Source organism: Daldinia caldariorum (genome assembly GCF_022478825.1).
Source record: "Daldinia caldariorum strain CBS 122874 unplaced genomic scaffold F4812scaffold_16, whole genome shotgun sequence".
Taxonomy (NCBI): Eukaryota; Fungi; Ascomycota; class Sordariomycetes; order Xylariales; family Hypoxylaceae; genus Daldinia; species Daldinia caldariorum.
In genome coordinates, this window is record NW_025953052.1 from 1 (window position 1) to 119,431 (window position 119,431).

At 48.0% G+C, this 119,431-nt stretch overlaps 35 protein-coding genes and 1 non-coding gene across 36 annotated transcripts in view; 19 read left to right on the plus strand and 17 right to left on the minus strand.

The window, feature by feature from the left end:
• Positions 1 to 1,490: 1,490 nt before the first annotated feature.
• F4812DRAFT_466536 (uncharacterized protein) lies at positions 1,491 to 1,908 on the minus strand. The gene has a single exon (XM_047938554.1). The coding sequence runs from the start codon at positions 1,835 to 1,837 to the stop codon at positions 1,508 to 1,510; it is 330 nt and encodes a 109-aa protein (XP_047787342.1). The 5' UTR covers positions 1,838 to 1,908; the 3' UTR covers positions 1,491 to 1,507.
• Positions 1,909 to 2,817: 909 nt separating this feature from the next.
• On the minus strand, positions 2,818 to 4,758 carry F4812DRAFT_128391 (FAD binding domain-containing protein). Its single transcript, XM_047929520.1, has 3 exons — positions 4,404 to 4,758; positions 3,224 to 4,302; positions 2,818 to 3,160 (listed from the first exon to the last, which is right to left on the minus strand). Exons 1-3 carry the CDS (start codon positions 4,629 to 4,631, stop codon positions 3,031 to 3,033), a joined length of 1,437 nt encoding a protein of 478 aa, XP_047787343.1. The 5' UTR covers positions 4,632 to 4,758; the 3' UTR covers positions 2,818 to 3,030.
• A 3,446-nt stretch (positions 4,759 to 8,204) lies between these two features.
• On the minus strand, positions 8,205 to 9,954 carry F4812DRAFT_439290 (uncharacterized protein). Its single transcript, XM_047935057.1, has 7 exons — positions 9,934 to 9,954; positions 9,687 to 9,878; positions 9,357 to 9,634; positions 9,203 to 9,294; positions 8,749 to 9,125; positions 8,595 to 8,677; positions 8,205 to 8,541 (listed from the first exon to the last, which is right to left on the minus strand). Exons 3-7 carry the CDS (start codon positions 9,535 to 9,537, stop codon positions 8,336 to 8,338), a joined length of 939 nt encoding a protein of 312 aa, XP_047787344.1. The 5' UTR covers positions 9,538 to 9,634; positions 9,687 to 9,878; positions 9,934 to 9,954; the 3' UTR covers positions 8,205 to 8,335.
• Positions 9,955 to 12,224: 2,270 nt separating this feature from the next.
• F4812DRAFT_128443 (uncharacterized protein) lies at positions 12,225 to 13,244 on the plus strand. The gene is made up of 3 exons (XM_047929521.1): positions 12,225 to 12,605; positions 12,655 to 12,833; positions 12,890 to 13,244. The coding sequence occupies exons 1-3, from the start codon at positions 12,392 to 12,394 to the stop codon at positions 13,187 to 13,189; spliced, it is 693 nt and encodes a 230-aa protein (XP_047787345.1). The 5' UTR covers positions 12,225 to 12,391; the 3' UTR covers positions 13,190 to 13,244.
• F4812DRAFT_439306 (uncharacterized protein) lies at positions 13,215 to 14,583 on the minus strand. Its single transcript, XM_047935058.1, has 5 exons — positions 14,087 to 14,583; positions 13,885 to 14,007; positions 13,708 to 13,832; positions 13,548 to 13,632; positions 13,215 to 13,498 (listed from the first exon to the last, which is right to left on the minus strand). Exons 1-5 carry the CDS (start codon positions 14,322 to 14,324, stop codon positions 13,299 to 13,301), a joined length of 771 nt encoding a protein of 256 aa, XP_047787346.1. The 5' UTR covers positions 14,325 to 14,583; the 3' UTR covers positions 13,215 to 13,298.
• Positions 14,584 to 14,729: 146 nt separating this feature from the next.
• Positions 14,730 to 15,890, plus strand: F4812DRAFT_128522 (uncharacterized protein). The gene is made up of 5 exons (XM_047929522.1): positions 14,730 to 14,878; positions 14,961 to 15,278; positions 15,344 to 15,560; positions 15,622 to 15,721; positions 15,780 to 15,890. The coding sequence occupies exons 1-5, from the start codon at positions 14,824 to 14,826 to the stop codon at positions 15,855 to 15,857; spliced, it is 768 nt and encodes a 255-aa protein (XP_047787347.1). The 5' UTR covers positions 14,730 to 14,823; the 3' UTR covers positions 15,858 to 15,890.
• Positions 15,856 to 17,073, minus strand: F4812DRAFT_439310 (S-adenosyl-L-methionine-dependent methyltransferase). The gene has a single exon (XM_047935059.1). It carries the CDS (start codon positions 16,904 to 16,906, stop codon positions 15,923 to 15,925), a length of 984 nt encoding a protein of 327 aa, XP_047787348.1. The 5' UTR covers positions 16,907 to 17,073; the 3' UTR covers positions 15,856 to 15,922.
• A 130-nt stretch (positions 17,074 to 17,203) lies between these two features.
• Positions 17,204 to 19,394, plus strand: F4812DRAFT_128589 (choline dehydrogenase). The gene has a single exon (XM_047929523.1). The coding sequence runs from the start codon at positions 17,476 to 17,478 to the stop codon at positions 19,096 to 19,098; it is 1,623 nt and encodes a 540-aa protein (XP_047787349.1). The 5' UTR covers positions 17,204 to 17,475; the 3' UTR covers positions 19,099 to 19,394.
• Positions 19,395 to 20,124: 730 nt separating this feature from the next.
• F4812DRAFT_128602 (uncharacterized protein) lies at positions 20,125 to 22,315 on the plus strand. The gene has a single exon (XM_047929524.1). The coding sequence runs from the start codon at positions 20,306 to 20,308 to the stop codon at positions 21,623 to 21,625; it is 1,320 nt and encodes a 439-aa protein (XP_047787350.1). The 5' UTR covers positions 20,125 to 20,305; the 3' UTR covers positions 21,626 to 22,315.
• Positions 22,316 to 25,443: 3,128 nt separating this feature from the next.
• Positions 25,444 to 25,538, minus strand: F4812DRAFT_t130. The gene has a single exon. It is a non-coding gene; the product is annotated as a tRNA-Ser (tRNA).
• A 580-nt stretch (positions 25,539 to 26,118) lies between these two features.
• On the minus strand, positions 26,119 to 27,051 carry F4812DRAFT_461880 (uncharacterized protein; the record flags this gene model as incomplete). The annotated part of the gene is made up of 3 exons (XM_047937940.1): positions 26,119 to 26,723; positions 26,787 to 26,816; positions 26,871 to 27,051. The coding sequence occupies 3 exons, from the start codon at positions 27,049 to 27,051 to the stop codon at positions 26,119 to 26,121; spliced, it is 816 nt and encodes a 271-aa protein (XP_047787351.1).
• A 3,441-nt stretch (positions 27,052 to 30,492) lies between these two features.
• On the plus strand, positions 30,493 to 32,080 carry F4812DRAFT_129110 (oxaloacetate Acetylhydrolase). The gene is made up of 4 exons (XM_047929526.1): positions 30,493 to 31,014; positions 31,072 to 31,219; positions 31,274 to 31,347; positions 31,493 to 32,080. Exons 1-4 carry the CDS (start codon positions 30,610 to 30,612, stop codon positions 32,039 to 32,041), a joined length of 1,176 nt encoding a protein of 391 aa, XP_047787352.1. The 5' UTR covers positions 30,493 to 30,609; the 3' UTR covers positions 32,042 to 32,080.
• A 3,477-nt stretch (positions 32,081 to 35,557) lies between these two features.
• F4812DRAFT_461882 (subtilisin-like protein) lies at positions 35,558 to 36,946 on the plus strand (the record flags this gene model as incomplete). The annotated part of the gene is made up of 5 exons (XM_047937941.1): positions 35,558 to 35,833; positions 35,893 to 36,072; positions 36,127 to 36,299; positions 36,367 to 36,706; positions 36,761 to 36,946. 5 exons carry the CDS (start codon positions 35,558 to 35,560, stop codon positions 36,944 to 36,946), a joined length of 1,155 nt encoding a protein of 384 aa, XP_047787353.1.
• A 795-nt stretch (positions 36,947 to 37,741) lies between these two features.
• F4812DRAFT_128709 (glycoside hydrolase family 30 protein) lies at positions 37,742 to 39,689 on the plus strand. Its single transcript, XM_047929525.1, has 4 exons — positions 37,742 to 38,320; positions 38,394 to 38,566; positions 38,623 to 38,741; positions 38,813 to 39,689. The coding sequence occupies exons 1-4, from the start codon at positions 37,898 to 37,900 to the stop codon at positions 39,484 to 39,486; spliced, it is 1,389 nt and encodes a 462-aa protein (XP_047787354.1). The 5' UTR covers positions 37,742 to 37,897; the 3' UTR covers positions 39,487 to 39,689.
• An 854-nt stretch (positions 39,690 to 40,543) lies between these two features.
• F4812DRAFT_461884 (tripeptidyl-peptidase 1 precursor) lies at positions 40,544 to 42,666 on the plus strand (the record flags this gene model as incomplete). The annotated part of the gene is made up of 4 exons (XM_047937942.1): positions 40,544 to 40,763; positions 40,854 to 41,573; positions 41,640 to 41,837; positions 41,903 to 42,666. The coding sequence occupies 4 exons, from the start codon at positions 40,544 to 40,546 to the stop codon at positions 42,664 to 42,666; spliced, it is 1,902 nt and encodes a 633-aa protein (XP_047787355.1).
• A 470-nt stretch (positions 42,667 to 43,136) lies between these two features.
• Positions 43,137 to 43,719, plus strand: F4812DRAFT_461885 (mitosis protein dim1; the record flags this gene model as incomplete). Its single annotated transcript, XM_047937943.1, has 3 exons — positions 43,137 to 43,218; positions 43,304 to 43,444; positions 43,511 to 43,719. The coding sequence occupies 3 exons, from the start codon at positions 43,137 to 43,139 to the stop codon at positions 43,717 to 43,719; spliced, it is 432 nt and encodes a 143-aa protein (XP_047787356.1).
• A 1,298-nt stretch (positions 43,720 to 45,017) lies between these two features.
• Positions 45,018 to 46,719, plus strand: F4812DRAFT_461886 (rhomboid-domain-containing protein; the record flags this gene model as incomplete). Its single annotated transcript, XM_047937944.1, has 2 exons — positions 45,018 to 46,541; positions 46,603 to 46,719. 2 exons carry the CDS (start codon positions 45,018 to 45,020, stop codon positions 46,717 to 46,719), a joined length of 1,641 nt encoding a protein of 546 aa, XP_047787357.1.
• Positions 46,720 to 47,239: 520 nt separating this feature from the next.
• Positions 47,240 to 50,978, minus strand: F4812DRAFT_439342 (ARM repeat-containing protein). Its single transcript, XM_047935060.1, has 2 exons — positions 48,100 to 50,978; positions 47,240 to 48,045 (listed from the first exon to the last, which is right to left on the minus strand). The coding sequence occupies exons 1-2, from the start codon at positions 50,756 to 50,758 to the stop codon at positions 47,627 to 47,629; spliced, it is 3,078 nt and encodes a 1,025-aa protein (XP_047787358.1). The 5' UTR covers positions 50,759 to 50,978; the 3' UTR covers positions 47,240 to 47,626.
• A 345-nt stretch (positions 50,979 to 51,323) lies between these two features.
• On the plus strand, positions 51,324 to 53,552 carry F4812DRAFT_452484 (RNA-binding domain-containing protein; the record flags this gene model as incomplete). Its single annotated transcript, XM_047936353.1, has 1 exon — positions 51,324 to 53,552. One exon carries the CDS (start codon positions 51,324 to 51,326, stop codon positions 53,550 to 53,552), a length of 2,229 nt encoding a protein of 742 aa, XP_047787359.1.
• A 101-nt stretch (positions 53,553 to 53,653) lies between these two features.
• Positions 53,654 to 55,055, minus strand: F4812DRAFT_129285 (uncharacterized protein). The gene has a single exon (XM_047929527.1). It carries the CDS (start codon positions 54,916 to 54,918, stop codon positions 53,755 to 53,757), a length of 1,164 nt encoding a protein of 387 aa, XP_047787360.1. The 5' UTR covers positions 54,919 to 55,055; the 3' UTR covers positions 53,654 to 53,754.
• Positions 55,056 to 55,861: 806 nt separating this feature from the next.
• F4812DRAFT_439347 (alkaline phosphatase-like protein) lies at positions 55,862 to 59,285 on the plus strand. Its single transcript, XM_047935061.1, has 6 exons — positions 55,862 to 56,347; positions 56,410 to 56,454; positions 56,516 to 57,306; positions 57,362 to 57,866; positions 57,939 to 58,399; positions 58,462 to 59,285. The coding sequence occupies exons 1-6, from the start codon at positions 55,887 to 55,889 to the stop codon at positions 59,037 to 59,039; spliced, it is 2,841 nt and encodes a 946-aa protein (XP_047787361.1). The 5' UTR covers positions 55,862 to 55,886; the 3' UTR covers positions 59,040 to 59,285.
• A 241-nt stretch (positions 59,286 to 59,526) lies between these two features.
• F4812DRAFT_439348 (glycosyltransferase family 22 protein) lies at positions 59,527 to 61,904 on the plus strand. The gene is made up of 4 exons (XM_047935062.1): positions 59,527 to 60,158; positions 60,258 to 60,643; positions 60,709 to 60,842; positions 60,920 to 61,904. Exons 1-4 carry the CDS (start codon positions 60,050 to 60,052, stop codon positions 61,860 to 61,862), a joined length of 1,572 nt encoding a protein of 523 aa, XP_047787362.1. The 5' UTR covers positions 59,527 to 60,049; the 3' UTR covers positions 61,863 to 61,904.
• Positions 61,905 to 62,394: 490 nt separating this feature from the next.
• F4812DRAFT_129333 (uncharacterized protein) lies at positions 62,395 to 63,160 on the plus strand. Its single transcript, XM_047929528.1, has 2 exons — positions 62,395 to 62,449; positions 62,538 to 63,160. Exons 1-2 carry the CDS (start codon positions 62,420 to 62,422, stop codon positions 62,778 to 62,780), a joined length of 273 nt encoding a protein of 90 aa, XP_047787363.1. The 5' UTR covers positions 62,395 to 62,419; the 3' UTR covers positions 62,781 to 63,160.
• F4812DRAFT_439354 (YebC-like protein) lies at positions 62,427 to 64,487 on the minus strand. Its single transcript, XM_047935063.1, has 5 exons — positions 64,068 to 64,487; positions 63,913 to 63,975; positions 63,266 to 63,809; positions 62,529 to 63,184; positions 62,427 to 62,449 (listed from the first exon to the last, which is right to left on the minus strand). The coding sequence occupies exons 1-4, from the start codon at positions 64,285 to 64,287 to the stop codon at positions 63,115 to 63,117; spliced, it is 897 nt and encodes a 298-aa protein (XP_047787364.1). The 5' UTR covers positions 64,288 to 64,487; the 3' UTR covers positions 62,427 to 62,449; positions 62,529 to 63,114.
• Positions 64,488 to 64,739: 252 nt separating this feature from the next.
• Positions 64,740 to 71,396, plus strand: F4812DRAFT_129386 (ARM repeat-containing protein). The gene is made up of 2 exons (XM_047929529.1): positions 64,740 to 70,615; positions 70,688 to 71,396. The coding sequence occupies exons 1-2, from the start codon at positions 64,913 to 64,915 to the stop codon at positions 71,159 to 71,161; spliced, it is 6,177 nt and encodes a 2,058-aa protein (XP_047787365.1). The 5' UTR covers positions 64,740 to 64,912; the 3' UTR covers positions 71,162 to 71,396.
• Positions 71,397 to 71,547: 151 nt separating this feature from the next.
• F4812DRAFT_439357 (uncharacterized protein) lies at positions 71,548 to 72,535 on the minus strand. The gene has a single exon (XM_047935064.1). It carries the CDS (start codon positions 72,322 to 72,324, stop codon positions 71,632 to 71,634), a length of 693 nt encoding a protein of 230 aa, XP_047787366.1. The 5' UTR covers positions 72,325 to 72,535; the 3' UTR covers positions 71,548 to 71,631.
• Positions 72,536 to 72,854: 319 nt separating this feature from the next.
• Positions 72,855 to 74,473, minus strand: F4812DRAFT_439359 (uncharacterized protein). Its single transcript, XM_047935065.1, has 3 exons — positions 73,814 to 74,473; positions 73,525 to 73,755; positions 72,855 to 73,443 (listed from the first exon to the last, which is right to left on the minus strand). The coding sequence occupies exons 1-3, from the start codon at positions 74,099 to 74,101 to the stop codon at positions 73,111 to 73,113; spliced, it is 852 nt and encodes a 283-aa protein (XP_047787367.1). The 5' UTR covers positions 74,102 to 74,473; the 3' UTR covers positions 72,855 to 73,110.
• A 910-nt stretch (positions 74,474 to 75,383) lies between these two features.
• On the minus strand, positions 75,384 to 79,954 carry F4812DRAFT_452489 (uncharacterized protein; the record flags this gene model as incomplete). Its single annotated transcript, XM_047936354.1, has 4 exons — positions 75,384 to 76,793; positions 76,848 to 79,556; positions 79,616 to 79,718; positions 79,785 to 79,954. The coding sequence occupies 4 exons, from the start codon at positions 79,952 to 79,954 to the stop codon at positions 75,384 to 75,386; spliced, it is 4,392 nt and encodes a 1,463-aa protein (XP_047787368.1).
• An 8,689-nt stretch (positions 79,955 to 88,643) lies between these two features.
• On the plus strand, positions 88,644 to 90,932 carry F4812DRAFT_129533 (peptidase). The gene is made up of 3 exons (XM_047929530.1): positions 88,644 to 89,163; positions 89,237 to 90,355; positions 90,421 to 90,932. The coding sequence occupies exons 1-3, from the start codon at positions 89,094 to 89,096 to the stop codon at positions 90,738 to 90,740; spliced, it is 1,509 nt and encodes a 502-aa protein (XP_047787369.1). The 5' UTR covers positions 88,644 to 89,093; the 3' UTR covers positions 90,741 to 90,932.
• Positions 90,933 to 90,989: 57 nt separating this feature from the next.
• On the plus strand, positions 90,990 to 92,365 carry F4812DRAFT_129688 (uncharacterized protein). Its single transcript, XM_047929531.1, has 2 exons — positions 90,990 to 90,997; positions 91,311 to 92,365. The coding sequence occupies exon 2, from the start codon at positions 91,479 to 91,481 to the stop codon at positions 92,136 to 92,138; it is 660 nt and encodes a 219-aa protein (XP_047787370.1). The 5' UTR covers positions 90,990 to 90,997; positions 91,311 to 91,478; the 3' UTR covers positions 92,139 to 92,365.
• A 944-nt stretch (positions 92,366 to 93,309) lies between these two features.
• F4812DRAFT_461900 (Xpo1-domain-containing protein) lies at positions 93,310 to 96,543 on the minus strand (the record flags this gene model as incomplete). Its single annotated transcript, XM_047937945.1, has 3 exons — positions 93,310 to 94,835; positions 94,905 to 96,453; positions 96,532 to 96,543. The coding sequence occupies 3 exons, from the start codon at positions 96,541 to 96,543 to the stop codon at positions 93,310 to 93,312; spliced, it is 3,087 nt and encodes a 1,028-aa protein (XP_047787371.1).
• Positions 96,544 to 101,047: 4,504 nt separating this feature from the next.
• F4812DRAFT_129866 (uncharacterized protein) lies at positions 101,048 to 102,187 on the plus strand. The gene is made up of 2 exons (XM_047929533.1): positions 101,048 to 101,938; positions 102,019 to 102,187. Exons 1-2 carry the CDS (start codon positions 101,250 to 101,252, stop codon positions 102,140 to 102,142), a joined length of 813 nt encoding a protein of 270 aa, XP_047787372.1. The 5' UTR covers positions 101,048 to 101,249; the 3' UTR covers positions 102,143 to 102,187.
• A 2,423-nt stretch (positions 102,188 to 104,610) lies between these two features.
• Positions 104,611 to 107,961, minus strand: F4812DRAFT_129876 (MFS general substrate transporter). The gene is made up of 7 exons (XM_047929534.1): positions 106,911 to 107,961; positions 106,765 to 106,825; positions 106,505 to 106,684; positions 106,372 to 106,443; positions 106,038 to 106,303; positions 105,575 to 105,942; positions 104,611 to 105,466 (listed from the first exon to the last, which is right to left on the minus strand). The coding sequence occupies exons 1-7, from the start codon at positions 107,315 to 107,317 to the stop codon at positions 105,108 to 105,110; spliced, it is 1,713 nt and encodes a 570-aa protein (XP_047787373.1). The 5' UTR covers positions 107,318 to 107,961; the 3' UTR covers positions 104,611 to 105,107.
• A 2,231-nt stretch (positions 107,962 to 110,192) lies between these two features.
• Positions 110,193 to 112,490, plus strand: F4812DRAFT_439397 (S-adenosyl-L-methionine-dependent methyltransferase). Its single transcript, XM_047935066.1, has 2 exons — positions 110,193 to 110,624; positions 110,773 to 112,490. The coding sequence occupies exons 1-2, from the start codon at positions 110,400 to 110,402 to the stop codon at positions 112,345 to 112,347; spliced, it is 1,800 nt and encodes a 599-aa protein (XP_047787374.1). The 5' UTR covers positions 110,193 to 110,399; the 3' UTR covers positions 112,348 to 112,490.
• A 312-nt stretch (positions 112,491 to 112,802) lies between these two features.
• F4812DRAFT_130015 (uncharacterized protein) lies at positions 112,803 to 115,184 on the minus strand. Its single transcript, XM_047929535.1, has 3 exons — positions 114,645 to 115,184; positions 113,762 to 114,578; positions 112,803 to 113,616 (listed from the first exon to the last, which is right to left on the minus strand). The coding sequence occupies exons 1-3, from the start codon at positions 114,995 to 114,997 to the stop codon at positions 113,356 to 113,358; spliced, it is 1,431 nt and encodes a 476-aa protein (XP_047787375.1). The 5' UTR covers positions 114,998 to 115,184; the 3' UTR covers positions 112,803 to 113,355.
• Positions 115,185 to 117,984: 2,800 nt separating this feature from the next.
• Positions 117,985 to 119,431, minus strand: part of F4812DRAFT_439402 (uncharacterized protein) — a 2,735-nt gene continuing 1,288 nt past the window's right edge. The window contains exons 2-3 of the mRNA XM_047935067.1: positions 118,116 to 119,286; positions 117,985 to 118,062 (exon numbers count right to left, since the gene is read on the minus strand). Of these exons, the coding sequence (XP_047787376.1) occupies positions 118,583 to 119,286 (704 nt within the window). The 3' untranslated portion in view covers positions 117,985 to 118,062; positions 118,116 to 118,582. The remainder of the gene's footprint in view (positions 118,063 to 118,115; positions 119,287 to 119,431) is intronic.

A 119,431-nucleotide genomic window follows, 5' to 3' on the forward strand; every position in this document is an offset into this window, starting at 1 on the left:
AACCCTAACCCTAACCCTAACCCTAACCCTAACCCTAACCCTAACCCTAACCCTAACCCTAACCCTAACCCTAACCCTAACCCTAACCCTAACCCACGTCGTCAATCGCACGGACATGTGCTTTGTTCGTAGGGTCCAACCACATTCTGTTAGAAAGACACTATCACATGGCGAGTACTAAGATGGAAGAACAACAAGATGAAAATTCAAGCGCAACCTGGATCCTTTGGAGATATCATCACCTTCGTTAAAGGAGCATAAGCAGAGTTTGTAACTACAGTCATTTTTTTCTCATGTGGCTAACCTGAGCATGAAGAACACATCTTTCGAAAACCCCAGCAGCAACCCAAGGCAAAGTAGATCCCAAGCGCTACTCTATTGCATCGGAAGAGGCACGGCGCTCGCTTCGCATTGCAAGCAGAATAGGGGAGGACTATACAACACAAGGTGATCGGGCGTGCCTTATGGCTTTTAATAAGGTCTCCGAACGCCTACCAAGCTTAAGGCTCTTCGCCACGCCTCCAAACGGCTACCGAACAGGGGACAGGCCTACGGCTTCTCGTTACACCTCCGAACAGCTACCGAATGGAGGGCTAGCTTAAAGGTTTTCGCGACGCTTCTTAGCAGGCACGGAACAGGGGGCTAGCTTACAGCTTTTTATAGTGCCTTCTTAACAGTTACTAAATTCTTTGCTACACCTCCGAACGGGGCTGAAGGGGGGCTAGCTTACGGTTTTACGATATGGTACGTATTTTCGAAAAATCTGTAGAAGCGGAGAAAATCTCATAAACCTATAACTCTGAGGATGCATCTAATAAAACATTTCTTCTTAAATAATGTACTTGATAAAAACGCTTAGAACTTTACGCATAACCTAGTTGCCTAATCCGGGTTGCGCTGAGTTGATACAATATCCCGAACAAGTTCGGGCAAAATCCCGTGATATATGTCGCATGTAACGTGAATGCTAAAGATAGCAGCATGTAAAGCTTTATATAATGTAAAGTGGTGATATATTAGCGCTTGCTCCTCGAAGCTCCTTAAGAGCCGCGTGCTCCTTATACTAACACGATCATAATAGCTACCTTCACTTTGAAATCGTAAACAGACATTGTTTATTATGTTGAATTTTCTTTAAATCCCGGGTTATACTATAAACACTATCTCGCCAAATACCAATCCTTCCCGAACACTAATCCCTCTGGATACCAAGGTCTATCTATACAACCAAGGACATATCACGAGATAGGAATGGCCAACCTAATCAACCGGTTTGGTAACCAGAAGAAAGACTACTTAGTTGTTTGCCATAATCTGAAATCTGTGGTCGGTGGACAAATATCTAGTTGACGAGTCGGTTTATTGGGTTGACTTTGTTGATAACACTAACTACATGCAACATTGTTTTCTTAATCCCCCTTCACATAGCCCTTCCTCCTCTTCCCCTCCCTTCCTTCTTGCCGTTTGATTCTGCTAGACTTGTCTACTAGCACGTAGAACGCTGCCATTAGCAGTGGATGGCGCCGAATCTGTTCTTGGTGGCCTCCCACCAGGCCGACTCGACGTGGCCCTTGTTGCAAAAGTCGGTCACGCCGAACCTCCACACCAGTATGCCGTTTTCGTTCTTGCAGGACTGGGTGCCGCCGTAGACCTCGCAGGCGTGCGAGTGGTGGAGGTTGTCCCATAGGCCGCCGCAGATGCCGGGGATGTCGGTCACACCCTCCGCGGCGACGAGGTAAGAGTTACCGCTCGTGGTTTTGGTCTGGGTGCATTTGGTGGCGGCGTGAGCGGCGGAGACGAGGCAGGCCACGAGGCTGAGGGTAGACATGAACTGCATGGTGGGTGGTTGATTTGCGTGTTGTCTTAAAAAGAGTTGAATATTATGGATGGAGTGGGAATGTTGTTAAGTTGTCTCGAAAGAGTTGAGATGATGATTGTGGTGGGAATAGTGCTGTCTTTATAATAGCTGTGGAAGCTGGTATATTGTATAAGACTGTGAGTAAAGGGAACCTGTTGTCTCTGATATTACACTTCCTACGACGTGCCAACACGAGATACTTATACTGCAGCGTACATGGAATCCGTAACGGAGAAATGCGAGGATTCAAATCCTATACTATATTCTAACTAATCATCAGATAGGATTATCGGTAAAACTATACGCATTGTCTTTCGCACCAGACCTTTTCTGTTTCGGGCTTGGGCACACATGTTCATCATGTTCATAAGGCTATCCTGACATAGCAAGTTCTGGTCCAGAATTGAATAGCGGACTACTGTGCCACGAAAATCATAAGAGCCCACACACTACGGATCCGTAGAGATGGGCCAGCTATCTCTCAAAACGTGTTAATCAACACATTAAAACACTATATTATGGACTTTTGCTAAGCGCTAATATAGACTCTCTCTATCCTTCGCATACCCAAGGCCCCTCCGCCAGAACCTTACTTGTCTAGCGTCTCCACCGCCCGTATTCGTTACCCCTATTGTGGAAAAGTACCCCGCCGTGTATGGATGCCGATCCCGAGAAGTACAGTAGAGCGGAGATGTTGCCCGTGCTCATATATCATAATATATTTAGATCAGGCGGGTTCTCTTTAGCGTAGAAAAGTCCCGTTCTACCATTATGAACCGCGGTCTGTATTCGTGGGGTGGATCTTCCGCCAGCGGAGCGGAGTCTATTTAACTTAGGTAAATTAAGCTATTCCGTGCGGCACAGCTTTATATTGACTAAACACTTCCTACTTCTCCCCGTACTATGTAAACTGCGCCGTTCTTCCGCCGCTGGATAATGCCTGCCATCATATTTAGCCTTTATTCGATTTTGCGAGGGTTTTTGAAAACCTGTTTGTCCTGTAGGTTGCCCGCTCGGTCCAGGATCGGGAGAGTGTTGTCTGACACCACTTCGGCTACTACAATATACTGCATACTAGCCCTCTATGACACCCACTCTGTATACGACATCCATCACGGGCACTATCTGACATCCTCCCAGCTCTCGCCGTACGTAGCCGTGCATTATAACTTTCAGTTTATGTTGAACCACTGTCTGAACTGGTCCTTCGGGTCGTAGTGGTGCTTGATAGACTGTAGCTTAGATAGGCTACTTCCATACACAACCTGCAGGTCCTCATCCCCATGAGCAAAATTAATATAACTAAACAATGTTAATGAAATAACAGCAAAAGGGAAACAATGAAAGCTAGTGGAGGGAACATACGTCGAAGTTTGCGCCAAGCCATCTGTGGCTCGCCATAGATCCCGTGCTGCGTTTCCAAATGACTGAGCCTCACTATCTAGTGATGTGTCATTGTACCAAGGTATGGCCACTGCGTTAAAATTCACGTTTCGGTATGGAAAAGAGGCCGAATTAGGATCCACCGACCTGGCCTTGGTGAGGGAGTATGCCTCAAGAAGAACAACGCTGTTTTCGGCAGTAGGCTTCTTTTGAAACTCCACATACTCGTTCCATGTCTCACGCCAAGTTTTGGGGACCATGTTTTGGAACCCTGCGCCGTAGGATGGTTTACGGCCCCCAAAAGAACAGAATGCATCACCTCCGGCGTTCCACTGGTTATATGGTATAACTGCTGTATTGTCTGTTTCCGGACCGATGGCATACAGACTAGCAAATGCGGCGCGTCCTGATGTTACATTACCCTTGTACAAGAATGGCGTGGTAACAATAGCCGGCTCGTTCGCAGGCAGTCCTCCTGAAATGAAGTACATGAAAATGTTCATATCGGATTGGAGTTCTAGGTCTTGGATGGCCTGGACGACCTCTTCTAACTTATCGGGGCTAAATACCAAGGAACCTGTCCATGCCTCCATGTCCTTCTCTGTAGCAGGGTACGACTTTACTACCGCAGACGTTACTATACCGAGATTTGGCCCGGCGCCTCGAAGGCCCCAGAACAGATCCGGATAGGAGGACGCAGTAACATCGCGAAGCTGTCCATCAGCGGTGACGACGCGTAGTGAGAGGATGTTATCAACGCCGAAGCCATACAAACCCATCAAATTACCATACCCACCGCCGAGAATAGCGCCAAGAGTACCCGCGCAGTTGCAATTGCCAGTCTCAATTAGGGCTCCTGCGGCATAGCTGTGGGCGATCGTATTACTTATGTTGGAGCCTCCCCCAATGGTAGCCTGAGTTTTGTCCGCGTTGAAGGTAACCTGGTTCAAACGTGCCAGATTGACTAACACACCATTCGGGCCTAAGTCGAAAGTTGTTGCCCATCCACTGCCCCCGTTTTGAGCCAAGAAAGGGATGTCTTTCGAAGTGCAGTATTTCACCTATTTTTTCGTGCGAGGTTGTAAGCACATGTCATTTTGCTTCATGTGGCACTGCATCTCCACACAAAGTGAGAATAGGTCAAGGAAGAGGGGTTTTGTACCGTGATCGCAACATCCGACTCGGTCTCAACATTAACCACAACAGCGGGATGCGGCGCGTTGAAGGAGCTCCATCGTGGCGGCGCTTCCGTGGATATGAGGTCATGACGCGACAGATGTGGTGCCAATTCAGTGCGTAGTCGCTGTGCAACTGAGCCGGCGTCAACTGCTGCGGCTGACGTTAAGCTCGCCGAAGCGAAGAGCGAGGAGAACAGAATAACGAACATCATTATGCAGAGAGTTGGTAGTATTACAAGAGAATCTTTAAGTTTCCTAGATGTAAAGGCTACGGTCTAAGGTTAGGTATTTATTATCTGCCCTTTGCACCCTATGTGTAAGAGTTTCAGAAACTTATATTCCCATTAGATGGCAGGAATGTTCAAGAGCTTACAAAAAACTAAGAGTCAGGAGATTGCCACCAAAAGCCTCCTCGCTTCTACAAGGTAAGCAGCTGAATCGATTTGTCGGTAGTGCCTAAGCCAGTATGTCCATACATCAAAATATCGCGGTCAAAAGAAGAAAACGATATAGTCACTGTATAATTTACCTAATATATCCAATACAAATATACAATACGCTTGAAATATTGGTTGTTTATATTTCTCGTTCCAACGTCTCCTTTTGGATGCTAAATTGGTGCTAATTGGCACTACGAACCGACAACGCTACAGATGGGAGATGCGTACCTACCTCAGGTACGTACCTAGGTACATACATTAAGCAACCCAAAAGGCTGATTAAGGTAATAAATACCGAAATTGCAACCTCTCGGATGCGATACTTGAAAGTTCCCCTTAATCACATTCCGCCACCACACCACCTACCTAGCTCCCCTATCTGTGAGACATCAAATTACAGCTATTACGATCCCCTTAGTTTGCGTTCTATCGCGGCTGTCCTCCATCTAGCAATAAGCTGTACTACCTAGGATATCCCCGTCATTAATGTCAGTGAGATTCTTCCAGATCTACACCGGACCTGTACAGCGCACTGACATGAGGCTCAACATTGAACACCGTAGTTGTCAGCGGTTATGTCAAATAACGTTTTTTCGAATTAATCGTAAAACACCAATAAAACGCAGTAATAACCTCTATTTGATTGATTGTTATTTAGCAAATAACCCAAATAACCCGCCCGGGAGGTTAATCCGAGAAAACTCGAGGGGTGTTAACGATCTTGACGCTATTCTAAAAGGTGTTGAAAGCCTTAAAGCCACCAATTCTGGCGTTTTCTACTCTCTCATCTACCACAATTCCCTTGTCACACGGTCAGAGTGCTAAGGAAGCGTTGGTGCAATATAATGACCAACAGGACTATTAGGATTACTGAGGATGAGGTTATTGGTATGATGTATTACAAGGACATGCACGTCTCAGGCAGTTGCACCAACATCGGGGATCAACCGGTGATTAGGATATAAGCTCCGTACCTTAGATTATTTACAAATAGTAATATACATCATCCTTATCCTCCTCTAATAAATCAAACCTATCTAGACGTGTACGTCGATCCCGCTCAAGTGAATACAGTGATGATATGACCGAATCGATAGCAACCCTATTTCCTTCATGCCAAGGGTGGATTCCTCAAAAGGCTGTAGCATCTTTTTGAATCCGTCAAGCCAACGTCACTCTTCTGGCAGGATATTGTGCCCTGCAGGAATCCGGGTATCACAGTTACCAAGGCGGCTTCGCGTGTAATAAAATCTGTTAATGGAATCATGGAAGCGCAGGAAACTGCGCACCTCATTTAACACTACATTCCATCTAGCATCGTCATGTATTTTAAGAGGGCATCCCGAATAGGCATCCTTTTCCAGTTCCGCCTCAGAATCGTAAATAGGAGCTCCAAGAATGGAATTTGTAATCCTCCTTGGGTTCTTCGGCATTACCAGGTAGGTAATTATCAAGCTGGCTTGCTGCAATCCGACGATCTCGTTGAGTTTTCAATGACCCTTCGCGGCGAACCTCCCGCGTGAAGGCATCGCGGCGTTGGGCAGTCAGTCCATCGTACGTAATGGTTCATTTTGTGGGCTTTGTGGATGAAAGCTGTCCCGATAACTCTCACTCTATTCTATTCAGTAAGTAGAAAAGAAGTTGCGACGATAGTTAAGATATGGCCCCGGCAGCACAGGCGACGAGAAGCAACCATCTTTTCAACTTATAAGGTTAAGCCATTCTTTATATTTTGTATGGGGAACCTACCGCCAGCGTTATCTGGGGTAAAAATGTCAGGGGTATGAGGCATTAGTGCGGATTGGGCCTTATGACCCACTAGGATAGTGTATATGAGGAGTACGCTGCTCCCTCGCAGGTGCTTCGAAAGGCAAACGTTAATAGATCACTACTACACACTGCATACTTGACATTCTACGTGCTACTGCTTCTAGTATTCACTCTATGTACGACATACATCACGGGATTTTTGACAAAAAAATCCAAGCTTTTCCCGAATGCCGTACTGATCAATAACTTACAGCAGGCGCACCACAAGATTCTCACCAATATGGCTGCCCGCAACCCGCCGTAGGGCGATTAACCTAGTGCGTAACTGCCAGTTTCCACCCACAAAGTGAGCAACAACACCGAGTACACCCGTTTTGCTAGGGGTCTCCCATATATCAAAGGAAAGATGGATTTTCGAAAAGGCGTCATCTCGCAGTTGTCGTATAATGGCTGTTCGGGCAGATTTGAAAATATCCTCGGGCCATCGCACCATTGTGTGAGATGAGATCCGGGCCGGGTCACCGTTCAGGTTTCGGTTGAAAAAACCTAGTAGGTGGTGAGCCTGATTTCTAACACAGGTACGGAAGGGAATATCATCAAGGGTAATATACTCGATTAGCAGCTTTTTATACGCCGAAAGCGCGCTGCGTACGGGATTCTTATTGGAGTGTTCCTACACCTTTTCGAACACTGACGATACTTGGGGTTCAGGGCCTAAAGGGGGACTAGGTAATTACGATGATTTTTAGCCTACTGTTTTTGAATGGGTGCGCTTTAGGTGGTATTTGGCACTCGTGGAGGGACCTTCGAAGGTCTTGGTCCTACCTCCTTAATCACCCAGGTAACAGTAATTGCTAGACCTTGTTGCCCTTCATCTCAACAACACGGCCATCTTCTTCGCGTTTCTCGGTGATAGGTATAACATACTAGCCAAGGGCGAGGATCTCAAAGTCAGCGGCAGAAGATAACCATGCGCTGACGATGTATTCGGTGAATTGGATCTTAACGAGAGGGAGACCTTGCCATGTAGCGCTTAGTGGGATGAAAGTAGCAGCGCAAGCAAATCCTTAACGAAAAGGTATGCGTGTTACAGCAGCCCTTGCGGATAACCTGAAAAGCGGTAAGCATTATGAAAAAGAGCTGTGGCAAAGATATTATAAAAAGGGGTTGTCGAAATAGTAGCTATTCAAAAGTTCAAACACTCCAAGGGGGAACTGAGTTTGATTGGGAAATTATCGCAAAAACAACGCCGTAATTATAGACTAGCAATGACGCCTTATGTACACTACGTGACAGAAATATAGTACATTCAAAACTCTGCTAATAGATAAAATCAATGGGCACACCGAAGCCGTACTCCAAGCCATCTTTTAGGGTTTAAAACGCCATTCAAGGGGTTAAAACACCATGCCGGGGATACTATAATGAATTTAAGGTGGCGCGGATAACCTCAAAGTCGCTACCATTGCAGCTGATAATCTTGACAAATCTCCTACTGAAAAGGGTTGGTAGGTAGGTAATTAGCAGATATTGTTAATCAAAATAAAGGCGTTATTTTAACTAGTCAAATGACGGAAAAGCCTTATTTACAATGGTTACCTCAATTAAATTAACTAATTGAATTAAATATTATTTTAATTGTAGCGATTGCTGGTAGATATAGGCATAAACATCAATATGATTCTGCCATTAATCTGTCCGCCTATCTATATTTGCTCACGATCCGAAAGGGGTATTAAACCACGTGTATACCCATCGGGTTTATACGACCCGAACGTATACGACGACTGGCTTGTGGACTGCGGAGGCGAGTTGAAATGAACCCATATAGGTCGCAACGTGGGAAGACAGGCCGATACCACAGCAATCGCCAATTCTATGTTAGTCCAAAAGAAAACCGGTGACGTGTAGTCTGCAAGTACTCATTAATAGTCAGTTTTCAAAGCGGTATCTGCGCGGACGTACATGTCTCATCATTGTAATGGTAGATAAACTCCGCAGCAATTTGGACTAACGTGGCAAGCCGGGTAATGCTGATTGCGCAGACACTATGAGGACGGGTTAGAAACATACCTACCTAATGCTCACTCGAAAGCCTGATATGGGACGGCGTTCTTACGTTGCACCAAGCAAAAACATTCCGAGCAGCCCTAGCCTGGCTTTCAAGGGCAGCTGAAGCCTCAAAACCATGGGAACCGGCATGAGTAAGATCCCGATATCGACAATCAGATCGGTGGCGACGACAGAAAGCCACATCGGGATGGAGTTGATGCAATTTTTGCCATAGAACGGTTCTATGAGAGGTGTGATGGGATAGCATGTGAATAAATTGGCGAAGAAGTAAGAAATCGTCCATGCTGCGACAATTCCGAGCATTCCGTACACAGCCCAACGGAAAGGGCGAACGGTGTTGAATATGCCCTTGTAGAAGATGAGGATCGACGCTTTCACTAGCCCCAGGCCGATAACGCTCAGGATATTGACGGCGAATTTCGTCTAAATCATAACGTGGTCAGACCCGCAGTTTCTCTTCAAAAATTGTTGACGCAGTCCAGGCCTTCTTTTATACTCGCCTTTTCATAAACAAGGAAACGTGGGTCATCTAGGATAGGCTGGCCATCCGGTCCAACAACTTGATGCTGGCCTAGTTGCCCATTACTAGCAGCTGTTGAAAATAAGTCTTAGCAACCGAGCTCGGGACGGGCCTTGCTGGATTTGAAAACTGACCATATACCTGTAAGGCGGAGCAGACAATACCAAAAGCCAACGCTCCTAAGCATAGATAATCATCCAGCCGTAACGCAGTACATTTAAGCTTTCTTGCCCACATTCTCAGTCCGACGAAAATTGAAGGTACAATGATGAAGGCGATTGCCAGACCCATCAACAGTTCTTTAGTGTAAGCCATCGTGATACTTTCCGACAACGCGTAATTACGGAAGGGCGTGGTATTGGAAAGAAGCGTGAAACCGTGAAAAGATATACATTCCACCTTAAACGTTAAACTATAAGGTCAATCTTCGTCAAAGCCTCGTTTGTCTTTGCTCATAGACTTACTACGGTGCTATACCTTACGTAGTTGAAAGCCTTATCCGGCTATAGGTATACAGGATGGCGTTGCCCATATGTGTGGAACGCTGTTATTTTTGGCCCCTAAGACAGATCCTGCGGGTTTCGCCCGAACTTGTTCGGGATATTATCTTTCGTTCTCTACATTAGAAAGCTCGTTTGCGTAACACTACATCCCCAATGTTATTGGTTTAGCAGAGTTTCCCTATTTTTACAACTTTTCGAAAATACGTACTATGATAAAGCGTATCTCGTTTCCAAATCCATTTCGCATTTCACCATTATAATATCGTGGCTTGAGGAGGAACGCGGGCCAAGTGAAAGTTCGGGCTCTTGTACTACCGGAAAGGTGACCTCACGTTCTTGACATTTACCTGATATAAATGAGGCTTTATATGCATATGGGGGGTAAGAAAGTGATATTAATTCAATAGTTTAAGGGAGGGTATACGAAGTTAAGCCAATCGAACTTATGTGGACCAAAAAGCAAAACGATGTCGACTTAAGGAGTTAACGTTGCTATCTCCACCTATAAGAACTACCTCACAGGCGGAACCGTGATACGACTAGTAAACATGCAAGCCTCTCACATGAATAAAAAGCGTCATGCAGCTTTAATTCCTCAAATACTGCGCCTTCCATGTCTCGGATATGTACTGAAAAGAGCAGAAGCGTCATCTCTTGCCACCAAACTGCTTTTTACTGCATGTGTTCTGCGCCGACCTAGCTATCAAACGCAAAATATCTCCCTTTACGAGAAGCCATATCATATAGTACGCAGATGCCTATATTTGGTTAAGTATTACATATCCTCTCTCTAGCGCTTCTAATTCCGAGCTGTTAATAAGGTGTAGGTGGTTACATAGCATATTATAACCAACTCTTCGGAACACTACCTGTGTATTACAAACACCTTACCCCGGCCAGCTTGGCATTCCTGCCAGGCTTCTTCTCCTCATTTTAGGGTACCCTCACCGAACCCGAGTACGGTTCCGGGTTGATCTACGCCGCTAAACTCATGCATATATCTTTATCCTGATGTTAGATAGGCCTTTACATCGGTGGAACAAAGACGGAGTGGATGGATAGTCTTCGACCGGGCATAAGCAGATGACACCAGACTGTTTATAGTAAGCTGAGGCAGAACATGCTCGAGCTCGATTTGCCGAAGTATACATAGGCCGTGTTGGCTAGACGCACATAAGTCGCACTTTTCATACTATACTTGCATGAGGGCGGTAACAAAAATAGTATTGACTACGCATTTCCAAGACATCCCGGTCTCATCCCACCATCAAAACCTCGGGCTAGCCTGAGTCCGTGCAGACCAACTGTTATGCACGCGGTCATCAGCATCGGCGTCTTCCTCTTAAGGAAGAATTCCAACATTGGATCTCGCCGACCAAGAGTTGTGTACAAGATCATCTGCTTCAGTCCCTGCCTCCCTGGAAGCAATGGCTCTAGCAGACCAGGAGTTCTTGACAAGGTCATCCGCGTCAGTGTCGCGGTTCTTCAGCGCAGGGCTGTCGTTGCCTAGATAGTTCTTATTAGATCCTCTCTCGGTAGTATACAGCTATGGGAGTCATAAACTTGCCTTTGGGCATGGGAACAGCGAGGCCCACGCCGAAAAGGATTGTAAGGAAGATTAAACGCATGTTTCTCAAATAGTGTTGATTTCTTAAAGGTATAATGCAAATCAACTTTGTCACATAATTTCAAAGACCCAAGGTGGGCATCATTTTGCATTTTAATATTTTCCAGTTGAAGGTAGATATGCGTATTTTAACGCCGGGAGCAGCGAAGCTGTCGCCCTCTCATAGGGCATACGTCGTGCATGCACATTAGTGGAGTATTATAATTCATATCCGTCGTCGTTGGATGAGAGGCTCCTATTCTATGAGTGTTACCACACTGGCTAAGTCACTTTATGGATGTGTGTATACCTACCTATTTTGTATATAAGATGCCTAACTCGTTACGTGTTCGTCCGTGTGTAACACTTTACAGTGAACATTTTTATGGGGCGCATCGTTAAGGAAGAAACGTTTCATTGGATACATCCTTAAGATTGGTGGTCTAGTAGATATTCCCTACCTACTTCCACAGCTTTTTCGAAATATGTACTATTTCCAAGGCTGTGTCTGAAAGCCATGATCCATTTCGCATTTCGCCATTGCATATATCCTGGCTTGAAGAGCCATAAAAGAGCCGTAGGTAGGAGAGTCGTATGTAAGAAAGCTGTAAGTAAGAAAGTTGTAACCAGGGCGCGCTAAGTGGAAGTTCGGGCTCTTATGCTACCCGAAGGGTGGCCTCTTGTTAACATGGTATTCGAATAGATCCGATTCCGACTTACTACCTTGGGTACATAAATCACTCGTTCACATCCAATCTTGGGGTTCTTTCCCATTAGCCCATAGGTACGCGGCGTATGCAGTGTAGGGATAAGTAAAGGGATGAAGGTTGTTGGGTTCACCCCTATTCTCCACCCAATGTAATTGGCTTAGGATCTTAGATATGTGTTGACTTCGGAGAGGTATTCGGCACTTGCATGTCCATCTGATCAATTCTGTTTAGTCCATCATTGCTTTGATTTCTTGTTAATGTCTGCTTGGTTCTTGATGATATACTTAAAATAACCGAATTAGTTCCCGTGCTTTCAATTTCAGTTCACATCCGGGAAGCCCTAGCATAATATGGGATCGAGGACCTCCGACGACAATGAGCAAGGCGAGTCTCTGTTACCGCCAAACCAGGAGGGCCACAACTTACTCAGTGGGCCATATCGACTAAGTGCCAGATACCAATGGATCAGCACGGCATGCGCAGTTGTGGTTTCACTTATCGTTGGATACATTCTTGGGCTTAGCCATGTAAAAGAGAGGAGCAGAGCTCAATATGGACTTCCAAGTAAGTCTCTTGAGCTCAACTGGAGAATTAACACTGAATTTTTGATAAGTGCCTCCAGGTTCTATCCACATCACCTGGGAACATAACTTAACTTTCACACAAAAGCCTTCACCGGCATCCGAAGCCGCATGGGCCTCCATCATTCCTGCCGGGCGAGGCTTCGTACATCATCCCCAGTTAGCACCGTTCATTTCCAACATTGCGACTTTCCACCAACTTCATTGTCTAGTAAGCTAAGAGTGTAAACCTTTAATTTGTTTCGTGTTCGATTAATGGTCATTTAGCATGCCATTGTCGTTGCATACTACGAAGCCCTCGAAAGCCCGCCCTTGACAAACCTTAGTAGCATTCCCGAGTTTGAGAATAGTACTTCCACACGCATAGCTCCGTTCCATATACGGCATTGCTTTGACTATATCAGACAGGCGCTCATGTGTGCGGCAGATACGAACCTTGAGGTACTGGACCATGAGACGCACCTCACCAATGGATGGGGCCAGCCTAAGCAATGTCGAGATTATGAACATGTCTTTACTTGGGCAGAGCGGTATGCCAACTCTTCCGATACGGGAATTGTCACATAGTCTTCTTCGATAGTTGCGATAATTGTGTTAGATGTACTTCGTTTAATAACTTCTTGACTGGTATTAATTTCTGTTCGAAGTACAGTGGGGTTAATCCTTATATATCAGCTCAGCCATCCCTTTTAAATTGGGAATAGTCTGTCATATTAACCATCCTTTGCCTCGCCCAATGATCGAGCGCATACCAATCGACGCACTCATTGTCTGTATACACTCTTGAAGTCGGCACTCCATCTCTCCAGAAGAAAGTTCCCAGAGTGGTATCACCTCGACACATGGCAGATTCTCTCCAGTATTCAAGGCAGTGGTCTGTTTGCGGTCAGCAACGTTTATAAGGTTCCTTTAAAAGTCACTATACCGATGTGTGCATCTTCCTTCTGGCGGTCTACTTCCGTCAAGTTTGGGTAGTAAAGATTAAGGTTCAGATGGCGCCTCACGCGTTTCTTAGAAACAGAGTGGTGTTAGCAAAAAGAAGTTTACCTATTGCATAGCAAAGAATGTCTGTGTTCAGGACGTACAATACAATGTAATTCGTGGTATACTGCCATCTCGGCAATGTATCCAGAGCCATCTTTAAACGCGATCGTGCTGTCGCCCTCGCTAAAACGCGCAAGCTCGCTATCGGAAACTTTTATAGTGATGGCTAAGGATAACGCAATAAGTACATATGGCATATCTTTCATGGCTACACCTACGCGCTATGATATCTCGCCATGCTTGGTCGAACTCTGGCCGAGGCTTGCCAGTAAAGGGGTTAGGTCCGTCAATATCTCGCCAAAGGCGCTTCTTCTCGTACCGAATAGCGCTAGTAGCTGGAGCTATCGGGTCACACAAGATGATTAATGCCATAAATCTCAGGAGCTCATGCTAGGGCCGAGCCTGACGGCATGGACTTACAATATGTCAATTGAGGCCGCACACAATCCGACGATTTCAGATGTGCGCGGTGCATCCAGGACGCGAGCCAGAGACCGGCGAAGGTAACATTTGAGACAACGAGAAGTGCAATGATCATAATTTGGACCTTCTGATGGTTCTGGTGGTAGATCGATGGACCACTATTGAGTTCCTCATGCTCCGAGTCATCCTCTTTTCCAGTAGAGTATAGCCGGTGATAGCTCTGTGACGACGCCATATTGAAAGGAGTTGAAAGCAATAAGTGAGTAGAAGAGAAACTGCCAGTTCAGGCAACGCCTTGGGGTCAAATGATTAAGGCACAAAAAAATCAGGAACTTCCCGAAGAGCGGGCAATCGCAAGCTGCACCTGCACCGCCTCAGTGAGTGAAAAGATTGGCAGCAATTGGATGCGAGAGTCATGTCCCCCTGTTCGACGATACATAGGAGCCCTTAGATACTTTACAAATGCATGTCAAGCGTGTAGGATGCGATCAGGCCAACAATGCCGGTGGTGGCCCGCAATATTCGGGCCCGAGGGGTGTTTGTAAGATCGATAAGAACAATCGGGATGCTTTGCCACATGTAACACAACTAGGGTATATAACAAGAGGTTTCAGTACAAAATACTTTCGCCCTTCTTGTATGAGAACAATTATACGTCAACTTATAATATAGACAAGCGCACGTTACATGTTCAAGTAAAGCATACTTCCAGAACTGACCTTAAGACGACCAAGATGGCTGGAGTCCCAAATAGTCCCGCGACCGTCCTAATCACGGGAGCGAACCGAGGTGAGTTGGCTCACGACCAAACTTCGTCCTTTCTCCTCTACTTGATGGTTGTCCTAACTCGGCTATGTGTTTGTCTATCTAGGCCTAGGCAGAGCTTTGCTCACTCGGTTTCTGCTTAAACCCAACACCACTGTTATCGCTACTGTGCGTCGTCCCGAACATCCTACGAGCCAATCCTTGTCTGAACTCCCCCGCGGCGAAGGCAGCAAGCTGATCACTGTCAAAATCGATTCTGTATCGGATACGGATGCGCAGGATGCCGTCAAGCTTATCCAGACGAAACATGGGATCGATAGGTTAGACGTCGTCGTTGCCAATGCAGGCTACGGCACGGTATATGGGGATCTATCGGAGGTCAAGCCACACGAAGTTCGAGATCTTGTCGACATAAACACTATAGGTATAAGAATAAGATTGTTCGTGGCGGAAAATTTCATCGGAAGCAGGCTGACGTGAATTTCTTAGGCCCCTTACGCCTTTTTCAAGCTGTCCGGTCGCTTCTTGAAGCAGGCAACCGGCCTCGGTTTGTGCTGATGGGTACACCGATCGCCAGTATTGCGGCCATGGAGAATTCGCCTTTCGCGATGTTTGCGTATGGCGCGAGCAAAGCTGCCGCACACTACCTCACGAGAAAGATTCATTGCGAAAGCCCAGCTCTAATCTCTTTTGTCGTAGACCCCGGGTAAGAAAGAGTTCGTCCTCCCATACTTGGCATGTCTCATTCACTATAACCCTTTTTGAAGGTTCATGCAAACGGACACGGGGAACACAGGGGCGCGGCATTTCGGATACGAGCAAGCGTTCATGCCACTCGACACGGCTGCCGATTTTGTATTCGACCAGGTCAGTCTTGCATGTCTACTGGGTTGGGTTCTAGTAACGAATTACTGACATTGTGCAGATTGAGAAGGCATCGCGGGAGAAAACCTCAGGCAAGTTCGTCACGATTGACGAGACGCGAGAGTTCAATGAGTGGTAGTTCGTGATAAATTGTGGAATGCTTAGACCATGTGTACGGTTCGCCTTTCGAAACTAGTTCTCTAACTATCCGCTCTTTTCTGCTAGAATCAGCACAGCTGGCCACGAAAGCTTCCTCTGTGCATTGTGTTCGCCCATTGCTCGGGCTAGCTGTTCAAACAGTCCATCCATCGTATTATCCGGTTCAGTTAATTCGTTTGGCTTCGGAAAGCTTGCCCTTACGAACTTTCTCAGCATTTCCACATCCCAACTAACTTCCCAGAAGGCAAGGTCTTGCTCTGTGCTAACTGCTTCCTCCGGTCCAACATTGCAAACTGGTTCCACAGGAAAGTCGCACGCACGACGAGTAAAGAATGAGAGTCTAGCATGCGTGTTCCATTTGTGACGGCGTATATCCGACCATGTATCTGAGGCAAAAGGGATGTAATCCAGCCAGCTGAACTTCCCATCAGCAGCGCGCTTCCAACTCTTCCTCCGAGCCTCCCCGCCACCACTGACTATAGGGCGGAAATTGTGGTCCATGATGGAATCTAGGATTTCTTGACATCTAGGCGCAAATCCTGCCTCGGTGAAGAATGGCGGGCCGTAAAACCAGACTGCGAGGGTGCCACCAGGACGTAGCAGGGTGGAGATGTTGTCTAATGCTGTCTGCGTATCCATCAACGGGAATGTCTCGGCACAAGTGACAAGATCAAAAGAACCAGGCAAGTGGTGCTGTAGAAGGTCCTCTCCCGAAGATAGGGTGTAGGAGAGACGCCCAGAAGGCAAAGTTAAGTATTTCCGTTGTGCGAAAGTCAAGCTAATGGGATCATTGTCGCTAGCGACGACGTGGCCGAATTGTTTGGTCAGAGGCCATATGGCAGAGCCAGAACCCGTACCAATATCTAGTGCAGCTAAACGAGGCTGGGAATGGCTGGCATGATAGTCATATATGCGCTGGAATATCTTCTCATCGTAGACAGGCCGTGTGGCGATATATTCGTCCCAGTAAGTTGGTTCGATGTTGCGCAACGTCCAAAACAGGGGGTTTTCTTTCTCAGTGACCTCCATTGAATCCAGCAGTGTGTGTAACCACAGCAGGTCGATCGTCTAACTTTTGAGGATATACTATGTACAAGTGGATCTTCCAGCAGCTCAGCGAGCTGTTTGTTTGTCTGGTGGTCCATGACTTATATTGTGACGTGACGTTCCTTTTAATTACTCCATTAGGAAGTATCGATTCGGCCTAGATTACCGTGCAGCTGGAACTCTAATGCGGGGGCAGGGGTGATTAGGTAGGGGTGGCTATAAGGGCTTTAAATAAACATTATATTACATATCATAGTACATGTAAGCCACACGAGACGTGTCTCCCTGCCTCTGCATACATGGTAGGGGTACCTTACCTACCTCCTATATGATGTAGGCATGCATGTACATGTACATGTATTAAGTACGGAGGTACCTGTCTTTATATCCAAACCTCTTAATGCCCTTTTTGTTTTTAGTCCTACCGTCTTACCTATCTCTAGGTATATTTTCAGTCCACTTGACCGCCCCTTTGATTCCCCTCGTCCTCCTTCGTATCCCGTCCCTCCTCATATGTTATAACGGTTTCCATCCCATCTCTCTCCCTAACCATGGCCCACTTGGCTGCAGATTACATCGTTGTTGGTGGTGGCCTGACTGGATGCCTTATAGCTTCACGTCTTAGCCAAAGCGACAGGAAGCCCGAGGTTATTCTACTGGAAGCAGGCCCAGATCCATATGGTAATGCTGCCGCCGCCGGCTTTTTGAGCGGCTTGTCGCTCCTTGGCGGCGAGTTGGATTACGCTTATCAAAGTGAACCCGTCGCCAACACAGCCCACCGTATACACAGTCTCAACTCTGGCAAGGCCCTGGGTGGGGGCAGCATTCTCAACTTTGGCGGCTGGTTGCGTGCCGATGCACTGGATTACGACGAATGGGCTGATGTCGTTGGGGACAAACGCTGGAGCTACGAAGGCTTCAAGCCTTGGTTCCGCAAATCGGAGCATTTTTACGACGCCAGCGCGGATGCCGACCAGCATGGTTTCGATGGCCCCATGGACGTCATTTCCGTCTCTGCTTCATTATCCGGAGCACGCAAGTACTTACTTCGCGAGCCTGTAAAGACAGCATGGTCTGAACTTGGAGTATCGCTAAATCTACAAAAGGACAATGGCACAATCACGGGCTTGGCGGAGATGTACGAGAACTCGCGAAATGGCATGCGACAACCATCATATACAGCGTACCCCCTCAACGACGTGAAAGTTTTCACCGAAACTATCGTACACCGAATCACCTTTTCCGGGTCCACAGCTACTGGCGTAGAGCTGGCCGATGGTCGCAAAGCTACGGCGCGGAAAGAGGTCATTATCTGCGCCGGCGCTTACCGTACTCCGCAGATCCTCATGCTTTCAGGAATTGGCCCATCTACTACTCTTAGTGAACAAGGTATCCCCGTAGTATACAACTCCCCTCATGTTGGCCAGAATCTTCACGACCACTTTGCCATATACCTCGCATTCCGTCTGCGTGACCCTTCTGCCGGGTACGCACTGGGAAGCGCTGCCTGGCAGGATCCAGCTCTATTCAAAAGTCTTCCGTGGGATTGGGTTGTCAGCCAACCACTGCCAGCGGAAATCATCACGAAGCATGAATCGAAAGCCGAAAAGCAAAAGCGAAACCTTTACGAAGTGATCACTCTCTACGTGCCACCCGGCATACCGGGAATCCCGATTGATGGCACCCACATCGCTACCTCGACGATGCTGCTTCTTCCCACCTCCCGTGGTACCGTATCGATCCAGTCCAGCGATCCAAAGGATCCCCCACGCATACAACCCAACTATTTCTCTACGCCACTAGACCGAGACGCCCTCATCCATGGAACCCGCCAGACATTGAAGGCCATACTCACAGCCGGTCCCATGAAGTCCATCGTCGAGAGCGAGACTCCACCTTCCGGGGAGGGTCTAGACGGCTTGACACCCCTTACTGCCGATGCTAGTGACGAAGCGATAGAAGACAGAATTCGGCGCACCGGAATGCAGCATCACCACTCCGGGGGAACAGCCGCTATGGGAAAGGTGGTCGATGTGGAGGGCAAGGTGTTCGGTATCAATAGATTACGGGTTGCGGACGCCAGCGTCATTCCGATACCCTTGGGCGGTCACCCACAGGCTACGCTCTACGCTATGGCTGAACAGCTGGTCAGTATGATCATTGATGATGCTTGAGGATGAATTTCGGCTGGTGTTGCAACCTGGAGCTCACTAGTTAGCCTAGGGGCAAGGAGCATAGGAGCATAGTGGCATGCTCGGATTCAGGTATAGAAGCTTGGCCGCCCTACTCCTAGCTGTAGGATAGGTTTACTGCATAACAAGTATCATTAAGCTTTAGGTAGTAACTTACCTCAGACCCTTAGCTTTCGTGGCTCTGCCTTAACCCTTCCGAAGCTGGCCTGGGGCAATGTTTTCTGAGTCCGTCTGCGAGCATGTTTCCCGTAGGCTTGTAATCCACCTTAATCTGTTCTCTTGCCGCGCACTGCCTCAGCCAGTGGTTGTGTATATCGACATGCCGGAGCTTAGTCTGAAGCCCCGCAACATCCGTGTTCACTAGGCGGATGGCCTGCTGGTTTTCGCACCAAACCTGTATATAATCCCCATCCAGTTCCACCTTTAATCGTGATACGAACAACTTTTCCTTTGCAGTCCGAGCAAGAGACAGCAGCTCAGCTTCAGTTCTTGAAGTGGTTACTGTATCTCGCTTAGATGCTCGCCATCCTATAACACCCTCGAATAACTCGAGTTAGGTACCTATATAATCTACATGCCAGGCCACAGGCTACACCGTCACCTCGCCGCCCTCGCTCCTGTGAACCCTACAACGACAGGGACTATTACTTCTACAGCACCTACTGCCGCTAAAATGTGTGTCAGCTCATATAGAGCACAAGATGATGACGACTGCCATTCCATTAGTGAATCGCAGCGTATTTACTAGGCAACTGCTGTAGTATAACAACCTTGAGGGAGGTTGTAACAACTTCCCAGCCCCTAGAGAAAAGCTTTGCATGCCTCATACGTGCGATACATACACGATAAAGGCTAACGATATAGGTACCTAGGTTAGGTATCTTTAAAGGTTTAATAATTTTGTTATTTTATAATTTATTTTAAAATATATTAAATTTAATAACTGCTAATGCGGGGTATATAAGTAAAGATACCTAACCTAATATAGGCCCTACGGTAGATGGCCTTACAACCTTCTCTCACTTAGACTCCAACATCCACCATCACATTTTCCTTGACGACTTTTTGACTCGAAATTGTTCTAATGTGGTAAATTACCGCCATAGACTTATTAGGAATTTCTTTTTTTCTCTCAACTTCCTTTTTACTTAAGCATTCACTGTGTCAAGGTGTGCGTGCGTCCATCATCATGGAACATCTAGTCACAGGTTTCGTGCGTATATGTCGCGGGATTGACAATGCAGAGGATCTATCCAGGCTCATCTCGGAGGTCATTAGGCAGCCACAGCCCAACGATGTTCCAGCACAAGCAAGACTATGCATCCTTGACTTCCCGGACTTGGAAACGCTGGAGGCAAACATCTCCAAGTCTTCATCTCTCTCCCGGGCAGATCTCATCAAGCGGGCCGCAGAAAGTCCCCGACAGCTCTCGGGATCGGAGCTCGACGTTCTGCGCCAGCGCTACTGGCTTGACATCGGCTTCCCTGAGCTGCGAGCCCGCACCACCGCCTCCGAGACTCTGGAGGCCGTGTCCGCAGAGCACTTGCGGCAAGTCACGGAGCAGCTTGAAGCGATCAGAGCGCTGCTTTACGAAGAAGACGAGAAGAAGGCGATCGACAATGCTCTAGAGGAGACGGTCAGACGGTACAACGAGGCACACAGATTGAGAATAGACCAGGAGGAAAACGCCATCTTCAACAGCCCTCACGTCCAACCCTGGGTGAAACGTCTCTTTGCCGAAAACAAGGAGGAGGAGGTGTGGGGCTTTGCCGTATTCGTGGACCCGGAGGCTGGCGGCTCCCAGAAACGCATGGAAGACTACGAGTCTCGGGCAGATGGTGCACTCTATCACGCCCGGTCTGCAGTCGGCATTGGAACTCCAGTAAGAATGGTGTGGCATCTGCAGAGGCTAGATTGGCCGCTGCCTATCGCTGATGTTGGTGAAAGCGCAGGAGGCGACGAGGAGGGAAATGTGGACCGAGAGCCTGATGTCGGGGGGAGCGACACAGCTCAGCGTGACGATCAAGTTCGAGATGCCAAGTTTCAACGACTTCGGCAGCACTTTCTCTCGGTCCGCGATAGACCACCTAAGAGGATGAGAGCCCACGATCACACGAGGGCGCTCGACAGCGGCGGTCTTGGTGCCGGGATATTGCGCAACGCCTTTTTGGTCATTGACCAAGCTGCTGTTAATTCGTTGCTGCACACTGGGCTGGTGGATGAGGCATGGGTTTGGGCTGTGGATCCCGACTATCACGATCTGCATTCTGCCAAAGAAGATGGTACAAAGGTTGAGAAATGCAGGGGTTATTTCAGAGTGCGGCTGCAGCAACTTGTCAATAACTTCTTCGACGCGCGACGCTTTCATGAACACGAATATACCATGGAACAATTAGAGGGCATGGCTCAAAAGAGCAGGAACCAGGCATTTGTCTCACTAAAAGAAGCCGAATATGGCCGCTTTAAAGTGGATAGGTTTATAGGCAGTTGTCTAAGGCTTAATGAATAAGCAAATCCAGGCTACACACTTGCGGCTACACGACTGCAATCGAAACAGCAGATTACTGCACAGATTCTCACCCCTACTCACAATTGTCGCCGGAGGGCGAACGCCCTATTCGAACTCGGTATCTCTATGTTACTGAGGATTAAGGGCTTTACGGAGATTCCCCTATCGGACTAGATCAGTGCTGTCAATCTTTATGCGGAATGCGATGGGCAGCGGTTAGGTTTTAGAGTACCAACGAGGTATCCGGTCAAGGGCTACGACTTGGGGGACTCGACCCTGTGCGCTCGATAGAGCTGGTTGAGGCGTACCTATGGGCTACGATAGGAGTCGGGTCGGGCTGCGTCGATACTGGCGATTCCAGCAAGGGGCATCAGTTAGAGCGGGTGGGTTGTGGTATGGGATTTGGGTGCTTAATTCAGTTTGAGAGGTATCTTTAAACTGATATCTGGACTAAATGAGGTTTCTGAAAAGGGGGTGAACTGTACTGGAGCGGCCCTGGTAGTATCACTGCCGCTTGGGCAATCCAACTCGCAAACGGGATACAAAGTTAACTTTGGTAAAAGAGGTCGAAGTCAGTTAGATGGATATCGGAGGGATTACGCTACGTGGAGGGTGGCCTTGACGTGGATAGCCTAATAAAGCCGATGCGGGCCAGGTATCGTCGATATTCGTGTCGAGGTAGCCGGCTCTGCACGTGATTTATGAGACCATTCCGATTGGAACTTGATTTGAAGCGTATTGGTGCAAATCATTGCGATAACTTACCTCGGAAGTAGTGCTCTACGTACGGAGTCGAATTAATCTAGTTACAGCTTAATAGGGTGGGCATTGGTCCAAATTCGGATGCCTCTAGATTTCATATTTGGGAGGTCGATTCGCCGTCGGCTAGATACCTCGGATTCCGCGCCACTCGCATGCCCCCTACGCAGCGCTGCTTGAGGCAGTTCGAGTAGACCCATCGGGGTCATAGCAGCTCTAATCACAACATCGCAACGCTTGATTCCGGAATCACACCATATGAGCAGGATAGCATCAGTTGGCGATATCGAGTCGTAATCAGAAACAAACGTGCCGCAGGATTACGGCCCGGAAGGGAGGTCGAATGGTGCTATCTTGGGCCGGATATCTTTATTTCCCGTTGAGAAAATCGTTGTTTCTATGTTATATGTCTTGCATTGGATCAAGGGTAAGTTATTTAGGGTCGCCGTAAGATCGGGGGGAGGGGGATGTCGGAGGTGACCCTGAAAAGGACAATTCGACTGACGTAGCGTCAGGAGTGATAGCGTTAATATCCACCGAAAAACTATTGTCTCCAGTTCGCAAGTATAGGGGGAGGGGGACATGAGATATTGCGTCCGGTTGGATAGACTACACGACCTTAATATGTCTGAGAGGAAGCCTTTCTCGATGGCAAGCATCTTGACGCGGTTCCCGGGGTATCCCTTGTCATGAGGAGCGGAATGGACGTCGTTTGACTGCGATTGCTTTAAATGCCGTCCAGAACCGAATCCATGCAGATCGCACATATCAGTCTTAGCTAGACAGCAGTCCCTCCCGTGCATCTATCGGCCTGCCATACCTAGGGCGCAGGACTGTCCGAGGGAGATAATTTAGATAAGCCTCCGCTCCTGTAGCTTTAGATCTGGTCGAGAAATCGAAAAGTGTGCATTCCGTGGGGGGTTAGATTTGGGAAGGCGCAAAAGTCGACAGCGCAAATCTTGATTATTTTGACTTTAAACATACCTTGGAGGTGTCTCTGAAGATAAGAGTTACTTTACTCCCTGTTTCACTGTCCTAGCTCACCATCCCGTCGAAATTCGACATCCTCAGGATTGTAGTTCAGGGGTATTAAGCAATTGGACTCCAGCGTTACATCGCGAATTCGGCAAATCTGAGGTACCCCGGAGGTAGCACGGCGTATCACCGGCCGAATGGTCCTGCTTTCGTCCGGATATTCCTAGCTTTCGCTCAGAAACGGCATTATCTTGATTCCACGTGTGAGAAAATGACTGGTCGATATCTAACGCATGACTGTATTCCGGGGGACGTGGATATATTCACAAGAGAGCCCTTTTCGAGCGGGTTCGAGTGAGCCATATTACGGGCCGGAATTCGCGTTCCTTACCAAACCAAATATTTGAGCATGATCGGCGCGAGATTTACTAAAACCTCATTTTTCACAAAAATATAAGACATGAAGGCTACTCGGAGGTAGCGATAGACAAGACGAGCTGGATGGAGCCAGCTTCAGTCCGTTATCTCTAGTTTCCGTTAAGAAATGGCTCTCTCCGGAATGACCTCGTTATGACGGTATTGGTTTTGAAGCCGGGACGACGTATCGGCAACGCCGAGTCCCCTCAGATATAGCCCGTATCTTGTAGAGTTCAGCGAGTATAGTTGTGGTGTAGTTCCGTCAAGATCTGGTAAATATCACCAATGTCTGGATCGGACACAATGGGGAACCCTTACATAAAGCCGGGTTATACGTTTGAGCCCCATAATGCATGTCGGATGTAGCCCCGTTCGAGGCAAGTTGGTTGAGCCTATCTTTGAATCCGTACTTGTAGAATATATCAAATCCTGGAGACATCTGTATTTCACCTCGGACGAAGATAGCGAGCCATTTTGAAATCTGTGTTGGTGATATCAGACCCAGAGCATGAACTGTGGAGAGCCTATGCCTGGACCATCCTCGCCAGCACATATACAACCCGATTACGCAAAGGTTCAGATTCGTCCATATGACCCGGGTAAGGGATGGTATAAATCCGAATCCCCCTATTCTGCCTTTCCGAGGTAATTCCATAACTCAGAGATACCCCTCGCTCTGGCAAGTTGATTGCGCATAGTTCTTGCAAGGCAGCTGCATGGGAAGTGTCGCATATCACTTTGGGGGTGTTCGTTAACTCTTGTAGGGATGCTAGTGAATACTAAGTTTATTAGAATTCCGACATCATGACCGGATATCCCTTCGAATCCCGGATCCTTCGGTCACATTATAGCCGCCGTAGCCTTGGGAATCATGTCACAATCGCTAATTATGTCACTCAGGTAGCGGCTAATTTTATAAACTCCGGGCTCAGTTTGGGATGTATCCCGGATTTTGAACTCGGCCAATATAGCTGTTGACAAGCCCTATCGAACGCAGTACTGGCGGGTGTTGTATCTTGGATGCCAGAATCAGGTTCCCGAAGTGACATGCGCGGGGATATACTTTTCCGAACGACCCGGGCTTCCAGCAGCGTGAGCCTTGAAATTGCCACTTTCCGCGGCTGTGGCCCCTCTATCGCGATGGCTACCATCGTACAATACCAGCCGTCTGGAACCTCACCATCGGGTCGTATCCGGGTTCCGCTGACGTCGTATTACGCGCCCTACCATCGAGACTCGGTTAAACATGCGTGCGGCTCAACGCTTAGCAACGTCTCAATCAAAATCACAAGGCTGTTGAAGGCATTCGCCAGAAACTACGCAAAAGTATGGGCGGCTTCGACATTAGGACGTCAATTCATTCTAACGGCTTCCTTAAATAGTTTCAATGAGTATAACGCGTCAATAACCGACCAACCAATTCCCCATTCAGCCCACCGAGATCATAGGTTAGGTACTTATCAAAATTTTGTAGACAACCAGCTTGCTCTTATTACTGGGAAGGGAATATGCAAACGAAATTAATGGCGGCATGTAGATCTAAGAAAGAATGGCAGGTTTCGCAAATGCGTCACGGTAAAGCTATCGCATTGCGACCGTGAGGAAGACCAAGAGAAAAAAAAAAAGTGTTATCCAGTAGCTGTGAAAAGCAAAAAAAAAGTCTAAGTCGACACCTGTGTGATTCGAACACACGCCCCCGAAGGGAATGCCTTATCTATTGCGTAATAGCAGGGCATCGCGTTAACCACTCCGCCAAAGTGCCAAGTGATGGGTTATCGATTGTGAAATAGGTCGCTTAACAATACCTATATAGCAATTACCCCGCTTAGCCATACGTCGATTAGATGGAGACCAGTAGCCACCATCCCGATCGCCCACATAACGTCAAGACGACAAACTTATTTGCCTACTTAGCAAATTATATGGATCACGCTAATAAGAATCTATCCCGGCCAAGTAAGTATGCTCTCAAGTCTATCAGATCGACGCCATCGACATCGTTTATAGTTAAGCTTATTGCTGATATCGTGTTTATTATGCGCGGGAGAGCACCGGATCATGGCTGCGATTTCGAAGAGATTGGATTTAGTAATAACCCCCATTCTACAGGATGAATTGTAGTTGCACATTAACCCGCCCGATATTAAGAGCCTCCGACGTTAAGATATCTATCTAGTTACAGGGTATAACAAGGGTCTAGTATACTCTATTCTATTAGTCTAAGGGAGTTCTAAGGGAGTAACCTGTCGCAAAGGCCAAAATGTCAAATCTATATAACAACCAGCGTACGATAATCTTCACCACATCTCCTTCGTTTATTACCGCTGGCTTGTTAGACTCGTTCACTCCTCGGGGTTCCCTCCTAGGAATAACCAGGAGAGGGTAATTGATGCCTTGATGGCGGCGACAAACCAAAGGCTGGGCTGTACCGCACCCGTAGCTTTGGATATCCAACCTCCGCATATAGCACCAAGAAGCGTCAAGATAAAAGCGATAGCTCTCCTGTTGCGCTTCACGTTCTTCCTGAGAGGCTGCAAGATGTTCTCGTCGCTGATTAGATCGCACAGTAGAGTTGTGATGACCACCGTGGGGACTTCGCTTACTCCCAAACCGCGGCTGTTGACGATCTGGCCGGCGGCTTGAAAACTGAGCAACCCGATAGGAGCAAGCTCTCGGAAGTCCACATCCGCCGGGTCTCTTCGCGAGGGATATGTACCGTCGACTATGCCCGTCTGTATAATAGTCGCGGCCACGACGACGATGACTGTTTGCAGCAAGAAGGAGAAGAAGAGAGTCGTTCTACGGCGCCCGCCTCCGATTAGCTTATGAAATCTAGAAAAGGCTAGGCATCCGATAACGAAGCAGCCTATTGAGAAGAGAGAACGAGCCCATCCGAAAGGCTTGTTGTTCTGCCCAGATGTACCGAGCGCGACGAAGACGGTATTTCCTAATGAGCATGTCAGAGCTAAAACATGAACCTACACCTTCGACGAGGACTAAGTGAACATACCAGTTTGCATCGATACGAAAGTGCCGTATGCTAAAATAAACGTTAGCATCTGAAATCTCGACATAGGTATTCTCCGTAACTCACCATTATACAAAGTGCCATCAGTGAGCCCCGTCGCGAAGCAGCATGCTATCAGCGGTATAGACCCTAAATTTACGCTAATCTCCTCGGTGAGCTGCCGCGAGAAAACCTGCAAGAAGTTCCTCTGCTTCTGCGGCTCTGGGCTAAGGTTTGGGGTAGACTCGAATTTCTCCTCATCTAACATGGTGACGTTGGTATGAGAATGTGAGGAGTGGTCATATGGGAGAGCTGCTTGGTGGTTGACGATATAAGGGCGGCAGAGGGATCTAAATGACATGCTAGGCCAAGCTCGCAATAGTCTAGACCGGAAGCCCCCTTCTTTAGTATTTCTTGGCTACCCGCCAATGCAAATGTAGAATAGCCTTTAAGACTCTAAATCCCTCACCCACCCAGCTGCAGTCCTCCGATTAACTTTCCAGCGTCATCTCCGACGCGGAGGAGTCTCTTGGTGAAATAATAATACGACGGTAGACGGGGAAACGGAAAATTCCTGAATTGGTGCTGCTTCAGGTGGGCAAACGAACTTGGCTAGCTGTCTAGAGAGCATCCATGAAGATAAACGCATGCAGGTTTTATTATGATGGTGGTCCGGGGGGCGTCCGGTCTCAGCTAGTCGGAATCCCGCCATCGTTGTATCCCGACGACGCCATCTGACGTGGTGATCTAGGCACGTCGGTGTGGCAATGTAATGTGTCAGACCAGCGCCGAGAACTCCTAGCTTCGCGATCCGACCTGGGGCTCCTCCTCCCGGTGCTTGCTGTGGCCTGTGCTTGGCGGCTATAGCTTGGCAGCGATAGTAACTTGATCCTGCTAAATTCAATTTGATATGACATGTAGCGCTTGTCCAATAGAATCTCTGAAGTCTAGTATAACTCGCCGCTGTCTCACATAAATATAACTCGTCATATACTTGTCTGTATTACCTGTAAGGTAGCTAATTCTTCTACTCTGATTCTATCACTATCTCAAGCGTTTAGAAGTTAAGAAGTTCGATATAGTTAACCCTTTTATCGAAGGTTCACGATCCAAATTCTTTAGCACAGCGCACAACGTACAACGAACCCGTTATAAATGTAATATATCGAGTTTATCAAGGCTTCCTTCGCTCGGACTCCGAACCTAGGAAAGGTCAACTTGGCGCCAAGGTGCTTAATGTCAGGACGGCTTTGGCAACAAAATATCCCATGCCTGCAAGGTAAGCATCGTCAAAATGATCGAGATATGGGATAGTTCCTCACATCTTGATCCCTCACATCTTGATTCCTCGCATCTTGATGAGATTTCAAAAGCATATTCCACCTGCGTGCCAATGCTGCTAATTCTGATCAGGTCATAGTGGCTTGTCGCGGAATCCTTGTATGCAAACACCAAGACCCCTGATCCAGTAGTATACAGAGAACATCCAGCTCGCCAAGGAGGCCAAGTCGGCTGGTAATATTCCTCCAGTCTAAAGGTAGTTAAAACGCAGGCGAGGAGATAACGGCGGCACATAACAAGCTTCCTGTAAAGTATCATGGCAAATTCTATCCCATGCGCCCAGCTATCATCATGACCATGGGGTAGCCACCGTGGCCGCATTGAGGCCCGGTCCAAGAAGTGTAATAAACACTAGGTAAATAAGCCCGAGCTACTTTTCGGATGAATTGTTAGCGTTCTGGGCACTTTCACGAGGTTTCCATCAGGTACGGTTACAGGGAAATAGTCGTAGATACCATCTTTGAGATTCGATGGGGATAATACCAAAGTAGGATGAGGTGAATTTAGAGCCATAGAGGTTGTTCTTACACCTTTCAAAGAAGATACGCGAGAAGTCTTAGTTGATTGCTATTGGTCTGTACCATCCCAAGACACCGTCCGAGTCAACCTTAAATTGATAACGGCTGGAACTTGCTGAAGAATATTTACATTAAAGCTTGGCAAGTCTTGGGTTCCAAGAACTAACCGCGGGGGAATCCAGCGGTAAAATAGTCAACGGACGGCGGAATTGTTGGCATCGGAGTTGACCATGGAGGTTAGGAGATGTATGGGGGGGATATGGGTCACACGCATACAGGATGTGGTTGAGTAAGTTCATATATGGGTTAGCAGTACGACTTGGCGGCTGAGGTTACATTTCTTCCGGCACGGCCCGCTGCGAACCCGTTTCTCACGCGTATTATAAACTCTTAAAACTAGCAAATAAATCCACATTGAAATAACTAAGATAAAAATTTCGACTACTTCTAGACCTAGCTAATGTTGCTTTTTGAAAGGGGTTTCTTTACATAGAAAAAGAAAAAATAAAAAAGGAGAAAAAAAAAGGAAACTAGAGACAATTATCTAAACCGGGAAATTCGTTAAGGGGAACAGCCGCACGGCCTGGGTCATCAAAGTGGCGTGCGTCGTCTTACTGGCCGGCGTTGGCGTGTAGGTCGAGCCACACCTACAAAACTCGCTACTCTTCTAATAATGTAAGAGTAAGATGGCAGCTAGGAGAGATAAATAAGGCCGGTGGCGATATTTTTCAAGCTGCCCTGAGACACCCTCTGGTCTATCTCTAGTTAGCGGTCTTCTAAAGGGGCTGGAAATGCTTTAGTGCGGACTTTCTTCATAGGTATCATATCCTCGATATTAGACAGATATTACCTAGATTGCTTATTACAGTATCTTCAACCCATGAATTTCCAAGAGCTGAATAAAGCCTATTTAGAAAAGAAACGCTTTGCCGTCTAGGTCCAGACGCAACTCTAGATAATCCACTTATCACAAACCACAACTTGATGAGCTGAATAACGGCAGAAAGGGGTTAGCCGTCACTCAGAAAGATATCGCGCCGTGGTATACCTAATACTCTCACGATCCTTTCGCTAGAATAGGAGGCCTCAGGATAATGCTCGAGATTATGCACGGTTACTCTAGAGCAGCCAAAAACCGGTGATGTACCTATTAGGTATCCCAAGACTCTCCGGTGATTATAGGTAACATTCTTGGAAACTAGGGTCACAAAACGATATTCCTGCAGTACTGATTGGCCTATTGACCATTCAGGGGTGGTCTGCCTAGCTTTCTGCATGAAGACTTTGAGAAGGTTATCATTAGGTCGAAATGCGAGGTTGACGTGATCAATACGTTGTTTACCTAGAGATATGGATTATGAATGATGTGTACCTAGGTGCCTTTAATGCTCATATGATGAGCTTCTATCTATGCCTATGATGCCTGTGCCTATTTTATAGAAAGAAAAGGGGCTAAGAGACATGTATACTTTTTCCACGTGTAGTTACAAGGATACCGTGCAACTCTCCAGATAAGTACGATCAAGGTGGAGTGCAGTTGGGGCGTTAATCGCAGCTTAGAACTCCGCAGATTAAGTCCGTGAAAGCAAAATAATACACACTGAATCGGCGATATATCGACAGGGGAAAGGGATGAAAGGTCACATATGCGCCAAGCAAAATGGTGTATCTCGGTCAGTGCTTACTGCGATGAAGGAACTCTAGGTATCGGTACATGGGATGGGAAACCTTGGAGTGGAGGCGGTTAGAGTATAGTATTTTGAGACTGTGAACGAGGGGGAGAGATCAGTGGACGAGAAAAGGTATAAATATCAAGCTCACGATCGGTTGGCCAACGTGTATTGGTTTCATATTCATCACCTCACCTCACCTCACCTCCCAAGCCATACACAACAGATTGATACCTACCTTATACCAAATCTGCCTTGGTAGTATTACTATCCTACTATTGAGTTTTTCTTGTAGCCATGGCTCCATCCGCGATCCCTTCCACAGATTATATGTCCGGACTCGACAATGATACGACTATAATTCTTCAGACACCGACGGAGATCGGTTCTGGCCAACGTTACGACTCCGTCAAACCAGTCCCGTTGGTTCACACAGTCGAAATTCTAGAGGATGATGTCGTCACAACTCCCACTATCGAAGAAGTTGCTGTCGTGTCACCCTCTGTACGGGATGATGCAGATAAGGATGACGGACCGCTGCAGCTCAGCCACATCGTATCTAGCATCCGGGAACCTACATCTGGCGCCAAGAAGCTCCGCAAGATGTTGTTTGAGACTAACGAGCTTATCGTCTGCCCTGGTGTATATGATGGCCTTTCGGCTCGTACCGCCATGGAACTAGGCTTCAACGCTATGTATATGGTACGTGATACGGAATATGGTATTGCTGTCAACTCAGGCTAACTTGTCTACTTCAAGACCGGCGCAGGTACTACGGCCTCACGTATCGGTCAGCCAGACTTGGCCATCGCTCAGCTTCATGAGATGAGAGAGAATGCCGAGATGATAGCTAACCTTGATCCGTTTGGTCCACCCTTGATCGCCGATATGGATACTGGATACGGCGGTAAGTTTTGGGTAATAAGTTAGGTTTCTTTGATAGGAGTTAACTCGACTACAGGACCTATCATGGTCGCTCGTACCGTAGAGCAGTATATCCGTGCCGGAGTAGCTGGTGCTCATCTAGAAGATCAAGTAAGTAATATATCTATAGCCCCCTTTTTATGATTCACTCTATTCCCCTCCCCCCCTTCCTCTATTTCTCTCTTCTTATTGTTTTTTTCCTTTGGTCTGGTTGGTATGTGAGATTCTACTTCAACCTTATGCTTACCTCTCCTAGGTCCTCACCAAGCGCTGTGGCCACCTAAGCGGCAAAAAGGTCGTGCCTCAAGAAGAATACATCTCGCGTATCAGAGCTGCTCACGCCGCACGGGTGCGGTTGCAATCCGATTTCGTGTTGATCGCACGTACCGATGCTCTTCAAACGCTTGGATACGATGCTTGTATCTCGCGACTACGAGCAGCCCGGGACGAAGGTGCAGATGTCGGGTTGCTCGAGGGTTTCACTTCCAAAGAACAAGCAGCTCAGGCTGTCAGAGATCTTGCACCTTGGCCACTTCTACTTAACTCCGTTGAGAATGGTAAGAGCCCGCTGATCACAGTGGAGGAAGCTCACAAGATGGGTTTCCGTATCATGATCTTCAGCTTTGCGACCTTGGCACCCGCCTACGTTGCCATCCGCGAGACCCTTCTCCGTTTGAAGAACGAGGGTATCGTTGGGACGCCGAAGCAGATCACACCCGTGAAGATATTCGAGGTATGTGGGCTACAGCATAGCATGGAGGTTGACATGAACGCCGGAGGCACGTCCTTTGTAGGAGGATTATAACTTCACCATTCACTGGATTGGGTACATAGGTATATATATATGTGGCGTAAAGATTTATGTCTATTCTGTAGAAAATTCTTAGCTTGTGTCTGATAGTCTCAATATTACATCAACCGTCTTTAAAGCCATTGTATAGCTAACCTCAAGTATGATCGAGTTAACTCCGTGTGCTAGCACACCTGCTCCAAAATGGACAAAGTCATCCCTTTCCAAAGTCAATTTATGTTTAGGATAGGCAAACCGATCCAATGTTGATATCCCCATGCCATATTCTCTAAGGGATCGATTTACATCACCGGTCGTTTCAAAGGTACCTAACTTCAAGGTTTAAACTGTAGGTATTTAATAGATCGATATTCAATATAAAATCATAATCCAGAGGTTGCGCAATGAAATCCAGTTAATATAAACAGTTAGGTAGAAAAACTCAGACTCGAATACCACGATGGATGATAATGTTTGCTAATCTCCGCGCTCGCAAGGGCTCATGGTCTGTCGATGGTTCATCTATAATAGGTATATATAAAACATTTTACAACTCTGATTGTGAGTGCCTACTTTGGGTAGGGATGGATATATATAATATACGACTATGACGGGCTTCGTTTTAATCAAAGTGCATCGCTTCAGCAAACACTTGATAGTGTTGGCCCGTTCATGCAGCGCCTTCTTGAGGGAGTGGAGCGGCATACACCTTAAAGACATAACATCCCTCAGATGCGTAAATAAATGATGCGTACCTAGGTAAATAGATGGACGTTTCAATTGGATATTATCTCGGGGGCATAACATTATATAGGTCATTAATAAATACCGCATGGGTTTTCTGTAACATGACTTGCTGTGTCTGCTGAGAAAAAAACACCCCCGAATGTGTCCCTACCTAACATAAGGTATGTTGTATAGCATTTCATCGTTCATTGTAGCGTGTGACAATGCATCCTACCCTCTCGGATGACGGTGCTCGTTCGGTCCGGGACGGCATTGAGTATACCATTTAACTCAGCTTTTAGAAAGAGGGTTTCTCGTTCTGTTTCTTCTGAATTATTAAATATTAAATATAGCAAGTCGTTCGATTCCGTCGTTGATTTATAATTTAGTAATTGCATTTGTAAGGTTTCATGGTATACGTTCGGTATATGAATTCGTCAAGACATTAAGTCATATTTCAGCTTGGTAGACGAACACAGGATAAGATACGAGTCGACAAGAGAAAAGACCCGGAAATAATTCGGTGCGTTTAGAGATTCGGCCTGCCGTTGTGAGTAGGTGAGCTTCTCCGAATCCTGTGTACTTTCCGTAACGAGTTGTGATATGCAAGTCGGCTGGGGACGAGGTGTGGTCAGGCTATCAGGTCAACTCTACGTCCAGCACCATAGTCTTGGTTAATTGTCGCTGGCTGCCTAAGCTGGAAACTGATCGACGATCACATAGCCCATCCGCCTCTGTAAATAATGTATTAAGCGTGTGTAGAGAAAGAGCTGGTTCTGGGAGTCGCGGGCAGGCGACAAGGTCGCGAAGTGGGAATGCCAAGAGCTTATATAGTGGGTGTGCTGACTGCCGCCGGCACCTGGGCATCTGGAATGCTAGGGTTGCTTGCAGATCATGGCCTGGGGGAGGCGTGTTAAGCGTGCCTGACGCGATGATTGCAGCTGAAGATATGGGGGACCAAGGTCCAACACTGGATAGAAAGAAAAGACCGTTGAAATATGGGCTTGTCTTAGCTCAACTACAATACGAGGATCTTTCCCGGGCTGCATGGTTACAGGTGCCTGACAATACACCCGCAAGAAGCACCGATACGAAGAGGTTGCGGTAGATGCACCTCGGGGTTCCAAGGTTGTCGGGGAAAGTTGATGGCACCGTCACATTGTTTTTTTCTGCTCGAATCATGTGGGGAAGCCAGTGTCGCAGCCTGTGGGCTATTCCCGTCTGGCGGCATTGTTACCTTTTAGGTACCTAATGTACTCCAACCACAACCACGACAGCGTCTGTTGTCCGTGTGGTCGATATAAGACTTGTTGGACGTATCATATATCGCATATGAGGCATGTTGGCGTTATGTCGACTTACCTTACATTGCATTACTTTTGGTAAACAGTCTTAGTTCGAAGGGATGACTCTTGGGCGGAAGTGAGCTGTGAGAACCTACCTCCCTACCTCTAGCTAAGCCTTCAAATTGGGATTATACGGCTCTACTTGTTACACTAGAGGTTCAAAGCTAAATCGAACGAAGATAAACCACGTAATAGTTTACCATTAGAATATGCAACTACTTAAATTAGTACAGCTAAGCCGTCTTGCATCTCGGAGATAATCGATCAGTCACTTACCTATCATCAAAGCTTGGTTGGATAACGATGTTGACATGCCCCTTTCCCCCCACAACTCTACTATTACAGGGGCAGAATAGCGTCAAAAAAGTGCCTTATTCCATTACCAAAGTAGGTAATGTTGGTATCAGCATAACTTTACCGAATCACCTCGGATGTCATCAACATGAGTATCGGAATAATTCGAAGGTTTCGCACTATGTAAAAATAATTTTTTGGAGTTTAAATCTTTCTTATATTCGCCGAGGAAGGCTGGTGAAAGAAATAGTAGTGTTAAGCACTTATTTTGACGGCATTCTGAGGGGCCAGCAGGGCGGCGGGATAGTATTCCAGATAAGGAAGGCCATCTACAACCTTTCTTAAGAAAGCTTTCTCTACCCCTGGATCGAGCTCAATGCGAGGTGCTTTACTCGAGGCTGAGCTCTCCTTGGCAGCGACTTAAATGTACCTAGGTATATGCGCGCTTAGATGTCGTAGCCATCCTAGCTGTCAGGAAATATGCTTGGCCTTCTTCACATCTTGCCGCCATTGGCTACTCCAGAGCCTCCAGGTAATTTCGCGGCTACCTTACCAACATAGCCCGAATGCCTGGGTCTAACAAATCATCGTATCTGGAATGACGTTGGGAGTACGACGAGACCACTGGTTCGCAACTGTTCGGCAGTCTCTCATTGAAGGGGACGAAAACTCCCCAAACTCCTCGATATTCCCCGACGAATAAACATAGCCCAGCCCTTTTCTAGGAGGTGCTGCTGTGATCGGCACTCGTCATGCATGTTGGATTGGTCAGTCTGGGCAGGGAGATAACCGTCGCCTACTTGGGACCCTTACCTTATCCATGATTCTCTTTCAACCTCACATGAGGAGTTCACATGTAACTGGTCACTAACGAGTTTGTCCGACTTCGAAGTACTATTCTCGGTAAAGATCAGCCACCATGAAGGCCATCATGGCATTGCAGTTGATATTGATATCCATAATCATACCTAATCCAACACGCGTGTGAATATGCTGCGATGAATATTATAAAAAGGACGACGATTCTCCCGTCGATGGGCTGTTCTATTATTGCTCTCCTCATCCCACACTCAGAGCTTCATCTTGATCATCAAGCAAAGACTCGCTTCAGATAACGCCGCAACATCAACTTTAGACCTATCGTCTCTTATAGCTATCCTTCAAAATGCGCACTACCGCCGCACTAGCTTTGTTGCCTCTGGCACTTGCTGCGCCCTCGAAGCGAGCTTCTCCTGCGCCTGTCATTAAGCCCCGAGGCGCCCAGCTTGTTGATGGCAAGTACATCATCAGGATGAAGGCTGACGCCAAGCCTGAGTCTATCCAGACCTCCATCCAGTCCGTCGCCAGCGACGCCGATTTCGTCTACAACACCAACAAATTCAGGGGTTTCGCTTCCAGCTTATCCGAGGAGGAGCTCGAGGCCCTTAGGAACAACGCCGACGTAAGCATAGGAGATCGATAGCATGGACAAGATCAAAAAATACTAATACTGTCGGCCAGGTCGAATACATTGAGCAGGACGCCATCATCACGATCAAGGCCACGCAGGAGAACGCTGACTGGGGTCTAGCTCGTCTATCAAACGCTCAGGCCGGCAGCACCACTTACACCTACGATGACAGTGCTGGTGAAGGCACTTGCGCCTACGTTATCGACACCGGTATCGAGGTTGACCACGAGGTATGTAATAACCGAATCTCCAGGCCATTCTTCCTTGTCTAACTCGGTTATAAGGAATTCGAGGGCCGTGCCAAGTTCCTCAACAACTTTGTCGACGACGATAACACCGATGGCCACGGTCACGGTACTCACGTCGCTGGTACCATCGGCTCCAAGACTTATGGAGTTGCCAAGAAGACCACTCTCTTTGCCGTCAAGGTCCTTGGCGCTGACGGCTCAGGCACCACGTATGTGATGAACTCTCACCCCGCTTGGAAAGTATAAGAAAGAAAAGTGGCTAATGAGAAACTCTAGCTCTGGTGTCATCGCCGGTATGGACTTCGTTGCCAAGGACGCCGCTAGCCAGTCCTGCCCCAAGGGTGTCGTTGTCAACATGTCCCTCGGAGGTGGTGTCTCCAACGCCGTGAACGAGGCAGCCGCCAGTATTGTCGACGCTGGTCTCTTCCTTGCCGTTGCCGCCGGTAACGAGGCTGACGACGCTTCTAATTCTTCCCCCGCCTCCGAGAAGTCCGCCTGCACCGTCGGTGCTACCACCAAGGATGACGAGCTTGCCGAGTACTCCAACTTCGGTAGCCTTGTTGACATCCTTGCTCCCGGTACCGACATCGAGTCCACCTGGATCGGTGGATCCACCGTAAGGTTATCTCTTGCTGAAGATATTTTTGCTTAGTACTGACAATAATCCCAGAACACTATCTCCGGAACCTCCATGGCGTCCCCTCACATTGCTGGCCTTGGTGCTTACTACTTGGGACTCGATGCTGCTCCCGTCGATTCTCTCTGCGACTACATCGCCAAGAGCGCCATCTCCGGCGCCATCTCTGGTGTTCCCAGCGGCACTGTCAACCTTTTGGCTAACAACGGCGAGTCTTAAATGACGGAGGCCAAGCATGAGCTTAGCTATACTTAGTTCTGTATATCATTTAGCCATCTAGGTATTGGGACATGGAGGATTAATATTTTATGTACAGGTATATATTTCGGAGTGTTATGGGAGTTAAGGCAAGGGGTTCTCCAGTCAATTTACGATATTTACCAGACCTATACCTTGCCTGATTCGTGTGCTAGTCTAAGTCGTACTCCCACACAGATCATTAATCGACGTGGAATGTAAGGCACACAAGTTTATAGGCGACTTCGAGCATTCGGCAAGACTCTGAGGCTCATATTTAGGAACGTCGCATATAGTCAGCGTAGTCAAAATGCCTCCCTCCATTCGATGTCAACCTAATTCATCATGTATCATATATATCATGTGATAAATAAAATTCCACCAATTATACACAAGGTCGGAAGAAGTCCCCTCAAATCTCGATACGCATAGATCACTCACGTGGGCGTACCTTGAGTCTTATGTACCACGTACGACTTTTCCCGGGTAAATTCTACAGCAACTATTCACTGCTCTCACCACATCCACGAGCACATCTCCGCAGTTTTTTCCTAGCTAGCAAGAAGGCTAGAATACGCCAAGGCTGTTATAAGCTATTAATGGCAACCTTGGCGTGGTAACTTTCCGACATTGGCCTATTCATACCACGCATTCTCACGGGAATATTAAAGGTCCTCATGGCAGTTTTCCGCCCCCGCTAATACGACAGAATAAACGGCATGCTGTAAATTGAGTTACTTTGACACCTAGCCGAACCCCTTATGGCCATTGGTTAAGTTCTGCAAGGTTGTACGCTTGATGGGAAGCAATATATCCATTTAAAATCGCCTCGCCTATATATAAAGTGCCACGATGGTCTCCTGTTCGAGATACTCTGTTTACCTGTTTCTTCATCACTCAAGGTCTCCATAACAAGACTTTCCAGTACTTATAATGGCTACTCTTGTTGCTCTAGTGGTGATTGCCGCCAGTATAGGGCGAACCTATGCTCAATCGGCTTTGACAGTCAATGTTGCTTCTACGTTGCAACAGATAGACGGCTTTGGTGTCTCTCAAGCATTCGGACGCGCAGCCGAGTTTAGAGATTTGTTGTCTGGAGACCCTCAGAAGCAAGGTCTTGATTACTTGTTCAATACAACCACGGGCGCTGGTCTCACGATCATCCGCAATCGTATCGGCTCAGGGACGACAAGCAGCGACAGTATCCTGCCCAAGAGTCCGGGCGGTCCAAACGCAGCTGCGAACTATAGCTTCGACGAGGATGATCGAGGCCAGGTTTGGTTTAGCCAGCAAGCCATGAAATATGGAGTCAAGACTATCTATGCGGATGCATGGAGTGCGCCGGGGTTCATGAAGGTAAAAGCCATTCATAATTCTATGCTTTGAGTAAGGTAACTAGGATGTTCAAGCTAAACTACCTACTTTCTAGACCAACAACAATGAAAATAATGGTGGCTACCTCTGTGGTACGCCAGGACATTCTTGCTCGTCTGGAGACTGGCGTAAAGCTTATGCCGACTTCTTGGTTCAGTATGTGAAATACTACAGCGAGCGTGGTATTCCCATTACGCAACTCGGTTTCTTGAATGAGCCCGACTATGTGTAAGTTTCAGCAGATTGAACGATCAATGCAGCAGCTGTCTTATTGACTCTTATAGGACGAGTTACTCATCGATGCAATCCGGTGCCAACGAAGCTTCATCGTTTATCCCTATATTATACGATGCGCTCAAGGCTAACGGCCTCAGTAACGTGTCTATAACTTGCTGTGACGCGAGTAAGTAGAGGATCCCACAGGAAATCTCTCATCATGGGTCTTTCCAGCTCGTTACTGACTATATAACGCAGTGGGTTGGAACTCTCAGCGAAGCATCACCCAAGGTCTCGTCTCAGCAGGTATGGAGAAATACCTCGGGTATATCACCAGCCACATGTACACGGGCGACCCAAACTCGGTAATATCTACCAAGCTAAAGACGTGGCAAACGGAGGCCGCTGACCTCCAATCGCGCTGGTGTGCAACGTGGTACGGTGGTGGTGGCCAATGCGAAGGTTTTACTTGGGCGCAGAAGATTCACAACGGACTTGCAAACGCTAACCTATCTGCGTACATCTACTGGCAAGGTGTGGAAGTCAACCAATTCCAAGCATCTTCGTACCTCGTTGCAAGCGACGGTAAGACGCTCACTCCTTCCGGGCGTCTTTGGGCCTTTGCAATGTGGTCGCGATTCGTACGCCCCGGCGCATACCGTGTTAGCACATCTGGTAGCGTTTCCAGTACTGGTATCACGGCGTTTAAGAACACGGATGGTTCGGTAGTGGTTGTTTTCCTCAATTCCGGTGGCTCACAGCAGAGTGTCAAGGTCTCTTTCAAGGACTTTACTCCGGCAGCAGCCGAAGCATTTGTGACGGATAACAGCCGATCTGTAGCCTCTGTTGAGTCAAAACTCGCTGATGGGGCAGTTACTGTTTCTGTACCTTCACGAGGGATACTCACGGTCAAACTAACTGCCGCATCTTGATTTGCACGCCAAAATATTAAGCATCTAACCCCGGCTTTGAACATGCGGGAATTCTTGGCTTTATATTGGCAATGTCTTGTACGTAATAGTCAAAAGCTTAGCACTACCTAACTTTCCCATTCTTATCTTACAGGGCTGCTCGCGATCTTGTTAATTGCATACCGTTTTTTTCTTTCTTTCTTTCTTTTTTTGACCGGTGCTCGGGAACTATATTCTTATGATCTAGCACGGCATTATATCAAACACTAGAAAATTAGTTTGCGGCTTAATAGACCGGAACTACCCGTGATAAGCATCCGTCTAAACTGCCTTGGTAGTAGGTAGTTAACCTTCTACCAACTTCCTTTGGTAGAACGTACGAACTATCCAAGTACAAAGAGTTAGCAGCCCTGGCTTTAGGTAAGGGACTTCTCTGAGTATCCTCTTATGATATAGTCTATCTACGATTTTCACGAGTATTGGACGATTTATATTCTTTACGCACGATCGCTCCCTCCCGTTACCTCGTATTGGTAGGCAGGATCCCGCTAGGTCAGGGGCACGATTCTAGACCCACGGAGCTGGGTACAGATAAGTAACGGACCTTCCCAATGCGACAAGGTGAGATATGGCGTGACTCTGCAAAAGAGATGAGAAAGAGATGAAAAAGAGGTGAATGCTGGATACTATGGTAGTAGGAATAGAGTAGGAACAGAAGAGGAAACCAGAGCGGCACGAGCTATTACCTTACCTAGAGTAGTATCCCACGAGTCACAACGCAATCAATGTAATTTCCGGTTTGTGGTGAGCGGGGGTTCCAATTGGACGGTTGGAATGCGGGATAGGCCTGGATGGTGGTTCATTGGACCATCTATCCTTGTTCTCTATCAGCTTGCATTATGTGCGAACGAGATAGCGTGCTGCCGTTGTAAATTGTAAACAATATAAAGTTGCTACAAGCACCGCTCTGGGAGCTTTGTTCTCCGAAGGATCCGGTCTTAGCTGTTCCGGCCCTAACTCTCGCTTGCTATACTCCATCCCGTCCCTTACGAGGTTGATAGGTTGAAGCGTCGCCATCATGGTCGCCATTGGTCTTGCTTTTTCGGCGCTCATTGCCGCTCATGTCTCCCTAGCGAGCCCCGTGTCGTCGTCGCGCACGCCGTATCGTGTCAAGGAGACGCACCACGTCCCGAGAGACTGGAGACGAGTTCGTCGCGCACCTGCTGGTCATATAATTGACCTTCAGATTGGCGTCAAGCAGAGCAATTTCCCCGAGCTCGAGAGGCACCTCTACGAAGGTATGTAGGAGCTGTACACTTTTTTCTGAGAAAAAAAAAAAAAAAAAAAAAAAAGAGAGACAAAGTAAAATAAATCTAATAATTATATAGTCTCTGACCCGGATCATCCCCGCTATGGTCAGCACCTTTCTGCCGACGAGGTGAAGGAGCTGGTTAAGCCTACCGATGAGACCTTGAATCTCGTTCACGAATGGCTAGCGGATAATGGTGTCACCCCTTCGGGATATAGCTCGGCTAAGGACTGGATCACCGTGTCTTTACCGATCGAGACCGTCGAGCGCCTTCTCGACACCGAGTACCATATCTATGAGCACAAGGATGGTGGCCTTGTTGCTCGTGCTCCCAAATGGTCTCTTCCTTTTCATCTGCATGATCGCATTGATACAATCCAACCTACCAACTCGTTCTTCCGTGCTCACGCCGAGAAGTTCGACCACATCGACGCACCGGTGTATATTGACTCTGAATATATTCCACCTACCAACGAGAACATCAGCGCAGTTTGCAACGTCAGTTCCGTCACGCCCGAGTGCTTCCAAACTCTTTACCAGACCAAAGGCTACAAAACCCGCTCTTGTAGTAACAAGATCGGCTTCAACAACTTCCTCGGCGAGCATCCTATCCGATCGGACGGAGAATTATTCCTCGCCAAGTACCGACCCGAGGGTGTCCCGAGCGTAAAGGCCTTCCCGCAGATCACCATCGCGGGCGGACCTGGTGACTACGCCTTGACTCCGGAGGAAATTGAGTCGGGGACCTCTAAGGAGGCGAACTTGGACTTGCAGGCCATTGCTGGCATTAACCCCAGGAGTATGTAATCCAGAGACCGTTGGGGTCATTACAAAGAATACTTTCGCTAATGTAGGTTGGTGATAGCCCCGATCATCAGTTACTCGACGGGAGGCAGCCCGCCTTTCACCCCGTCACCTTCTACTCCCGACAACTCGAATGAACCTTACCTCGTATGGGTTAACTACTTGCTCGAGCAAAAGTCTTTCCCGCAAGTCATTAGGTATGTCTTTTATCTCTCGTCGATGCCCCTTCGATTAACAGATGCTAATACGAATACAGTATGTCATATTCTATCTACTCTGCTTTATTCTAACTAGGTATTCATACGGGTTACTAACCTTATACAGCAACTTCGTATGCCGACGATGAACAAACCGTCCCGGAGTCGTACGCTCGACGTGTCTGCCAGCAGTTTGCCCAAGTGGGTGCCCGTGGTACCTCGCTATTATTTTCTAGCGGCGACAGCGGTGTCGGAGCGTATGGAAAGTGCCTCAGCAACGACGGCAAGAACACAACCCAATTCCTTGCCGAGTTCCCGCCTAGCTGCCCCTATGTAACAGCAGTTGGTGCCACGAAGAACTTCGAACCTGAAGTCGTAGCATACCGCCCCGCGTTCGTTGGCCCCGACGGTGTTTCGCACGGTAACTACACCAGCGGCGGTGGGTTCAGCAACTATTTCACGGCACCGGCCTACCAGGCCACGCAGGCTAGCAAGTACGTCAAGAACCTGAACGGTCTATATGATGGTCTATACAACAAGAAGGGCCGTGGATACCCGGATATCTCCGCGCAAGGGCTTTACTTCGCGTATTTCTGGAACGGCACCGAGGGAACTATCAGCGGTACAAGCGCCAGCTGCCCCCTAACGGGTGGAATTATTTCGCTGGTAAACGACGCGCTTATCTCGTCTGGCAAGCGCCCTCTGGGCTTCTTAAACCCTTGGCTATACTCCAAGGGATACAAGGGATTAACTGATATCGTAGGCGGTAGTGCCGTTGGGTGCGGGGTTGACGGCTTCCCAGCGGTTGAGGGATGGGACCCTGTTACTGGCCTTGGGACTCCGATCTTCCCGGAGCTCGTCAAATTAGCAGGTGGAAAGCTGTCCGATTAATGAGGCACTCGGATGTACAAATCCGTGATGTAATATATCTTGTCTCCGGGGAAAATCCGTCAATATATGTATAACCTTAATCTATGACTAGCGAATCGAAAGCTGTTCTAGTATTCCTATGATGATATCTCGTTGCTTTTTGTGGTAGCTTGTGAAAGGTACACCTAACTTTACAGTGGTACCAGGTACCTAGGAGGTAGGTAGAGAAACCCAAGGAGGTACCTAAGAAAGTACCTAAAGTATAACCTAAAGTGCCTAACCTTACCTAAGGCGTTTAGCCGGACTACTACCCCACCGCATAAGATTTCCAGTGTGCCTACTAGAAGGTCCCACGCTTCCTCAGCCGCAGCCTGATGTCATTATTCTTTCTTATTTCTTGTTAAGCGTGTCAGTCAACCACCTGCATCGTTAGGTAAACACCAAACATCAACTACTCAACTATCAAATCTCAGTCCAGCTTCATTTCAACCATGGGTTCCATCGTTCTACCACACTTAAACACCGGCTGGCATGTCGACCAAGCCATCCTCTCGGAAACCGAGCGTGTCGTCGGTAAGTAATGCAAAAGCAAACAATACCATGGTTCGAGAAAAGAAATAAAAGAAAAAGAAAATACTGATACGAATCATTTCTGTAGCAATTCGTTTCGGTCGCGATCACGATCCCGAATGCATGCGACAAGACGAGGTCCTATACCGCATCGCGGATAGGGTAAAGAACTTCTGCGTCATCTACGTCTGCGACATCGACCAGGTGCCCGACTTCAACCAGATGTATGGTAAGTTCATTATCCCTTCTCCTTTTACCACATCAGGCCGGCTGTTAATGTGATGATTCTATGCAGAATTGTATGACCCGTGTACCATCATGTTCTTCTACCGAAACAAGCACATGCTATGCGATTACGGCACGGGAAATAACAACAAGCTCAACTTCGTCCTCGAAGACAAACAAGAGCTGATCGATATTATCGAGACGGTCTATAAGGGCGCAAAGAAAGGTCGGGGTCTAGTCGTCAGTCCGAAGGATTATTCTACACGTTACCGATACTAGTCCGAGATAACTACGTTACTACGCTCCCAACCGCGCTCCGTTATGAATGCTTTTCAGATGCTTTACTCGCGAGGAGTCTATCAACCGGTCTCAAGCTAGGACCACGCAGGAGTTATTGGGAAATGTCTATGGTATGTAATATAGATACCTAGGGGACATTTTAGACAACGGCAGAGCTAATGACATTTCCCTCTATTAAGAGCTAGTTGATTCGTATCCTCTTGATTCTCTTGTAAGTTGACATGGGACTCTGAAGCTAATCTAGTGAACGTGAGTACGTCGTAAATCGATTTAAGTACCTACCTACTTAAGGTAGAGCTATGAGTTCGTATAGGTAATGAATGAAGGTTCTATACATGTACCTCATTTGTCTTTCATTCAGCCACTGAGGCGTACGTATTCAAGGCACATGCAAGCTGCGTGGCATTGGACATTCCAAAATTAGCACCATTACATAATGTAAAGTCCCTGAGATATGTGGAAATGGATGTATTGTACGTACCACGGGAGGTACCTTAGTCCGCCAAACTTTAGCACAGCCTTCTTGCTAGTGGGCTGTAGTAGGCTGTAGCAGCTGCGCTAAGCACCTCGTGACACGCAATCTTCAGAGAGCGTCAAGTACTGTACAAAACATATGTCAGTTACCCCGCGCAATGCACAACTCATTTAATGCTCTTTTGAGGTATCTATACATCTCCCTACAAATCTCCCTGCAATACAATTCATCGCGCTTATACCACTGCGTGACGACAGCTACTGAATTTGGCTGTGTGTCCTGCCTCATTATACCTAGACCCTTAGGTAATAGTAATAAATTCAAACAAATGCACAGTTGCCAAACAAATCTCTAAAACGCTCTTCCTTTTTTTCTTCGTTTATTTTTTTATTTTTCGTTTCTTTCTGTCTAGACAGAGAAACTACATCGTAAAAAAAACAAGCAGGCGATAATTCGTATTGAACAACACTCATTACGCCAATCGGTTTTTGTTCCTCCCACATTCGTTTCCGGCGACTGCAGGACACCCAGAACCGCAGAACCGTCTAACCGATTTTACGTCGGCTCACTTGAAGAAAATCTCATTCCACCACTACCCGTCCCGGCCGTCTACCCGCAGCCCAGCCTCGTTTTTATTTTTTTATTTTTTTCTTCTTTTTCAGCTTCAGCTTTCAAACGGGGTTCTCAATCAAGACATAACGTGGAGCTGAAACCTGAAGAAACGAGAGAGTGCTGGTCACATTTTTATTTTATTCTCTATTTGGCATAGCTGCTGCCCCATAGAAGAAGAAGAACGACGACCATGGCAGCCAACGACTACTACAACAACGATTCATCACGACATTATAATCCATACGAACCGTCTCTATCTTCTACTACCCCGCCCTCTTATACCTCGCATGCGCATAATCAAGATCGTCCGGGCGCTTCCACCGTATCTCCCTTCGAGACCGTCTTTGATGACCATGTCTACCCGACTAACTCTCATTCCCATCAGACCGATCCCTTAAATGACAACAGCCAACAAGCCTTCGCTTACGATACGAGGTATCATGGCTCCGGTCCGGGTGATGTTTCGCCCGTAGGTACCGACGATATCCCCATGCGAAACCAGAGCAACAAATCACCTGGTTATGCCGCCGATTCGACCGACCACGTCTACGACACCGCAGACCAAGAAGGTGGCCGTCGGGGTCTTCCCAAACCTGGCCGCATTCGTTTCGGCGAATTAGGCATGTTTGGATCGGAGAAGAGGAGGATACCCATCATGGTTTATCTGTTTTCCATCATTCAGATTGCCGTGTTCATCGCCGAACTTGTCAAGGCCGCTCAGCTCACGGGCAGCCCGATTCAGATCCATCCTTCTGTTAATCCCATGATAGGTCCTTCCCAGCAGATCCTTATTAATATGGGTTCGAGATACGTCCCTTGTATGAAGAATGTCAACGGCGTGCAGAACTATAGCCCGCCTGCCGGCGTCTTAGAAAAGGGTTTTGGATGGCCTTGTCCCAACACTACCACGAATGACCCTAACGATGACTCCAACAAGTGCTCTCTCTCGGAGCTGTGTGGGTTTGACGGAGTTCCCAATCCCGAGTGGGACCCCGTCAACGGCCTGCAGCAGAGCCCGGCACCTAACCAGTGGTTCCGATTCATAGTCCCCATCTTTATGCACTCGGGTCTAATCCACATCGGCTTTAACTTACTATTGCAACTTACCATGGGGAAGGAGATCGAGCGAGCCATTGGTTCCACCCGGTTTTTCCTCGTCTACATGAGTGCTGGCATCTTCGGTTTTGTTATGGGAGGCAACTATGCCGCTCCGGGAATTTCGTCTACAGGAGCATCGGGCTCTCTATTCGGAATTATCGCCCTAACTTTACTCGACCTGCTATATTCGTGGGGTGAGAGACGTAGCCCCGGTAGAGAGCTGATATTCATCATCATTGAGATTCTTATATCCTTCGCTCTCGGTCTTCTCCCTGGTCTCGACAACTTTTCTCACATCGGCGGGTTTATTGTTGGCATATGCCTAGGAGTTAGCGTTCTCCATTCTCCAAATGCTCTGCGTCGTAAGATCGGCGAGGACCACTTTGGAGGACCCTCTTACTCCACCGTAGGCGGTGGTGGTGTTACCAGCGTTGCCTTTCCTGCCTTTTATAGGAACCCAGTAGGTTTCTTTAAGGGTCGGAAGCCCCTCTGGTGGGTGTGGTGGCTTGTTCGCGCCGGATTTCTAATCCTCATTATCGTCGTTTTCATCGTGTTACTGGAGAATTTCTATTCCAACCAAAATAACTGCAGTTGGTGCAAGTATCTTAGTTGCCTGGTTAGTCTATCCCCCCTCGACTGCTTTTCCGGTGTTGACATCCCTACTAACATCTTCGTAGCCCGTTAATAACTGGTGCGATATCGGGAATATCACCATCACGACATCACAGCCCCAAAGTTCGCGACGAGGCCTCGGTTTAGCTTTACTCAAACGGGTCGCCAAGTTTTACTCGTAAACCCCCTTCCCTCTCAATAGACACATGATGATACCCAAAGACAAGCTTGATAATTGCGTAAGACCGGATAATGGCACTACGGCGTGGGGACTAGGGTAGGGACGAACGGATGGATTTGCTAGGTAGTAGGCATCGGGCATTCGAAGCCCTGGTATCTGGCGGCGTCGCCACGGTTGAACATACTGGTGCAGCATGAATTCGACAAACGGGCCATATATAACGGGACCACGGGGGTATTACCTGGCTGGTTACTAATTGATGGTAGTCGTAGTTTGATATACCAAAATTTACGGCGGTGTGTTGTTATGGTGCATCTTTCGATCCGTAGACATTATGTGACGTCTTGAAACAAAATTTTGATCGTGCTTGGTTCCAGCTCGGAGTGTATTGGTAGGTTGATTAGGAGGCAGAAACGGTTAAAAGGTTCATTCTAAATTTGAGACCTAATGAAACTGTCGTTTTCTAGAATATCACCTCGATTCACCAAAGAGGATGGATACTTGAGGGCTTAAAAACTCGCCTCGCATTTATCCCTTACTTTCAGGCAATCCTGATCCAACGTTTACATCCCTAGTTCACTGCTACTCTGGCTTCCCTACCTCGGAGCGAGTCGCCTTCAATGTCTATATATTCATTTGTACGTGAGGTAGGTAGTCGATAGTTTCCGACATCTACCGACTTTACGTAGGTATGTATAACCTCCCTGGGCCATCCTCGACTAGCCAAATGACGAGAGTACAAATCTAGTAATGTAAAGTAGGTAGGTAGGTATCAGTTCAAGTTTCAAACCTATAGCTCCAGGTCAAGAGGCACCTCTTATAAATTTAATCGACGCCATGTTCAAATCGTGACATTCATTCACACATCAAGCTGTGACATAACACCTATCCAAGTCATAACATAACCATCACGTCCCTTCGTCCGTCAAGAGATCTTCTACCAGAGAATCAGCTTCGCTCCGAGCCACCGTACCAGATACGTCGGCCCCTTCTTCCGCATCGCCCTCTTCTTCTTCGTCTTCTTCCTTGATATCCGGCTCCCGTATAACGGTGACATCTTCCGCTGTACGCTTCTCGTCCGGCGGGAGAGACACGCTCCTACTGGCGCTTCTCCTCGACATTTTGTCTTGGTCGTTGAGTTGATTCACGATCTTGCCTAAGCTCACGTGGATCTTGTACAGGGCGTTCTTGCTCGTGGCATCTGATACGAGGTTTTCTTCCACTGCCGACGAAATATCTTCGTACAGGGAACGAATCTTATCCTCCGAAGAGGTCGGGGAGATGTACAGTTTCCCTAGCAAAGTTGCGATGACCTTTTTCTCTTCCTCTGCATTTATGATTAGCATCAATGTTGGCATCGAACTATGTGATAGGAACTTACTGCTCAGATTGCTATTCAACCTATCGAGAATATCCCTAGCCAAACCTAGATGGACGTCTCCGCTCACGTTCTTCTTATCTGCATCCATGGGAATACCGGGAGTGTAGCACTTTCGAGGATCCGTCCAATCAACTAGACAAGCACCGATGGTATTGAGGCTGGCCATATCATCGCCAACATCAATATCCTCGTGGTCTTCGAGGCCCTCTCTAACGTTATATAGAGCGTGAAGTGCGTCAAGCGCAACAGATCCCATGAGCTCCTGGTTCTCCGCTCTCGAATAGCAAAAGACAGGTAGGAAGTAATTAAGGGCTTGCCTAACGCTTTGGTTCTCCGCGGTTAAAGGATCAAAGTAGGCCACAATTAGCGTTTTGAGTAGCTCTGACGACACGTCGCGATCCGTGACTACGCGACCGAGTAATAATTTTGAAACTGCGAGCGTAGCTGTGCCTTGTATTTCTGGGTTCTTAGAACCGGATCGGAGGGCCCGAATGTAAACCTTCAATAATTCCGGGTTTGCCGTCAGAAGCTGCGCTCCGTGAACGTTCAAGATGTCGGTTAGAATTTGTAGCGCAGTAATTTGAAGTGCCAAGTGACCTTTGGTGTAGCAACGTATAAAGAGGGCAAGGTTGTCTTCGGCAAGTGCTCGATCGAGGAGCGCGCAGAGCCCCAAGCAGACCAATCCACGTTCTCGGACGGGAGCTTGGTTGCTGCGAACGGCGGGTATGACTAAATTGTTCAGCATCGACACGAGATGGTCATTCTCCTGGAACGTTCCTTCGACATTAGAGAGCATGTATTGAACGATATGCAGGCATTTCATGTTTATCATGATCTCCTTGATCTCCTTCGCCTCCTGTTCTTCTTCGCTAAGACCATTATCCGCGTTTTGTTTCCCTTTCTTCGTTGGGGTACTATCTCCGCTGACTTCGGACCTCGCCGAATGGAAACTCTCCTCGCCGTCTCCAACCACAGATTCGTCAACGATAGTATCGTGAACATCAGCAACAGCTTCGAGTACGACACTACAAAACTCTTTCTCACCAGCATTGTCCGGCGCGCATATGTCTCGGAGCACTTCGATGGTTAGCTTAGTGATCTCGTCTGGTAGTTCCGGTTTAGATAACATTTGCCGTAGTAGTGTAAACATATTGCGCCGACCAGTCTCGTCTGAGTAGTCGAGAGTAAGGATGATATGTAGCAATTGCTCTATAACGAACTTTTTCTCAACCATGTCTTTCTCCACTTCATCTTCTTCTTGAGCGTCTTCCTGGCTGTTGGCTCTCTCCATAGCTTCCATGAGCTCCTTCAAATGACTCTTGAGGATCTCGACAAGGTAGGAGATTACTGGCAGTTTCTCATCAAGTAAGAATTCATATTTTCCATTTCCTTCTGTTCGGCAAAAGTCGTTGAAGGTTCGTGCAACAAATATAGATTCGGGAGTGAGATTCTTCCAGAAAGCGTCGTCGAACTCGACGGCATCTCGATAATCCGGTCTTCCTTCCCAGAAACCTTTCATAGCATCCAATGCGACACCCTTTTCAACACCGGAATGGACGACATCTATACGCTCAAGCAATTCCAAAAGTGCATCCATGTTCGGAGGAGCTGCCGCGGCTGGTTGCTCGCCATCTTCAGGCTGATTGGTACCCACGCAATCCTCGATCCAACGTTCGCGGAACAATCTTGCGGCGGCCTTTCGAACATTCTCGTCTCTATCCCGCAGTCCCCAACGGAGTAGTTTCTCTCGCATCGAGAGAGAGAGATGGCGAAAGTCACCAAGGGTAGGTAGTAATTTAGAGTAGACCGCTCGACGAGTAGCAGGATCCTGATCTCTCGTCCTTTCTAGGAGATATGGGAGAGTGTTTGACATAATTGGTAGGTTGATGAGAAGCGAGCGCCTTACTTCGGCGCTGGGATCATTCTGCAAAACTTCGAGGAGCTTCTCAAGCAGACCAGTCTCGACGTTATCATTGCTATCATCCGAGTTGACCATGCCCTCGACCTCGTTTCCAGCCAACCTGCCTAGGCCAAGTACGGCTTGAGAGCGAACCATCGCCTCTTTATCACGTATCCTCTTGAGGAGACCGTAGCGCAGCTTCTGAAATAAATCATCATCGATGGCATCTAAGGAGTTGATAACGTAAGAGATCAGCTGGGTTGATCTGTATCTGACGAATTTGTCCTTGCAAGTGAGCAAAGGCAGAATAAGCTCCATCAGTTGAGTAGTAAGCCGAGTGCTTGGTGTCTCGGGCATAGTACTAGCATCGGCATCTTCTTCTCCCAGCAGCTCGTTGTCCTTGTCATTAGCGTGGCGCAGAAACAGACCGATAAAACGGATGATCTTCTCGCCAGCACTTTCGCTCTTCTTTACCGGCATAACCCTGAGAACGCATCGTGTAAACTCGTTATTGAAATCGGATTCGTCAAACTCAGTTGCGGAATTCTTATTGGGACCTATCGGCTCGTAACAGCAAGCCTCGTGTATCTTGCGAAGGTTGACAACCAATTTTCTATGAGTTGCGGTGGTCTTTTGCGCGTCACGGAATATCGCCGATATCTGGGTTCGTAACTGGCTATCGGGCGTCTCTTCGGGAATATCAATACTTGACGACGAAACCCGGGACGTCTTGGACCTCGCAGAGGCTCGAGCCGGCATGTTTATTGAGAGTGATAAAATTTGGTTATGTTAGGTACGAATTGAGTTGTATTTTGCCCCTCGAAATCTAATTATTGGTAATATGTGCATTTGAATGGAATGATAAATGTAAAAGTAGACGCGCAAGGGGTATCGCAAGGGGTATCGCGATAGTTGTGTCTCTTACTATGCGCTTTCTAGTTAGTGTGTGAAGAAGGTGTTGTGTTATTTTTATTTTTATTTTGTGTATGTCAGTAAATCAACAAACCCAAACGGCTGCTCGGACAACTGCCAAGTACATTGTGTATCCGTTTTCTACCTAGGTACCCCGCGCCGAAATATTACAGGTAGGTACCTACACGGGCCATTAGAAGGTACATAGGTACGTACCCAATCTGACGAATTCGTTTAGCGTTAGTTCAGGTACATAGAGGTATATGCTAACACTATCGTTATCGATAATTTTTACTTATCGAACTTTTTCCTCTTCCATTATAATTTTCAATCCCCCCTCAAAGCTACATCAATCTGCGCCATCGTTAATTCGTTATTTTATAACCATTAATTGTCTTGGGAAAGTTCGAAAATGAGTGGTAATAGTGATCTGAAAAGATCTAGAGCGTCAGGAGCAGACTCAAACTCGAACGCGCCTTCGAATGATGTCGAGCCACCTACTAAAAAAGCTCGAGTTGAAAAAAGCAGATCTCTCTTCGTGCGATCGCTTCCTCCAACAGCCACCGCCGAATCCTTGACCGAATTCTTCTCTCAGCATTATCCCGTAAAGCATGCCACGGTCATTCTTGATCCCCAGACAAAGGCTTCTCGCGGTTACGGATTCGTTACCTTTACCGACGCCGATGATGCTAAGGAAGCCAAAGAGAAGCTCGACAAACAAAAGCTAGATGGTCGCCCGCTAGTTTTGGAAATCGCAGAACCTCGGCATCGTCAATCGGGTGCCGACTCGACAGATGCCGCTGCGAAGAAGGCCGAAAGGCAAGCCACGTTGGCCGAGGCTCGCAAAGCACCCAAGTTGATCGTAAGAAACTTGCCTTGGAGTATCAAGAAGTCAGATCAACTCGCAGCTTTGTTCCAGGGATTTGGAAAGGTAAAATATGCCGACCTTCCAAACGACAAAGGGAAACTCTCGGGTTTTGGTTTTATTACCATGCGCGGTCGAAAGAATGCGGAAAAGGCTATGGAAGCCATTAACGGGAAGACCATCGACGGTAGAACTCTAGCTGTTGACTGGGCTGTTGACAAGCAGACTTGGGAACAGCAGAAGCAGCAAGATAAAATCGATAAGAAAAGTAAAAAGGCTAAGCGGGACGAGGCATCGGAAGAGGATGCCAAGTCGGACAAAGCAGAAGATGAGAAAGAAGACGAAAAAGAAGACGATGATGAAGACGATGAGGAGGATGAGGATATCAAAAATTTCATGAAGAACCATATGGAAAATCTAGAGGATGAAGACAGCGATGCCAACCAAGACGAAGACAAAGACGAAGACGAAGATGAGGAAGACGCCGAGGATGATGAAGGTGGCGCCGCATTAGGGAGCAAGTCTACTCCCAAGAAACCCCTCACGACAGACAATAGGTCAACTATCTTCATTCGTAATCTGCCCTTTACAGCTACGGACGCGGAGCTGAAAGCTCACTTTGAAAAGTTCGGGCGTGTCAGGTACGCTCGCATCGTAATGGATCGAGCTACCGATCGGCCGGCCGGTACAGGTTTCGTCTGTTTCGTCAGCGAAGCCGATTCAAAGGCATGTCTCAAGGGTGCACCCCGTATCCAGCAGCAGTCTGCGATACCGAATAAGAAGTCGATTCTACAGAACGAATTGGCGGATGAGGAGGGCAAGTACACGATGGATGGTCGCATTCTCCAATTGTCACAGGCCGTGAGCAAAGACGAAGCAAGCCAGCTCGCGGAGAAGGGTGCTGCGGTCCGGCTTGGCAAGGAAAAGGATAAGCGTCGGTTATACTTATTATCTGAAGGTGCCATCATGAAGGATTCGCCTCTCTATGCTATGCTCGCTCCTTCGGAGGTCAAGATCCGCGAAGAAAGTGCTGCGCAACGGAAGAAACTCATTCAAAATAACCCCAGTCTCCATCTGAGTCTCACTCGTTTAGCTATTCGTAATATCCCCCGCGACATAGATTCCAAGAAGCTCAAGGCTTTAGCTCGCGAGGCTGTTGTTGGTTTTGCTAAGGACGTCAAGGAAGGTCGAAGACAGCCACTGTCAAAGGAGGAGAATGCTCGGGGCGGAGAGGAAGACAAGGAAGCCGAGCGCCGCCGTAAAGAGAAGGGCAAGGGTATAGTCAAGCAGGCGAAGATAGTATTCGAAAACAAGGAGGGCTCAAAGGTTCCCGAAACCGATGGTGCTGGTAAGAGTCGAGGCTATGGTTTCATCGAATACTCCTCGCACCGATGGGCACTTATGGGCTTACGGTGGTTGAACGGGCACGCGCTAAAGAATCCGGCTGGGAAGACGCAACGGCTAATCGTCGAGTTTGCTATTGAGAACGCGCAGGTCGTAGCAAGAAGAAAGGACAACCAAGAGAGGCAACGAACATTTCGAAGCGGTCAAGATTCAAATACGAATGGGAAACCCTCACTAAAAGGCAAGGACTTTTCCGTCTCGAATGGAAAGTGGCGAAGGGAGAAAAGGGGTGAAGCAGCAGGTGAAGCAGCAGGTGATGACTCTGGAACTAAGGCAGGCGAAGAAGGGGTTTCGGCAAAGGAAGCTTTACAGCAAAAAATTATTGCGAGGAAACGGATGACGAGGAAGAAGAAGGCTCAGGCGCGGCGTTAATATTACTACAAGTAGTAGGAAGCATGACACGACGATGGCTCCTGATAATGACTCCTAGCAATTTTCCAATAGCAATTACATTATCTGTACCGAGTCGGAATTGTGCACAATAAGTCCATCATCGCAGTGTCAGAACGAGCAGTGTGTGTATGTATACGTGATAGCGCATGCTCCCCAATAAAAAGTGATAAAGCAATTAAAACTATTTCCAAAACCAGCTGCTGAACTTCTGATCCTTCCTGGTCGACCTCTCATCCTTCTCATCTGACCGTTCCCTAGCATCATCATCATCATCTGAATCCGAGTGATAGGACCACGACCAGTTATTCGTCCGACTTGTTGAGACCAGCTCTCCGGCAGAATTATATTGCTTTGTGACGGTTCCGACTCGGTTACCGAATTTTGAGCTGTGCTGTTGGATGGTCTTTACAATCTTACCGCCATCCGGTGTTTCGGTGACCTCGGTCACAGTTCCATCATCAGAAGTCTGGCGAGTGGTAACTTGGGTTGGTGTAGTGGTAGTAGTAGTAGCAGTAGTCTGACGGTCAAACCCTTGAGGAACAGGTACTTCTACCGACTCGTTATCTGCAGTAGCTTCGTACAAATCATATTCAGTGTCAGCTTCTTGGGGATACGTAGTTTCGGCTTCGCGCTCAGCTGCATTTCCTTCATATCGGACCGGATCTCTAAAAGCTGAAGACTGGCGATGCTCCCCGGGTGGAGAGATCATACTAGGCCATGTCGATACTGGCGATTGATGAAACGACAATTCTCTAATGTGCACGCCCCTCCAGGGTATGATACCGTTGGAAAGATCACGCCTAGCCGATTGGGAGAGGGGGAAGTAGGCGTTCCAAAGCCCGCGGAGCCCGACTCCGGCAACCCAGTCCTCAACGGACATGCCCCAGGGGAAGTATCGCGCATGTTCAAAGTTTTTGGTAAACGCAACCGCGCGCAGATCATGGAGAGGCTTCCCGGAGTTCACAGCTAACAGATCCTCGAATGCGTCGCGGAAGGTAAAACAGTCAGGACAATCCCGAGGTGCGTCGGCCGGACGGGGTTGTCGCAAGGTCTGAAGGTTCAGAGGGGAATAGGGAGATAAGATGGCCCATCGGTAAACATCTCTTACATCGGCCTCTCTCGTATCATCCGGGCTCGATACGTTCGAATCTGGTCCATGGTTCATAGACTTCCTCTGTTGGGAGATGACATGGTGGTCGTTGGTTGACCTGTTTTCTATTTCTTGTTCACGGTTTGCCATTTGTGCTGGCAATGCGAGTATGGTCTGAAACCCACGATGGATGTTGTTGTCGATGTGATTCTTGAAGCGAATAAAAAAGTTATCGAGGGGATCGTCAGCAGTCATTGTGTCACCTTTTCTCTTGAATGATTACAACAACTGGGTGGGCAAATTGAGGGCTTAGACAAATTGTTCAATATGACGATTATATTTAAGATGGTTTAAACTTGAACTTATTATTCAGGCTTTGCGGCAATGTTGAGTTAACTATTTGATTTCGAAAGCTCCAGAAGTGGGTCTCGATGCGCAAGCATCCGATCGGGATGTGGGGTGAGTGGATCCTAAGGTTAGGTCCCGTACAGCATGAGTTAGTGTACGTTACACTGGGAGGTACCTAGGCCAGGGAAGGTAGGTACATGACCAGATGACCTAACCTCTGCCAAACTGCCTAGGCCCTAGGGCTGCATGGCCTGCATGGCCTGCATGGTACTGGAGGTACTTAGGTAATTTAGAGTGTTGCTATTTCAGTAGTAGTCGTTTTCAACGCCGATTTCCTCACCGCCTGCCCAAAAGGGCTTGCTACTAAAGATTCCCCTACTTATCTTTTATTCATGTACACCACGTTATTCATGATATCATATTGAATCCAACAATCTACGATACGAGAATTATACCGTTAGTTTGACCTTGATTAGAGCTTTTTAACCATATAGGCCATAATTAGATGCATGTGGTATTTCAAAGGTTATTGCTAAGTAGTTTCGCAAAAAAAGGGCGTTACCACTACTTATACGAGGTACTTGAGCTACTTTCGCACTTTAGTAGTTTTTTAAATACCATACACATTAAATTGAAATTTATATTATTAGAAAGCTCTAATCAAAGTCAAGCTAACGGTATAATTCTTATATATTAGATCGTTAGATTCAATACGATATAATGGTCAATATGGTGGTATAATTAAATTAATTGAAAATAGGTGGGGGAATCTCTAGCCTTTCTGCCGGTTTTTTTAAAGGCGGTAAGAAAATCGGCGCTGAAAATGACTACTACTGAAACAACACTACTACTGAAATAGCAACACTCGTAATTTAATGGTAAAGCTGTCCCTTTGTGCAACGGTATGCAAGGCAAACCGTACAAGAGGTATGCAATGTGGATCAGCTCTGTTAATTTCACCTGGCATCTTTCAACATCGCGAACCCAAATTCCGCTCTAAACGAATTCGTTCAAACTTCCATGATAGACGATGGAGCATAGGTGAAAGTTGTTCTCCAGCTCGCCCTTTCATTAGTAAAGCTTTAATCGGCCGGAAAGAGTTGACCTACGCGCTACCATTGGATATGCACCGCCATAATGTCTCCAATGTCTCGACCTTATTTCTTGTCGCAGCCAACCTTCTAATACCAGTCGCAATCCTCCTCTTCGCCGTCGGTTTCTTTCCTTATAAGCCCTTCTTACCTGGTTTAGCCGAGTACCAATCCTTAGAATATGGCCCGCCGCCAGAAGCCCCGTTTGACCGTTTAATATTTATGGTTGTCGATGCTTTGCGCAGGTTCGTTTTACTCGGCGCAACCGTTGCCCATCACCGTGCGCTTGTCTAACTGACCAGCGCAGCGACTTCGTATATTCCAATGGCTCCGGCTTCGAGTTCACGCAAGGGTTAGTGATGAATTGAGGCGGGAATCTGAGGTGTTCAAGCCACTAACGCATGTATATATAGGCTTATTAAAGATGGCGTGGCTATCCCTTACACGGCTCATGCTACGTCGCCGACTATCACGATGCCTCGCATAAAAGCCATTACTACCGGTTCTACGCCCTCCTTCCTCGATGCCATCTTAAGTTTCGATGAAGCCGACACATCTTCGACACTAGCTGCACAGGACACATGGCTCGCTCAGATGAAGGCAAAGAAATCCGGCAAATTAGTCATGTATGGAGATGATACGTGGTTGAAATTGTTTCCCGGCGTGTTCGATCGAGCAGATGGTACTTCTAGCTTCTTCGTTTCCGACTTTACAGAAGTCGACAACAACGTAACTAGGCACATCCCCGACGAATTGCGCAATGATGATTGGAATACGATGGTTCTACATTATCTCGGCCTCGACCATATTGGCCACAAGACCGGTCCTCGGGGCCCCAATATGATTCCGAAACAGCAAGAGATGGATGGGATTGTTCGACTAATATACGAGGCGATGGAGACGCAGCCGCATCTCCGTTCGACTCTTCTTGTCTTCTGTGGTGATCACGGTATGAACGACGCTGGTAATCATGGAGCTTCTTCTCCCGGAGAAACCTCCCCTGCTCTCGTGTTTGTATCACCTAAGCTCAAGTCCATCTCAAAACCAGTCAAAGTGCCAGCAGACCCCGTCGAAGATTTCCAGTATTACAATGTCGTAGAGCAATCCGATCTTGCGCCTACTCTTGCCGCTCTGCTTGGCTTCCCGATACCTAAAAATAATCTAGGCTCGTTCATGGTAGACTTCCTACCTTTCTGGCCAGAGAGTGAGCCAGCCCTCTTCGTAATTGGTAGGCGACGTGCTAACTACGTAATTTTAAGAACGGGACAGGCTCCAGATTCTGGTGCGTAATGCGAGACAGATTCTCGATATTGTCACTGCAAGCTTCAGCAGCTCCTCGTCGGTTGGTAAAATGCCCAACCTTGATTGCATTCGACCTGGCTCGGGAGCCGAAGAATTAGCCTGCGAATGGCAACAGATCAGCCAAGAAACTGAAAAGGCTTTACGCGAAATAAATCCGGACGAGAACCAGATAACGAACGTGTCAAAGTGGTTATCGAGGGCACAGACTTTGATGAGCGGCATGGCGAGCAATTATGACATGTCGATGCTTATCTACGGCGAAGTGGTAGCTATGGTGGCTTCCGTTGCGGCGGTATACGCCTTGATGGCTTCATCTTCCGTGATGGTTTCTAAGTTGGCACCGCTTATGCTCATCACAGTGATGTACGGCATAATGATGTTTGCCAGCAGCTACGTTGAGGAAGAGCAACACTTTTGGTATTGGGCCACGTCGGCATGGTTATTCTATCTCGCGATCAGATCGTAAGTCTCGCTGATTCGCAATTCGCGATCCGTGATTCGCCATTCGGCATTTTCCCACTAACATAGGATTAGAACTCCAAAAATGACCTATAGGTCTTTTATTATGGGCTTAGCTGCGCTCGGTGCGATGAGATTTACCAGAGGATGGAATCAGACTGGGCAAAAGTTTGCCGGTGAGCCCGATATTGTGACCACTTTCGTGGTGCCGAATCCACAGTTACTTTGGTCTCTCGCTCTCGCAACATATGCGACGGTTTCTTTGGAATTATTCAAAGGGCTTCGGGGCATACCAATTGCCATCAGAGGATCTATAGTCGTGGGGCTAGCGATATCAGCAATGTCTTTCAAGCTCGCTTTTACTAATGAAGATGCCCCTGAGCTGATTGTCGGATTTGCGAAGACGCTTGTAGACTTATTCAAAGGGCCAAGCCTTGTAAACCGAGCTCGGGCAGTTTTCCTAGGTCTTGGGCTTACTTCAATACATCCCTTCTATGGCTTATTCCTGAAGGGTACTAAACAGTCTAAAGAGGATGGTGAGTTTCCCTTTATGCTAGATTTAATCGAGAGACGAAGCTAGCTAACTTCTTACACGTAGCAATGCGAGCGCTGCACCACTTATATACGCTCTTTGCGTTGACGCAGTCCCGAGTAACTAACGCGCCCCTCTTCTTATTATTCGAAGCCATTTACCTATATTTAATCAAGCTGCATCTAGGAGGCGTAGATATTACGATATCATTGCTGCTGCTTCAATTTTCTTCCTTCTTTGCGATGGGGGGATCCAATGCAATCTCCGGCGTGGACTTGTCAAACGCGTACAATGGCGTCAACGAGTTTAATATCTTTGCGGTGGGAGTCTTGACGTTTCTCAGCAATTGGGCGGCCCCAGTCTGGTGGACGTCAGCGTCAAACTTGCTACTCCTTCGGACTAAATATTCGGGGGTGAAGCCTGGCCACGATCGTACTTTTCAGCAACATGTCGCCATTTTGACAGTATTTACCACTATAGCTCTTGGGTTTGTAATGGTAGCTTGTGCAACTTTGCGGACGCATTTGTTCATATGGACGGTGTTTTCACCAAAGTATCTGTACAGCATGGCGTGGGGGTTGGGACAGCATCTTGCTATTAATGTGACATTTGGCGGACTTTTATACTGGCTCGGTTGCGCATGACCACGACTGGAACATTTAGAAACGGGAGGTACATATACTGATACCTCACGATCATCAATACTATACCTACCTAGACCTAGGTAGTAATGCATAATGCATTATTCTTTGGTTAAATTACCTAGATATATTATTTGCCTTTTGGGTATGTATTCTGCTTGGCTTCTCGGGCAGGGATGGTAAAAGTACAAAGTACCAATAAATTAACCCCGGTTGGCCCAGTTAATAGTCTTTAAGCTTTTACGGTTCCTTCTTTCGCAATCGATCCATGCACGCCATTCTAGACTATTTCCATATGGGACAGGCCTAGCTGTAAACGGTAAGAAATGGGATGCATCGCCAGGCATCGGTACTTATCACCACTTATCACCGCGTATCAGAGTTGACGATGGAACGAGGATGCATGCAGATTTCCTAAAATGACCCAAAATACCGGGAAATAATACTTATGTACTATGTACCTAACATGTCAGCCCCGGGGGCTATGTAACCAATGTCTGCATGCGATGCTGTGATCTTATTTCGTGACCCGTGTCATTTTACCTTCCCATCCTTACTACCTACATGTCACTATCACTATATCCAGAGCTTTGTAATTTATTGTTGCCATATTCGGTCTTTGCCTTAATTTTCTTCCCCTCTCTTTGGAATATAAGTGGTTTTTTTCTTCTTTCTATTGATAATAAGCGGATAAATTTAGCTCACACTCCTTTCACCTTTTAAGACAATAGGCATTGTCTTGTTGTCCTACATAATACCTCAATCTACTCCCTGTCGCGATGTCAAATCCCGGGCGAAGCTAGAATTCATAAGAAAAAAAAGAAGAAAAAGCTGCGATAACGCAAACGCGCGACTGCCACAGCGACTGCGACAACGACAACGATTGTATATATGACGGGTTGGTGCGACGCGACTGCTACTACAAAATTGTAAACGATTACGATTTATTTATCTCCCGCTCGCGCTATTACATCCTCCATAGCATCGTAGATGCGCGCCGTCGGGGTAGAATCATGTGGAGGCGTGCCTATTTGTTTCTGGTTCTTGTCCGACTATGGTTCGCGCTCAAGCCAAGCTATTTACATCCAGACGAAAATTTCCAAGGTCCCGAAGTCATAGCAGGTAAGCTTTAAAGAGTTATATGTACCCCGCCTGATCTTGGAATTTCATACTGTTCCGTTCTGCTTGCAACCGTAGACTAATAGATGGTGTGCGATATAGGTCAGATCTTTAGCTACCCCGTCCGACTTACCTGGGAATTTACGAGCGACCACCCAATACGTAGCGTCTTTCCGCTATGGCCGGTCTACGGACTACCCATGCTTCTACTAAAGTGGCTGTGGGCCGGTTACGGGGAGGATGGCGAGATACCACCGATCGCGGTATTCTGGACGTTGCGGGTAGTCATGTTTATCATTAGCTTTGTGATGGAGGACGGGGCTATTTATGAGCTGGCCCAGTCTGCGCAACATCGCAAAACCGCCCTGCTGCTCGTGGCGTCTTCCTACGTGACCTGGGCATTTCAAACCCATACTTTCTCTAACTCGATCGAGACTCTTGTCGTTCTGTGGTGCCTCGTGCTCGTTGAACGTATTCTCGAGGCTTCGGTAAGTTGTTCTCACTCTAGCCTTCTTTTCGTGTATAGGTATCTAATGTGAGCTGACTTCCAAAGCGCGCTCAAAGATCCGCCCTGGTGGCGTCCACCGTACTTGGAATTCTAGCCGTCTTTGGCGTTTTTAATAGAATTACTTTTCCCGCATTTTTGCTTATTCCTGGACTTCGATTGATACCCCATTTCATACATAGGTAGGTCGCTTTCCCTTCTCCCTTATGCGTTCTGCGCGTTCAAACTACAAGTTGGTGCTGGTTGCTAACTTTTCAAGACCTCTTTCCCTCGTCGTTATGGCAGCGTCAGGGCTCTTTACAGTTTTAATTGCCATTTCTCTCGATACGGCTTTCTATACTCCTCACGCGATTTCCTGGTCGGATCTCTATCGTAATCCTGTAATTACGCCGTTGAACAACCTACAATACAATCTTTCGCCCTCGAATTTAGCGCAGCACGGATTACATCCTTGGTACCAGCATCTTTTGCTCAATCTTCCGTTGCTTATTGGGCCTGCGGTGGCTCTCTTGTTCACGAAGCCACAGTTATCACTTAGGCTGGCCTCGGCGATATCAGGGGTGTTTGTTTTATCCATATTTCAACACCAGGAAGCTCGATTTTTGCTACCAGCGGTACCCCTTTTGCTCTCGTCTATACAGCTCCCGCCGAAGAAGTCCGAGTATCGGAAGATCTGGCTTTCTGCCTGGATTTGCTTCAACGTGGCCCTTGGCCTTCTAATGGGAGTATACCATCAAGCCGGTATCGTGCCAGCTCAAGAATTCCTGAGCAAACAGCCCGATGCGACGCAGGCCATATGGTGGAAGACTTATATGCCCCCAATATGGCTTCTAAACGGCAAGAACGAGGTATTAAAAACCAGGGACGTGGCGGGGATGCCGGGCGAACTATTATTTGAGGAGCTGACGCAGATAGCGACCTGCGACACACCAGCCGATCGGAGGAATCACGAATATCTCAAGGAACCGAACGGTACCTACCTGATCGCGCCGCTCTCTGCGGCATGGCTCGATCCATACCTAGACAACAAGGGTTTAGACGGGTTACGGTTTCGGGAGGTTTGGCGGAATAGCAGGCATTTAAACCTGGACGACTTGGATTGGGCGGAAGACGGGTTCTGGCCTACTCTGGAAAGGGTAGTTGGTAGACGAGGACTGGCAGCTTGGAGGGTTACCAAGAGCTGCGGCCGACCTCAGCGGTAATGAGAAAATTTAAAATAAAAATCAAATATACCTATTCCATCATGACGTCTATTTCGAATGTGCTTTGGAATGCGTGTAAGTGGCTAGCTAACCTTAGGTACAGTTGAAGTTGACTGGGAACACGTAGACTCGAGCTCGACGGCTTGGCCCTTATTTCTGCTACCCTCTATTTGTTAGCCCAGCTTACTTGAATAACATAATACTCCAACCTGCTAGCTTCGAGTGATAGATGTTCCATAACATATGACCCAGGTTGACTGCATGCAGCAAAAGGGAAAAATGGATATCCCGATGGAGCTAATGCCCCCAGATCCATTTCAAAATTCAAAACCAATCAGAACCGACGGCGCTCTTAGCTGCTATCGAATTTCGAAAACGTTAATTGGAAGCTTTCTTTGGTTGCGACACCAGATAATAACTGATAGTACTAGACAATACAAGACATACCTTCTCCACTACACTACATGCGATTTTATATTAAAACAACAACATTATTGACAAGCGTTTAAAATCGCCTCAATTTTATTCAAGGTACCCTACCTTCTACGCATCCCACAATGGGCGGTTTAAATCTCGAAGTTTTCAAGGTGAGCTAGCTACCTACCCCTCCTCATCTCATCTCGTCATGTCGCGCGCGCAATTGGCTCACACTTACCCAACCAACCGATATAAAAGTTCGGCATGTACGTCATGTTCCCGATCGGCATCATGTACTACTTCGGCACGAACCTCGACGAGCGCTTCGCCGTGCCCGACTTCTGGCCCAAACCCGAGCAGGCGAACAAGGTGCCCATGGACAGGGACGAGATCCACGCCGAGCTGCAGCGGTTGCGAGCGCGCCGGCTGTATATTAGGGACAAGAGGCTCGAGAACGAGGCGCGACAGGCGCAGCAGCCTTCGGGCGAGGATCAGGAGTAGTAGGCGAGGGGCCTCAGTACGGGCAACATAAGAGGTACCTAACCTTAGGTAGATACATGGCATTGGCTTTGACGGCGTTTCGAGGGAAGGACGGAATAAAACAGGCATTAGAACATAATCATGATCGCGCAGCTATTGAATGTTTTGAACTTTTCGACTTAGCTCTCGAACACTGAACGACATCTCCGCTCTCTGAAAAAATGAAGGAAATCGAATGGAGACAAGTTCCATATTACATACATACCTTAGACCTAAGGTACCTTACCTACGTATCTACCTAGGCACATATTGTACACATATTGTACACATATTGTACAAATATATTACAGATTACCTACGTATCGAGATTGTCTTCTATGGTGTCCCAAACCCCATTGCTTATCGTTCCTTTTTCGGCGTTGGCACTGTAGATTTCGTGGGTTAACATCAGCTATTTCCTCCATGGAGGTTTCGATAGCTAGGTTAGGTAGGTCAGGTAGACTTACTAGACACCTTGTACGTCTGGATATTCCTGTAGCGCCGTCAAGAACGCTGCTATGTTCTGCGCGGCCTCCTCGTCGTCCAGCTTGGCTTTGTCCCCCGATGGCGACCGTACAATTTCGCAGCTTAGGATCTCGGTATCCAGCACCCGGCTTAGGTCTTGCGCTGTCTGATGCGTGACGTGCGGCTGCGTCCATACGACCACGTTGCCGTCCTTGTCCGTCTCGACGTCCTCGGCGCCGGCTTCCACCGCGACCATCAACACGTCGTCAAACGCATCTTCGTGGGCATTGGGGTTGCCTTTCAGAACGGAGCGGCCGAGCCTATCGAACAGGAACGCGGTGGGCGTTACGGTGCCCTTGTGCTTTTTCACCAGGAGCCTGAGGTCCTGCAGTACGCGCTGCTTGTTATCCGTCTCGATCTCGATGACCATGGCTACGGCTGGCGGTATCATGACTTCGAGCGTCATGGTCTCGAGTCCAACGCCCGTCGACGATTTACCCTGGCCTCGTGCGATAGCTATTTCTATGTTGGCTTTCGGCATGCCGGCTACGCCGCGACCCTCGTTAGAACACGTTCTTTTGCGTTTTACACATTATTATTATAATCTTTTTCTTTTTTTTTAGATCCGTCTCTTGCCAAAGTTAGATACCTTTTTTTGCGGCCGTGATCACGGTGGCTAACCGCGAATTGAGACTCGGATCAGGCCCGTATACTAATCCCACATTCCATCATTAGCCTTTTGAATCTCGGGGAACCAGCAGGTGGTTGGTGGTCCATGTAAGAAGATGTAGGAAAGATACGAACATCTCGAAAAGAGGGTTAAATTCTTGGCGAAACCGCTTCGTTGGGTATTCTTCTTCGCATCGGCAGCGCCCTTCTCGTGCCTGATCTTAGACCAACGGTTGTGGCCGCTGTTGAGCACCGCGCTCGAGGCGAAAGATCGACAGCATTGAGCGCATATGGAGGAGGCAGTCGACCTCGGCGCAAAACTTCGACTCGGGAACACGAATACGCGGGTAGACATTTCGACTGATTCCGTAGTCGCACGGGGGGGGGATGGGGGGTTTATTCGATCAATAAAAGGTTTATGTACGGTTAGTACCTAGTAGAATACAATGGTCATTTTAAAAGAAAGCACAGTAAATAAAAGTAAAAGTAAGCGTTAAGTAAACATCATATATGTATGGGTAATTATTCGAGGTTGTATCACTTAAGCAATTGAAGCTACAATAAATACTATATAATACCTATGTAGCAGCGCAAAAAAACAATCCCACTAACGTTTTGCCGCATCCTCTGTTGATTGGTTGATGGTTTACGTCATTTGATTGGCTACCTGGTAGATACCGCAGGTACTCGTTACAGCTTACCTACATGTAGGTACCTAGGTCAGGAACGCTCAAAAGAGGTACAGTGGCAGTCCCGTCTTAGGTACAGACAGGGCCAGGTACTTCGTACATTACATACCTAAATGTAGACATGCTGGTACCTAAACCTTCCACGTGCCTTGAGATACCTATCCTGAATCATTCACCTTCACATTTAATAACCTACCTACCTAACCTACATAAGGTACCTGTTTACTTTATTCATCACAATTCAAAAAGCCATCATCCTTCCGCGCCTCAACCCAAATTCCATGATTTCCCATGTCAGCGCCAAGTTCCCCTCCTCGAGAGTCTAACGGCGCCTCTCAAGCCGCTGCTGCGCCTGCGCGAGCTTCCTTGACCACCACCTCCAATCCGGAACTCGACCTTCAGAAGCTTCAATCGCTTCCCGCCGAGCAGCAGGACCTATTCCTCCTCAACTTCGTATCTTCCTTGAGCAGACATGTTCACAGCTTGACGAACGATGACTGCACCGCCCAGCAGTTCTACCTCAAGAAGGAGGTCTTCCAGATAATCAACCTGTCCGCGCCCTCCCCTAGTCGAGCAATACGAGTAAATCTTGGCAAGATACTTGCCTACTTCCTCGGAAATGGAGATAGGAAGCTGCTCTTCGACACTATAAACGAGCTGGTCTCTATAATATCATCTGGAAAATCCAAGACCGAAAGCGAGATTCGAACGAGGCATGCCGCTATTAGTTGCTTAGGCGACGTATACGCTTCTGCCGGTGACAGCGCTATCGGCTTGCACCCGCTAGCATGCGGCGCCCTCGTCAAGCTGCTCAAGTCATCGCAGGGTCACGCTGGGTTGCGCGCCGCCGTGCTTATATCTTTGACCAAGATTGTAGGCATGGTGCGATCGAGCTTGGACGAGAGCATAGCTAGGGATATTTGGAAGCAGGCACGGAATGCCGCCTCCGGCGATAAAGGTTCCCTAACCGTCGTGTTCGCCTGCCGTTGTCTTAAGTCGTTGGCTAAATATACTTCGTATTTCGACAATTCGGGTGATTTCGAGAACCTCAAGTCCACTCTCTTTAAAACCATCGACTCTGGTTCCTCGCATGTAAGACACGCCGCTGCCGACTGTTTAGCTGAGGCCATGGTGAAGAATCATTCCGAATCTGCGCTGGCGGGGATACCCAAAAGCAAAAAGTCCAAGTCCAAAGCTAATAAGAGGTCTTCTGTTCAACCGGGCATGGGGCTGGAAGAAGACGAAGATATTCCGTCGCGGCCAGGTAGCCCGGCGCCCGGAAAGAAAAGCCAGGACCTTGTTCTGTCGTTAAGTGACATCTTTAAAACCCTCACGACTCACTACGTTCGTCTGTCTACCACCAACAGGGCTAGGGCGGCGATTGGTGTCTGTTACGGTAGGGTTTTGAAGCGGTTAGGGGAGAATTTCGTCGAAAAGAACTATTTAAGAATCTTGGAGAGTTTAACCATCGACTTGTTAGGCCATCAGAACATAGCCAACAACAGGTATAGGCTTCTCATTTCGCGTCGGATTGTCGATACAGTTCTCCAAGTCGTTATAGGTCGCAAGATACTTGGGGAATCGGGCCAGACGACCGTGGCCAGAGCGCTCGTTAACGATGTCCTTAAGAACTATCCCCAGACGCTTAAAGAACGACCTGAGCCGACGAAGCATACACTAATTGCGGCTCTCGGCGCGGTGGCGTCTCTTATCAAATCTCTCGGGTCCGCCGCGAACAATTTCGCAGAACCTTGCCGAGATGGGCTATTGCAAGTACTACAGCATCCTAGTTATAGCGTTCAGGTGTCCGCTTCGTTCTGCATGAAAACCTTCGTTCACGCCTGTCCGCAGCAGCTCCTACCGTGCTTGTCTGTTTGTATGAATAGTCTTAGCAGGGAGCTATCTCTACTAGGAGGGGCGAAAAACTCTCCGAGGAGGTGTGTTGGATTTGCTCACGGATTGGCTGCAACCCTGAGCGCTAGTCCTTCTCGCCCGCTGCATGGTTCTCTTGATATCAACAATCGAGTCTATTCCATGGCTACCAACCTGCTCAAGTCCAGCGGCCAGTCCGAGCTTCGTGTTTCGAGTACGCAGGTCCAGGTTGCGTGGATCCTCCTCGGGGGACTCATGTCGTTAGGTCCCAACTTCGTCAAGATTCACCTCTCCCAGCTACTTGTTCTCTGGAAGAATGCCCTACCGAAGCCGTTGGCCAAGGATAATTTTGCTCATCGCAACATCCTAGAAGTTTCCTACCTCACTCACGTCAAAGAATGCGCGTTGGGTTCTATTCTCGCGTTCCTCCAGTTTAACAGCCGCTTGTTAACCGTAGACGTATCGAAGCGTATCGCCACGATGCTTCAAAATACGAGCGTATTCCTTAGGATGCTACCTTCCAAGAAAACCACGGATGATATTTCTCAAAGGCTAACTCCTGCTTTACAACTGCATGACCTCGACATGATGGTCCAGCGGCGGGTTTTACAGTGCTACATTACGCTAGTAAACCAGAGCCCAGCCGGAGGCAGCGAGGCGCTTATACAAACCAACCTCCTTACCTTGGCAATATCGCTGTTTGCCGATCCTGAGAACTACGCAGCCAATACGTTAAGTGCGTCCATCGCTAACGCCGCAGGAACTTTCGAAACTGTCTGGGATGTTGGCGATAATTCCGGCTACGGCGTCAATGACCTAGTTCGCGGTTTCAAAATTAAAAAACTCCCTGGAGAGAAGGATGATGCAGCTGATAAGCCAGAGACGGATGAGCCCGATCCGGATGGAATCATTGACGAAATTCTCCTCTCGCCGATCTGCTCGTCGCTAGAACACGATGCTGCCGCGCTCTACGTGGGTGAGTTAAACTCGTCCGCGGATCTCCCAGCACCCCCGGCCACCGAGGTGGTGAACATGGCGATCCAGCTATTCGCCTTCGTCTTCCCCTTGACACCAGCCAAAGTACAGGAGAGCGTCCTCGAGCAGATTGCTACGTTTACTTCAGCCGGGTCTTTACAGCGCGATCTCGGCCGTAAAGCAGCTATTGATGTCAACATTGCTACCGCTCTGTTCCTGACTTTGAAAGTTGCCGTCAAGGAGACTCAGTCGCCGCCCGGAAATATTACCAACATCGCTGTGGAAAAGCTCGTACAAGAAATGACTAGAGGCTTCGTAGTTGATCCGGACCAGTACGTACGAAGCCTGGGCTACGGTGCTATTTCCCGCCTTTGTAATGCGTGCGGCAACGCGTTCACGAACCACGAGATCAAGTATTTAGTCGACACCATCGTGAGCAACCGCGAACCTAGTGCCCGAGCTGGATGTGCCATGGCTCTGGGTTCTATCCAGTCAAAGGTGGGAGGCATGGGTGCGGGTTACCATCTCAAGACGATCACTGGTATTCTAATGTCGCTATGCAATGACCCGCATCCGACTGTGCATTACTGGGCTCTTGAGGCTCTAGCTGATGCCGCCGATGCGACGGGGTTGGGGTTTTCGCCTTATATCTCCGGATCCCTCGGAATGGTTTCCCAGCTATATCTCTCCGAAACTCATCATTCCGAAGTGTCTTCTCCTATTTCTATGAGTTTGGAAATGGAGCTATCGACTACGGCAGCCATTACGCGTTGCGTCGACTCTCTGATTAACGTGGTTGGACCCGACTTGCAAGATTCGACTAAATCGCGCGAATTGATTCTCACGCTCGTCGATCAGCTACAAAACGAAGATGATATTCTTGTACAGCGCGAGAGCTTAGCATGTCTGGAGCATCTTTCCTTATATGCCCCTGGACATATGGTATTTAGCGACTACGTCAAGACCTTGCAAAAGTACCTCAACTCCGAATGTCCCACCCTTCGCGACGTCGCGGTAGACGGTCTCTACAACTTGATGAAGAGGAATTCCCTCGACGTGATAGAGGCCGCCAACCCTGGTTTTGAGGATCAACTGTGGCTTGTGCTGGATGTGTCGCCCGACCACGACGGAATCCGCAACCTCATCCGAAACTGGCTGCGTCAGACATCGTTGACAGAAACCGCCGCTTGGCTCGTCCGTTTCCAGAACGTCCTCAAGATGACCCGACCCAAAGCTGCCGAGGAGACGCGCGACGGCGGCCAGAGACCGACGACGACTATCGATCTACAGGATGAAGAAGTTGCCGGCTTTGCCGCAGCCGCAGGCGCTGCTAAGGATGAGAAAGATGCGCCTTCAAATTCCGAGATGGAGCCTCTGCGCTGGCAGGTCAGGACGTTCGCAATAAGTTGTCTCAACGATATTTTCGTAATGATTGGGAAAGACGTTGCTACCAACGGTGAATCACCCGCGCAGTCTGCCCTTCAGGCCAGAATTGCCGACGTCATCCGCATGGCTTTCTCGGCTTCGACGTCTAGCGTATTGGAGCTAAGGATATGGGGATTGAAGATAATCGGTGCTGTCTTAAGAATGTTTGGCAAGACGCCAGACCCTGATTTCGAGGAGGCGATGCTTCTCGAGCAATATCAGGCGCAAATCGGTTCGGCATTGACACCTGCTTTTGCGGCGGATTCGTCCCCGGAATTGGCCGCGGAGGCTGTCAACGTCTGCGCCGCCTTCATTTCTACGGGTATCGTCACAGACGTCGACCGTATGGGCCGTATATTGAAGACACTTGTTACCGCACTTGAGAATTTCTCGACGGAGACGGAAAATGCCGGGATTGGTGATCTCAAGGGTCTCAGCTCTAATGCGCAGGTAATGGTTAAGATGGCGGTCTACTCGGCGTGGGCAGAGCTTCAAGTGGCCAGCTCGGAACAAAAGTATCTACTCGACGTGTTGAAACCTCATATCGGCACGCTGACACCGCTATGGTTGGCCTCGCTGCGGGAGTTCGCCCGGCTGAGGTTCGAACCAGATATCTCAATGACGCTAGGCCCGCCGTCTATGTCAGGTAGCCTCGATACCATCTACGCCGCCCTGAACCGCGAGACCCTTCTCAAATTCTACCAGGATTCCTGGCTAAAGCTTGTCGACGCTATCGCAAGTCTCATCGAGCAAGATAGCGAATTCGTCTTCGATGCTTTAGACGGGAAAGAGGCTGATGCGTCGGGTACTAATGGGCAATCAAAGAGTGCCGATATCAATTACCGCGACGAACCTGTCGCCTTCTTCTTCGTCCTATTCGGCATCGCATTCGAGGCGCTTGCGACTAAATCGAACCAAGTCGATTCCTTGGCCACCCAGGAACAAACTCTGGAGATACTGCAAGCTCTTAAGAAGATCTTGCATCCGAGCGTTTCGGGACACGCCATCTACCGGGAGGCGATATTTTCCGAAACGATGGACTTGTTGGATCGCCTGGTGCTGACGGAGGGCCTCGACGTTCAGGGGGTAATAGTCGAGATCGCGCGTGCACTTTGCGTTGCTCACCCTTCGGCCAGGAAACAGGAGCAGCAAGACGACGGGGATTTGAGCGAAGACATCGAGCAGTTATTCGAGCTCACTAGGATCATCGTTCTAGTGCTATCCGGCATGTTGCCCAACTTGACCGAGACGAACCAGCCGGTGCGCCATCATCTAACGGAGGAGGCTGTCCTTCTTGTACGGACCGGGCTAAACGCCATAGTGGATGCGGCCGAAGTGTTCCCAGCCATTATCAAGACGGACCTGCATGCTTGTATAATCCATATCTTCGCCACGATATTAGCGACACCTTCCTGCCAGGAGATCGTGGTCCCGCAAGCTCTGCCCATATTCAAAAGGTTCATGGCGACCATGTCTAATTCCCGCGCCTCTGGGGAGGCTAGGTCTGCCACCGATATGCAGGTCGAAGGCTGTCTGCGCCGGTACCTGTCTATCTACTTGAACGCCCAGAAACGCGAGACGCCTACTTCTCTGCAATGCGTCAAGAACTGTCTACTAGCGATTACGATCCTCTTCACCGGGGGGAGTAATCGACTTGCTGCTAACGACCGGCTCGTGGCAAAGTTCCTCGACGAAGTGGTGGATTGTTTAACAGACCGCATGGTGAGTATATATCATTCTATATAGTATTCTTTATCATCGCCTCATGATCATTGCTGACTGACCATCTTGTAGACGGCTAAGATTGCGGCCAATTGCATCCGGTCCCTCTTGCTGCAACCGTCCCCTTCGCCTGCCGATCAGTCCATCGCCCGGTATCTTCTCCCCCGACTGGTTGCTTTTGTAGTCGACACGGAGCCGGAGGACCCGGAGGATTCGCGTAAGCTCGTGGCGCAATCTCTGACGCAGTACGTCGTGACGCTCGGTAGCGGACACGCGCAGATCGCCATGTCCATCGTGGTGCCCACCTTGCTCTCCCGCGCGGCTAGCGAGGGCGCGGAAGTGTACCACGAGACGAGTACGAGGTTGTTGGAGCTGGCGTCGGCGGATCAGGCTGGATTCAGGGGCGTGGTGGCGGCGATGAACGAAGGGCAAAAGGCCTTTATGGAAGAGGTTATTCGGTCGGGTCGGCAGAGCGGCGGTCCGGCGAAGGGATCGAATACCCAAGGCCAGCCGAGTATAGCGTTGAAGATGGATTTTGGAGGTTAAAAGTCACACAGCTGAGTTTCACGTTTAGACGGGGAGGGGGGAAAAAAAGTCACATCTGGCTGGTGTGATGTCTAGGTGGGCTTGTTTGTAACAGGTTTGGGTGCCATATAGCTAACTGCATGTGTTGCATAGAAGGTCATGGTGAAATATTATTCCCCCCTTTATAGCAAGCGAAGGGAGCTAGTCGAATCGAGAAAAAATAGTAATACAGTATCATGATCTCATTACAGATATGGCCGGTACCTGGCTGATTCGAGGATATAATAAAAATAAATAAGCCTTGCTTCTTCCAAGGACCTCTCTCTCATGGGTGATGGTAATAGAAGGTTAGGTACCTGGTAGTTTCATATCCGTTGTGGGTGGGAGCAAATAGTGATTGAACAAGCTTTTTTTTTTTTTCTTTTTTCTTTTCCTAGTTTGATCCACATCTCCATAGGACAAACACAACCTTCATTCAAAGCTCAACCAGCTTACAAGCCACCGTGCATCTCGAGCAGATCCAAATCCATCATCAACTGCATACGCAAGTCCAAGTCGAGGTCCCACACGGAGGAGATGAGCGGGCATTTGGAGGGCAGGTTTGGATCGCGCTCCTTGAGAACGGCCTCGTCGTCTATGAGCGATGATGCGGTGCGCGTCGTCGACGGTACCGACGACGAGGACGACGACATCGGGGTTGGCGTGTCGTCTAGTCCTGGTTCCCATTCTGATTCCGACTCTGCTGCTTCCGTGTCCGTATCGTCTCTCGACAGCGATAGCGATAGGGGAGAAGAAGAAGAAGATAAAGAAGAAGGGGAAGAAAAAGAAACATCGACATCGACATCGCTAAGTGAAGAAGCAGCAGCAGCAGCACGTCGTCTAGTCTCTTCCTCTTCCTGCTTCTGCTTCTGCGCGCAGTCGTAGCAGTCCTCGTCCAACGGGGTGACGGTGGGTGCGTTCCCGGTGCCGTGGCATCGCTGGCGGCGACGGCGGCCGCGATGGTGATCGCGGAGGAGGAGGAGGCGAGAAGTAGGATGGGTTTGTCTGGAGCGCGAAGGGTCCGTGGTGGTGTTGGTGGTATTGGCGTTGGTGAGATTGGAGAAAGTAGATGCGGTGTCGGGACATTCGAAGGTGGTGGTATGAGTGCAACCGCAGTGGTAGGTGAAGAGGATGGTTGAGCACATGGTAAGACTTTGGAATCAATATTGGTCCGAGACTCACAGTCTTGGACTTAGGTTTTAGGCTTGATGCGTAGAGGAAGTTGGAAGTTGGAAGTTGGGAAGGTTTGAGATGGTGCCATGATAATAATTCCAGCTTAGTGATAGAGTTGATGAGTCAGTCAGGGTTTTATGAAACAAGATGGGAAAGAAGAGTTGGAAGGAGGTTTAGCTAAGCTATATACCAAGTAACTCCTCGTCGTGGTTGCAATTGCATTTTGTATCTCCTGTCCTCCTCGTTAGCCTCTGCAGATGCCTTAGGTACCTAAGGTAAGCAAGAAGGTACAATAGGTAGTATACTATACTAAGCCCCAAACGGGATAACACAAGATATGCAACAAATGCTCTTACGAAGTACCTTACATTACCCAAGGTCAGGCAGGTATAAACTGAGCTGTAGTTACAGGCATTTCAGCACTATGCACCCACCCCCTATTAGGAATATTTCGTCACCAACCACCTGACGCACCGTCTATTCCTCCTCTCTTCCTCTCTCTCTCTCTTCCTCTCTCTCTCTCTTCCTCTCTCTCTCTCTTCCTCTCTCTCTCTCTTCCTCTCTCTCTCTCTTCCTCTCTCTCTCTCTTACTTGCAAAGAGATATATCCTTCTAACCCCAGTTCCCTTTCACACGCCCCCAACTCCTAGGTTAAAAAAAACCCCTCTCCCCTATCTTAGGAATGAATTACCGTTGCCGGCACAATCCCATACAAAAAAAAACCCTTCCACCCAGCGCTTTCAGCCGCGGCTTTCTTTTCTATCGAGATGCTCTTCGAGAATCCGGCCACGGTATCGGTATCCCAGGCAGCTGTCTCCTCTCCGTTCCCGACCTGCCCTTCTCGAAGCTGCTATCCCGGCTGAGAGATGGCGCCGTAGGCAAGGCCTTGCGCCCCGAAGACGGTGTCTTGTCCGCTCTTTCTTCCTCCCCGGTGCTCGTGGCCCATAGCAGTAGCCGAGGCAGAGTGGGCTCCTTTGGCTGTCTAGATCTTAATAACGACTTGGCCTCGAGCTGTTCTAGAGATACGTCCGTCTGCCCTGTGCGGACCTTGTAGCTAGCAAGACCTAGTCTGAGTCGCAGCGTCTCTGCTTTCTGCATGCAAATGTCAGCTAGCTGTATACTCTCTCCTTGTCTCTCCCTCTATCTTCCACGATAGCGCGATGTGGAACATACCTGTCGAGCTTCCTCCCTAGTCATAGTTGACCTCCTTCGAGAGGGCGCAGGCGGAGTTGCTGGAGCTGTTCCTGCAGGCTCTGTAAGCTCCGTGTCTGGCTCTGTTACCGCGGTCTCTTGAGTCGAGTTGATGCCGGAGTTATCCAGGAGCAACGACTCTTCTTCCGCAGATTTGGATTTGGACCGCCGGCGTTCAACTCCATCTTCTTCTTCGTCTTCTCGGGGTGAGTCCTAATCCACCACTAAATTAGCCGAGTCGCTTCCACCTAGATACGCGACGTTACAATACCCTTTCTGCATGGCGCTCTTCGTCTGTAACTGTTTTTTCAAGTTCTTTTTCTCCTTCTCCAACAGAGAGGCGCGGCTTCTTAGCTGGTAGTATAAGCGTATGTCCTTGGCGCTGGCCTGCAACTTCTGGGTCTAGCTCAAGAGGCCTCTTAATAGAATCGTCTATTGTGCTTCTGCTAGGAGAGATTGCTTTTTCCTTGAGCTCTAGGTGTTTCGAAGCTGAAATGGGGCTTCTAGAATTCAACTCTATAGAACCCAAGACGCGTCTCTTGCTCGGGGAGGTATCCATCTTCTGTATGAGTTCGATGGGGTATTTGAAGCATGCGATGGTGTGAGGGGGAGGAGGGGGATATTGATTGGTATTCTGTAAATTTGGAACACCGTTTAATCCTGTGTATGGTATGTATGTGTGCTAGCAAGAGGATTGGGTTGAGTTAGGTATTGATTGAAGAGTAAAGAGTAAAAAGTAATAAGTTAGGTAGGTACCTAGGTAGGTAAATAAGTAAAGAGTAAAGAGTAAAAGAGAAATAGACGCGAACGCGAAGTTGTCACCAAGTTAGTACGAATTATTAAATCTACCTTAAGTAAGGTACTTAAACCTGTCGTAATTTCGGTCGCTTGGATGTAAATGACAGGTACTTGTACCTTTTAAGGGTCTTTTTGTAAAGTTCGCGCGCCGCGACTCGACCCGCGCGTCGCACTTCTCAAATGACTTACATACACACTACCTACCTAGGTACCTTAGGTTAGGTAGGCTTATGTACCAGTTGTGCATCATATCGCGCGTACTATTTTATTGACTTATTACCTCTTTCGGCTTGGACTTACCAGTGTGCATAATTTAAGGTTGATGCAACTCTAGCCATGCAACACCAAGCAGACCAAGCAAGCTATCAAGGGATCCTTGCTAGCCGTCAGGTACCATATCTACATTTCTCAAGGTACATTTACCCCACCATTTCGTCAATCCCGCGCGCATCCCACTTCCCAACTTCTCACTTCCACACCATTACTGCCTAGATGTAGGATCGTAGGATCGTTATAGGTACCTATTCTCCATTAAAGCACTTTACCTTAGACAGGTACTTAAGTACCTAGTAGTTGACTTGGATAGGTAGGTTAGGTACTCAACTCAAACTTCACATAGTTGACAAAATCAAACTCGTTCAGAACACTTCAGAATAATATTAACTACGGGTTCTTAACCGATCTTTTTTGGGTATCGTAATGCTCTCCAGCTCTATATATAGTAGCTGCCTCGCACTTAAGAATAAAATCCTCGCCCTGAATCCATTCGCTGCCCGATAAACCATACTTTTTCCACCCTTGCCATTCATCTGGGATCCCTTCCCATAGATCCCAACTCCGCAAATAGTAACCGGAATTTGTAAAAATGAGATCAACATAACCGTGCAACGCCCCATGCCAAGCCCATATCTGGCCCCTACGGCTGTACTTGTATAGACTAGTTGTCTCTTTTTTGCCAATGCCTCGTTATTCGTTGAGGTTATTATTTTCCCTTTTAAATTTTTTTTAAAAAAAAGAGAGAAATAATCCAACCTGTCATCCCTTCACGCCGTATCAAGCGAGTACATACCCGTATCTAATGACAATTCATATTCCTTCGCAAATTCATGGCTCACGTCGTCCCATGAGATCAGTTGCGTTGCATGTTCATCCGTATAACCCATGTCCACCTCGCCGAAGCCCAGTTCGGTAGTGTCCATGTCCGCATTCATGTCCGCATTCGGTCCTCCTCCAAACGGATTCCACAAGTCAAGGCCCATATTTAGCTGCACACTAAGTGCTACACCTTCCGAGACGTCGCTGTTCGGCTCGGAGCCCGCACTATCCTTGCTCGATCCGGGTGTGTCCTTTGGCGTTATTGCCCGATACACGTTCATGTCGAAGATGGCTCCCCCTCCTCCGCTCTCGATACCTCCCACCTGGAGAAGATTTTGCGGATCTATGGTTGCCATCGGCCAAGTCCCGTCCATGCCAGACATCTTCGCACCTGCCATGGTATTTTCTCCACTCTGGGTCCCGGAGTCGGGCTTCGGTGTGCCAGTCTTCGCGGCTACCGCTTTAACCAAGTCGGTCGGCTTGGCGCCTCCCGCGCTACCTTGTCTCTTCATCGACGGTTCGCGGGACATCGGCGTCGCCTCGGCTCGGCTTGCGGGGGTTTGACCCTGCTTCGAGGGATCATGTCCCATAGGTTGTGCTTTCGGGTGGCCATCCGCATCTAATCCGAACGCAAAAGCGAGGCTCTCGGTAGCAAACTTCAATGGATTTTGCGAGGGTTTCACGTGCTCCTCCTCGTAATGGCTTCGTCGAGCCTCTTCCGTAGCGAAACCGGTGCGATGCGCCTCGCAGCTCGGCTCGGGACAATAGAATGCTAACTTATGGGCAGTATTCTCTGCTTGTCGCTTGACCAACTCTGGAGACGATGCCTTCTGGACTTGGGGAGACGAGCTTGCGCTGGCGCCGCCGGAGCCAAGCCCATGCTGCCCGCTAGTTCTAGGCCGCTTGCGAGCGGGCAGTTGGAGGTCCGCTTGGGTAACAGTAGGTTTCCCAGCATACGTGGGTTGACCGTTGGGCGACTGGGCCCCAAAGGGGAACGGAGGGTGGGCGTTAGTTGGCGCAGCCGGTGTTTGCCCGCTCTTGCTAGTAGCTCTTGAATGTATTTTATTCATCGCCGCATTTTGCTTCTCGAGGTTAGCAGCATTTAACGGAGTTGGCGCTCCCGTCGGCGGCGTTGCGGTATTTTCACCAGCCCCTTGTTGTTGAGATCCTGATTCTTGGGGGTGTTGCTGTTGAGTAGCGTTTCTCTTCATGACCTGAGGAAACTGGTTGGCCACGTCCCTAGCCATGCCCTCCAGCATCCCTCTCACGCCGTCAAGCTCGTGCGGTCTCAATGAGAACGCCTTTTTGAGCGTCGTCATCTTCTCCCCATCTGCAAATTGCTTGCCTAGACGGAGTCGCTGGATTGACATCAGTAACCAAACTTCCACAAAACATTGCATTGCACAACTCACCATTTTAAAGAACATTCTGGCGCGGTTATCATCTCGCGTCAGAGCATACCATCGTCCTAAGATTTTGCTAACCTTGCCCATTTCGTTGACCATAGATTGGATCTTCTGGGCCATATCTTGATACTGCTCGGGAGTCATAGGAATTTCGTGGTAAGGCTCCTTAGCCGCATTTATGTGTTCTTCTTGTCCAATAGCTTTCAGATGCTGCATAGCCTCCAACATTTGCGGCTGCTGCGCACCAGCGCCTCCAGCCATTGCCACCTGTCTAGATCTCATCATAGCTTCATATTTACTTCTTTGTTCAGGCGGGAGAGCAGCAAGCTGAGCTGGGGAGGGAAGACCGGTTGGTAGGGGTCCGGTAACCTGAGCTTGCTGAGACGCCGGACGCTGAACCGGTGTGCTCGACGCGTCGGCCAAGTCATCCGTACTCGCACGCTTTAGGCTATTCTTCTGAGGGGCGACCGAGTTTGCTGGGGGGGGAGGACGGTTATTTTGAAGCTGCCGGCCATTCCTCGCAGGTACCGTGGAACCCGTTGAATTGACATCTGGTCCCGCATTTTGCGGCCGTTGTTGTTGGGGAGCTTGGAGGTTGTTGGTAGGGGTTGGTTGCGGAGCAGATACCGTGAGGTTATTGTTAGGTGGCTGCGTGGTTTGAGGCGTCTGCATTTGGGCATTGGGTGCCTGTCCGTTTGCCTTGGCTCTCATCTGGCCCATCTTCATCTGCATGAGAGCGGCTTTGATCTTCTCCTCAGGCCAGCCTTTGAATTTATCGTGATTCTTAGCCTGTTGCAGTTCGGCGGGAGTAATCGTGATGCCCGCAAAGGGAGCCATGTTAGCACCTGGCTGCATCGGCATTTGTCCATTGGGCATTTGCGGTCCTTGTTGGGGCATGTTCGGCTGCTGAGCCATCTGGTTATTTGCCGCCGCGTTCCTCTGCTTCATCATTTGTTGGAATTGTGCGTTCTGGAACTGCTGAAGTTGGTGCATGGTCTGTGGGCTAGCGTTCTTCTCGCTTAGCCACTGCTTCAGCTGAGACCACTTTTTGATTTCCGGTGGCACCGGGTGGTTTTGCTTTAACTGATCCAGTATCCTTGTAGGCACATCGAGGTTCTCCATAAACGCGCTCACGTTGGGAGGAATGGGCATTTGATTTTGAGGTTGCATGTTATTCCTCATCCTGTTCATCTGCTGCTGAAACATCATTTGATTCTGGTTCATCTGCATGGCAGGATTTGGGGGTTGGCCCATATTGCTATTGCCTGGACTGAATTGGGCCATGGGGCTACCCTGCCCGAACTGGCCCGGCTGAGGTTGACCACGTCCAGGTGTTTGGCCCATCCCCACAGCTCTGGCAGCCGAATTAACGGTCCATTTCATGATCATCTCGTTTTTCTTATCCTGCGGCAAGGCCAAGAAGGTACTCCTTTGGTCAGGAGCCATCTGGGAGAGGATGACGTTCAATATATGAGGATTGGGCATGACATTTCCCATCTGCGGTCGCTGGTTACCTTGACTAAAGCGCGGGTCCATCCCTTGACTGAAAGGTCCGTTGGGCTGACCCATTTGCGGTTGCCCTTCCGGCTGGCCCATGACTGGAGTACGGCGAACGGGAGTATTCAAGGTGTTCATGCCGGGACTCTGAGAGATGGCACCACCATTTAATCCGCCAGGCTGACCCTGCATCTGCTTAGCCTGGGCCTGCGCTCGGATCTGCGCCTGCGACTGGGCCGCCCGTTGATCCATCTTCAACTGCTGAGCCTGCGGATGGTTGAAATGCTGTGGCATCTGGTTAGGGATGCCAGGCTGGTTGGGTCCCGGGTGGTTTCCGGGGTTAGGGCCTTGCATTCCGCCCATAGGCTGAGGGGTGGCGTTTCGACCGGGTCCGTTACTCGCTGGCACCACCACATGTCCAGCTTCTTGGGCGAGTAGACCCGCTTTCTGCTGATTCATTATGCTTTCGACGTTTGAAAATGGCCCAAATTCGCTATTCGGGACTCCGACCATCGGTTGTCCAGGCTGACTCATCTGCCGCTGCTGGGCCTGCATCTGCAATGCGGCTTGGTTTCCGCCGCCGTTGCCACCCCCCTGACTCTTATATGCCTGTAGCAGCTGGAGTTGTAAAAGGAATAGCAGAGGGTCCTGATTTTCGGCCCGTAGCTGCGCTATCTGCTGCGGGGGGAATCTTTGATGAAGCATTGCACGCAAGGCGTTTCGCTGAGGCTCCGAGGCCTGATTCAATTTCGACAGAGCCAGTTGCATGATTTTAGCTCGCTCTTGAGGCGGTAAACTTGCCAAGGTAGCATTCATCGGTATTTGAGGACGCATCTGCGCTACGCCCATCTGCATCGGCTGCTGATTGGGATTCATTGGAAGTCCCCCTTGGCCCCCCATATCCATTCCCGGCTGGTGAGGCTGTTGGTGAATTGGTGAGGGCTGCATCTGTTGTTGTAGATGCTGGAAGCCCTGCTGCGGCATTTGTCCCATACCTCTAGGCATCATATTCGGGTTCATCATCATTTGTTGTGACTGAGCTTGGGCCTGGGCTTGGGCCTGGGCTTGTGCTTGGGCATGGGCTTGGGCTTGTGCTTGTGCTTGTGCTTGTGCCGCCGCGGCTTGGGCATTCAAGCTGTTCTGAAGACTTTGCTCATGCGCTTGTCGTCGCTTGAAAAGGTCTTGAACCTTATTATTTATCTTCTGGTCATAAGTTCCCTAGATAAAATGTCAGTTCTAGGTCGCAATACGGACCGAAGAGGCGCGAATGAGCTCACTTTGTCAGGTGAATTTAGAAAGGCGTCTCGTTCATACGATAGCCCGTGGTTAACCAGTTGCTGGGAATCTAGAGCTGGCATGGCGAGGAAAGAGTTGGAGATCCTGGATTATTATGTATTAGCATGTTGATCAGCCGCTATTTCACGGTCCTAAAGACGAAACACTCACAGATTCATCGCGTTGCTAACACGTAAATTGACCTGTACTTGGTCTTGCCAGCCACCAGTCTGAATGGTCTGTGCCATTATCTGCGTATACACCAGATGCGACAGTTGTTGGTGGGGCGGTCGCTGCCTTACACCGCCGCCACCACCCATTTGTGGCATATTGGCGGCCATGGCCGCGGGAGATGATTAAGGTTCGGTCAAAGTTGTAGTCGTACGCGGCCGTTACGAGTCCGGATCGAAAAAAGAGCCAAAGTGGGCCTAGACGAGATATTCAGCAAGAATTTTGCTCGAAAAGGCTTCCCTAGGTCCTATCCAACACAGGTTGGCACGGTTGCTAGCGACGAAACAGCGGACGACCAGAATGTTTCAGGAATATCTAAAACTAAGGTAGGAGGTAGGTTTTCATATGGCACGAAAACCAGGCGTATTTGTTGTTGTGAAGACCAGGGTCGTCGATTACAAGTAGCTCATCTCGGTACAAGGATCTTGGTATCGAAGCGAGTCTGCACGTCCGTGGCCGTGTCGGGTAACTAGATATAGATTTCGCGCCTGCGAAAGTAGAAGTTGAGAGTAATTGAAGGTGATGATCCCAGTACTAGATGAAGTCGGGCGGCCACGCATAGGTAGATTGTACGCGGCGACGATGACGAATTGGGAACAAAAGCCGAGACGAAGTATTGGTATCGGACTTGGAAGACGAAAGTTTAGTAAGAAGAGACCATATATCGATCGATGTCGATATCAATATCAATAGCGCAATGATAAAAGTTATGGACTCTTTCGGAATGAATAAATGGATCCCAAATGACCAAGACGGCGAAATGGATAAGTAAAATACCAATCGTGTTCAAGTCCGAAAAGTTTGGGGAAGACTGGTAAAGAAGTAAACCAGAGAGGTAAGAATGAGATTATGGATGTGGTGATGGTAGTAGGAAAAGAATGAAAGGTAGAGAGCAGTGGAAGGTGGAGGGAATAGGAACGTTGCTTAATTAGAGTACACAGCAGAAACTACTATGGAGGAATAGTAGGAAACAGTAGAGAAACGGTAGGCAGTAGGGTATCCTAGGCCAAGGTTGCCGCGTGCGAGTAGTGAATGATCCATCACCAATAAAGTGAATTTAAATATTGGTAAAGTGGACCCGCTTGGGGATCTCCCACTGACTAACTGCGACTGAGATGCATCCAAGTACAGTACACTTGCAGGTACTTGAGCCGTACTGTGAGGTACAGTGCAGTACTAAAGGCTATCATTGGACAGCTGCTTCTGGGCGGTGGACGGTGGACAGTGGACAGTGGACGCCCTAGCCCTCCTTCAGCAGCGGATTGATCGGTACGTACAGAGTACATGCTTTAGGTACCTAGGGTACATATACTTCAAACCTGCAGGACGTGGATGTACACTCTGACAGTAACGACAGCAAGCCCATCCTATCCCATCCCAGGTTACCCCCATTTGTACACTTGTACATGACAACTGATCGCACTGCGACACTGATGCTGATGTTGAAAGTAAGGTATCAACCGGCCTAGCCAGGCTTTTTTGGGGGGGGAGGGGTTCTCTCTCGAGCTCAACCTCGTCCAAGCTTTTAGGGCTAGGTATGAGATGTAAATAGGCATGGAAATGCCTGTTGTGTGAATAAAATTGGGTATACATACATGTAAGGCAAATATGGGAAACGGGAGTTGTGAAAAACACTGCCGGTACGTCCTAATATAGGTAATCGGCCAACTACCGAAAAGGTATCATGTAGATATGATAGATGTGGGAAACGTAGGCAGGATGTGAACAGCGTAAGAGGTAGGCAGGTAGGTGAGGTAGTGATTGAAAAAGGAATATGGGACTTACCAAAAGGGATTATTGCGTGTCTCGCGTAGAATTCTTTAACGGGCAAAGGCCACGGTATCTACGGGGAGTTGATTTGATAGTCGACGGGAGGTTTTCTGAAGAGGGCCAAGCCTTCGGAGTCGACAGTTGCAAGGTTGATGGATTCGCAATGCCGCGAAAAAAAAAATATCATATACCTTGCAGGGGAGGAGGAAAAAAAGGTGGAAGACGGGTAAGCTGGTAAGCAGACCTTTAACACTGGTGATGTAAAAGAAGAAAAAGAGTATCTCTCAAATTCTGTTGGGCTGCTGAGGTGTAGTAGGCAGTATGAGGCGGTCACCGAAATAGAAAAGAGGAAGAAGAAGAATGCTTTATTTGGGGCTGGCTGTGTTTCCCTTCTTGTTGCTCTCGAAAATACAAGATACGTTCAATTGGGACCAAATGTCTGCAAGCCGCGCACGTACCTACATGAAGTTACTAAGTACCTATCTAAGGCACCAGGTACCTACCTAGGTACCTATATCAGGACAACATTCAGGGCATCAATCACATCTTATAATATAGGTCAAGTCCATTTATGTACCTACGTACCCAGTCTAAGTTACAGTGTCTACCTAGGTATGGGTACGTTACGTAGGAGGTACTATCTAGTTTGACTATAGGTATGGTGACCGAATTTTAAATGCGTACCTTTTAAAAGTTAAAATATATATACTATACACAAATAGAGTTAAAGGCCTCCTGTGTCCAAGTGCATCATGGAGATGGTAATTGAATGGAAAAGTTTATATATGTTAATACCCTTAATGTGAGGTACCCAGATACTACCAAGTAAAACATCCAAAGCCAATTAGTTAGAATATCGCAAACAAGAATACGAATCACTGTCACTACCTAGCAGGCGGTATAGTAAAAGTTGTTCGTCAGTCGAAGGACCTAGTTGTGTGCTTTTTTATCAATCCAATGAAATTGGGCAGGTTTTTCCAACAGGGGTTTACTGCAACTATCTAGAGGTACATTAGCGGGAGGGTGGTACTAGACTCTAGTAGGGAAGGGGGAGGGTATTTGACATACCAGGTACCTACCTAGGTAGCTGCAGCAAAAGTATCGGTATGATTATATAATTACAAGCCTCTAAAACCCTGTCAATAGGTAGCTGTTAACATTATTGCTACCGAGTTTATTATGCCGATAGCATTGTAAGCACCTAGCCTATAATTCAGTACAAATAGACAGTATGTTAGGTTAAGAATTAACATAATGTCAGCCTCAAATAATCCTCGGTGAGGTTTCGGGTACAATGTAAAAACCTTGGAAGTTATCTCAAATATACCTATAGGTATAGGTATTCCAATATGGCAAACTCTAATAAATATGATCGTAAATCCCGTAACATAGTGGTAAAATGCGTAACCTGCAATCTCGTAATCTCGTAATCTTTTCAATTGACTTTTACATATGGTTGTGCTGTAAATACCTAATATAATAGTATTCGAAGTCCTATATTTAATACAACTCATTCAATTCTTTTTTTTCGGTCACCTTGCCTAACATTATAATGTATGTGACGCCCAACAGCCTAGTGACCGTGACTGTCGCCAGTACCTAATCGTGGCTAGGTACCGTTGGTGAAAATGATTTAAAGTACGATTCGTACCTTAGTTAAAGTTACAGGTAACTAAAAGGTTAATTGGAAGCCATACGTTAGCTAAATACCTTACGTATGCACACAAAGGTCGGTACGTAACATTAGTTAACCTGGAATAGGTAGTTCACTGGTGGTTCACGACCGCGAGATACGCTCGTCAGGAAATATGATGTACTTAGTTGCTATAACTGATGTAGCTGTTGAAGCTCCTAATGTGTTCTGCTGCAGCCGATAGCAGATGAGGTTGAGTTCAATATCTACCCAAGGTTGGTATCGCCCCCTTCCCCTTCCCCCCTCCCCTTAGTGTATCTTGGCGCAATGCCATGTAGATAGAACGCTTGCTCGTGTTGCTTACCTCTTTTATGAAGGGGGTCTACCGTAGCCCCTCGAAACAATTATTATCGTTATATTCGAATAACTAGTTCCTAACACCCCATGAACCTGGCCGGATGACAATTTTATACCTAATTTATACCTAACCATTTACATAGTATATAGTATATATTCCAATCGAAACCCTCGAGAAAACGCCCCCAAGAAAACAGTCGATGTGTTGCAAACCAGCGGCAATCTTTACAACGCCTATACGTTTGCAAAATAATAACTGGCTGTAAAGGTAGCAAACGGTACAGGTAGATAGTCGGCTCTACTAAGCTACTACTACTAACCATGCGAAAGGTGTGTATGACGAATACCTAACTGGACATAGTACATATATGTAAACCTCGTGATAGCGAAATTATTTAGCGGTTAGCATGACCCCGTATTGTGACACTCCAACATCTCGGCCAATGTCATAAAACGAACTTAAACAAGAAACACGACACTCTTTATGTTTTTTTTTTTTTCAACTTGTCATATCTATATATACTCTATATCAGGTACGCAGTCAACGGCGCGAATGCCGACCGAAAAATCGGGGCTTGAATCCAATTCAGACCTCAAGGTATCAAAGGTAGCCCCGCGCGAACGCACAATACGTGCTTATACCTCTTGCACGCCGGACTCTATCGATCAATTAGAAGGTGACAAAGTAATCGTTCGGTAGCCTACTTGGATACTTCTAGAAAATGACCAAGTCACTGGTTTTTACGGTGAAAACTTCTTGTAGAATCTGATGCCACGAGGCATCGGTGAAGAGGTAGGCATATGACACGAATAATGTGAGTAATGTAGTGCAAAAGCCCTTTATGACATATGTAACATACTTTGTATGAATACCTGAGCTCTTACAAGAAGCTCTGCATCATAAGCACGGCGTAACTATAGGAGACACGTACGTAATAGGACGAGTCAGCCTCACGCTCCGCTCCTTGTTAATTGATCACCAACATCTTCTCGTAAGGCTGGCTTAAACTGTCTATTGTACAATGCCACTTCCCCGCTCGGGCGATCTCTCGCCTGAAGTCTGCCTAGAACTTTACCCCCCTTCCCCCTCCCTTCCCCAGCGCTGCGCTGAAGATTAACGGAGGTACCGCTAAGCTCTAGTACGTAGTAAGGTACCTAGTAAAACCAGGCGAGATGATCGACAAGATTTCCCATCTGTAAACTAAATCTGTAAACTAAGACGGACGGGGAGCCACTAGGTTATACCCACCTTGGGGATAAATAAGCTACCTACCTTAAGGTTTACATCATCAACGGAACGCTCAGATTAGATATTCGTACGTGAAGAGCATTTTCAACGTCTGCATAGTCAAGTATACCTGCTACCTGCTACTTCCACGTGCGGCAGGACAAGGTACCACTCATAACCTTCGACACCGGGAAGATACCATTCTAAGCTACCTGAGGCTAGGTAGGAGGTCGGTGGGCATTGGTAGGTATTGGGCGGGGCAATCGTGTGATATGCCGCATCATGTTCTGATTATACAAAAGCACAGTCGATAAGGCAGAGGCGGGATGGGATAGGTAGTTGACCGTAGCAAGACCAAAGAAGAAAAGGTAACCCGCCGCGGTTATCTTTCCCAGTTCACTTCCTACCTTCCTAAGAGCATTTACTATTTCAAGATGATTTAGGCTTACGAAGAAGGCACTTGAGTTGAAAATAGATTCAGCTCAGCTAGCTTGGCGTCCCTGCTTGTTTCAGGCAGTGTCAGATTGACCTCCTTCACCAAACCGGAATCAGTTTAAAATGCGCCATATTCCAAGTTCTTTCGCCCTCTATCATCTACCCTCTACTCTCTACCCTCTTTCTTCCACATCATTTTAACGTACGTTTCCAAAAACTCGAGACCGAATGGGATGAAATTCCCAGTAACGTTGGCATTCGAACAAATAATCTTGTTAACTTGATAAAATTCGATTGGTGGCAATGTGACGGTTGCTCCTATTAAACCCCGCCACTTGTATCTGTTGGCTTACAGCTATCCTCGGAAGAGTGAAAATATGCCCTATGACAGGCGTTTACTAGGCGTGTTCGTTACCTGTCAAATTCGGCGCCGAGTAAACGGAAATTCGCATCTAATCAAGGTACAAGTCGGTAATAGGGTGGTTAGAGACGCGATGCTCATATTACTTGGATTATATATCCACCCTATTTCCTTGAAATTCTAATGGACGTAGGAATAATCCCAATGTTGACAGGATAGGCGTGTGTCCACGTCCCGACTCGATTCCCACGCTTGAGATGCTTGGGGGTACTTTTTGGGGGGGGTACGGTACAAACCGGAAGGCCCGCAAATGTTCGTGTCAACAAGGCAGACGATTGTACATGCATGTAGCAGATCAACGGGAGCTACCTTTTGTATGTAGGTATGCATTACCTATGTATATCCTCGTCAGGTACATATTGCTAGTATTATAGCCCAGTTTCTCATAGATAAGCCGGCATGCGTAAATGCACAGTCTAGACTCTAACCTGAGAATCATATGAAGTATAACTACCTAAAGTAAAGTATCTACAAGTTCAAGCTCACATACATGAGGTAGATGATTATCTCTCACGACGGACGTTCGTGTGATCGACGGCCTCCCCCACGGGTTGGCTGGTTGGCAGGTTGGTTGGATGGCTTGATAGCTTTTCTATCAACGAAACGCCATCAACGTCTAAACTCTGGATTAGGTAGCGAAAAGTCCTGTCTTATATACGACGAGTATTATAACCTACGAACCTGGCCGAAGACAAGCTAATAATCATAGCGCGGCAGAACCAATAAAAGGTCGCGCCACCTACCCACCATCATGTTTAAGTTAGTGTAAGCTATCAGTCCGTCCAGGGATTAAATGTTTAGGAACGACGAATCTTGCTCGAGCTAATGTAATTCCATTCTAGATGGGGGGAGAAAGAGAGAGCGCGCAATTGAAGCATTTGCAAGTTTGTTTCATGTCTCAATACGAAAGCTGGCTATCATGTAGGTAAGGAGTAATCACCAGGAACCTCTACGCCCTCGTGATATGTACAAACCTTGAATTGCTTTCAGCCATCACGACACTGGGCAAGGCGATTGCTCTACATGGTAATCAACACCCCCCTTGCCTCGAAGAGACCCCTGATTTACCAGGGTTGGTTAGATAGTCTGGTATGGTAGTTTGATTGGCTGCCTTTCGGGAGAATCAAATGGTCGTATCGATAAGTACCGAAATTCCATATGAAGTACCAGAATAAGTACAATACATGGCTCAAAACTTTGGTGATAATTCGTACTGTATGCATTTTTACCAAAAAACAAGCCAACCTACGTACGAGTCAACGCGGCGTTCCATATTAGAAGCGTGAAAATACAGACATGAAAATTTAAAAAACAAGAAAATTAAAAGACGAAGCTACTATACTAGACATGAAGCAGCACGACAGTCTTGTATTTATTATATGCCCCCTATTACCAAAGAAAAGGGAGTGTTTACAACAACATGAACAATAACACCAGCCGGCAATTGTACCAGGACTAGGCCTCTATGCGTGCAGCTCAAAAGGGTGGGCGGAGGGAGGTACCATAGTAAGAGCTGCGTCGACGCCTGGTCAGAGGAAAAAAAAAAACACTCAGAAAAAGGCGCCAAAACTGGGAAGACATCTTCCGGATCCCGCCGCAGAGAAAAATGTCGGACGACGACCCCGCGGCGGCCAGACAGGGCTCTCACTCAGTTTACTGAGAACTTCGTACGTGCGACAGATAAATAGTAGTATATGGTATTGTATCTACACCTGCATGGCAATTGCATTAATTCATTACCCGGTTCTCTCTCCCCCGGAATGTATTCAAGAGCAAGTAAATAAGGCGGTGAATTTACCAGGCGCAAGAAGCGGAGGGATAATAAAAGGAAGAGAGAAAAAAAAAGCCGAGAGCTTCTCGAAGATGTGGACGTGGAGCCCTCGAGATCTTCCCATCTTCTAATAAATGAGAGAGCTAGGTTTAGATGTGGTAGAAGCTGGGAATCCCTTGCCCTGACTGCGGATCATCTTATTTTAGTCTTTAGAATTCTTACTCCACAGGGTGTGTTCGCTTACCGGGCCCAATGGAAATGTTGTCAACGACCAGGAGCCCTGCCTTTACTAGGTAAGTTGGCCTGGTTGGCTGGGTCCTGCGGTGCCTGGCATCGTTGTGGGTTGCGCAAAAGCATCTTGGTAAATTTGTTGGACTCCTTTTTCCTCTCTTCTCTTCTCTCTGCTCTCCAAGCGTATGTGAAGGTGAGGATGAGAGTAAGAGAGAAGGAGAGGGTGAGGGTGAGGGAAAGAGGGTGAAAATGACGTTGAATGATATGACATATAATGCCTTCGACGGCAATCCAAATCCAAAGCACCTCAAAGCAACCTCAAGCACCCAAAGCGCCACTTCATCCTGCAGAATGTGTAACAGAATGCAGATGGTGGGCGTGGCGAGCGCCTGGTATTCCAAATGAGTCGGTTTGCATCTGCCCCGTCCTGTTTGCCGGCCGAGTTGATCATCTCATTCGCTTGCGTGTGGCACAAAACACACGAAAGATACAAAACATATGAGGGAAAGGTGTGATGGGCGTCCGAGAAAGGAAAGAAAAGAAGAGGTTCGAGTTATTTACCAGCCCAGCCAGCTCAGGTCCATCTCTTCTAGAATCACCAGAAGCCACATTCTACATTCCACACTCTCGAACGAATGCTCTAACGTATGCGGCACAACACGTAGACATGCACGCGATTAGCGTTACAGCAACGAGCAGCCAGCCACTTACTCGCGAGACTTGATGCCAGGCACCCGGATGTAAGTGATCATTGATGCGAGTCTAGTTCCCGCTTGGCCGGATCATTGCCGCGCTTATATTATAGCTACCTATATTATGGTTAATGTTATGCATGATGGTAGCAAATGTTGATCAGATAAAAAAAATGTGTAAGTTTAAAGAGAAAAAAAAAAGAGCTTAACTTACATCACAAGGGGGATTTTCAGATCAACCCCTTAACTTGATTAAAATTCACCGGTAACACGACGGCAGGGCGGACAGGACGGGATAACAGGAACTAAAACCGGTAGGTGGGTTGTCTGGTTGTGGGGAGAGAGAAAAGTAACTTTTCCCCCGGTAGATCGCATACCGTATATCTAATAAAGACATTTTTTAGCTTCAAGTTTAGACTAGCGTTATACTAGTCACCTACCTACCTTTGTACCTACCTTTTTATCTTATACCTATTCATCCTTATCTACATAACTTATGCTAGCTATGCAGTCATACCTAGCATACCTATCACCTGTACAATGTCCCCACATATGTGAGGTCAGTTTAAAGTGAAGCTCGAACCGCATAGGGCAGCTAAACATCAACCTCGAAACCTAAAAATTACTTCTTTTCCCAGGTACCTTTTATACAATACATTTATATGATACATCATTACCCAAATAAACTAAATAAACTAAATACCCAAACGTATGGCTTACAGAATGGCACCTCCCAGGTCAGCTTTAGACTTCCTGGACTTTGTAAACGCCTCTCCTACACGTATGGCTCTCTCGTCATGCTAACCTAACCCCCTCTTCCCCCCTCCCTCACCGCTGACAACTCGTCTATATAGCATATCATGCCGTTCATAATTCCATCGAACGGCTAGCCAAAGCCGGTTTCGCTCCCGTAAGGGAACGTGATAACTGGTCTTCCACCCTTCGACCAGGTGGGAAATACTATATGACCCGAAATGGTTCGACCATTGTCGCGTTTGCCATAGGTGCCAAATGGAAGCCTGGAAACCCCATTGCCATGCTCGGTGCTCACACTGACTCTCCATGTCTGCGCGTGAAGCCCGTGAGCAAGAAGAGCAGCGTTGGTTTCATGCAGGTTGGCGTCGAAACCTATGGCGGCGGCATCTGGCATAGCTGGTTCGACAGAGACTTGTCCATTGCCGGCCGTGCGTTGGTTAAGGATGGAAAGGGAAACTTCGTTCAAAAGCTTGTTAAAGTCGACCGCCCCATTATCCGCATCCCCACCCTCGCTATTCATCTTGATCGGTCATCCGAGTTTAACCCTAATAAGGAGACCGAGCTATTCCCCATTGCCGGCATGGTGGCCGCTGAGCTGAACAGGGCGGGCAAGAGTGAAACCCCTAAGCCGACAGAAGCAAAGGAGGACCCCGAGGAAACTTTCCAGCCTCTTAAAGAAATAACCGATCGCCACCATCCTTACATTATCGAGCTAATTGCCGAGCACGCTGGGGTTCAAGTGGCTGATGTAGTCGATTTTGAAATGGTCCTCTACGACGTCCAAAAATCTTGCCTTGGTGGCTTGAACGAGGAATTCATCTACTCTGCCAGGCTAGACAACCTAAACATGACATACTGTAGCGTGATGGGATTAATCAATTCTGTTTCGTCTCGAAGCCTTGATGATGAGACCAGTATTCGCCTAATCACCTGCTTTGACCATGAGGAGATCGGCTCTACATCGGCTCAAGGCGCTAATTCGGATTTGTTACCTGCAGTTGTCCGTCGACTATCTATCCTCGCTGGAAAGGGGCACGGGGACTCGGCATCAGACAAGTCTTGGGAACATATTAGCTCGGACCCCGAGATCGATCTCTCGACTGCCTTTGAGCAGACGATGGCGGCATCTTTCTTGGTCTCGGCCGACATGGCCCATTCGGTCCATCCTAATTATGTTGGAAAATATGAATCCAACCACCAACCCGAGATAAACAAAGGTAATAAACAGCCCTGACCCTTAGAAAGCTAAAAGTTGTTGGCACTGACTTTAATTTTTTTTTAGGGGTTGTAATTAAGATCAATGCAAACCAGCGCTATGCCACGAACTCTCCTGGAATTGTTTTGTTGCAAGAGGTCGCAAAGCGTGCGAGTGTACCTTTGCAGCTATTCGTCGTAAGGAATGACTCGTCTTGCGGCAGCACCATCGGCCCTATGCTGTCTGCTAAACTCGGTGTCCGGACATTGGATCTGGGTAATCCTCAACTGAGTATGCACAGTATTCGTGAAACGGGGGGGACCTACGATATCGAGCACGCGATTAAGCTCTTTGACGGATATCTATCGGACTATTCAGATCTTGAGGCTAAAATATTTGTCGATTAGGACGGAGGTATGTCTCTTATCACGTACCATCCCTTCAAGCAGAGCACGCGATGTATAGTAACATAAGAGCAATGACAAGTATAAACTATAAACAGCGCTGGTGCCTGAGCAAAGACTATACTCGGTAACTACATCTCGGACTGAGAAAGTTGAAAGTGTTGGGTCGATCAGAAATATAATGTTCACTAACTATTGACTTTATGTGAATGACCATAATCCTCGTCATCGTCGTTCGCCTCGTTTATAGCAACGGAAGAGTAAGTGAACAACTTTAAAGCACCGGTGAATAGCTTAGGCATAGAAACAAAGTTCCGACGACACGCAAGCCTTGACGAGCTGTCGCCTCCTACTTAGTGTAGTCGGTGCTTAACTTTATTGAGGTCGATGGCGAATAACTACCACATCCCCCAATGTTTATTGTTAATTTCACTCGAGAACTTCCCGTTCAAATCAATCAATCACTCTATCACTCTATCATTCTATCACTCTATCATTCTATCACTCTATCATTCTATCACTCTATCCTTCTATCCTTCTATCCTTCCTATTAGCTCATAGCATACCCTAAAGGAGAGATACACACACGTCTATCCGTCTCGGAACATAAAAAAGGATAACGACAACAGCAGCAGTAGCAGCAGTAGCAGCAGCAGCTACCACAACGTTATCAACAAATAACAATCAAACTACCATCATCAACTTAAAATCAACATCAACGTCAACCAAAAAACAGACACAATGCTGCCTTCATCCTGGTCCTTCACCTACCGCACAGTCGCCTTCAGCATCTGGCTCACGCGCCCCACGCCGAGCCAGATCCTCGGCCTGACGGACGCGGAGAGCGCGTGGCTGCGAGCGAACCCGCTTCCCCGGGGTGCGAACGCGCTGCGCCCGCTCCCGCACGCGGCGCGCGCGGACATGGCGTGCTCGCTATGCCGGGCGGCGGTGGACCAGATGAACGCGACGGACGCGGAGGCCGGGGCCTACATGGGGTCGAGCACGGCGGGGCGGACGACGACCACGACGTTCCTGTGCGGCTTCCACTTCTGCTGGCTGGCGCGCGCGCGCACCGACGCCCACTTCCGCCTGCTGAGCCGCATGGCCCTGGTCGACCCGCGCACCGGCGGCATCCGCTCGCCGGACCCCGCGGCCATCGACCTGTGCCTGCGCCGGGCGCGGCTGCTCACGAGCAGCGAGCCCGAGGACGGTGGCACTGCTACGACGGCGACGGCAAGGGCGCGGGCGAATGCGGGCTGGTTTGGAAACATAGGGGATGGACGGCCGCGAAGGGGGCAGACGGAGAGGGGAGATGGGGATGGAAATGGAAATGGAAATGAATATCAGGGAGATGTGGAGGAGGATGCGTGCGACACCGAGGTGGGAAATAACGAGCATTGAATTGCATACCTAGGTACCTAATCTAAGGTACTGCATGATACATACGAGTAGGCGTTTGGGGTTCTGTCTCTGCGCCGCCACGATGTTGCTAAGTTAAAGGGGGGGATATGGGATGGAGATATGGGGTTGGGTTGGGAATAACTTTTGTCTTGGCTATTTCTCGGGGATACGTCAGTGTACAATGGTTGGTTTATTTGTGGTTTTTTCTTTTCTGTTTCTTTTTTTGGTCGGGAATTTCGAAAGATTTAGAGGGATATACCCAGACCGCCGGGATATCCCACCAGCGGGACGGGCCTAAATGAATCTGGGGATAGATGGACAGACGAGATAGAGGGATCGCTTACAGCACTGCCGGAGTTCAGACGTCGACAAATCGCCGAACTATCCCCTCCCCCTTTTTTTTATTACTTGCCTTACTACAACAACGACGACAGCAACAACAAAAACAGCTCTATGTTCTCGAATCTAGATATTCTAGAAGAATTTGTTTGCCTTGCCCTGTCAGCACACGAACCTAGCCGAGGCGGACAGATCCGCAACTTTGGAAGGCTTAAGGTTCCAATCTACCTTCTTTTCACCCAAACTCTACATGTTATCGCCGACGACCTAGTTGCCTGGAAAAATCGCGACCACTGGCCTAATTCTTTATTGACGATGGAAAACACTCTTGGAGGAAATAATTAGGGAACACAGTCACTACTTTCGGTATGAAGATCGATGAGAAAGCTTACCATTGCTCTTTATGGTTGAATATAATGCATAACTATCATTTAACAAGTTAATACCTTGGGTTAGTACAGATACTGTACCTGTTATAAAAGTATTTGCTCCCATAGATAATCCGATTATAGGGGTAAAATGACCGTGTTACTATGTACAAACTCGGTTGTTCAGACTGTTCATAGCGTGCTTCCAGTTAATTTACAGCTATTTCTCCAAAACATAACTCATTAACACAGGCCACTAAGAACGTGATGTTTCTTTTTTTTGACTCTTAATTTCTGTTCAGTTACATGCTAAAGGCATCTCGCCATTGCTAGCTACGATTCCAACGTTCATCTATAGTCAACGAATTGCGGTTGGTATAGTGAGCCAAACTCCTGTTTATGCAATAAGACATCATTTCTGCCCCCATCACCCTGCCCCCTACCATAGCCTCCTATCCTCCAGGTCATCTCGAATCTTTCATTAGACTCAATAGATATTTTGAAAATGTCTTCTTATCCGTCGACGTAGTCATTGCTCGCAGGAAATCGTTTCCGTCAATGCCGAGACCAGGGAAAAGTGTCGTTTGTAGATGCTCCAAGAACGACGCTCCCGTCTTGAGGTATATGGCCTGCTCCAGCCCGGCGATTTCGTGGAGGACTTGCTTAGCCTGGGCATCCGTATTTGGGTTGAATTGCGGATCACGTAGGACTTCCCAGCATACCGAATGAAACCTGTCGATGAGGAACTGATCAAAACCGGGGATGACAGGCGATGGAGATCCGGTAGGTGCTGACGGGTTTGCCGAAATGTTTGCTACGTCCGGTCCGCCCCAGGCACCGGCCATCTTCGAGAGGAGCCCGAGGGATAATCGACTCGCCGGGAGGCTTCCCGAACCAGGTCCGATATCTCGAGCTAAGCCTAGGATGGAGGTGATTAGCGATTCGAAAAAGCCTTGGTTCGCCTCTGACACGAGTACTCCGGCAAGTTCGTTGTTTAAGATAACCCCGATAAATGTTAGGTACTCGCGGCGGAGCTCGGCAAGTTGAATCTCGTCGTCAGTACCGTTGATCGGCTCTGACAGCCCACCAAAGACTCTCTGCAGCAAGGGCGTAAGTAATTGGTTGAGCACCTCGTATATTTCCGACTTGAAGCCGTAGACAACCTGGTCCAAGAGTCGGAGGAACATTGCCATCTCGTCCTTGGACGAACTTCGGGATAAGAGGCCGTCGATCCATTGAGGAAGCTGCGGAAGCACAGCGGATCCTAGCACGCCAAGAAGACGCGAGAAGGCCGATCTGCATGCTGTACGGATTTCGGAGGAAGTATTCAATTCTCTAAGCGCGATTAAGATACCTTCAGCGGCACGTGCAAACTCGTCGGATAGGGCCTTTGCCGGGGGTGGTCTTTGATTGGAAGAATTCGCCCCGGGAGTCCAGTCCGAAAATCCATGTGCCAGAGTGCCTAAAGCCATAATGATATGATGTATCTGGAGTATAGCCTGGGCATCACTGTTCCTAGCTCTTGGGAGGTGCTGCTCCATATCGGCGAATAAGGGGTCCATGACGGAGCGGGCATAAAGCGCCTGCTTTTCGATAGGAGTCGCGCTAGTTGATGAAATGCATCCAATAGCTTCGAATAGATAGAGCTGACTGGTAAAGATGGCATCGGCAGAGTTATCGGTCTGATCAGAGGACATATCGTCATCGGCATCATCTCCTGGAACTTCCGCCTGGATGGGGAGAAGATCGCTGATAGACTGAATGACCGTCTCGGCCACATTCCCCACCTGCGCTCTTAGGTGCTTCACGAAACGATGGAAGAGGTACCATGAACGAGTACGAATCCTTACGTGGTCGTGATGCACAAGCCGGACAAAATTTTCGAGGACCTGACCGATTAGTGAAGTCTGGCTTTCAAAAAATGCGCAATAGCGGACGCAGATCTCCATGTAATGCAAAAGGATTGCTGGGTGAGGGAAATTTGCAATTCCTATTTGGATAGATAACAGTCAGCATATCCCATCAGCCCGGATGAGTCTAGGTTCCGAATTATACATACCGGATTGGACCATTTTGGTCATCATCGCCATAAGTCTTTCGGATGCTGCTGGAGAAGGCTGATTCTTGGGACCTAGCCCCTGATTAGGCATGGCAAGCTCACCGAATAGAAACATCTCATGAAGAGCCAGGTCAACATCTCTCCAGTCCATTTGAGAGCCTTGCTCATCTAAGGTCTGGAAGGTATTCGCAACTAGGTTGGTCAGAACATCAATGTAAAGGTTCTGGTCGACAGCTGCTACAGTTTTCTGTAGGACTTGAAGCCTCTTCCGTAACTCTTGGAACTCAGCCTCGTCTGTTTGCTCGTCTTCATTTCCCCAGGAAGACGTCTCGTCGTATCGCATCTTCATGATGATGGCGTTCAGAATTGGAGGCAGCGTCTCAGAAAACGAGGGGGGTAGTTCGGAGAGTTTGCGGAAATAGGCTAGGACATCTGTGAGCGATGGTATAACCGTAGAGCATATTTCGTCGTATTCATCCGAGAAAAACCGTAGCAGGAGGGGGATGAAATCGTGGAGGAGCTGATTCGATTTAGCTCTTGTAGCATCATCGGTAGATCGGTCTTCTAGGACTCTAACGATATCGGCCACGACGGTGTTAACTAATTTCGCGACAGCTTCACCGAGGTCGGTATCATATCTAGGGGTGCCTTTAAATTCGTTCAGCGGAGGGCTGGCTATGAGCTGGGCTATTATGTCTCGTAGATTTAGGAATGATATCATCTCTGCCTTGTCGGCCGGACGCATTTTCTTGCCCACAATCTCGGTGAATGCCTCAACGGCCGCATCCCTAACCTTGTCGTCGCCGCCGGTCTCGTTCGAGCGGCCGACCAAGGGAAGGATCAGGTTCAGCATGCCATCGTTGATGATAAGAGATATGTCGATCCAGCTGGCCCATTTGCCAATGACTTTGAGGGTCATCTCGAGGATGCCGTCATTCTGATTTCCATATTGAGCGAGAAGATCCTTCCAGGACTGAGCTACCTTCCCAACGTCACGCTCTCGCATAAGATCCTTGAGTTCGGTGTGGCTGCGGGCCTGGACGTCCTGACGCACAAGCAGGACGTCGGCAATCTCGTCGTGGATGGAGCCGAGAATGCGCAGGTAGAGGATAACACCGGCAACGTTATCACGTTGGTTACTTCCAGGTAATATGGTGAGAGCTAGGACGTCGTCGAGGAAGCTTTCCCAACCTTGCTTGTACAGCGAGACAAAGAGTAGGGTGAGGGTTTGGGTGAGCTTGTTTTGTAAGGTAGGAGAATCTATCTGGACTTGGTTGGTGCCGTAGGTAGATCGTACATAGGCTAGCAGAGCCTCTCTAAGGCTGAGCAAGGCCTGGGTGTCGAGAGATTGTACGTGGATGGCATTATTAACGATCTCGAGGCTGACGAGTCGGACAACATCGGAGGGCCTCGGTGTTCTAGCAAATAGACTGATACAGACTTGCCACGCGTGGGGATCGGCACGTAGTTGATGTAGAAAATCGAAAGCTTGAGTCTTTAGGGCTTGGTCGGAGGTAGGATTCCATGCGATCTCAATGGCATTCTCGATCTATAGGATATAGGAAGAGCTAGGTTAGCTAGAGAAGGAGAAGACGATGATGATGTGGAGAAAAAAAAGGTCATCTACCTGAGATTCCATCTTGCTAAGACGCCGGATCCGAGCCCTTCAACTTATATTCGGGCTATATTACGTATCACGTATCACGTATCGAAAATATCTGAAGATGCTTTGGCGATTACGATAAGTTCATGCAGCATGCTGCTTTACCATGGCTTGGGGGGAAAGAGCGGTTGCTAGGTGAAGTTTGTTGTTCCAACGGTGGAGGTAAAAGAAGGTATAGAAGGTATGATGATATATTTAACGGAGTAGGTAGGTAATTAAGAGGTACGACTTTTTAGTTTAACGAATTTCAATTTCTTTCAATAATTCAAGAGAAGTAGCGTTTGCAGATACGAGAGTTGAGAAGAGAGTATTAGATTTTAGTGGTTGTCTTTTTATTTTTATTTTTTTATGCCGAATGTCAATTCAAGTGATAGCATAAAAAGGCGATGTCTTTCTTGTGTCTTTTTTTTTTTTTTTTTTTTTGCTGCCCGCCATCCCACCTGCCCACTTACCTTGGTTGTTTCTACTACCCGCTTTGAGCCTGCCTTATGCCTGAGCCTTTGAGGTACTGGGGTACTGTCCCTACAATGCCTATTCTTTTCCCCCCACCTACTCGATTTAGCGTTAAATCTCTTTCACACGTCAATTTTAGGCATAATTGGGTAGGCGGTGAGTCCTCATTAGGTCTGTCTTCTCTCCCCGCAGTGGGACTGAGACGTACAGCTAGGTACGCCTAAATTGCCCATGATTGCTTTTAGATGCATACCTTCCCAATCTTATACAACTATCAGATGATTAGCAGTCATTGAGGATTCGAGGTCTCCTTCAACCTGTTCTTAATCTTCCACAGCAGGACTCCCCCCCTCTTCAAAACCCAAAACCTCGGAATCAATTGTGAATAATTTAAACCCCGAGGTAAGCCTTGTCCATTGCTACCGTAACACCCTTCCCCGGGTAGTTACTACAGCTCTTCGTCGAAATCCTGCTTCCCATCTCCTAGAGTGACAAGGATGAACCGCATGAGGCTTTTTATATCCAGGATAATCGATAGTATGGTATGATACACTTATCTTTAGCGTTGCCCTAACGTGCCACACTCTCCCGTCAGCCTCGAGAAATAACCTCCTGCTTCAGGCTTATTCAATACCACGACTAGAGTCGAGGCGCGAAGAGAAGCGATTCCTGCTCAAGTCATCCGTGCTAGAGATCTAGGTATTCCCGGGTGTAGCATCATATCACCTCGAACCTTGCTCATGTGCTACTCGCAGGCTATTCCCTCGGTCATGTATAGAGCCTGTAGTCAAATCACCATGGGAGGGACCTAATGCTATCCATATTAGAATCCTTAGTGTTAGGATATAAAGCTAGAAAAAGAATGTGCCGCTACGCTTGGGGCTCGTGGTCATTAACTCAAGAGGCAGGAAACGAATAACAGTATTGGTAAAGCACGTTGAATCTGTAATATCGTAACTTTGGACCGCCCGGCCGATATCGAATATCGAGACTTGAGAATAATAAAGAATAAAGGTTCATCGATGGTCTCGAGATCGGATTAGAAACTGAGCCTATGATAGCATCAGTAGTAAGTTCAGCCGACCATCATATGCACTCCTTTGTCATGATCGAAAAAGCTCAGCGAATCGACAACAGCAACTTCAACACCTAGGCTTCGTTCTTGTTTCGTTCTCGCAGAGGGCTCAATGGAGTCAACTGACCACAGATAGGCAATTAGCACCTGGGCTTTCTTAACCATCATATATGGTCATGGTTGATGAATCGACCCTGGGAGTAGATGCGCTCATCTAGCCGTTATCCCGTTGTGACCTTGCGTGATCTCGAAAACGTGCAAGGCTTAGCTGGTATTTGCGAAGTTGACATATTCGTCCCTGCTGTTGGTGTCTTCGAAAGAATCTCTAGGGACCTCATCGTTATGGCTAACTTCGATAACCAAATCTCATCCAGGAAAGGGAACGAGCTCGCTCACGTTGCCAACGCGGACGAAGCTTGGCGCAAATGTAGGTCGAGAGACGGAAAACACATGGTATAAATGAGAATATAAGAAAACGAGATCATGCAATCAAATATATCTAATACTCCTTTTCTTAGTCGCGCCCTAAGAGAAAGTAAGCTCTTCCAAGAAACCGGGGGCGATGGGAGCCATCCACCATCTAACAATGTAGTCCGAGCGCCATGGAATGAATATTGTAACGTTCACCTACCTAGTTCACCCACAGGGTCGCGAAGCGAGTGTCAAGATACGCGGAACGATCTAATTAAAATTAGATGATATGCCGTCTGACGAAAAAGCTTGTTGGTGCCCACTGTGGGATCGTGCACGATGGGACGCAAACGAGAGGAACATTGACGACAGACAACACTGGTATACCCGATACAGCAATTTGCTATCTTGAGACATAGTGACACGATACGTAGGTGGCCTTCTTATTTGGTAGGTTAGGTTAGGTAGGTAAGGTAAGGTAATGTTTCTAGACATGGCGTACACACATCACATCATCATACAAGGTATATGTATCATAATTCAACCTTCTAATACATGCTTCTTCCACGCTCGAACGACGTTTCTTTTTTTGTTCTTATTACAGTTCAAGATTCTAATCCTACATAGGAGGTAGGTATGATATGATGCTTTAATTAGCACGCCTCACATACTATGGTAGTGCCTATGGGCAATGATGAAGGAGCAAAAGAGACCCAATAAACGGATGGGTTATGCATCCCTCGTAGCTCAGCCTTGGCATAACACTTGACCCGTTTTCTATTTCGGATATTTTTTTTCGGGTAGGTTCCTAAGAACCATAACACGTCAGCCACTCTAAGTTCTACTATGTAGCAAATCCATCCACATGGGCAGGATCGTCAGGGAGAAATTGACGAGGAGCCGCTCGCTGCTTCTCACTACTTGCCTAATCGAGCCGTTCGGTCTTATTTAGCAAAATCCTTGACCCGATATCCAATCAATCATATCATAGAACCGACAGAACGTGACGAAGATGGTAGACTCGACATAGAATGTCAGGTGGTTAGCAGGACAGGCGTCTAGAGCTGGACCAAGCGCCCCTCCCTCTTCTTCCATGTTCCCAAGTTCCTACGAGATGAGACTAGGATTGGCGAGATAAAAGGGACCTAAAGCAAGAAGCCTCCCGTTTAATTTGAATATTAGGTCCGTAGATCTAGCATCTAGGGAGGGCCCAACATGTGTTCCTGCATTAGCGCACCTCTTTTCGAAAACGCCGGGGGCGGCATTGGCGCAGAATTGCCGCCACCAGTTTTCTTTTGTAGCCTTTTTTTTTTTTTTTTTCCTTTTTTTCCTTTTCCAAAAAGGAGGCCCTCCCTTGAAAGGCAAACATTAAGCGAACGACAGTCAGAGCGGCCGCGGGGGAACCCACCTCCTAATGGTAAATCCAATACATACCTGGATGTATATCGACATGTGAGAGGTGCATGTATGAGACGTAGAGATGTAAGTATATCAAATAATAAACAAGCACAGAACTACCTAACCTAATGTTCTCTATCTCTTTATTTTATTGTCATCTTCGGATCTTGATACGTAATATATCTCGCATAGGCTTCAAAGCCCTTAGTTATCCTCTAAATATCTTTAGACCGCCAAGTAGTATTAAAAGTTAGCCTCTGTTTAGGTCCTCTTAAGAATTATGGAGGTCATTTCGCACAATCAATGCTTGTTTGCTGGTGGCCTCCCAACAAGCGACCAATCTGATCTTCTAAAATGCTTCCTCGGTGACATTCAGCTCCGCCAACGTTCCCCATCCTAGTTCGATTTTATAAGTGGTAAGGATTTGCCATTTTTGCGGAGTTGAAACACCCTTGCGAGAGCGTTCCTTACCACCACCAACCGACCGTTCTCTATCTATCCGTCACTTTTCACCTTAGGTTGAAACAATGGCACATTTTCAACGCCGTTGCGCCACATGGAGCATGAACTAACAACGAACCAAGGAAACGACTAATCGAATAAGTCGATACGCTAAAGTAGCAATGCAATGATCGTTCCAGGAACTTGAGTTGAGTCTTTGAAACTTGTTTCCGTAATTAAACCCCCATTATGATTATGATTATTGTTCTTCTTCTTCTGAGGCTCATAAAGGATTCTCTAATTACTGCTATGTATGTACATAGACTTTCACAAGTAGACACACAAGTAGACAAGAGAAGAGATCACGCCTTGTAGTCGAGTTGGATCGTAAAAAGCCGAGTGGAGCGAATCCCATGCCATTTCGACATAACCCCAGCTCTCTATGTAACTTGAGTTCCTTGCCTGTTCCTTGCCCATAACCTCTCCACCGCTGATGCATGGCTGATGTTGTTCTCCTCACCTCTCTTCTAACTTACATACACCACTACCTATGTACACTACAACCCCCCCTGGACGCGCTAGCTTATAGGCCCATGGTGGTGTTTATTCTGTTTAATTTCCCTTCTGCGAGGATCGTCCCCTATTCGGAAATCCTTTGTGCTGCTCAAGCTATTAATACTCGACTGCCTCTTCCATCGACACCGTCTTTCTTTCTTTCCTTTCCTTCAGCTCACCAAGCCATCACCGCTATTTTAGTGATTTGACTCAGCTTTTGACTTCGGTCGTCCACTCTTTCACCAAACGCTCTTATAAGCTTTCAGCTTCAGCTTTTTTACATTCTTTATTTCTATATAAACTTGTTCGTTTTTTTACGTTCAAATAAACCAATCAAATAACTTTCAAAATGCGTTTCGCCGGAGCCGTTATTTTCGCTGGTGCCGCTATGGCCGGTAGCACTCTCTACGAGACTGACTACGTTACCATTACTTCTTGCGCTCCCACTGTCACCGACTGCCCGGCCCGCTCTACTGTCACCAGCAGCACCGTCTACCCGGTGTCCAGCTCCGCGACCGTCCCTGGATACCCCGTCGAGACCCCCGCCCAGTCTCAGCCCGGTTACCCTGTTGAGAGCCCTTCTTCCTCTCCCTCTCAGCCCGCTGCGACTCCCTCCGCCTCCCAGCCGGCCGGAACTCCCTCGTCTTCTCAGCCTGGGTACCCCGTCTCCAGCCCCGTTGTGAGCAGCAGCAGCACCGCCCCTGTCCAGAGCTCGGCCAGCACTCCTGTCGCTGTCCCCAGCTCCAGCAGCGGCACTCTCCCCGTCTCCACTGCTACTCCTTCCCAGTCTGCTCCCGGCTACCCTAGCGGCCCGGCCAGCTCTCCTTCCGGCCCGGCTAGCTCTCCCTCCAGCCCTGCCACCTCTCCTGCTGCTCCTTTCTACCCCACCTCGGTGATCCCCATCACCTACACCACCTGTGTCCCTACCATCAGCGTCAGCTACTCCACCGTCACCGTTAGCGCTTCCGTCCCCGCCGGCACTGCTCCCGGCGCCCCCGGCGCTCCTGGCAACTACCCCACTGGTGGCTACACTGCTTCGTGAGTATTCCCCGCAAAGAAGAAAGAGGCTCTACTTTTTTCTATAAAAAAAGCAATATATAGCTAACATCCACTATCAGCAACCCTCCTACCGGCTCTTACCCCACCGGTAGCCCCATCCCCACTGCCGGTGCTTCCACCATGGCCGGCTCTGGTCTCCTCGCCGCCGCCGCCGCCGGTGTCGCCGCTCTCCTCTTCGCTTAAGCGCTGAGCGACGGTGACGTCGATGTCGATGTAAAGAATGGTTTTCTCTGTTAATGATTTCGAAAGCCGCTTGGATGGATGGCAAAATGTCAAATGTATATGAGGCGTGAACTGGAGAACGGTTCGGTTGCATGTGTACTTAATCCTTAATAGCGTTTTTTTAGGGCCTCGAATGCCTATTTGGACCACAATTACTTCATTCGACGGGTTTCTTTCTCGCAGATTACGATTTCTTGATTCTGTTGCTTGTGTGAATGCGTGTAGATTCTCGGTAGCAGTACAATACCTAATGGTAATCCCCAATCCTAATCTTTCGGGTCCAGTTCGGGTTTTCCGTCTGGGAATGTCCTTGAAGGGGTTCCGACAGAGTTGCCCGTTTGGTAAGATGGTCGTTGATCTTAATTCGATCTTTCGGTGTGTAATTTCCGATCCTTGTAGGAAGATCGTTGGACAATGGACCAATAACCTTTTGCGACCCTTTTTTTTTCCTGCGCGTGGCCGGGGAATTGTTATGCATACATGAACGGTTGTGATTCGACGGTAACTTGACAGGTAACTCTTGCGTATATTGCGACCTGTTGTTTGAAGTAACACCTTCGCGGCTGTGTTCATGTCTGGTTCTCAAGAGTTCTGTAAGTAACGTCACACAGCTCGGGCAAATTTCTGTTGTTTCGGGCGGTTAAGTGCTCTTAGCAGTCTGTCGTCAGCCATTCCCACGCCCTGTTTCGGTCAGACCTATTCAGGTTGAGCAGCTAATTTAAGCAGCGGTCCTGCTCGACGCTGTAACGTTGTGAAGAACCCCTATTTGGTATGTCTGTTTATATATATCAATAATCAACTTGGCAGCTTGGTTGGCAATTCCCGAAATACGGACATCCCTTCCGTTAGATATTGGATTTACTTGTTATGCCCCTCATTCCCATAAATCCAATGCGGATATGTTTGTTTTCTCTTGATGTTGTGCTCGACGTTGTGTCACTCGTTGCTGTTATTGCCTTAGGCATACCCTGCAGTTTACAGTTCAGGGTCTATACCGTCGTTCTTGAACTATCTACAACCTAGCTTAAGCTTAACTGTTAGATATAACTATTCCACAAGTGGATTACGGCGGTGAAGTGGTGTCGAGTTTAATACGAAACTCTACGATAACCTCAGACAGACCGTCAACTAAATTCCCCTATCCAATAAACCCAGACACAATCAAGGTAGTCGAGACTGGGCTAATCCTTTCGTCCTAAGCACACGAGAACACGAGAACACGGGAATTCAAATCCGCAATTGATAATCATGGATTTACTCCGGCGAGAAGTCTACGGCCATGTCGCGATCTGTAGCAATCTTATTGTACCTTTGTATGTCATTCGCCATCGCGTACACCTGGGAGCATGTCTCCTCGGCCCGCGCTCCAAAACGATGGGGCCATCGTAGTCGCTTGTAAGTGAAGAACAATGAACCGGGGGGCTTAACCATCTTAGAGCGCAGAGCGAAAGTGCCGTTTATCAGTATCGATTTGCAAAACTCTTGCAATAGCCCGCGCGTCACACGATGCTCCTTCATCTTTGACTGTGACGTTATAGGTAAGCATGGGATACACGCATCGACATATAATGACCCCCGTAGGACATCAGCGTCCGTGGATTTCTCCCAGCCTTGAGTCCACGCAGAGGAATACAGGGTTTTTGCGTGGGTCGACCGTGTGTAGCGCCCTGGCGTTTCGGAGGTTGTGCTACTGCGTCACAAGACTTTCCGAAAGCAGCCAAAGTGATCTCCATCGCATATATATCAGTATGAGAAATGGTGATGAGACATCCAGGGTTGCCTTTGCTGGTGTAGTGGAGGCTTCGAGACTACCAGGGATGTGTGGGTATAGCAGAGATATGATGGCTAGAGCGAGGCTCTACTGTCTATATAAAGGGCACCAAGCTCTCCCGCAAGAGGATAGAGGGCCAGGTGTCACTACGTTGACCTCAATATACTACACGGACAACCATGACACTTACTCTATATACGATATCCATCACGGACATAAACCTCTACCTGGCAGCAGCCCATAGTAGAGATATTCTACTCCATAACAACGAGCTATTCCTCGCTATAAGTTCAATCAATAATTTGAAGGTTGAGTTGCTAGATAGATAGATATCATTCTTGTTCTTCATCATGGACTAGAAAAGTTGGCCGATATTTCACGTCTTCGCAGTCATGGGGACAGAGCGTGCCGAAATCCGAAGTACCCTGAACGGGATCGTCCACAATTACCTCACAAACTTATACCATGGTCACCGTCGATCCCCTCGAGGTTCCCGGCCTTCGCGCAAGGCTTGGTCTTGATCTAAAGATGCTTTCTACTGAAGTGTACTAACCTTCCAAACCATAAGGATCTACTCTGATCCCCAAGGTAGGGGTTGAACCGCAAATGATATTCAGAGTCGGGGATTGAACGTCTGGCAAGGACGCATCAAAGCATGGACGCCTCCTAGTATATCAACTAGCATACAACGGTTACCTACAATAACCTCGATGGTCGTATCAAAGCTCCCCAGAAAGTACCGGTAAAGAAGATTCCAGGCGTCAAAATTGAGATTACGAATCACGATGATCTCTGAGACGGTTTATACTACCTAACTACCAGACAAAGTAGAGATTTGTAATTAACTATAACACCTATGTCTCCGAGCCCGTAAGGCGCCGTTAAACAGGTATGCGTATTATGTCGTAGCCCGGTGAAAATAACCTAATTCTCCCTGGGAATGCCCAATTCTATCCGAATGCAGCGTGATGATGGATGATGGATGGTGATAAACTACCACTACTACCTTATGCTCGACAAGCCCAAAATGACCGTTTTTAAAAATATAACTCAAAGTACCTATGGGTTATGTACTAGCAGTCTGAATCCATCTTATTTCGTCCCCATGGCAATATTATGGAATGCACGAATTCAATCATTCATTCATTCGTCCGTTCATTCATTCGCTGTATCCGAATTCGACTCCTCGCCCGACTTCCCCACCTTCTCGTGTTGCTGCTGGGGCTTTTCCGGCGGACTTCCGGGCGGGCCGTCGTGGTCGTTCCTCGTGCGCATCTTCTCGAGGACCTTGGCGGCCTCGGCGGCGAACTTGCACTTCATGCGGATGCGCGCGCCGTACTTGTAGAACAGGAAGGGGAAGGGCAGGCACGCGACGGCGAGGAACGCCGGGATCGAGCTCGCCCAGTGGATCCCCAGGTTGTTGTACATGGCCGTCGTGAACAGCGGAAACGCGGCGCCGAAGATCGATCGGAGCACGGAGTTTGCTGCTAGCACCGAGGCGGCGTAGATGACGTCTGTACGATTTTTGTTAGTCATTGCCCTTTTATTCTTCTTCTTCTTCTTCTTTGTTTCGATATATAGAAGGGGGGGGAAACAAAGGGGTGGGTGGATTGATGGCTTACATGAGTCGATCATATAGTTCATCAAGCTGAGGAAGACAAGCACCAGTCCGGTGGCAAAGAACCCAGATGCAATGATAGACACGATCCAGTGTACGTTAGGTCCGCAAGTCCACGCGAACCAGAACAATCCAACAGGCAGTAATACGGAGCCGACTAGAGCAGGTGGCAATCTCGCTTCAGCCGGCGCGTTCCCGCCGTGAGCTGCCATCGTCTTGGCGTATCGCGTGTTGTCCCATACGCTGTACGAAACCGCGACTATCATACCGACGGCGATACCCAGGAAAGCTAAACCGCCAACACCCGCGGACCACCCACGGTTCTGCTGGTATACGATCGGGAAGGCGGCGAACATCATGTATAGGGTTCCGCTAGTTAGAAGAAATACAAGTTAATATATCTCTGCACCTTATAATAGCTCCTTAATGAGAATAGGTAAGGGAGGGTTTAAAGGGGTAATACATACTATACGATAGCCATGTAAAGCGAAGTGAGTAGAACGATTGGTTCGCGGAACAGTAAGATCCAAGGACGAGATAGAGAGATCTTGAACTCCTGGGAAACAGTCTTCTTCGGCTTGCCGGCGTCGAGCTTAGACACGTAGACCTTTCCGGTGAGCTTGGATAGCTTCTCGGCTCGTCTGCGGAGGAGGATAGGCGCGTACGTCTCGGGGACGAGGAACGTGCAGATAAACCACAGGAGACCGGTGTAAGCCGCCATGAGACCTTCAACCTGTTTACAGCAGTGATGTATTAGCATAGTAATTCGTGTCGAAAATGATAGGGATCTGAAATACGCACCCATCGCCATCCTCCTGCTGTACCGAGGAAGCCACCGGCGATAGGGCCGATGGAGGGACCTAGGAATGGAGCCTATAAACAGTAGTTAGCTTCATGTCATTAAATGCTGTAGATGGTGAGCGAAGGTACATACGGTAGCGAAGAGAGCAGTAGCTAGACCTCTGTCTTTGGCGGTGAACATATCGGCAATAACTCCGCCCGAGTTGGTCAGGGGCGAACTTCCGATGGTTCCAGCAAAGAAACGGAGGATGATGAGCGTCCAAATGTTCTGAGATCCTGCCGCGCCAGCATTGAACGCGGTTAAGCAGCCATACTATTAGAATTAAACGTTAGTAAGTTTTCGTAACAGGTAGCTAATGAAAGGGGTCCGGGCACAACGAGGACTCAACTTACCGTAATGAAGAATAGCAACTGTCTACCGTACATTTCCGACAACGGAGCCCATAGTAGCGGCCTGTAGAAGTGTGATAACGTCAGTATGATAATCCATTGAGGTGGCAGTAATGAGATGAAGCTTTAGGTAGGTTAGGTATACATACCCGACGGCAAAGCCAAGAACGAAAAGGGAGATTCCCAGAATGGCAATTTCTTCGCTGACCTTGAATTCGCGAATAACCTCACCGATACCACCGGAATAAGCCGTCGAGACGAAGGTAACCGCGAGGACGGCAATGGCCTGTAAAGCTGTGATACCCCATTTCTTCCACACGGAGAACTTCATCGGGTTCTTGGGATCTTCGGGGAGGAAGTCGACTATGAAAGGATCTTCCGCTGTCCCGCTGCCTTTATATCTCCAGGCCCTTACGGCGGGCGTGATACCCGCCAGGTCGAATTGGCGATGCCAGTATGATAGCTTCTTGGAGGGATCCTGAGCTTCGACATCACGATGGGTTTGCTCCGTTATGGTGGCGGACGACTCGTCCGAAGACGATTCTGGTGACGACATGACGGGACAAGTCGCGATAGTCCCCTTGTGAGAGAGCGGTGCGATTTAATATGGAAGGATTTTAAATCGACCTTTGGGAATACTATATCTTTTTTTCTTCTTTCCTCTTCCTCTTCTTCTTTTTTTTTTGGGAGACAGTAGAAAAAGTAGAATAGGTTAATAACCCTATGTATGTCCAATTTGAGGTGAATGTACTACCAAGAGAAATAAATAAAAATAAAATAAAACAGCACAATATTCCTAGACAAGTAATCAGCCACGGGGGTTCCCTGCAGCGAGCTATCAAAGTAATATATAGGTCCCGCTGGGGAAATATTTACTCACTACCGAGGAATACATTCTCTTTGTTTGGACACGGACTTTAGGTACTTATGGATACCGTCTAGCGTAACACAACCGACCGCCGACATCTCGCGACTCAGTTCCTCTAAGCCTTAGATCCTTATTAGTTAGAATCTTAGATAGCAGTTCACTATGTATTGTAGTCACATTGGTACGTAAAAGGTATTGAAAGCTTGGTGTGAAAGGAGGTGATTCACTCTAGGTACCTAACATAGTCCGCACTGCTGATGACAATACAGTCAACACACATGTGAACTGTCCGGTTGGAATGTTAGATCCTTTAGAGTACGGAATTTATGCAATGTTGATCCAGTTGGTTGACAGATAGTAACCCTCGGAGATCTCTCTCTCTCTTTCTTTCTCTTTCTCTCCCCGTGTCCGTTGAGCCGGTTTGTGAAAAAGAACACGCCATCTCATACATGTTGGGATATAACTAGCTATTTCTAATCCTGTATTGTATTCTTGTTGTGTATTGTTGTGTACTGTTGTTGGATTTGCATTTATATTTTCATGTCGGCGTTTGTACTACCAAGTACCCCATGATTCTCATCTTGAATCATTATACCAATGATCAATGACATCAGCTTTGAAGGCCAGTACCAAGGTTACATTCTTCAAGATCTAAATGTAGTAATAGTAATTATACAGTAGTGTTCCCTATTTGTTCCCCAAAATGATACCCTACCCGGCCTACCAAACGGGACACACCAGGGTAAGCAACATCAACGCCTACATCTATTACCTACCTAGTACGTCTACAAGTCCGGACGGATCGATGCTTGGATCGTACTACTTGGACCCAGTCTGACGGGTCTACGTGACGGGGCTACGGACCCGGAATTCGTTCCAAACCCGGTCCCGACTATATATCGGCATAGGTATCGTCCTTGCTTGATCTATCATACTAACAGGGCATACAGACGTCTGTGCATTATCGCGAAATCCGTCACTCAGAAAAGAACGAAATAAAAAAGCCTGACTTATCCGCATGTTCTCCAATCACATGCCGGCTCAACATCCAACCCATCTGCAGCCATCGGGGCTGTAATTTGTCATGAACTCGGTGGGTTTTTACCGAGTTCAAGGCTAGAAAGGGCCTAAACAGGAATCGTAACCGTTGTGGCGTCTTCATCGATCGCGTGGGCCCTATCATCTAGCAGGATTAACAAAAAGCATCCTTGGAGTTGTTGTTTTTTTTGGAGCCCACCCCATGAGAAAGCCCCATGAGTCTTGAGAAGCCCCATGAAAGACGGCACGAACAAAGCACCGATTGTCCGACTTCGCTCGTCAATACCTTTACAAGAAAGAAAAAAAAAGGCTTGTATGTGATGGTTGGTTACCACGATAATCGAGTCAATACCTAGGTGCGGACTTGGCTGACCGACCCTCCGGCATCTCCGCTCATCTCATCCGCACGCGTGTGCGTCAAGATGGAATCTGATAAGTATCATAATTGGTTGGCGCACACGTCACAAAAAACTCAGCTCGTATGTCGGAAAGCTGGTGGATATAAAGACGAAAAAAGAAAATAGTTATAAACGAACAAGTTGCCCATACTAGGTAGAGTAAAGGGTAAGGAGCTGCGAGATTCGTTCATAACTTTCGAGACCTTCATTCTCGGATTCGTGATAAATACCGGAGCAACATGAATTTATTTGAGCATACTTTGATACTCAGAGGCATCGTTCGATATCGCAATTCTCCAAAAAGCTACCGCGTTCCGTTTTCCCTAGCTGGATCTAGACCGTCGGAAGCATACATGGACTATTTCTAATTGACAAGGCGGCTTGACCTCCCCGCTTACGCTGTCCAACCTGACTGTCCCGCATGGAATCACAACGGCTAGGTACCTAATCTCATAGTTAGTAGACCAGCATATCGCCAAGACTCCGACGAGAGGGCTAGAAGGTAGAACGGGACCGAAAGACATGTCGCCGTCCAAGGTTATTTATTATTATTATTATTATTATTATTATTATTATTATTTCAGCTTTGGCGGAGATACCAAAGCTTAGCTACCTGAGATAGTTGGATAGGTACCTAACCTAAGGTACCTGTCAAATGGGATCTCGATCCTTTGGGATATAAAACATACGATGCCCTTCTGGGCGTTGGGAAAAATGAATTATCGGAGTTGGCTAAGCAGCCTAGGCGAAATACTTTGTGGATAAAATGAAGAGCGACAGGAAATGGTCGAATATGTCTTACAATCATCCAAGACCTAAGCAAGTCTGGCAAACCAAAGTAATAATAAACATGGAGATCCTACTAATGTTGGTGGAAATGGGCAGATGAGTTAGCAGATGGGCATCACCTACAATTATTGAAGTAGGTACTTCTATTAGGAGGTACGGTACCTGATACATAGATGCAGCTTAAAGACTACCTGGTAGGTAGCTCAGAAGCAGAGTTCAAGGCAAGAAAGTTAAATTCTTATTACTACCTAATTCATATAGGTAGGTACCTAGGTACCTGCGGGTAGGGACATCTCTAGCGCGTAGATTGCCGAATTCCATCATGGTACATACCTTGGTACTTAGAGATTTGCTTATCGATTAAGATTTCAAGACCCAAGATTTTGCATTTTCAAGTTGCACGTCGCCCAACTTTTTTGCTCTTACATATGAGCTATCTACCTAAGGTAAGAGGTGTGTAACCTTATGCAAAGACGCATAACGGTACCACCAACGTTTTTTGCGCCCCCGAGCATGAGCACGAGGCTGAACATGCTCCTGGCACAATGTCTCTGTATCATGAGACAGCCGACGTACTATCGGCAACGCCATCTACATCTGCATCTACCTCTGCCTCTACTGGCGGCAACTTGAAAACTCGCATCTTCGGGAAGAAAGACCTAAAATCCCCTCCGCAGCAGGTCTACGCCCTGGCCGTCGAGACTTGCAAATGGAGCCCCGTATTAAAAGAAGTTATTGATAACTCCGACCTCCTACGCCACGAGCGCAAGGTGAGCAACCCAACCCTTACCTACCTACCTCCTATGTATCTAAGATACCTACCCAATAGGAGTAACTCCCCTGCCTGGGAGTTCCAATCTCTCGATAGTCCCAGCCTCTCGTTCCGGCCCTTGCTAATTACCTAGAGGGGATGCGTAGCTCACCCCTTTACTAGCTCTACTGCTCGTCCATGACTTCATCCTCTCCAAGAAGGGCATTGCGCTTCCAGCCAGCCATGGTCTTAGGGCTTCAATCGAGCGTCACAAGGCGCGTCTGAGTGCCGAATTCACTAGAGCCCGTCTGCGGAGGAAAGCCGGATCCGTCGAAGCTCTACGGGAGCAAGTCACGGCCGAGTTCTTGGGCGGAGCAGCCGCTTATCCGCGATGGGTGCGGGTGAACGCGTTAAAGACCTCCCTCGAAGACCAGTTAGCCACTACTTTTGCTGCCTTTACTAGGGTTCCTGCCGTTGGCGAAGTTACCGCTGCCGCCCCGGGGAAATTCCTGTACGTCGACGAGCACATCCCGAATCTCGTCGCTATATCCCCTAGCTTCGAGATTACCAAGACGGATGCATATACGTCCGGAGCAATAATACTGCAAGACAAAGCTTCTTGTTTTCCCGCATATCTGCTAGACCCTCGCTCTGAAGACGGCGATGTTATTGACTCTTGTTCCGCCCCCGGGAACAAGACGACGCATCTCGCAGCCATCGTACACTCTCGTATTCCGGAGGGAGAGGAGTGTTCTCAGACCGTATATGCATTTGAGAAAGACCCGAAACGTGCGCGGACCTTAGAGAAGATGGTAAAGCTAGCCGGTGCTAAGGATATTACACGAATGAACTTCGGCCAAGACTTCCTCAAGGTCGACCCGAATTCTGAACTGTTTGCGAACGTTGGTTGCTTACTCCTAGACCCTAGTTGCTCGGGCAGTGGTATAGTTGGTAGAGACGAAATGCCTCCAATATATCTCCCCGATATTCCGGGCACGTTCAAGAAGCCACTTCCCAGCTCAAATCGCAAGCGGAAGCGCGACGGTTCCGACGCCGGTAAGACCGCGCCACAGCCGATCATGGTTGACGACGACGGGAAAGAAACCCTGGTTTCCTCCGAGAAGGAATTGGAGGCACGTCTGGAAGCATTGTCGTCGTTCCAACTCACTCTACTGCTCCACGCTTTCAAGTTCCCCGCCGCAAAGAAGATCACCTACTCGACCTGCTCGATCCACGCCCAGGAGAACGAGCAGGTCGTCCTGAAAGCTCTCGGCTCCGACGTTGCTAAGCAACGGGGGTGGCGCATCCTGCGGCGAGAGCAGCAGGTTCGGGGTCTACGCGAGTGGCCGGTCCGGGGATCCGTCGAGGCGAGCGACGGTGACTCCGAGGTCGCCGAGGCGTGCATACGGTCGTATAAAGATGACGGGCGCGGCGTGATGGGCTTCTTCGTCGCGGGCTTCGTTCGCGACGTGAAGCCTGCTTTCGAGGATGGGGATGGTCCGTATCTCCGTGACGAGAGCGGCCGCATTATTGGAGATAATGCCACGGGCATGCCGACTTTCAAGCCGGGCCACGGACCTGCTTCGTTGGGTGGTGGCGGCGGTAATAAAGTCGGCCAATCGACAAAAGATGGAGACGCTCAAGATATCGACTCTGGGGAGGCGAGCAGTGCTAGTAGTGACGACGGACGTAGTCAAAGCGATAGTAGTGATGGGGGCGGATGGAATGGATTTGACGATTGAGTTGGAATAGCCATTTCCGAAGGACAATACCCAGTTGAGTTTCATCTTACGATATATTATAAATATAGAACAACCAAGAATTGTATTGGCTACCTACCTAAGTTAGGTAATTACCTTATTAGTACATCCGAGTCACTTGTGCATCTATACAGACCTCCATGAAAATCCGGGCGCGGGGCCTGACATCGTGATTATATCTACCTACAGCCAACTTCTCTACACAGTTTAATATTGGGAATAGAACTCACACTCCTGAGAAAGTCGAATATTGATGGAGCCAATCACTACATTACACGCCAGTTAGGTAGGTAGATATACAGTACCTATCCCTTATAGGAATGATATGCCGGGTAGGTGGTATAAGATTGTCGATTGCTAGGCGCCTGTACCTGATTCCTTGACTATCCGCATTTAATCACGATAAACACGGTTTATAAGACAATACAAAATAGCGGAAAATGCAAAAACTAAAAAAAAACTTAAGTCTAGAGTTATTCTCTCACTCTGTTCTATGCAGTAGGTAGTTATATATATAGGTCAAAATCGAACAATCATGTTCGTAGTTTTTGCATATGAATAGGTTAGGTTAGGTATGAATATAATTACATCAAGAAGCGAACATGAGCGTGCGCGCACAGCATACGTGGAGTCCTCGCGAGAGCAACTACCACATACTTGACCGCCCAATTTTTATGTATGCCTCCCCGGTTCAAGTAAGGTAAGGGTATCGGATCAAGATAGCGAAGCGTTTTTGTTGGAGCTGGATCTTGATGTGTATATCTCGGAGGGACGTTTTCCTTCTCCTTCTCTGCCTTATCATATCCAAAAAAGCATGTCCAAGAATAAAAATAATAAAAGCAAAATCGCAAACAATCCTGTATATCACATGCCCTCCCATGGATCCTCTATGATGCGACCAATCCTCGACAGCGCCACGCAATCCCTAGAAAGTCGTGTACGGACATAGAACTAAATAATCAACTGGATAGCTGGCCACTCGCTTGCTGTTTATTGGCGGCCGTGAGCGCCGTGCTGGTGGCGCTTCATGTGGTCGTGGCCGTGCGAAGCGCGGCGTCGGCGGGCAGCAGGCGTAGGCTCGACTACTGCCGTGGTGGTCTCGGTGACGTATACGGTATCCCAGACGGTTGCGACGTTAGGGTTACCCTGCTCGGCAGGGGCCACGGCGGCAGCGGTGACGGCAGGGGCAGCAGCCTCGGCGGATGAGCTGGGTTGTTCAACAAAGACATTTCCGGCAGAGGTTGAATCCGACTTAGCAGAGTTTTTCTGGGGCATCTAGAGTTAGTAATGTTATTCTATAACTTGATCCTTATTCGGGTACTAAGTCACATTCAAAAGACAAAGGGCACCGAAACAGATTGGAAAGGAGAAAATATAGATCTAAAAGGTTACTCACAGTCGAAGAGGCAGAGTATTCCGACGAGGACGAGCCAGATTCAGAACCAGAACCGCTGGAAGAACCGCCCTTGCCCCAACCGGTGACAGGAAGGTTGAGAGGGAGAGACTTGAGCTTCTGGGAGGCCTTCACCATGGTACCGATAGCAGGCTCAATGGTGCAGTCCTGGTCGGTGTTGACACCACCGGGAATGTTAGGGCAGTGCTCCATGCCGAGAGTACCAACATTGCAAGTGTCGATAATGGTCTTGAGGGTGTCCTGGTCCCAACCAGAGATGAAGTCACCGTGCGAGCTGTATCCAGTAGCATCACCGTTGGAGAGGACGAAGGGTTGAGTCTTTCCATCGGGGGTCCACCTGTCCTTGAACGAGGGAGTGTCCCAATAGACTTCGTAGAAGAGGTGAGGGATGTGGATCCATCCGGCAGGGCAAGTTAGTAGTCCGTTCACAGGGGTAGGCCATGCCACGTTGTTCTTGTAATCATCAAGACCGACTTCCGGGTTGTAGCAAGAAGGAAAGTGGATGTCCTGACGAAGGGGAGAGTAAGTGCCATCACAGTCATAAAGGGGGAAACCAGCACCTGCGCCCTGGTTATTGGGGTCCTGTAGACCGGCCGTAGTTCCGTCCGAGTCCACGGGGTAAGACGGAGGGTTGTAGCTCTGACGGGGGCAAGTCCATTGAACGGGCTGGATCGGACCCCGGGTAGGGTCAACATTGCTTCCACCGCCGAACTTGGGAGGATCTCTGGTGTTGGTATCACCACTCATCATCTTCAAGCCAACGGGGAATGGCTCGATAGTGCCGTTAGTGGGCTCGAAGCTGGGTTACACGTTAGTCAAACATAAACCATCTCGATAGGTACTAAAGCCGATAGGGAAAGCGTACAAGTAGTATACGTTCATGTAGAACAGGGGAACCTTTTCGAAGGTACCATCCTTAGGGTCCTGGAAGAAGAGAGAGGGAACCCAATAGTTGCTCTTGTCATTCTTGATAGTAGTCGTAGTACACTTAGAATTTAGAAGATCGTCACCTCGAGTGTTCGGGCCGAAGTTGCTGCCTCCCATAATACTGTGATAATGGGTAGCTTGCGTTCCGGGGTTGACGACGGGATCTATGGGACCTTCGGTCAAGAACTTTTGTTGACCGGTGAAATGGAGGACGGCGAAGGTCATGTCCGTCTTGTCTGCCACGGCCGTGGCGGCCACGGAGGCCAAAGCACCAATGGTAGCGTACTTCATTCTTTCGATATGCCTTTTGAGTATTGTGTAATGGGCAACTGTAACTCTGTCTCAAGAGAATGAAATTCTTTCAAGTGCTGACACCGACACAAGCTTTTAATAAAGATTGTCTGACGTGTAGTCTATGGGGTCGTGATTCAACGGTCTCGACTTGAGCGCTGACAGGGGGACCGGTCCGGGAAAGAGGGGACAAACAAAAATTTGTTTGGTAAATGAACGGTAGACTCAGCCGGCGGAGCACTGAAAGAGTGTGTGAATCGACAAGCAAATGAACGAACGGTTGAAGCCCAGGTGAAGAGGCGGAGAGAGGTAGAGAAAGGGAAGAAAAATCAGAAGATAACCGAGGAGGTTCGTATATTAATTAGTGGACCATCCATGATCTTTCAGCCTATGGGCCATTTTGCTCTACCTACTATGTATGGGTGTGTGTGTGGGTGGGCAGCGATGGCCAGGCCCGCTCGGCAAGAAAATAGAAACCATCTGGCATACTACGGTAGCTATGGTACCTTATGCAGGTGCAAATTCAGGCATGGTACAGGTTGACGTGAAGGTGGAGATAGAAAAGGGGTTGGGTGGACTTTGGTAGGTCGAGCTGGGCTGGCTTGGGTTAAAAAGCATTACGTGATAGGCCAGTTTTCCCATGTCCTTTTTCACATCTTCCCATGCCACGCCTGGCACGCTAGGCGAAGAATGGCTGGCGCGAAGCTATTCGTCGATTCGTTATGCAGGGGAATGGCAGAACTAGCGGCAAATCCGCCTCGAAAATGACCGAGAAAGGGACGACAAGACATTCGTCTTTTCTCAATCAATAAAAATATTGGTGGGTAAGAGTACCTTATCCTTTTCTTTTTCTCCTTCTTTTACTGTGTAAATATAGGTACGGGTACCTATCATATGTGAGTATGATATTTTGTATGCAAGTAATTGGGGGAGGGAGTGAGTTCTACTGCTGTAAGTAACACTTTAAGACCTACATCTCATCTCCCTTATTTTAATGCGTGATTATCGTTCGCAGGAGGAGAAGAAAAAAAAAGGGTCCCCCTTCATCTTGTTCATCCTGTCTATTCCCCCCGCTTAGCTCCTTTTCTCGAATGAACGGGTGAATATTACAGAGGGACGGAGGGATCGATAAGGTCCGGGATCAATTGACTAACCGTAGATAGTCGATGACTTGGCTGGGATCAAGTTTTGTTCTGTTCTGTGTTCTGTTCTGTTTCTATGGGCATTCCTGGCAATGGATTTGAACTTGAGAGCCACTTTTTGTGGGATGACGACAAGAAAGGTGTAGGTACTAGTGCTGTCTACGTATACTCGACGCCGCACCCCAAAGGGGTGCTGCGCTTTAATTAAGGAAATCGGGCAGTAATTAAGCTAGCGTACCAGACTTCAAGCACCAGTAAGAGGTTACTCCGATCCCTGTTACCTGCTAAAAGCGGAAGAAGAATAACAACATTTTATGAAATTTTATGAATGTTGGAAAATACTTTAAAACGCGTAGGAATTACACTTGTTCGGAAGTACTTCGGATCAAATCCCTAATCTTGCCCGTTTCCTTAATTAAAGCGCAGCACCCCTTTGGGGTGCGGCGTCGAGTTATACGTAGACAGCATTAGTACTATGTATTGTACATAGTAGATCATTTCCCCCTTTTTTAATTAAAAGCATCCAACGCCTGTAAGGTACCAAAGCCAGCCAAGCAGCCAAGTCACTCAGTACCTACCTCTTTTCATCCCCAATAAAATCGGGCAGGATCTGAAACGCACTAATGTGGGTCATTATACTTGTTCACATTGTCCCATTGGTCCTAGAAACCGGATGCTACCGCCATTGGTAGGTGTATTGTACCTGACAGTCTTTCTCCCAGCCCTGGGCCCTGGCAGCTCAGCACCCTTTTTCACTGAAGACTGTTTTTACAAGGTGCCTGGGTGCTCAAACCTTGAGGTTACATAGGTACCTACCTCCTAACTATCTGGAAATAAATGTGAACTATTCGAAAAAGGCAGATTGGGAGATTTCATGCCACTTTCTGGAACTTGCCAACCTCCAAACCAAGGTACTTAGATGATAGTGTCTTTTACTATGTATTAACAATATTTGCTTACCATATCCCAATTTACCTCGGCAAGGAGCAGGTACCTGACGAATCCCCTTGCAGCGGAAGAACAGCTGTCTCTCGTCTTTAATAACCTTTTTTTATTAAAAAAAAAGGTATCGAATAGGGGGCAAGAATGGTTAAAAGTCAACCACCAAGCCGAGAGCATAGGCATAGCCATTATGAACGCGTACGCATTTCTTGAAAACTAGGAAGGAAAAGAAGAAAAAACTTGAAATAGTGAACGACCCTTAAACACATTCAGTTTAGCACCGACGCAAGGCCCGCTAAGGCGACGGGACACGATGTTACACCGGCTATTGTTTACCGTCCCGATGGAAGCTTCCCAACATCGTATTATCCCAGCTTAGTGAAGCTAAAGAGGATCAAAATCAAGAATTGAAGAAAAAAAAAATCAAGGTTCCTTACACATGCATGTCACATAGGTAGTACTCTCTTCCGCCTTGTCGTTGCGCGCGCGCAGCAGCTGGGAAAACCTGATCTGTGCACCAATCGAATTTTTGATAAGCGCTGATCTTTCCTTGGCGCGAAAACGCATTGCCCATACAAGTGGTTGACAAAATAATTTGCAAATGAATTTTCGAAATTATTTTTGTCGCCCACTTTGCCGTAGAAAGGGGCGGACGGGGGCGGAAGGGTGGTGCATAACCAACACTCATCTTAAGCTGCTACACGGTAGGTCGCCATCTAAAGCGCTTCACCGACTGGATACACCATAACCAAATAGCCGATTAACATACGGAATAGTTGATACCGCTTGACATGAGTTCAGGTGACGCATAGTAATAATAATAATAATATAGGTAACAATAATTATTTCTATAATTATATCGATAGCTCTCCTGTTGCGCTACGTTATACCGAGCCATGCCGTACTACCTTTGGTAGACTCTAGTATATAATTCGCGTGTCTACGTAGATGATATTGGTTCTAGGAAAATAAAACTACAAGGTTAGTATCGGAAAACGTAAATTGGATAGTTATTCTAATATATCGTATGTCAGTTCCCGTACTTGAGATGCTTCCGTTAGTTACTCAGAACTTAGGGAACATGTGGGATCTGTCTAGGCTGGCAATGGTTGGATGGTTCGTATACAGAACCCCTTTACTTGAATTATCTCAAGTCAAATCGGCTTTTTAATAGCCATACTTGGTATCTAAACCCTTTGGGCGATAATAAGATACCTACTGTACCTAAGGTAAGCATCACGATAGAGTTTTGTTAACATGTGTCATCGCTCATTCATTAACTTCGAGACGGCCATATCAAAAGTATTCTGCCGTGACGAACAAACAATCTAACTATGTCAAATGGTATCCTGTATCGTGTATCCCTTTCCCTAACCATAAAATTCCGTAGAACGATGCCTATCCATATGTCCAGTCCTGTACCTTAAACGCGCATCTAACCCCTTAAAAAAAACCAAAAAAACCAACAAACTAGCCTCCGCCTCTATCCTCCTCGTCGAGTCTACGTAGCGTTCCGTTGTCGGGGCTTCCTAGGCGACCTTCTCAGAAACGCCTCCGCAAAAGTCTCCTCGTCGATCTCGTTCGTCGTCAAGACCGACAGTATCGACTTCTCGACCTCGTCCCTGACGCCCATCAGCTGCTCCTCTTCTATCCACCCCGACTCCAGCGCGAACCTCACGATGTCGCTGGCGCTCCCGAACCCCGGCACGTCGTCGGCGGCGTCGGGGTCCAGGTACGTCCAAAACTCCTTCGTGGCGCGCCTGAACGCGTTGGCCTCCTTCTTGGGCCCCTTGAAGTGCTTCACCATCCACTGGTAGATGTATGCGAGCCACAGCACGTTCGTGTACGGCTCATGCTGGGCCCAGCATATCGGGCCTTCGATTCCCGATTCGTAGGGTATCTTGTGGCTCTTGGGGGGAAGGCAGACTCGGTCGCCTCGTAGCATAAAAGACCTCATGCGCCTGTACACCTCACACTGAGGCGCATGCTCGCTGGTAAAGATGCTGAGGTCTCGTTCCAGATCATAAGCAATCGGTAGGGAATCTTCGTTCTGATAGTCGGCGTGAGCTCGGGAGAGTCCGTAGTCCAGTATTGTCACATCGAGACCGGAAAATCCAAAGCGGCTAGAACGACCCCTATCTTCTGCGGGAACTGGCTCTGCTACTCTACGGATACACAAATTTCCCTCGTGCAGGTCCCGGTGCTAAGTGCATGTTAGTTTAAAGAGTCGAAACAAGGGAGGGGGGGGGGGGGGGGGGGGCCAAGAGATAATAAAAAAAAGACAAATTAAATTATGGTACGCCACAAGGGGCGCAAAAATAAAATATAAATAAAAATAACAAAAAAAGGA

Excerpts from the sequence above, each read along its gene's own strand:
- F4812DRAFT_466536 (XM_047938554.1), bottom strand. The coding sequence starts at position 1,837 with ATGCAGTTCATGTCTACCCTCAGCCTCGTGGCCTGCCTCGTCTCCGCC.
- F4812DRAFT_128391 (XM_047929520.1), bottom strand. The coding sequence starts at position 4,631 with ATGATGTTCGTTATTCTGTTCTCCTCGCTCTTCGCTTCGGCGAGCTTA. Across the intron at positions 4,303-4,403 it reads AGTCGGATGTTGCGATCACG|GTGAAATACTGCACTTCGAA; the intron begins GTACAAAACCCC and ends ACGAAAAAATAG. Across the intron at positions 3,161-3,223 it reads GGCTTGGCGCAAACTTCGAC|TTATATTAATTTTGCTCATG; the intron begins GTATGTTCCCTC and ends AACATTGTTTAG.
- F4812DRAFT_439290 (XM_047935057.1), bottom strand. The coding sequence starts at position 9,537 with ATGGCTTACACTAAAGAACTGTTGATGGGTCTGGCAATCGCCTTCATC. Across the intron at positions 9,126-9,202 it reads GTTTCCTTGTTTATGAAAAG|ACGAAATTCGCCGTCAATAT; the intron begins GCGAGTATAAAA and ends GTTATGATTTAG. Across the intron at positions 8,542-8,594 it reads CCATTACAATGATGAGACAT|ACTACACGTCACCGGTTTTC; the intron begins GTACGTCCGCGC and ends GAGTACTTGCAG.
- F4812DRAFT_128443 (XM_047929521.1), top strand. The coding sequence starts at position 12,392 with ATGGGATCGAGGACCTCCGACGACAATGAGCAAGGCGAGTCTCTGTTA. Across the intron at positions 12,606-12,654 it reads AGCTCAATATGGACTTCCAA|TGCCTCCAGGTTCTATCCAC; the intron begins GTAAGTCTCTTG and ends ATTTTTGATAAG. Across the intron at positions 12,834-12,889 it reads TCCACCAACTTCATTGTCTA|CATGCCATTGTCGTTGCATA; the intron begins GTAAGCTAAGAG and ends ATGGTCATTTAG.
- F4812DRAFT_439306 (XM_047935058.1), bottom strand. The coding sequence starts at position 14,324 with ATGGCGTCGTCACAGAGCTATCACCGGCTATACTCTACTGGAAAAGAG. Across the intron at positions 14,008-14,086 it reads GCGGCCTCAATTGACATATT|CTCCAGCTACTAGCGCTATT; the intron begins GTAAGTCCATGC and ends GTGACCCGATAG. Across the intron at positions 13,633-13,707 it reads ACCACGAATTACATTGTATT|AAACGCGTGAGGCGCCATCT; the intron begins GTACGTCCTGAA and ends TCTGTTTCTAAG.
- F4812DRAFT_128522 (XM_047929522.1), top strand. The coding sequence starts at position 14,824 with ATGGCTGGAGTCCCAAATAGTCCCGCGACCGTCCTAATCACGGGAGCG. Across the intron at positions 15,279-15,343 it reads TGTCGACATAAACACTATAG|GCCCCTTACGCCTTTTTCAA; the intron begins GTATAAGAATAA and ends TGAATTTCTTAG. Across the intron at positions 15,722-15,779 it reads CCGATTTTGTATTCGACCAG|ATTGAGAAGGCATCGCGGGA; the intron begins GTCAGTCTTGCA and ends GACATTGTGCAG.
- F4812DRAFT_439310 (XM_047935059.1), bottom strand. The coding sequence starts at position 16,906 with ATGGAGGTCACTGAGAAAGAAAACCCCCTGTTTTGGACGTTGCGCAAC.
- F4812DRAFT_128589 (XM_047929523.1), top strand. The coding sequence starts at position 17,476 with ATGGCCCACTTGGCTGCAGATTACATCGTTGTTGGTGGTGGCCTGACT.
- F4812DRAFT_128602 (XM_047929524.1), top strand. The coding sequence starts at position 20,306 with ATGGAACATCTAGTCACAGGTTTCGTGCGTATATGTCGCGGGATTGAC.
- F4812DRAFT_129110 (XM_047929526.1), top strand. The coding sequence starts at position 30,610 with ATGGCTCCATCCGCGATCCCTTCCACAGATTATATGTCCGGACTCGAC. Across the intron at positions 31,015-31,071 it reads GCTTCAACGCTATGTATATG|ACCGGCGCAGGTACTACGGC; the intron begins GTACGTGATACG and ends GTCTACTTCAAG. Across the intron at positions 31,348-31,492 it reads GTGCTCATCTAGAAGATCAA|GTCCTCACCAAGCGCTGTGG; the intron begins GTAAGTAATATA and ends TACCTCTCCTAG.
- F4812DRAFT_128709 (XM_047929525.1), top strand. The coding sequence starts at position 37,898 with ATGGCTACTCTTGTTGCTCTAGTGGTGATTGCCGCCAGTATAGGGCGA. Across the intron at positions 38,321-38,393 it reads GTGCGCCGGGGTTCATGAAG|ACCAACAACAATGAAAATAA; the intron begins GTAAAAGCCATT and ends CCTACTTTCTAG. Across the intron at positions 38,567-38,622 it reads TTGAATGAGCCCGACTATGT|GACGAGTTACTCATCGATGC; the intron begins GTAAGTTTCAGC and ends TGACTCTTATAG.
- F4812DRAFT_439342 (XM_047935060.1), bottom strand. The coding sequence starts at position 50,758 with ATGCCGGCTCGAGCCTCTGCGAGGTCCAAGACGTCCCGGGTTTCGTCG. Across the intron at positions 48,046-48,099 it reads GTTGAATAGCAATCTGAGCA|AGGAAGAGAAAAAGGTCATC; the intron begins GTAAGTTCCTAT and ends TCATAAATGCAG.
- F4812DRAFT_129285 (XM_047929527.1), bottom strand. The coding sequence starts at position 54,918 with ATGACTGCTGACGATCCCCTCGATAACTTTTTTATTCGCTTCAAGAAT.
- F4812DRAFT_439347 (XM_047935061.1), top strand. The coding sequence starts at position 55,887 with ATGGTAAAGCTGTCCCTTTGTGCAACGGTATGCAAGGCAAACCGTACA. Across the intron at positions 56,455-56,515 it reads GGCTTCGAGTTCACGCAAGG|GCTTATTAAAGATGGCGTGG; the intron begins GTTAGTGATGAA and ends ATGTATATATAG. Across the intron at positions 57,307-57,361 it reads CCTACCTTTCTGGCCAGAGA|AACGGGACAGGCTCCAGATT; the intron begins GTGAGCCAGCCC and ends CGTAATTTTAAG.
- F4812DRAFT_439348 (XM_047935062.1), top strand. The coding sequence starts at position 60,050 with ATGTGGAGGCGTGCCTATTTGTTTCTGGTTCTTGTCCGACTATGGTTC. Across the intron at positions 60,644-60,708 it reads AACGTATTCTCGAGGCTTCG|CGCGCTCAAAGATCCGCCCT; the intron begins GTAAGTTGTTCT and ends TGACTTCCAAAG. Across the intron at positions 60,843-60,919 it reads ATACCCCATTTCATACATAG|ACCTCTTTCCCTCGTCGTTA; the intron begins GTAGGTCGCTTT and ends TAACTTTTCAAG.
- F4812DRAFT_129333 (XM_047929528.1), top strand. The coding sequence starts at position 62,420 with ATGGGCGGTTTAAATCTCGAAGTTTTCAAG. Across the intron at positions 62,450-62,537 it reads TAAATCTCGAAGTTTTCAAG|TTCGGCATGTACGTCATGTT; the intron begins GTGAGCTAGCTA and ends CCGATATAAAAG.
- F4812DRAFT_439354 (XM_047935063.1), bottom strand. The coding sequence starts at position 64,287 with ATGTCTACCCGCGTATTCGTGTTCCCGAGTCGAAGTTTTGCGCCGAGG. Across the intron at positions 63,976-64,067 it reads TTTAACCCTCTTTTCGAGAT|TATACGGGCCTGATCCGAGT; the intron begins GTTCGTATCTTT and ends ATGTGGGATTAG. Across the intron at positions 63,810-63,912 it reads GATCACGGCCGCAAAAAAAG|CCGGCATGCCGAAAGCCAAC; the intron begins GTATCTAACTTT and ends GTCGCGGCGTAG.
- F4812DRAFT_129386 (XM_047929529.1), top strand. The coding sequence starts at position 64,913 with ATGTCAGCGCCAAGTTCCCCTCCTCGAGAGTCTAACGGCGCCTCTCAA. Across the intron at positions 70,616-70,687 it reads ATTGTTTAACAGACCGCATG|ACGGCTAAGATTGCGGCCAA; the intron begins GTGAGTATATAT and ends ACCATCTTGTAG.
- F4812DRAFT_439357 (XM_047935064.1), bottom strand. The coding sequence starts at position 72,324 with ATGTGCTCAACCATCCTCTTCACCTACCACTGCGGTTGCACTCATACC.
- F4812DRAFT_439359 (XM_047935065.1), bottom strand. The coding sequence starts at position 74,101 with ATGGATACCTCCCCGAGCAAGAGACGCGTCTTGGGTTCTATAGAGTTG. Across the intron at positions 73,756-73,813 it reads AAGAGCGCCATGCAGAAAGG|GACTCACCCCGAGAAGACGA; the intron begins GTATTGTAACGT and ends GTGGTGGATTAG. Across the intron at positions 73,444-73,524 it reads CTAGGGAGGAAGCTCGACAG|AAAGCAGAGACGCTGCGACT; the intron begins GTATGTTCCACA and ends ATTTGCATGCAG.
- F4812DRAFT_129533 (XM_047929530.1), top strand. The coding sequence starts at position 89,094 with ATGGCTTACAGAATGGCACCTCCCAGGTCAGCTTTAGACTTCCTGGAC. Across the intron at positions 89,164-89,236 it reads TGTAAACGCCTCTCCTACAC|CATATCATGCCGTTCATAAT; the intron begins GTATGGCTCTCT and ends TCGTCTATATAG. Across the intron at positions 90,356-90,420 it reads CCAACCCGAGATAAACAAAG|GGGTTGTAATTAAGATCAAT; the intron begins GTAATAAACAGC and ends ATTTTTTTTTAG.
- F4812DRAFT_129688 (XM_047929531.1), top strand. The coding sequence starts at position 91,479 with ATGCTGCCTTCATCCTGGTCCTTCACCTACCGCACAGTCGCCTTCAGC.
- F4812DRAFT_129866 (XM_047929533.1), top strand. The coding sequence starts at position 101,250 with ATGCGTTTCGCCGGAGCCGTTATTTTCGCTGGTGCCGCTATGGCCGGT. Across the intron at positions 101,939-102,018 it reads ACTGGTGGCTACACTGCTTC|CAACCCTCCTACCGGCTCTT; the intron begins GTGAGTATTCCC and ends ATCCACTATCAG.
- F4812DRAFT_129876 (XM_047929534.1), bottom strand. The coding sequence starts at position 107,317 with ATGTCGTCACCAGAATCGTCTTCGGACGAGTCGTCCGCCACCATAACG. Across the intron at positions 106,444-106,504 it reads CTACTGCTCTCTTCGCTACC|GCTCCATTCCTAGGTCCCTC; the intron begins GTATGTACCTTC and ends TACTGTTTATAG. Across the intron at positions 105,467-105,574 it reads GAACTATATGATCGACTCAT|ACGTCATCTACGCCGCCTCG; the intron begins GTAAGCCATCAA and ends AAAATCGTACAG.
- F4812DRAFT_439397 (XM_047935066.1), top strand. The coding sequence starts at position 110,400 with ATGTCTCTGTATCATGAGACAGCCGACGTACTATCGGCAACGCCATCT. Across the intron at positions 110,625-110,772 it reads TCCTACGCCACGAGCGCAAG|CTCACCCCTTTACTAGCTCT; the intron begins GTGAGCAACCCA and ends GGGGATGCGTAG.
- F4812DRAFT_130015 (XM_047929535.1), bottom strand. The coding sequence starts at position 114,997 with ATGAAGTACGCTACCATTGGTGCTTTGGCCTCCGTGGCCGCCACGGCC. Across the intron at positions 114,579-114,644 it reads TACATGAACGTATACTACTT|CTTCGAGCCCACTAACGGCA; the intron begins GTACGCTTTCCC and ends CGTGTAACCCAG. Across the intron at positions 113,617-113,761 it reads AATACTCTGCCTCTTCGACT|TCGGATTCAACCTCTGCCGG; the intron begins GTGAGTAACCTT and ends AACTCTGCTAAG.